This window comes from Boleophthalmus pectinirostris, unplaced genomic scaffold (assembly GCF_026225935.1).
Source record: "Boleophthalmus pectinirostris isolate CB_2022bp ecotype Guang Dong unplaced genomic scaffold, ASM2622593v1 HiC_scaffold_13, whole genome shotgun sequence".
Taxonomy (NCBI): Eukaryota; Metazoa; Chordata; class Actinopteri; order Gobiiformes; family Gobiidae; genus Boleophthalmus; species Boleophthalmus pectinirostris.
In genome coordinates this window covers 20612759-20719804 of record NW_026571036.1, presented here as the reverse complement: position 1 = coordinate 20719804, position 107046 = coordinate 20612759, and the positions used below count along the sequence as shown (strand labels likewise).

Here is a 107046-nt window from a genome sequence, read left to right as displayed (position 1 = left end):
GGTAACTAATGACCACAGGGCTTAGAATCTTATTTAAAATCTGTTTCTTAAATTAGGAAAGCCACTGAGTTACTAAAGTTACTATTAGAGGTATTATTTACTTTTAGAAGCTGAAGGGTTTGAAGTGGGTGGGGCTGCTGAGCTCAGTTTGTGTCAACATAAGGTATTAGTAGAGATTTCAGTCACAAATGTACAAATGCCAAATTTGCAGCCACAACAAAAGAGCCATATTGAAAATGGAACAATCAGGCAATATCCCACTTGATTCTTTTTAATCCTGCAGGAAGGAGACACAAGAATAGGGATTTTCTGTACCTCTTTAATGTGGATGTGATCTGAAGAAATGCTCTCACCCACACAATTTCACCATCCTCTTGGACAGTGGGGCAAGACAAAATGATCAGTTTAAGTTTTATTAATGTAAGATGTTTTTTTAAAATGGCCCATATTGTGCTATTTTCTGATCTGTTTCCTCATCACAAACATACCAAGAGTTTAGTTTTGTTTCATTTAACACACAAATACTACATATTTAGATTGAGTTCTTGTCTCAAACTGAATTTGCACCTTCTGATATCATGTGGTAATACAGAAAGTGTGCCACTGTGTTTTTAAACTCTATACACTTTCACTAGAATCATTTACATTATTTCACCCCAGAATTTCTAATCTCTACTGAACTAAAGGTCAAAAGTAGCTTTACACTTGGAAACTACCACTGCATAACATCACAAGGTGGAGTATTTTGATCTTTAGTGATGTAAACAGGCTAATAATAAAAGGTTACTCAAACATCTGTGAGTGAAATGAAACTCCAGGTAGATTTTGTTCAAGAACAAAAGATCACAACAATCAAATTTGTATAATATAAGACCATTCAATTTTTTCTAACATATTGTATGACTAAATCACAAATGGAAAAAATTATTTGCATCAAAAGTAGATTTTTAATGTAATGAATACAGTTTTTAGTATGCTCAAAACAACATACCTTGTCCCCAAATACTTGAGACTGTCCTTGCACAAACAAATCTATACACTATGGCCACTAGGGGGAGTAATTTTGCTCTTAAAGCTGAGGAACTCCCCCTGTGAACTGTCAGTGGCCTATCACTTAAACATCTAAACTCATTGCCATTATAATTGGTAGAGAGCCCAGAGCAGTTTAACAGGCTGAGTCAGATCTGGGACTAGAGCCACTGTTGGCAAAGAAAGTGGTGCACTGGAAAACTGTGAATCCCTTTGAGACCAGTGAATTTGTTGAGTTACTAAATCAAACTGTAATTGAAGTGAGTCCTCTGGGAGTATTGGAGAGAGGAAAAGTTGCAGCCTAATATAAATAGAGTTACAAGCTTGTATTTCATATTAAACTGTATGGACAGAAATTGAATGTGAGTTAGATAAGTGTGTCAGTGCAGGCAATAGCTCTTGTGATGCTACAGTTAAATTTACAACAATTTACATAAACAAGTCTAGTAAGAAAAAAAGGTAATGCATAAATAGAAATATCAATTGTACGTTAAAGACGCACTATGTAAATTTCATGGTTGAGTATCTGCCGCCTGCCTGTCTCCATGGTGATATAGTATTACAATACCACTAACACAAAGTATAACTTATATAAGGTATAACTTAGATTGCACACTAATTCCTTTTTATCAGTCTAGCCACCTGAGCAGATCAAATGTTATGTAATGTATGGAGGAAGATGCTATCTTCCATTCTATGCAATTTAACCACAGAATTAGGGTCTACAGTTTGGCTCATTTTAGATGACAGTTGTGAATTCTGTGAAAAATTCACAACCGTTATGAAATTAGCCTCAGGCAGAGCAGTCTTCTTATAACCAGAAATTTCCAGCTCACTACATACTGTTTAGCAAGACACTTGACTAAACTAACCCTAACCCTAACCTTGACTATTATTATGAGCTAATGGGTGCTAGTTCTACTTCGGCCGCTATCTTAGGTCCTATGTTATGCAAAAATCATTTGAGCTTTAAATCATGTTAGAATGTGTTACCTCATCAAAACATATCTATAGTTGTGTTTTGTTTCATTCACACATGTTTGTTAACCCTGTAATATTAGGCTGTCTACATCTCCAAAGATCAAAATACTCTGTTCCACCTTGTGATGTCATGTAGTGGTATTTCAAGCTATATTTTGCCTGAAATTATCCAAATGATTTTAGTGAAGGTCTATGGAGTTTAAAAACACAGCGGAGCACATCCTGTATTACCACATAACATCACAAGGTGGAACAGAGTATTTTCTGTTTGAGAGAAGAACTCAGCCTAAATACACAGGGTTTATGTGTTAAATATGTGTGAATAAAACAAAACACAACTCCCAGTATGTTTGTGATGAGGAAAAAATATAAATCAGAAAGTAGCATAATATGGGCCCTTTAATTATTGGAAATGAAGAAATTTTGCGAACTTAACTTTCTTGAAACTGTCCAGTCCTGTCACATCCTAACACCCATTTTATATTTACTTCATAAAGTCATTCCTTTATTTATTCTTAACACCCATATGTACTTCATCAGTGTTGCGTCATGTATTTCTCAGTCTCATTTGGGGCACTTCATCTTGCACTGACAGCTGCTGGTCCCTCTTGAGAATCACGACTTGGTGTGTACTTATAAATTCTGATATCATTATTGGTCCTCATTAAAGTTTCATGCACAGCAGGTCAACCATGGCTTAATCATTTCCCCATCACTGCTGCCCTGTGTCTGACTCATAGAGAGATAAGGGTCAGGGCCTATAGCTCACTACAGTACAGTCTCCAGATATGGCTCTTACAAAGGTATATTTATGATAGGACTGTGATGTATATGCTTTCGATCAATAAGATCTTCTACAGTGTTATAGCCTGGTGTGCTGCTGTAGGTGTTTTTATGTTCTGGGAAAGGGGGTTGATTTGAGTCTGATTTCCAGGGGGGATTGAAAAAAATGCGAAGAAATAAAATGCTATTTGATTGACAGAAAGGTTAAAACAGAGGTTGATTGTTTAGGTTTGGAACTGACAGCAAAGGAAGTAATTTCTATATGAAAAATGGAATAGTGGAAGAATGCTGTTTAAAAAGATGGGGTCCGTATGCTAATGTGAATGTGTTTGAGGCTAGTTACAGTGACATTGTTTAAAAAGGTGTGATGTGGATTTTCTTTTTCATTTTCTCTGGTTTTGTCAGCCATGTCTTACAAGGTGATTTCTTTTTTATGATAATTATTCCTATCGATATTAGTTTGATTTCCCAAGGGAGGAAACGTGGAAAGATACTAACATCCATCGATTTGAAACCAGTCAGCCAGAATTCTGAGGTGAGACAATAAAACACATAGTCTGATGCACATTTTAATAAAAAAACAAGCCTGCCAAATTTGAGTTCCAGTTAGAGCTGAGCAGCTGATAAAATTTTAATCAAGGTCCAGTTGTTTCAAATCGTCAATGATTGATGACTGAGAGGTTTCCAGCCAGTAGTCAAATGTGTTCTGGAGCAGTGTTCAGACATTGGACTCAAATTGGACTTTTTATGTTATAGTCATATTTTTATATAGAGCTTTCCCACCTTCAGGGCACTCAAAGGCCTTCACATCAAGGAACCACTCACCCATTCACACACACATTCATACACCAGTGTACGCAGACACTGGGGGCACAGGGGCTTAGTCTCTTGTCCAAGGACACAACAATAACATTCATGTAGATGCTGGAATCACATGGCCAACCTGTGGGTCAGTGGATCTGACCACTCAACTAATGATGTTGATGTAGAGAGCGGGATTCAAACAGCCAACCTTATTTTGTTTGTGTTCGTGTTCATGAAATTAGGTTTGAAAGACTCTGACCTCTGTGACCCAGCCCTGGGTAAAGCAGAAGAAAATGGATGGAAATTAATTTGAATTGAAAATCATAATTGATCAATAGTGATTTTTTATTTCTTTTTTTCAGCCAGCTGCAGCTCTAGCCTAGCCTGATTCATCAGCCAGTTTCACAACTGGCTGACCTCGCAGCATTAGGATTTGTTCACTTGACAGTAGGCGGGTACTTTTTTAAAATCCCAAATCCCATAGGAAGAAGGGCAATAGCGTCTTTCCCCTTGATAAACTTCACCAAACTTTCTCTTTGTTCTGGTTTTAAATCCTGGATCTTGGGAATCGTTGCCAACACAGATTGTAATGTCTTCAGCTACACCAGGGGTGTCAAACATATGGCCTGGGGGCCGGATCCGGCCCTCCAAGACCTTTATTCTGGTCCTTGGCAGATTTTCTACTAAAATATTTTAATTATATTTTCTGTTAAAATATTGGTAATTTTCTGCATCGCTTAGCATAGCAGCGTCTCCAGTGCCTCTGTACGTGGCCCCTCCCACCAGAGCAGCACAAATGATGACTTGCCTCTTTCCAAATGCTCTTACAGGACTATTGTTTTAACTGTTGACCATGACACTCTTTTCAGCAAAATGTCAAAAATGAGAAAGTGGACACCGAGTGCAGGATTTTCCAAGAAAAATTTACTTATTTCTATTTGCATACAAGTTAATGTTAAAATATTGTGTTGAAATTGCATTTTTCTTAAAGTTTGAGGTTGTTCATAATATTATAATATTTTGTAAAAGAAAGAGTTCATCAATTAAAAAAGATTTCTGTAATATATTTGCATTTCCCTGCACAAATATTTGAACTCATTGCTATTTTTGGGGTATATATGCCATGAGTTTTCTGATCCGGCCCCTTTGGGATCAAAGTAGGTTGGATACGGCCCCCGGACCAAAATGAGTTTGACACCCCTGGTCTTCACCCATCTCGACCTCTTTGTTTACTGTTGTGCTGTACCACAAAAGGGACCCAGGCAGGCGCTTGAATTTGATGTCATGGCTTCACAGCTCTTTGCTGATTGGCCAGTGTATGGTCTACAACTTCTTGCAAACCGTCTAGTGTATTCTGATTCCTGACCTAGTCGCTGTAGATAAATGAAATTGAGAGAAGGCACTAGGTGGCACCAGCCTGGCTAGCTCCAGCCCACTTAACTTGAAAACATAACTCAGAGAGCTGGTGTTTTGGTGTGTGTGGAGTGAGTGTGGATGGGAGAGGACACTGATAGAAAAGAATGATTAATGGAAGTAGTTAAAGGGAAGATGAAGTTAAGACGAGAGGACTTGGATACAGAGAACGCTGTGATGATCTCTGAAAAAGGAACAGTTGAAAGTAAAGTTTGTTTATAAGTGCTGGCCAAGTCAGTCTAAAAGTACTTTCTGGAATTTTCTGTAGAAGGGCAAAAAGTAAACTGTTTTTTTTTTCCTTTTCTGGTAACTTCAAGGTCCTGTATTAGGCAAAATTGACTCTTGTGACCTTTAAGACATGTTATAATGTTATTACCTCCTCAAAAACATCCCTTGATTTGTGTTTTTGTTTTTGATTTATTGACATATATTTGAGCAATCCTTTATTATTAGTCTATTTACATCTCCAAAGCTCAAAATGCTCTGTTCCATCAATAGCAACAATAACAGCACTTTAATGAGTCTTAATAAAGCATAATAAAACGCGCGCAGTAACAGCGATGTAAACGTCATGTTAACGTTGGCGGCGTCAGTCGCACAATGGACGAGGTCGAAGAGCCAGTAGAACAGAGGCAGCAGCGCACAGGTAAAAACACATTCGTGTCTTGGAAATTCTTCTCCCGACTTGAAATATAAAAGAAAATAACAAATATAAAATCGCCTACAACTTAAATGTCACTGGTGAAAACAACCTTCATAGGCTCATGATGTCTGCACTACTGTCCTATAGTGACCTGCCACATGAGGGGACACACACACAAACACACACAAACAAACACACACCTTCATCATCGTCATTAACCTGAGAACACGTGGACCACGTTTCCGTCCGTAGTTACTGCGCGGACACCGCTGTCCTCCCGTGCGCCGCGTACGTTTTCTCGCGTACGCTGCGTAAACCGCGCTTCCTCCTGTGCGCCTCTAAACCAGAACTAACACAAGACTAAAACCGGGACTAACCCAGTCCAGGACTAAACCAGGACTAAACCAGAACTAAAACCAGAACTAAAACCAGGTCTAAACCAGGTGTAAACCAGGACTAAACCAGAACTAAAACCAGAACTAAAACCAGAACTAAACCAGGACTAAACCAGGACTAAACCAGAACTAAAACCAGAACTAAACCAGGTCTAAACCAGGACTAAAACCAGGACTAACCCATTCCAGGACTAAACTAGGACTAAAGTAGGACTAAAGCAGGTCTAAACCAGGACTAAAACAAGGACTAAAACCATTGATCTCATATATAAAGCATTTCTCTATCAGTAATATTTGTAATATGGTTAAGGAAAGACTGGACTTTTTATTGTCTTTAAGTAGACAAAGGTTATTATGTTCAGATTTCCTCGTCTTTGCTACTTTACAGCAAACAGTTTCTTATTCATGGAGACTTGGACTCAACAGCCAATTTGAAGAGAACAAACAAGAACAACATTTGCAGGATGCGGTTGCTACATTCATGTAGTTTTAAAAAGCATGACAATATCAAGTAATCCAAAGTATTCAAATTACGTTACTCACTTGAAGTAATTAAATGGATTAAGTTACAAACTACATTTTGGGATATGTAATCTGTAATCTGTAGGGGAATACATTTTAAAAGTAACCTTCCCAACACTGCAGATTAGTAATAGTAATAATAATGATGATACTGTGGAATGTAAGTGACTGCATCTGTTAAAGTTTGTTAAACAATAAATAACTTTATAAAGTCACTTTTTTTTGTTCTATATCAGTCTTTTGATCTGCCACAATAATGTAATAAAGAATTTAAATACCTCACATTGAAGTCTTTTCTCAGCAATTTTTAGGTGAGATTAAAAAGAGATTAATTAGATTAATTAATTACAGATCATAATTAATTAATCTCTCAATTTTTTTAATCGCATGACAGCACTAAATAAAACATCATAAAAAATTAAGAAAGACATAATTCAAATATTTAATAACTACTTTTATATAATACCCCAAACTTTACCCTAAACCTTTAGATCCAAACACAAGAGATACAGAAAAAAATAAAATAAAATTGTGTGGCTTCTTTATCAGAAACAATGTTTAGAAATGTAACAGGCTTCTGCAAGAACTATATATTGGATGCCTTTACTTTCAGTCAATTCAAATCCCTTTTTATTATTATTATTTCTCAATATTTTTATGTATTTCCCTGTATAATTATAGCTTGTTTGTGCAATTTATTTACTGCTAGAAAACTCATCTCTCAAAAGCCACTTGCTAAGTCTTTGTTGCGTAACCAGCCGTGAGGAAGTTCCAAAAAACTACAGTGCACAAAAGCAACACATATGCACATTCAAAGAGTCCATCACTTTCAATTACTGCCAAATAGGAAAGAGCTCAGAGCCAGGAGCTAAACGCCAAACACACTCTTTAGTGCAGCCCGCATCTCCATGGCAACCATTAAATCGAGGACCAGGGGATGTTTGTGCGCGACCTCGGTTCATTCAGTTCAGCTCTTAACCCTATTACACCCAGAATTACCCAAAATTCTCCACAGAAATGAATACAGAGAAGCAAAGGCATGTAGAATGTTTGAAAGAAAATTATAGAAATGATTTGTTTATTTAAATTTTTTGTGTAAATCAGAAAAGCAGTAATCCAGTCTTGGATAATGACGCTAGAGGGGAAGCAATTAAGCACTATTAACAGCACAGTAATGAGAAGGACAAGGACAAAGGAGCAGCAGGTTGTTGCTATGCAATATTTACACTCTGCTCTGTGTGTAGAAATGAACAGGCAAAAATAAATTAATAAAATTCTCTCAAAAATGTGCTTTCTTTACTGCTGTTTCAGATGACATCATAATATTCTGTAGGCCAATATTTAATACAGGTGGGGGCCAACTGACTAGCCTGATTTATCAGCCGGTTTCACTTTGTAGAAACCGTTTGACCTCGCAGCGTTAGAATTCGTTTGCTGAATGGAAAGCGGGTACTTTTTATATTTAACCAATCACTGCTATTTGGTTGTGACGTATGTAATGCACCGGAAAGCTCAGTGGTATCCAAGTAATTGCCGGCACAAAAGCAAACACAGCAGAGTGAACATGTCTGTCAACGATCATTGTTGTTTCTGCGAGGTGAACTTGTGAATTAAAGGTGCAATAAAAACGCAAAGTTTGTATTTGACAAAGGGTGTCCAAAGGAGGACGGACAGGTTGGTTCTTGTAACGAACGGCCTGTTCGTTACGTAATAATTACACATGCACTTTCATTCACTTTGCACTTTATATATATTTACATTGCACAGTATAGCACGAAGCACTTATAAGATACGCTAATTTGCACATATTAACATATTAAGAATTGCACACATTTGTATTGTTTTAAAAAAATATATATTTATTGAAAACATTTTCGGGTGTCACGTGGGCCGGTCGGACGGGCACTTCCGGGTTTGGTGGCCACCGGTCTGCGGAGATACACTGAAAGTTACAATTGGATAGTGTGCAATATATGTGCCATGTTTTAAATTAGTGTGTGTTGTGTCTTGTGTGTGTTTGCGTGTGTGCCATGTGGGTATTTTAGAGTGTGAGTGGTATGTGCGTGCATGTTTGGGATGTGATAGTGCTTTTTACTTACCCGTGTCTTCTGTCCAGGTGTCTGGCGAAAAGATTCCCCCGAGGAACCAGACACCTTTTAAGAGTTCCGGGCCAACTCATCACGGCGGACATCGGGGGGGGGGGGGGAATAGCACTCCTTTTTAATTGGGATATTCATGTTGGGTTTTATTAGGAATTAGTTTTAGGGTTTTATTATTTTTGTATTTGGGTTTTATATAGTTTATTTGGCTAAGGGTATTTTATTGGAGGATTTTAACTTAGTTTTATACAGCTAATGTTATTTTACACCCCTTGGAGTTTTAATGGTTTTATCCAGTGGTATATAAGGCGCCTAATCAGACCATTCGATGTTCTGCTGCTGGAGAGACCTGCTGCTCCATATCCTCCCTGCACTTTTTGCACCGCACTTTGTTTTTGCACTGGCACTTTGGGAATTTTGGAAAAAGAAATTAAAAATTTTGTGGACCACGCTAAACCTGCCTCCATCATCTGTTCTCGGTTTCTCACTGCAATCCAGCCGCTGTACCCGTCCTGGTCACAGTTCTCTTTGCTGATTGGCCAGTGCGTGGTCTAAAACTTCCGTGGTTCTTGCAAACTGTCTAGTGTATTTTCATTTCTCACCTAGTCGCTGGAGAGAAATGAAATTAAGCGGAGGCACTAGGTGACATCAGCCTGGCTACCAACTAACGTGAATTCTCTGAAATATAGATTTGTGTTGAAATATAGCAGGTTCTAGGGTCTGTAACATAGTATATAAATGCACAGAGCTAACTCGGACATAGCTAATAGGAAGTGAGCATGGGCACGCTTCTTGCTCCATCAATTCCAATTATGCCTTTTTGTCCATAAATCAATTCCTATTTCTAATGTGGAACTCGGCTCCAAATTTGACCCATAATTGCAAGCCTCGGTGAGTTTCATTTGACTGGACATGAACGTTGTGGGTGACATCACACTCATTTAATCTCCTTCTTTATACAGTCTGTGTCTATAATCACTAATTGAAATGATTGGGTTCAGCATTTGAGAATATAACTTTTTGATATTTGATAGGAAAATACAATGAAATCAGTGAAATAAAACAACATTTTGCACCTCATCTGAAAGCACGATATCATCACATTTAACTGTATTTCTGGTAGTATTTATGTCCTCTGACTATATACCGGTGGTTTACAAACTTTTCATGAGAAGTACCATCTAAAGAGAATATCTATAGGAATGTAATGATATCCAAATCTCTCAGTTCGGTATTTTCACGATGTGCATCTCAACGTACAATATTTATTGCGATATTGTGTGGAGGACAACAAAACTGTGAATATGCTAGTTTTTCTCTTAAAATACCCTGACAAGACTTAATCCAAAGAACTAATATTTAAAAGCTTATAACATGCTCATAATAGTTACTTATTCTTCAGTTATTTCTACATGTAGTCTGCACTGAAATGGAGCAAAGGATCATGGTCTATGTAGTTCCCTCTGCTACTCTGACTTGTAATTCGATATATTGTGATGGTCTACGATAATATTGTGAGACTTTTGGCAATATGATATCATGATATTTCAGTTATTGTAACATCCCTAACATCTAGCTTTCTGAGGACCACCAGATCTAAACTATATATCTGGCCTATACAATAAAAAAATAAAGATAAATATATATACTTGTTTTTTTCACAATACTGCGAATGGAATGTTCTTTACAACTTGCAGATTAGTTTCAGACCTTGACATTATAATTTTTTACATGGTTCACATTCTGATCTCAGATAATATTTTATTTCAGACAGCTGAAGAAGAGTCAGAATCCTTCAGGTGTATTTCAGTGAGGTTATATTTGGTGCATGTTCATTCTGGGTAAGGAATATAAAATGTGGTAAGGTGGTCCCGTTTATGACCAAGATACATCATTCCTTGTTACTGTCTATTGATGTTAACTTTTTGTGAACTGAAACATGTTAAGAGCTTTAAAGGTCCTACATTGGACTCTTTAAGACATGTAAGAAATTTTGTTACCTCATAAAAAACATACCTGGAGTTGTGTCACATGTTTGAGTAATCCATTATTAGTCTGTCTACATCTCCAAAGCGCAGAATGCTCTGTTCTACCTTGTGAAGCCATGACAGTAGTTTTGAAGTTAACAGGTACCTTTTAGGTTTTGTTTAGTAGAGAATGGCAATTCCTAGGCTGAAATAACATGTCAAACTCAGGCCCGAGGGCCAAATTTGGCCCACAATATAATTATATTTGGCCCGCGAGATCATATCAAACATGTATTAGAGCTGGCCCACCAGCTACAGATAGGCTATAGAGACTGTATTTAAATTTTTTTGTTATTAGTTTATATTATGCTTGTCCTGGATTCAATGTTTAAGCAAAACAATTATTACCTCCGCCAAGGAGGTTATGTTTTTGCCGGCGTTTGTCTGTTTGTTTGTTTGTTTGTTTGTCTTTTAGCAACATAACTCAAAAAGTTATGGACCAATTTTGATGAAATTTTCAGGATTTGTTGGAATTGTGAAAAGGAAGAACTGATTTCATTTTGGGGGTGATCCGGAAGAATTCCTGGATTCTGGATCACTTTGAAATTTTAGTTAACATTGTGGTAAATGGGGCCAAAAATTTTGTTTCTCAATATCTCGGTTAATTATTGACCAAACCCCATGAAATTTGACTCAGGGATGGACAATGGGATCCTCTTTCATATTCCAAAGGCTGATCCGGATCTGATCCAGAAGACTGATTTTATCACAATTTATATAAAAAATGGGGGTAGTCCTTGGCGGAGGTCTGCGCTCTCTGAGTGCTTTTCTAGTTAAACATTTATTTTAATAAGAAAAGGTTTAATATTACTTATCTCTAAAGAAGAGAAAACATGCAGATGTTGTTGAAATTTTTCAATAAATATTTAATTTGGCCCACGACTTAGTTCGAGTTTTTAATTTTGGCCCTCTGTGAATTTGAGTTTGACACCCCTGATCTAAATGATCCTAGTGAAGGTGTACAGAGTTTAAAAACACAAGTTGGAACAGAGAGTCTTGTAGTTAAAAGAAGAATTCAGCCTAAATAAGCAGGATTTGTGTGTTAATCATGGATGAATGAAAGAAAACACAACTCCACGTATGTTTTTGATCAGGAAACAACATTATAACAAAGATCGGAAAATAATGTAATATAGTTCCTTTAAATGGACTCCCTGAACATAACTGTTTCCCAATATTAACTACATTTAAACATTTGTGTACATCTGAGAATTGATTTTGCCCAATGCTTGTTACTGCTGACCGTCTCAGAGCAGCTGTGCCTGTTTTCAATACATCTCATTATAGTACTTTTCAACCAGAGCCCTATGTCACAATAAACAGTTTGTATTTGAAGTGAACAGTTTGGTGTGAAGGCAAATCCACCATTTTCATACAAGTCCCCCGTACAGCTGAGGGCTCTTTGTGCTGTGATTGCTAGCAGCACGTCTCCGAATGATTCAATCAGCACAAACGTCAGCCCAGGCAATTTTACTTGTCACTCCACAGCGTTTTCAAAAAGTCCCATTTTATTAAACTGAATACAAGTTTTCAATACTGTGACCTAGTTCTGTCCAATGAGGAGGGTATAGTGGTATGAGGTTTATTAACAGTCTCTCAATATACTTGTACTGTTGCTTACTCAGGAGTTTATTGTAAAGAAATGCACACCCTGTGAAATGGTCAGCACTTTTACTTTGACCTTTTCCTGCAGTGTGTCCAGATGGTCCACTGTGACAGATGATAAAGGAGAAAATAAGGTTACAATTTGCATGCTGATTGAATAAATTAATTTGCCTGACCAGCCAGGCCCCTCTACATTCGGTTTGAATCCAGAAGGAACCGGACTTGGACCACAGAGCGTGAAAAACCTCCGTCCAAACTCGAGACGGGCCAACCACAGCTGTTATTTCTTAGCACGGTTTTCTCAAATGCAGAAGACATCTCAACAAGACAGACAATGTATTTATTTATTTTTTCTGAGCAAGTGTCCTTCTGATTGGTTAATCCGCCTGTCAATCACTCCTTCTGAAATCAGTGAGACAGGATACAGCTCCAGATCCACTCATCTTTGTAAAGTTTTGTCTAAGTGTATGATTCTGTCTGGCCAGGTAATGAATGAAATAAACATTAAATTAAGTATTAAAGTATTAAGTATGTGTATAACTTTTGTGGTTGCCTAGAATGTTCCACAGTATGGCTTTACACTTATCTATCTTGAAAGGGACTTTAAAGTGACGCCAGAGGATAACAGGTCAGATCTGTGGAGAGGCTAGTAAGCTCATAATAAGAGTAAGTGTGTTTTTTTTTTTTTTTGTGTCTATTTTTAGAATTATAAAACATCTACATTGAGATAAAGAGATAATTTATTATTTAATGCTATACTGTGGAACATTTCAAGCAAAGCAAACAAATCTTCATGGAGAAAAGCAGGTTGCAGACCTCTCAAAAGTGCACCTTTGATTATCAATTTCACTTTCACTGTTTTTGTATTATAGTGTTTTGAAATGGCAGCAAAGCAGAAAATAAACTACCAACTGAAAGAAACATGCTGTTATGTGATAAAAAAAAAAAAAAAAAAAAACATGTAGCAAATGTAATATTTTATTTTTAGACCCCACGTTGACAGACTGGCCTTGTTTTTCTGTTTTTCTCTCCCCTGAGCTGAGTCACAGGTAGAACCATGCAGAGCTCTGGTGTCATGAGTCACTATAATGTGATACTATTGGCCTGGTCAGCTGTACAGTCCAATGATTCCACACAGATTTGTCCCCTCCATGAGAACATAGAGCAGAATTATAGCCTGTAGAAAAGCATTAGTGTAGAATGAAGTAGACCGTGCTCTCATCTCATCATATTATCTCATAAGAAACATCTGCCACACACTCAGTTAATTTTGTTTATTCCTTCTTTACCTTCTGTATGGTTGTAAAAGAGAATGATAATTTAGTGTAGTTTCAAGATGTATGCACAAGTATTTCCTTTTCTTATACCTATTCTGGTTTCAGATGTAGGAAGCCAAAATTTTAATTGAGCAATAAAGATCCATGCATAATTTTTAGAAAGGAACTACAAACAATGACCAATTTTACATAAAGATTATATAAGTAGCTTTAAAGTTATGAATGATTCCAGCCTGTCTGATGAAATAACTCAACATGCATGAGGGATTTAACCCATTTTGATATTTACAGGGGTGTAACGGTACACAAAAAACACAGTTCAATTCATTTTCGGTACAGTATGGGAACAAAATGCAAAACCATTTGCTTGTTGTTTATTTGTGTGTTTATTAAACCGACAATTTGTTTTAGCATTATACAAATGGGAAAATAAAATGAATGCAAAGTGCTGCTTGGTAATACTAATAAGTTAAATAAAATATTCTCAAATAAGCAACAAATGTATGAAATGTTATAAAAAATATATATTCCTTGTAAACAGTAAACAAAACTTTTTTTTACAGTAAAGCGCAGCATTAACTAAGATCCAACATGAAGTTTTACTCAATCTTCATATTTTTGGCCAGCTGCACATGTAGTGGAGGAATGTAAACATACACAAACTGCGCAAACTCGCTTGTGCAGAGCCCTGCACCGAACCGAATGTCCCGTACTGAAACAGTTTGGCACAAACACATGTACCATTACACCACTAATATTTACACTTCCTCAAGACTAAAAGATGAACATTCAAGCTTAGACCATTTAGGTTTACAACTGTCCTATTTGGTCCTGCTTTGAGCCCAGTTAGTCCTGTTCTAGTCCTTGTTCTATCCTCATCCAGGATTTCAGGTTTAGATCTGGGTTTGGTTCCAGGTTTTATTGATACTTTGGCACTCATGCTTCATGAAGGTTCCAGGTTCCACACCTGAGTCCTCTGAGATAACATGATCTCAAATGAAACAGAAAACGCACACTAAAATCCTGAGATGCAAAAGCAAGGAGCAGCAACTTAAAAGTGGAAAAGTGCATAGCTCACTCAGATGGCTAATGTCCAAAACTGTTTTTATTTTTAGATAATGCTTCAGCAAAAAGCCTTTGCAACTGTCTATTATCTAAAAATAAAACAGTTCTGGACATCAGCCATCTGAGTGTGATCTGCATTTTTCCTGTGTCTGGGTGAGATTACTCCAGGGTTCTGGATCCACTGTTAGCCCAAAACACATGAATGTGGCGTGTAAACCCATTTTAAGGCAATTGTGTTTGAAAAACTGTTTGAAGAACTGTTTGCATGTATTTAGTCATTATGTTTGAGCTCCATGCCCAGAGCCTGTTGTAGCCTAAACAGACCTTGCATGTTTTCCACTGGATTCACTCATGTTTAAATGTGTCCACCCCACTGTGCACTGCTCTGTGTAAACACCATCTCTGCAGCTCCAGCTCATAACGCGTCCCAATGACACAGACTTTAACGGCTCTCCCATTGAAAAACAGCAGACAAACAAACAGCCAGAGCCCGGGCAAGGGATCATTACTGCAGATAAAGCCATTTTAAACAAATCCACAGCAAAGTAATCAACAAACAGAAATTATTCAGAAGGGAGAAGAACACTTTGAAATAGTATTCAGTTACACAATATTGAATACCTGCATTAAAGGTCCTATGTTATACAAAATTCACTCTTGTGAGCTTTAAGCCATGTTATAATCTTATTACCTCCTCAAAAACATACTTGAAGTTGTGTTTTGTTTTATTCACACGTTTGAGTAACCCTTTATTATTAGTCTGTTTCTCCGTTCCCCCTTGTGATGTCATGAAGTGGTAGATTTCAAGTTAAATCTACCTTTTACCTTTTGTTCAGTAGTGATTGGAAACTATGTGTTTTCTGCAGTCTGAATTGCAAATTGCAAGTGCTGACATGTATATACCATATTTTCCGGGCTATTAGGTGCTCTGGATTATAAGGTGCACTGTTATTAAATGATCTATTTTCAAACTTTTTTCACAAATTAACTGCTCCGGACTTTAAACGAAACACAACAGTTAAATGGCTCAGTTGGACTTTGTTTGGTGCGTTCACAGTGACTCTGGGCTTTGTTCAATTGTGGCGTGTAGGGAGGGTGCTGTCTGGGTCCCCTGGATTGTTGGCGTTTTCGCAGTGACTCAGTTGTTCAGTTGTGGTTAGATGTGGCACATTGCACTCGCTTTTTCGGTTCGTTCCTTCGTTCCATTCCTTGTCCGTGTGGAGTGATGAGTGTGGCTGCGGATGTGTTGCGCTGCGCGGTCGCTGTCTGCTCCGTGTGTGTTTGCGTGCGCAGCGGGTGGTGCGGCTTTGTAGTTTACTGAAGTCGTGCTGGGACACCCGAGTGGATTTGTGTGTAGGACGCTCTGGATTGCGGGGCGCACAATCGTTTTTTTTTTTTTTTTACAGTAATTTGATTTTAAGAAAGTAACTGCATTCTGGATATCAAGAATGCAGAGTAACCTTACCGGAATACTCAAAATTAGTATTCTGAATATATTTTGGCACATGTATTCAGTTACTTCCCAAAACTGCATCACTCAGAAAGATGTCTGGTCCACTGGCACCCACGACACAGCCTCGTATGCAAGCAATTTACTGGTGACATTTCCCCAGTGGTGCCAATCTGAACAGTTATAAATAATGTGTGTGTTTGAGGCAGGCTGTGGAACATGCTGTCCTATAGTTATTCACAAGGGACATTGGTAATTCCATAAATCTTGTGCTTCCTGGTTTAGTGTGTGTCCATGAATGATTATTGGGCAATTAAGGACAATAAACGTCACCCAGATTGTGTTGTCAATAAACTGGATTTAACGTTTTCAGTGCTGGTTCCTGTTTTTCCTGCAGACAGTTTATATCTGCTCTTAACCTTTTGCCTTTTGGAAAACAGGGCTGAAGCTATTGGTGACATTTATGCAGACCGCAGAGGATCTTTCTTGTCTTGTTTTCATTTTAGGTTACGCAAATTTAACTCAAACAAATTAACATAAAAGGATTAGATTATGCTGAATGCAGTTCATGAGTGGGTAAAAACATCTCCAAAATCCTTCCAACAAGATGTAAATAAAAATAATAATACAGTTTTCATGTTTAATTCATAAATGACTAAGCTTCACACACAGTTCACACGTTTGCATGTTATGAAGGACCCATTTTGAATCACACATTTTGTTTAACACACAAACCCTGCATATTTAGGCTGAGTTCCACTCTTTTCCACCTTGTGATGTCATGTGATAATAAAGGAAATGCTCCATACATCTTCACTGTAATCATTTGAATCATTCAGCCCTGAAATTGCCAATCTCTAATGAACTGAAGGTAAAAGGGAGCTGTTACCATGAAAACTACTACTACATGACATCACAAGGTGGGACACAGCATTTTGAGCTTTGGAGATGTAAACACACTTATAATAAAGAACTACCCAAGCATGTGTGACTAAAACAAAACACAACTCCAGGTATGTTCTTGAGGAGCATAAAGCCCACAAGAATCAATTTTGTGTCATATGAGACCTTTATATTTACTTGTACTATTGCACTTATAAATTAAATAGTGGTCCTTTTTGTTATACACTGTGGGGATCTAATTTTCTTTGTGCAAAGCTTGCACAACACTTCTTTCTTTCTTCTACTGGATAGGTCATAAATCATAGTTACTTCTGACGGGTCTCTGAAACTACACCTGCTGTTGCAAGTGAATGGTGTATTGACTTATTCCCCTGTTTGCCAATGTTCTCATTTCTCTCTTGTCGCCCAGTTACCTTTTTGACTGTTATAAAGCTTACGCTCTTTATGTGAAAGGACAATTTGATAAAACAACTTTTTCTTTATGAGAAAATAAGATGAAACAGAGGAGTAATGGTGTCCGCTCACTCCAGAGACTTCCAGAGGTATACATTACTTTTCATAACGTTTGTGCATGCATTGAGGGGTACACTGCCTGATTGTCTCCATGGAAATGTTATTGCTTTGCCTGTAATATTCCACAGTATAGCATTAAAACATATAATTTGCATTAGGTCAATTACATGTGATTTTTTTTCTCAGTATAACCCGGGGAAGGTAAGCAGGGTCACCTCTCCACAGATTTGCCTGGACAGAAACTAGATTTTTTTTGCATCACCTGCACCATGGAGATATATTTAAGGCCATACTGTGTAACATTACAGTTAAAGTAGTAACATTTCCATGGGGACAAACAGGTGGCGGACTCTCAAGCAGATAGGTTAGTGCATCCTTAATGTCAGAGGCCCATAGGTGCATTTCCATCCACTAAAAGCGCTGCAACACACAGACTGTATCAGAGGACATAACTAACCTGCCAGACACCGCACTTCAAACAGGAAGTAAACATGGGCTCTCTCTTCATAACTGCTGCAGTCAGGCTCCTTCTTGGGTCTTAAAATGTTCATATTAACCCTCTCTACATGATCCTGATGTTTTTATTTTGCTATTTTGTTCGTAAATCAGTTCCTATTCCCAATATGGAACTTGTCTTCAAATTTGCCCCATAACTGCCAGTCTCGGTGAGCTTGCTTTGACTGGAAAGTGACGTCACACTCCCTTGGTCCCTTGTTCCTTTATGCATTCTATCCTCCCACATGATATAACATAGCCAATATATGTGGTAATCCTCTGCTGTTATTTTCTTGTGTTAGATCATCACAACAGCCCACACACAGCACCTGCTTAACACCTTGTCTTTTCCCAGCACACTTCATGTAAATCCAATATTCATTGAAATAAAAGCTGCCATCAGGAGACCACAGCAGAAATAGATCTTTTGTTTTGGTAAACGACCACCGCTGCTTTCTGTCAGAGGGAGTTAGTTGACCGTGGGCTGCCAGATGTGGCCCCGTGCTCAACAGAATCTACTTACAAGTGACTAAGATCCAATCCGCCTCACAGTGAGATTGTATTGATTCTGTGACAGTATCAGTCTGCAGCCTGGACAGACACAATACGCTCTATGCTGTGTGTAGAATGATCAAATCCACAAAATCAAATATAGGCCAAATTTAAGATAGTTAATAAAAAATAAAATCATACTTAAATCAAACAACTTAAAAAGTACTTTGAATAGCTAAAGGACCCATTTGCACAGTTTTTAAATTTATGTTATAATGTTTCCTCATCAAAAACATACTGAGAGTGTTTGTTTCATTCACATATATTTAACACAGAAATCCTGCATATTTAAGATGAGTTCTTCTCTCAAACAGAAAACACTGTTCCACCTTGTGATGTCATGAGGTAGTACAGAAAGTGCTCTACTGTGTTTTTAAACTCCATACACGTTCACTGGGATCATTTGGATAATTTCAGTCCAGGAATTACAAATCTCTGCTGAACAAAATGTAAAAGGTAGCTACTGATTTGAAAACTACCACTACATGACATCACAAGGTGGAACATACAGGTGGAGTATTTTGAGCTTTGGAGATGTAAACAGCTTTGGAGATTCAAACATGTGTGAGTGGAACAAAACACAACTCCAGGTATGTTTCTGATGAGACAACAGCATTCTATCATGACTGAAATTTAGATAGAGTTGTTTCTCTTTCAGTAGCCTACATTGTATAAAGTGCTGTTGCAGTCTGTTCTGTAAAATATTTTTGTTGCATTTGGTCTTGAGAATAGATAAGCCTTAATAAAAGCTTAAAGACTTATTCCATATTGAACAAATGCTTTATTAAAGGTGCACTGAGTAACTTTTCTGGTGGAGGGTCTGCCAAATGCTCTTCTCTGTGAAAATCTTATTGCTTTGTCTGAAATGTTTCACAATGTGGTATTAAACCTTTCTATTTTCATGGTGACCAAACTGGACCAAGTTACAGGTCAGATCTGTAGAGAGGCCACCCTGCTCACAGCCACAATGCCTGTTTTCCTTTGTATTTCTGAGCTATAAAACCACCTGGAATTGAAAAAAATATGAGGTAGATCTGTTTCATGTCATACTATGGAACATTCCAGGCAATGACATCTCCATAGAAACAGACCCTTCACCAGAAAAGTTTCACAATGCACCTTTAAGAATGATTCAAGCTTAGTAACTACTGAATTAAGGGGTTAAGAGTTATGGTGATTGATTAATATAATATCAAGAAGTTCAAGGAAGCTTCACCCAAACCCTTGAATTGTGGGACATCATGGGTGAAAACAGTCTCCTAGCAACAGAGAGGCAGGTCCCAACCTTGCATTGAAATGTAATCTGTTATGAGAGACAACAATTGATTATTATTATTATGAGTAATTATTCAGTATTGAGCCAAGTACCCCCATTCTTGTGTCTCTGCTATGCATATATATATAAAGTAGACTTGATGTTTTGTGTCTTAATCGATACCCCAGTGTCAGTTATTGTTATGATGGCTCAAATCTTTTACCCTACAAGCTTGTGGTTACTAATCCAGAGTGATTAAAGGTTTAATATGGATAAAAGTTTGACATGGAGAGAGAGAAAGAGAAAAAGAATGAGAGTGAGTGGGGGAGAAAGAGAAGAAGAGAGAGAGAGAGAAGGTGGCGTATACAGCTAGAGGCAAATGGTTTGATCACTTAGAGCCGTTTTCATCAAAGAGCAAGAGATATGCGAGGATCATGTGTAACGTTGAACCAGGTACAAACTCAAAAGTGCAAATATGTTTTATCTTTTTTCATTTGAACAACTGAGACACATCTACACTACATATTTCAGAAGGTAAGGAGGGCTGGGCTTGGTTAGTACTAGAAGTCAGAAATAAAATAATCGCACACATTTACATATAAGTACCAGTACAGAGACTTTGCAATGACATCACGCTAGAGGTGTATTTCTATGGCAAAATATTCCTTACTTATTATGGTAAAGTATGCACACATTAGCATTAACTATCTAAAAAGCTCTTAGGTTGTCTGAAAACAAAATACATATTTTCAGGAGCCTGGAATTATTACAAGTGTTCATGGTCTCGCTAAAGGGACAGTTCGGAATTTTGGACATAGGACCTCATTTCCTAGTTAGCCAGAGTGTTGGAGACGTATGGAGATACTTAAAAAAACAAAAAACAAGAGGTCGCTGGTGCTAGGCTAGTGCATGTCAATGGGCATAGTTAGCCTGCCACTAAAAACAGTCTTACCCACTCCACAAAACACCTGAAGCAAATCTGTTATTACGCCAGACTGTCGATGTAAACGTCTGTGTCGATAGAATAATGTTTGAAATAAAACTAACCTTGCATCGCATGATTCATCGCACGTTGAGGGACTATTTTCTCATATATCAGTCTGCCCCTGTGACGCTTTCTATCAGGAAGTCCAACTCGCTCCTGCTGTTTGACTTCCTGATAGAATGCAAGGTTGGTTTTACATTTAAAATTATTCTATCAATACAGACATTCACATGGACAGTCTGGTGTAATAATAGATTTGCTTCGGGTGATTTGTGGAGTGGGTAAGACTGTTTTTAGTGGCAGGCTAATTATGGCCATTGATATGTGCTAGCCTAGCACCAGCGACCTCTGCAAATACAAGGACTGGATGGAATATTAAAAAAAGTGTCTCCACACGTCTCCAACACTCTGGATAACTAGGAAATGAGGTCGTATGTTCAAAATTCTGAACTGTCCCTTTAAAGTGTTTTATTTTCAACAAAAAAGTGAGTGACTAACTGAAAAACTGTTCACCTGTAGTAGTTCCAACCAAGTCATTTTTTTTCTGGTCAGACTTGTCAAAATAAAGTGCTGATTAAAGTCTAACTTGAGTAACAAAGCTTCAAACAGGTATTTCTTCTAGTTAGCTTCACACCCCAAGGGAATATTAATAACACCAGCTGCGAAGTATCACTTGAAACAAAGATAAAGATAAATGTGTCTCAAAATGAAATTGGATGCTTGAGTAGAGTAAACAAGTCAGAATGGTTAAACATCATTTAATATTACAGCCAAATTGCCCAATCAAAGCTTAGACGCCCCAGATGACTTTATAAACAGTTCATTGTTGTGCTTTGTGACACATTGGTGACACATTAGAAGTCTATAGCAGTTTGAGCTCTCCTCTTGCATCTTTAGTGTTTACACAGAGAATAAAGTGCACCTGTGTCCCTTTATCTGCACCTGCACGTCTGAAGCACCTGCCACTCACACCAAACCAGACACACCAAAGCCAACAGAGAGATCAGAGTCTCAAGGTTTTCAGGAACTTTAAAAATGTCACTCTACTATACCTATTTCTCTACATGGATACATAATGACTTTGCTTGAAATGTTCTACAGTATGGCATTTAATTCATCTGTCTTGAATCCTGGGGATAAGCAAGAAATGCCACCAGGCTGAGTTACAAAAGCATTTTTCAAGTTTTTTTGTAACAGTAAAAATACCTGAATGAATGCAGGATAGACAGTTGAACGCTGTACTGTCAAACTGTTGTGAAGGATATCTTTAAATTTGTCCAACCAGGATTAGTGCAGAAGCAGGTCTAAAATATCACTACTATAGACCTAAACCTGGACTTAATCATACCCGTAAACTATAGGATAAGCCCCCACTTTGTCACTGGACCAAAACATTACGTTAACCAAATTTTGTACCTATTCTGTTCAAATGTAAAGCAGAATTAAGTACCAATGGCAGAAGCACAGTTTACCATCATAACTTGGGCAGGACACTTCACAAACCTTGCTTGTGAATGTAAAAAGGTGTGATTATTAGTGTTCAGTCTGTCTGACAATTTTGTCTAGACATAGTATCTTTTTCATTTCTCCAGAAAATAGCAAGTGTCATAATTTTCACTATTTTTGAACATAATTCATTTTAACAGTCACTGAGCTGTGTGCAGTGGGATGGGTCTTTATATTCTTGTCATGTTTGTGTTATATAACAGGCTTGGCTCCTCACTGCAAATAATTGGCCCCCCACTCGCTCTGCCCTTCAATTTTAAACTTATTATTGTGATAATTACCAGCTTTCAACCCACACCTACTGCCAATGCGCTCCTATTTTTATTTGATTAGAATAACTCTGTCTGGGCATGAATATAGAAAGAAATACTAGGAGTTATGGATGCAGTCAGACTTGCAAAATCTGTTTACTAAAGCAGCTGGTGGATACGATTAAAATAGAATAATGAAATAATTTTGTCTTATTTGAGTCTGCAGGAAGAAGCTACATACTATTTTATCAATGCAAGAGTACAAAATGTGCCTATAAATAAGGAAAAGGATCGCAGGGTATCAGTATATTGTGACTAACAGAAGTTTTGACTAAAAGTTTGACAAAGCAAATGTGTGTGGGAGGGCTGGGTGGTTTCAAGGCTGGTAATCAAAGAACTGGGATAACAACACGAGATCATAAGTAACTGTTGTTTCAAGGCCCTTTCATTTTATTTTCTTTGGAAGAGATATCCATTTTATTTAATTGTTCTCTAGCTCATGAAAAACATATCTGGAGTTGTGTATATTATAATTTTCATTCATATAGTTAAATCATGATTCTCTTTACTTCTCAAGAGCTCAAAAGACTCCATTAACTGATGTTATATGGTGGAAGGTCAAGGCTCAAAGTATCAATCTAAGTATTTATCTTTTTTTTTTTTTTTTTTTCTGTTAATGAAAATTTTTCACCTCTCTCTGTGTAACTGCTTCAATGAGCCTAGTCATTTTGGTCTTAAAATGTTTGTATTAACCCGTTCTTTGTGATCCTGGTGTTTTTATTTTGCCCGTTACTAAATTTCTAATCCTAAAATGGACCTTGGCTTCTAAATTGCTCCTATAACTGCAGCCTCGTGAGTTTCATTTGACCGGATATAATCACTATGGGTGACATCATACTCACTTAGTCCACTTCTTAATACAATCTATGGTATCTCTTTGTCCTTGCTGTCTTACAAATACAATAGTTCCTCAGCATCCTTCTACATGTACTGTCTCATCTTTTCAGACTTTACCTTCTAAAACTTTAAAATAAAATTGCTCCCTTTGGCAGTTTAGATCCTACACAATACCTACAGTCTGTCAGGTCTGGAGGAAGGGTGAGTGCAATAACTGAAAACCTGACCCTGGGCAGGTTCAAACGTGTTGACCTTGCTCTGAAATGGTGTGGACTTTACAGCCTCTTGTCTGAGACTTGTCAGTGCTCATAAATACACCTTTTCAAAGGATCTGCGGATGTCACAGGTCACTGTTCAGACGTGGTCAAATAGATAGAAAACAGATACTTGGAAGTTTTTAAATATATTTGTTTGTATCATGTTTTAAAGATGCACTGTGTAACATTTAAAGGATGGTCCTTCGATTGTCTCCATGGAAATGTCATTAGTTTGTCAAGAATGTTCCACAGTATTGATTAACCTTATCTGTCACGAGGGAGATGAGCAAATTACAGCAGTGCGCTACATTACAATTCAGATCTGTGGAGAGTCACCTCTATTCACAGAAGGAATTTTTGTATTTTTGAGCAATAGAAACACTCGTAAATGGATAAATGCTATGGAAATGTTTAAAGTTATACCATGGAACATTCCAGGGCATGCAATAACATCTCTATGGACATAAGCAAGTGACGGACCCTCCACCAGAAAAGTTGCACAGTGCACAATTCCATTTTCTGGGCTAATTATGTAATACCAACAAACAAAATTATGCATGAAAACAAATAAATAAATGATTTTCTGAATAAAACAGTAACCAAAGTATAACCTGAAACATTCAAACCCCTTAAAATGTCATATTTGTATTATTTCTACGCTAATAAACAGCCATCACACACACTCTTATGATAATCTGCCTTTAATTCACAGTCCCTAAAGAAATATTGTTTGGAACTGTGGATTCAATGAACAATACCCCAATGGCGTCATCTCTTGTGTCATTAATCAAATATGCAAATGTGATTGGCATTAGTGACAGTTTTCAGTCAGAAGAACAGACGATTATTGCTGGTGTGGTCATGCATATTCATTGTCTCATTAGCATACAAAATGAGCTGAGTTTGAATTTGTTTTTTTTCTGGGACCCTCTATGTCCTGGTGGGTGTTTCTCCTCTCACTCAAGGACAAGATGAAGGGTGCATTGACACAGAAGGAATAAATTATCGCTTCAAACACAATTTCTCTTCCGATGTGTGAATGTGTAAGTGAAATGTTTATGTTTAGTTTGGTATCGAAAATATGTTATAGATGATGAATTCCAATGGGTTTAAAGGGATTCTGCAGATATAGGTGTGAAATGATGCTGTCAGTTGGTAGTTTGTTTATTGTGTGTTCTGATCTCACAAAATGTTCAGGGCTTTATGAGTGATAATGGATGTTTGCAAGATTGAAATCATGTTACAGCTAAACTATTTACCTAAGATTATTACATCTTTGTTTATTCTAGCAATCAATTTTCAGGTCACACAGTATCATTTGAGACCCTTCGCACTGTGGAAGTGGCACAAAGATGCACTATGGAATGTTTCTGCATGGAGAGATGTTATTTCTTTGCCTTAAATGTCCCAAATTACGCAAACTCACTCATACCTGGAGCTGTGTTTTGTTTCATTCACACATGTTTGAGTAATCCTTTATTATTAGTCTGTCTTTATCTCCAAAGTTCAAAATGCTCTGTTCCCTGAAGTGGTTGTTTTCAAGTTATCAGCTACCTTTTACCTTTAGTTCAGTAGAGATGGGTAATTCCAGGGCTGTAATTATCCAAATTATTCTAATGAAGGGGTGTGAAGTTTAAAAACACTTTGGAGTATTTCCTGTATTACCACAGGGCATCACTGTTTGAGAGAAGAACTCAAATATAAACTAAATATACAGGGTTTGTGTGTTAAACATGTGTGAATGATTTATTAAAACACCTCTAAAATGCTGTTCTTCTTATCTTGGGAAATGGCTCTGTCCACATTTTGTCTTACTTTATATTCCAGTCATGTTTATTTACAAGGTTGCCAGATAAGAGTTTGGGGTTGCCAGGTTACCTTTGTGCCTTCTGCAGATTAGACATTGGTCTAATTGTATGAACTGACTGCTAAATGTCACCTGGAACACAAAACACAACTTTAATTAACCCACAGTAGCTGATAAGACCATGTTCAGACCACTGCAAATCAAATGTTGTAAATGAGTCAAATTTGGCAATGTCTAGTGTCCATTAGACATTAACTGTTTGGTGGTGCATGTTAGGGGTGGGCAATTTCACAATACTATGTATATTCGTTTTAATAGGATTGCTATATGTACATATGGCACCTACCCGGCACATACCTACCCAGAGAGAAGTTGAGATAATGATAATATGTGAAAAATCCCTCAGTCATCCAGGCAGAATCCATTGCAAAAGGAGAAATTCAATTTGTCAACTGGACAAAGGTTTATTTGGTTGAATACTTTTTGCAGCTCATCCAAGCTGCTTCTTCAGTTCTGGTCGAAATGCTGGTGGATACTTCCTTCCTAGCTGTTAACATGAAAACTACCTTTTCATGACATCACAAGGTGGATTACTCAAACACAACTCCGGGTATGTTTCTGATAACATATTATAATTATGGCAAAAGCTCCTTCAAGCTGCTTCTTCAGTTCTGGTCGAAATGTTGGTGGATACTGCCTTATATCTGCCTGAGGGGAAAAGCTAACTAGTGCAGTTCAACAGGCCTAACTAACAGAAACTGTAAACAAGTAGGTGTGTTAGTTTCAGAGTAGTTTCATTGTAGTTAGCTCCTCCCTTGGATGAGCTGTGAAACTTTTGCCATAATTATAATATGTTATCAAAAACATACCCAGAGTTGTGTTTGAGTAATCCACCTTGTGATGTCATGAAGAGGTAATTTTCATGTTAACAGTGACTTTTTACCTTTAGTTCAACAGAGATTGGCAATTCCAGGGTTAAAATGATCCAAATGGCACTAGTGAAGGTGTGTGGAATTTAAAAATACAGTAGAGCACTTCCTATATAATCATATGATATCACAAGGTGGACCAGAGTATTTTCTGTTTGAATGTGTGAATGAAACAAAACATAACACCTGGTGTATTTGTGATGAGGAAAAACATTATAACAGATCAGAAAACAGTGTAACATTGGCCCTTTAAAAGCTGCTCTACAGACTGAATGAATTGTGACATAGGTTCTATAAAAATGTCATATGATTTTTATTTTATATTCTACCACTTTACTAACTTAACCTTTTGTGCAGATGGGCCATGACTTAATGCTCCTGTGGCATCAAAACACTTGACTCAGCCAGTTCTCACATTTGAAGAGCCGTGATACGAAAACCTTGTGCAGTTTAGATGTTGAAATCATGACCTTGTTTCCACTGCCTCATGTTAATGTCATCATGGAGGTAATGTAATCCAGTTATCACTATACAGTTTCAGGAGTGGACTAATAGCTTCTTGTAAATACGTTTAGTTACACGATGAGATCATTACAGTGTGCAAGAGACGTGAAAAATAATGCTAAAATCCTCAAGGGGGAAAGGCAAGCCATTATCATTGATCAAGTGTCATCTAGTGTTTTTTTTTCTCTGAATTCTTATTGATTTATTTGGCAAACAAAATCCTCCTCTCCTCTCTGTTCTACAAGGACAGTCCTGCTGTGTCCTGGTCCCTCATCCCTCTGTATCTATTTGGATTTGCTGTTGTCTGAACTACGCAGAAGCCAGTGGGAAATAAATTTGAAGCAGCGATTCACTTTGAAAATCCTCTCAGACTAATATTAACAATTCATCTTAAAGTGGAGTGGGATTCGTGTCGCTTCTCCATCTGTCCTTAGAACGCGCCGTCAAGAAATACATTGACTCCATAGAGAGTACATAATGAATCTTGGTTGGCAGTAAATATGCACATTGATTCTGGCAAAAGTAATAACATAGATGGGCATTGCAATTTAAGACAGTTTGCACCGTATGCACCGCATAACACGTTGACAGATTTTGTTTTCATATAGGATATTTATACCCAGGGGAGAGGTAAAAATGCATTTTAGCAGCAAAAATCGGGGTAGCAAATGTGGTATGCAAATAAAAAAATGTGAATTGAATTTAAACGTTCAAGTAACAGAATTTTGTATTTGTATTGTTGAAATAGTTTTCCAGGAATGGTCCATAGCAAAAAGAAATATCAAAAGTATTCACTCTGAAACTTTCGTCCAGTAGACAGTTTTGACTTTTTGTTCCCCTTGGAGATGAGGTTGCTCTGCCTGAAAAGTCTCAATATGGCATTAAGCATTATGGCATTATTATCTATCTTGTATACACTCAATTACACATGCTTTTATTGCGCAAATGTAGAAAAATTCATTCTTACTGTGAGTGTGCTCATCTTGCATCAATCTGAACTGTAACTTAACCGTAATATGAAACAATTCAGGCAAAAATTGTACAGCTCAACAGAAAAAAGCACTTAGCAGACCCATCCGAGAAAAGTTACATAGCACACCTTTACATTAATAACCAAGATCAGCATAAAAATGTCCATGCTTTCAAATAATTTATGCTAACGACGATGCTGTCTTTACTCATCCATTCCCCTCAGTCACCTGTCCCCGCCTCCAGTTGACCCTGACTTCCTGTTTTAACGCTTTATTAGCACTCCATTACATCAGAGCGGGCCAGACTCTAATCAGTGAAGGCGGAGCTAATGCAGGGTTAAATCAATCTAATTATGTTAATAGTTCAATGGAGTCCCTGCAGTCACAGCCCATCACCTCAGTGCACTGGGACTTGGACTTGCATTTAAACGCGTCAAAGTCCAGCGGTCCTGATAAAAATAAAAGCGTAGTTCAGACTCAAAGTGCAGATAAGAGGAGTGCCAATAAGCCAACCTACGCAGTTGTGACAGGGGTTATAGCAGGACAATGAAGTCACTGCGGAGGTGTTGGGTAAGAGCGAGGGGTGGTACTGGTAATTTGCATATTTAATAGTCTAATGCTTTTACAGTGTACATTATGATTTAAATTCATGTTCGTATTATGTCTAGACCATTGGTTTCACATGCAACTGTACATTGTTCATGTGTCATTATGTCTTATTAATCACATATTAAGACGAGATGGTTTGTGTAGTGAACCATGGCTCTTGACTTCAGGTGTATGCATTTATTCAGCCTCTATGTCTGTAAGAGCATAATTAAGCCTCTTTGTAAGTTTAAGAGCTGCGACACACCACTGGCTCACATTATTAATCCAGGTCACGCATCACCGTGAAATATGAAACTGTAAGGTGCAAACCTGAGCAAGATGAGGTAGACAGCTTGTATAAATAGGTCAATCAGGAACTCAGAGGGAAAGATTATGGTTAAGGTTGCTCTGCGTAACTTTTCTGGTGGGGGAGTCTGCCCTGCTTGTCTTCATGAAGATGTTATTGCTTTGCCTGAAATATTACGGCATTGATTAACATCTACTATTATTTAATTTAAGGGTTTGTTGCTCAGAAATACAGCAAAAGAAAAAAATAGCAAAAGAAAAAACTTTTCAATTATGGTAGGCATAGTATAAATATTAATTTCTTGAAGATAAATAGTACAACCTCAATCAAAATAGTCAAATTTGTTCCAAGCCTAAACTCCAAACTGTTACTGGCAGAGGCTTGGCGGTGGACCTCTTAATGAAAAATACCTAGGAAAACTATTAGAAATGACTGAATTTTGATAAAAATTTACTTAATTTCACAGCCCCAGTGAATGTGAACCATTTAAATTTTGACATTTACCTTTGCTTTTCAAATACTCTGCAGTTAATTTAATGCAATGTTTCAGTGTCCAAAAGTTTGATCATGATAAACCTACAAAGACCTTCTGCAATGATCTCTATCAACTCACAAGAAGCGCCCACATAGTACATTAGTGTAAATTGGAAACAATAATTAAATTCCATTTGCGTTTGTTTGTGCAATTATTTATTTATAATTTATTGTTATATAAATTGCAGGCTAATTAAATAACCTTAATCAAACAAACCATAGCACATGTAATTATGTAAATGAAAGGCTGACTTGGTTAAATATATTATTTCATTTCAGCTTTTTCTTCTTTCTTTTATGTTGATTCAGTTAAACTCATTGCCTCTGTGTAAGGCCAAAATTACTACAATTACACTGCATAGCTTTACAAAACCGTTGATTTAACCGATAGAAAGAAATGAAACGATTCAAAGCAAATAATTTAGATCACATAATGATTTATGTGTTCTTTTAGCAATTGATTTAAAGAGCCCATATGACACTATTTTCTGATCTGTTATAATGTTGTTTTCTCACATGTTTAACACACAAACCCTGCATGTGGTAATACAGGAGTGCTCCACTGTGTTTTTAAAGTGGAACAGAGCATTTTGAGCTTTGGAGATATAGACATAGTAATAATAAGGGATTGCTCAAACATGTATGAATTAAACAAAACACAGCTCCAGGTATGTTTTTGATGTGGTAACAGCATTATAACATGGCTGGTTTGCGTAATATGGGGCCTTTAAATGGGGTAATACATATTTGAATAAGTGAAAATAGTGTGCAAACATTTGACTTTCAATGATCCCCTGCAGTATTCCTCTTAAGTTGTTTGTGTTAAAGCATATGCAAAGTTCATTTACACAGACCCGAGGCAGATAAGGATATTGACTTGGAAACTCATATCCTGTTTTATTGTTCAAATCTGGCAACAAGGTACAGCACAGTAGAAACAGCACACCTGGTTGTCAGGGAGATACATACAGTACACAGGCCAATGGAAAAACAAACATATTAAGAGACGCACACACCACACGCAGACCCAAGTCCACATTCACACAACACAACAACACAGCAGGAAGTGTGTCTTAAAGGGGATTTAGAGGAGATTAAGGATCTGGTGACGATAGAAAAAGATCAAAACATAAAAAAGTCCATCTTAAGACAGAATTATTGGCTTTGATTTGACAAGTGACGTCTTTTGTCGCAAGTGGGTTTTGCCAAAATGTGGGAGTGCATTTTCAGTTTCGCACTTGTAAATACTGTTGGAAAGTAATCTCAAATGGTTGAAATCAGTGCAAGACACAGCCACATTATTATTCTAAAGCTCAGAGAAGTAAAGGAAGTAAGGTCGGTTCTGTCTTAAGATGGATTTGTAACTTTTTCAACAAACTTAAGAATTTTATTTTGTTTTTATAAAAGTTGGGACATCATGGAAAATGTACAATGAAACAGAAGGTGATGGTTTGCATAAAACATTTTTAAAAAGAAAATATGAATCACAAGAAACAATTTCAAATTATTTAAATATCTATATAATTTTGATATAAAAATACTGCGCTGCTTTTGAATTAAAGAAGTAATATGTCTTAAACAGCTTGAGAGGAGACAAGACATTTCACTAATGGAACTCAAAAGTGACTGCATGCTCTGCTTTAGGAAGTGTGTTTTCCATTAATTTTTCCCACAGACTTAAAAAAAAAAGAAAGAAAAAGAGTTCAAAAGCATCACAGAGGCTAACCAGCTATGTGCTAACCCGCTACCTGCTAACCAATATCCATATAGCGGTAGTTTTAAGTCCAAAAAGCACATTTTAAGGCAAGATTCGACAAAATGTTTTAATAACTTAACAGTTTGTAATGTTTCAGAAACAGATTTTAAATAATAATAATAATAATGATAATAATAATAATAATAAATAAATATTTAGTTCATATCATATAGCTGATACTTGAGCAAGCTTGCAAAGAATTAATATTATTATTTTTGGGGGGGAAAGTCTATGGGAAAAAAGATGGTCACTGTTGAACTCCATAATTCAGCTAAAGACAATTTAATTTAATTAAGCGCTTTTGGCTACAGATACGGTTTATTGTGAACTGTTTTGCAAACCCCATTGTATTCTGTTTATATTTACATTCTACTGTGTTCCAACTGTTAAATATGAAATAATCATTTGAAACTTTGGCAATCATGACTTATATGATTATAGCGTCTCACCACTCACACAATCAAATACAATGACTGAGCTTTTTAACAAACAGACATGACTTGAATATTCTCATATGAAGCACTTCTTGGAAAAGCAAAACAAAATCCTCTATTTTTTAGTGACGAAGTGAAGGCCACTTTGATCAGAGGTGATTCAACAACAGCATCTAGAATTACCTGCTTTGAAAAAAACGTTGAAATAAAAGGACAGTTATAAAACCAAAGATAATTGTGCTTTTCTCCCTAAATATATATTAAAAAAAAAAAAAAACCTTCACATTTGATATCAGTAAAATCCATTGTGAGTTAAAACATGCTTATATGAGTCAGCTTTCGGTGTCTTCAGTGGATTTAAAGCATTGGCGTTTCACTTGGCAGCACGCAGAGGCCAGAGACATAATGAGGAGGAGGACACGCTCGATGGAAGACCCTGAAAAATGAAGCACTGGCAGCTATTGTCTGGATTAACCTCAGTCACATTAGCATCCCCACATGAATAACTGTCTATCTGTACTTGGCATTCGCTGCAGATGTAGAAAACACTCTCGTCTGATCTACAATACTTAACTTTGAAAATTAATGGTACAATATGTAATTTTTTTGGTGGAGGGCATAGAGTGTATGAAGAAGTGGACTAAGGGAGTGTGATGTTATCCAAAGTGTTCGGCTCCAGTCAAATGAAGCTCAAGAGGCTAGAAGTTATGGGGTGAATTTGGAGCCGAGTTCCATATTAGGAATTGGAATTTATTTACGGACAAAATAGGGAAGCACACCCAAGAACACTTCCTATTTGGAACGAGAGTTAGCTATGTCCATTTATACATACAGTCTATGGTGAACTATTGTTATTGCTTTGCTTGGAATGCTCCACAGCATGGCATTAAAATGTATATATCCATGGAGAAAAGCAGACCTAGCCACTACTTAACAAAATTACAGGCTCCTCTGTGGAGAGGTGACACCCCTCTCGCTATAATCTTTTTCATTTCATATCTTAGCATTAAAATAAAATTTAATGAATACCAGAGTTTAATATCATACTGTGGAAAATCCCATGCAAAGCAATCCCATTTCAAGCAGGTGACAGACCACCCCGCCATCAGAAAAGTTGCATAATGCACCTTTAACTTAATACTAACAAATTTAATGCATTCAACTTAATCTCTTATTCAAATAGCTATCATAAAGAAAATTTCATCCTGAAAGTAAAGCTTGTTGGATTTGGCAACACGGAAAGACCTTCTTGGCAGCTCATAGTGTTTTGAGTACTCTTGCTAATTTAGTGTCTACCGCCTCCTTGACTTTACGGAAATAGTAAGTGTTATTTTTATAGATAAATGGCCATGTCGTGATTGTCGTGATTAATGCTGTTGGAGAGGAAAAGCAAAATTACAAGCAATGTCTAGTTGAAATCATCTATTGTATGCTTAGGTCATCAAAAATCAAACAGCTGTAGCTAATAAAACATAAATAAGCCAGCATAGGCCCGCTCAGGGGAATCACAGTCATAGTTACTTATTCTTTTCAATTCCTCTTCTAAAATAAACCACACATACATCTTGAAAACATATTAAGAAGGTCTTAGAAAGTTTGAACAGCTGTAGTTTTTTTCTAAAAGGGCAGTTTGTGAGAGGCAGGTCACAGTGAACCCTCAGGGGGGTGTCTATATCTAGGAGTGCTTAGTGATGTGCACAAACAAACGTGCACCAGAACTGAGGGAGACATCTTGTTGGAGATGTTAGTGTCAACAAGTCACCTAGCATTGATTTCAAGCTACACTGTGTTTACCAGCGCTGTTTAGAGCTAGTAGTAGCATCATAGATTAGCCATTGTGAAGTGGCTATTGCTAGGTTAGCTTTTAGTCAGATTGAGGGCACATAACTGGTCCAGGCTAGTACCCAGGGCTCTGTTGCCATATCTCCAGCTCACGACGTCTCCAAGAGACTGCTTGGTCAGTTTTAGTTCCTCGGTTCAGTGAAGTCACTTCCTGTGGTCGGAGGTGGAGTTAGCTGTAGTGTCTGTTTTTGTATTCTCGCCGTTTCCTGGAGGCTGCGTTGCCGTGACATTAGGACCGCCCCCGTTCTGAAGTGTTTCCTGTTTGTACTGTTGCAACGCCCGATTGATGGCATCCTCGACCAATCGTTTACTGACCCTCAGAAGCTCCGCCTCGTCTGGCTCAGAGCGACGCCCACCTGAAAAACATTTAGGATGCACTTTAGTAAAACGCAAAATGGAACAAACAAGACATGACTGTTTGTATCTTGACAAGCAGTTTATATAAAAAAAAAAACTGAGGATAAAGAATACTTGGCATGAAAGTTTTTTATGAAAAGGTCAAATTTAAAATGGCAATACCAGAAGTGTCCGCTAGAAAACAATAGCTACAAACAAGAAGAAAAAAAAATCACCTGATATAATACATTCTTGATCTAGGCTTCATAATGACTGAAACATTGGCAAAACCTTAACCCAGAAATAGAGCTAGGTCTACAACCCAGTATCCAGGCCCTGGCGAAAAGACATCTCCTAAGAGTCATCTAACCTGCCACGCCCTTCAGTGCAATTTCTTCTGCTGGGGTCTGAGCACCTTAAGATAAATCATTCAGTGAAGCTACCACAACTTTTTTCTCTTTGTGTCTATCTGAGTCTCCCCAGGTCGAAATGGGATTATGACTGTAAATAATGTTACTTTAACCTTTGCGTACATTTACAATTAATCTCCCGCTTGCTTGTACGATTAGTCAAACAATGCTGTCAACACCGCAGCTGGTTATAGTTACACTGCAAACAAAATGGCAGAGATCAAACCAAAAGAGAAGCAAAAGGATAAAGCTGTATGGTGCAGGTGCTTAATAATTCAGCTTGAAACATGGGAGGCAGGCAGAGGGCAGGCACTGAAATGTGCAGAGCAGTAATGGAGGATCAGCAAAGCATTTCTGTCTGTGTGCGCATGTGTATTTATCACATTGCGGGGACAAAATCTGCACACCTTCTCACGTCACATCATAGAGACCTGCCTGCTTTATGGGGTCCCCGTGATTTAAGCCTTTTATTATTAGATCAACAACATGATTTAAAGTTTAGGTTAAAGCTAAGCCAGTAGTGACTATGGTTAAGGTTCAGTCTCAAGAAAATTAATAGAAGTCAATGTAATGCCCCCAAGAAGCATGAAAACCCAACGTGTGTGTGTGCTCATGAGTGTACGTGCATGTGCAGGGGTGTGTGTGTGTGTGTATAGAGGCGGTGACTACAGCACATCAGAAGCACACTGCAGTCACCTTATGTTTGATCAGGCTATGCATTAAAAACCCACTGATCATCTCTCGCGCCACAGGCAACCAACAACAACATCATTTAGTTTTGTTGAACACTTTTGTTTGGTTTGTCAAATGGAGGAGCAAAGGAGGTTATGAAATCCTCTCTCCATTTTGTATCATCTGTAATTTGTCACTGCCTTAGGTAAACTAAAACTATACAGGCCACAGTTAAGTTCAGGGACAACAGGAACCAAACCAAGTGGAGAGCAACATAAAGATTCAAGCTAGAAAAACAATAAAAATGGTAAACTATATTACAAAAAGAAAATTAGAATGACTATCTCTTTGACCCAGCAAGGTTAATTTGGTCTTCCAATATTTTATTAAATATTTTTTGAGACCAGTTTTTTTGTTTGTTTTCATACCTGACAGTTTCGATTGTTCACTAGCCTTTATCACTATTCCAACCTAGGAAAAATTACACAACTGACTATTCCTTCACCTAGGTAGTCCTGACCAAGCTCAAGATCTGTAGTTGGTCCCCTGGTACTGCACTGCGATGCTCACTGCTTCCACAGTTTTAAAGAATGGGCGAAATGCACACGATTGCACCACACTATACATATTCAATCACACCACAGAAACCTGCATCACTTTTCAGACTCCAGTCTCACTACATCCCTATTCAGTATTGTCACCATATGGATTCATGATGTGCAAATGATTCTCACAGCGGTCTGACTGTCACCACACGCTGTCAACATAGTAACGCCTCATCCGAGTTTTGTCCTGCAGGTGTTTTGGCTGCTCAAACGTGGCGGTGGAATTACATTAAAAACAATGAGATACTACGCAGGACACGCCACCACTGACAGCTATTGTTGACATTCTGCACCCACAGGATTCAGGCTGTTTATGCCAAATATTCAGCAGGAAGTGTCCGAGCTGCAGCGGTCCTATGATTATGAAAACTATGTCCTTCAACTCAGGCAATACATTATGATCACTGACAGGAAAAGGCAAAACCAAACTCATTATTATGGCTCCTGTTGGTGGATGGGATAAATTACACAGCAGGCAAAAACGATGGTCTCTGTTAGACAAGAATAATATCAATGTCTTAGATGCATACTGTCTGAAAATATTTTCAAAGTGGTGCTAGAGTCTGCTATTATTCATTCACTACCCACACTCAGTCGTGGCAAGAAGGGCTGGATAATAAAAACTGAATTGTGATCTCATGGTTGAAAGACATTTCCCCACCCACACCACCGATTGGTCAGCCTCCGTAATGCCCTGAGTTAGTCACATGTGGATTTAACCTACTGCAGTGGAGTTTCAGAAGAAGCATGTCACTTTAGTTACCTCTTCAAGGCAATATAAAAGGTACTAAGTTGAGATTGAAATTGTGATCTGGCTCCAAGAAAATCATTAATTTTTGAAACATTAACTTTTTGTCCATAATACCCACCCTTAGTAGAAAATAAGTCTTGTGGCCACAGCTGCCCTGCCAATGAACTCCCCTACCACCACTGATCACTTAAACACATATCACTCAAATAACGTGGGTGCAGTGTCCTTGAGGAGGCTGTAGCACTGGTCAAAGATGGGATTAAATCTTGAATCTTCCAGTTATACGACCATTATAGACAGAACATAATGGGCAACCAAAAGTATTTGGGTGAGTTTATGAAGGGTTAAACTTAGATGCGAGATGACAAAATCAGAACAGGGTGTTCCCAGTCTGAAGTGGTCGATATCTGTCAAAACTGCTCCAATAAAAAAAAAAAAAAGTGTTGTCGTGGTGACACACATCCCTGCTGTGTGTGGCTGACGCTCTGATAGCAGACTTGATTAGCTGTGGCCTGCCTGTCATTTTGACTGACTCGCACCTCTGACTGCTCTTTGATAAGGTCCTTTCCCCCTCGGGATGGCAGCTCACTGGATGTGGAAGCTAAACGTCAGTCCTGGTTAAATGTGAGCTCTCCTTTAAATCCTTGTGGTGTTTATGACTTTATCTGGAGAGACATGGACTCCAGTGGTCAGTGCAATAACTGCCTCTGTTATGACAGCTCACAATAAATGGGAGTGGCTGCTGGCATGACAACTGTAAATGTTATTACACAAGGAGCCTGCAGTTTATCCAATGATTCATTGTGGATTATAGTTTATGTCAGGTTCCAATGCAATCCAGATCTTTGAAGTAGTGATAATGGGCAAATCAATACCAAATACCTATATATTGATACTGAATGAGGTATCAGAAAGTATTGACTGTCATGCAAAAAATATCATGCACTACTACAATTTATTTAATTTCCAGATCAGTTTAAGATGAGGTAGAGTGAAGATAATAATAGCCTCTAGAGGCCAAGGTCTAATTCTTTATAGTAGAGGAGTTTCAATGCATTTTAATACAAAAGAGCATTAGCATTAGTGTGGGACTGACATCAAGCTACTTGCCTACACTAAACATAAAGCTAGATAGTCCTCGAAAAAACCTGACCTTTGGGTGATCAAAAGAAGTTATTTTCACCATATGTTGTTTAAAGAAGAATGATGACACTGTCAAAGTAATGACTGCGGTTACAGGGCAAGATAAAACTGTGTACAATCTAACACAACACAGTCTTTAATGGATTCATTTCAGTTGTTGTTAGCTGTGTTGTTTCTCTTGTGACAGAAGAAAACAAACTAAATCAAAGCCACAAATCTATTATAAAGAGGTTTAATATGCATCAGACTATGCTTCAGAATATGCTGCTTTAAGGGCCCATATTATACTATTTTTTGATCTACTGTATGTTATAATGTTATTTTCTCATCAAAAACATATTTGGAGTTGTGTTTTGTTTCATTCACACATGTTTAACACACAAACCCTGCATATTTAGGCTGTGTTCTGCCCTCAAACAGAAAACACTCTCTTCCACATATTGATGTCATGTGGTAATACAACAAGTGCTCCACTGTGTTTTTAAACTCCATACACCTTCACTAGGATCATTTGGGTGATTTCAGCCCTGGAATTGCCAATCTCTACTGAACAAAAGGTAAAAGGTAGCTGATAACTCGAAAACAACCGCTTCATGACATCACAAGGTGCAACAGAACATTCTGAGCTTCGGAGATCTAGACAGTCATAATAAAGGATTACTTAAACGTATGAACGAAACAAAACACAACGCCAGGTTTGTTTTGGACGAGGTAACAACATTATAACATGGCTTAAAGCTTACAAAAGGGACCTTGAATCTTTAAATCCTATAATTACAGTTTGAGAGATAGTTACTGCTTTTTATGGACTATATACTTCTACACACACTGCAGCTAGGTAAGACATGAGCTTGCCACTGGGACACCATAGGAAAACATGTGGACATTGATCATGGTTGTTATGGTGAACACTGATTACTATAGTGACCAAGGGTTGCAAACACAGGGCAATAAAAACAGACAGGCAGGCAGTAAATGGATAGAGGATAATAACTTCCTGTAATTAACCAGGCAGATTGGATCATTTTGGATAATGGCATATGCTAGCTGAGAGAACAGAGATTTGAAATTACATTGGCTAAAAAGCCCTTTGAAATGAACAATGCGGGAGTTGTGTTTCTGCATAGAGCTCCATTGATCAAAGTGAAATTGTGGAAAGGAACAGTGAGTACAGAGGATGAATAAAGGGTTTTGAACATTAAACTGCAGATCAATATTACTGGATAGCTGCAAAATCATGATTCACGCAACATAAAGATTAGGTTTCATCATGAGTAATATGATAGATAGGAGAGATTATAGGGAAACGGTTCCATCTATAATCAGACATTGATTCTGGTGAAATGAATCATGGCAGCCCTGATTATAGGCACGAGGACACACATACTTGAGCGTTTGGAATGGAGTGGTCGCTGAGTCAAATCTGTAACACAAGAAATCGAAACAAAAATAATTCAATTTGGTACAATACACAAAATAATAAATAATGGAGGTGACATGAAAACAAAAAAAAACAATTCTCATTTAGGACTGCACAATGGATCACGATCGAGTTGAAAACACAATTTCAGTTGGTGCAAATGAGAAACTTGTACCTGTAGTTTAGACCTATAACATATTCTGAAATGCATGAGACTCTTGAATTATTCATATTGCAATCTTCTCTCAAATGTTTATTCTTCTGGAGTTGTTTACAATGATCACTTTGACCAGAATGCTACTTTTTAAACATTGTAAATCTTACTGCAGTCACAAAACAATTACATTCCCCCCAAAAAATCAATCAGCCCTATTCCCAAAACAGAAAATATGTATATTTTATGGCTACGTTTTATGCTAATACAATGTCCCAGCTTTGTTTGATTTGGGTTGTAAAACTTTTTCATAAAATGCACCAAAATCACATTGTCTTCTTTGTCTGTTTGCATAAGACAGATCTGGAGGTACACAGCTGTGATTGGAGAGATAGTATTCAGACCCCTGGTGCTCTATGATAAACAAAAGTTCAAAATGTTATTCAACATTTTTGGATTTTCTCAGAGCTGTGCAGGTGCAGAGGGATTTACAACACCAAGTAAAAAGTCATCAAAAGGATCCATTTCCCAGTCTATAAATCAAGTTTTAATGTGGCAGTTTAAGATAGTAAATATTAGCCAGTATCAGTTCATTCCTAGTTGTCCTTGCAGAGGTATGTGTGTTTTAAAGGAGTGTATGAAAGTTATTCTATCCCTCAAATGAATCCTCTTGTGGACAAAATGGAAGCCTTTACAACGGTTGTAAAGTTGCTCTTAGTACACGTTGCACACACAATTGGATAAGATTGATTCAACAAAGCCAGGAAGTCACAAGGATATCTCAACCCATCTCTGCCCCTACAACTGCAAAGTGAAGATCTACTATCTCGGATAAATCTAATAAGGAGAGAGAGAGGCTATTTTTAACGTCATACTAGACTAAAAATGAGAAAGTGACGTTCAGGGGAGTTAATACATCATTGGCAGAATCAAATGAAACAAACAAAAAATAATAATAATAGGAAATAACTTTGTAAATGTATCAAAAAGAGGCAGTAATTACAAAAGGATAGTTGTAGATAGAGAATTAAGCTGACTAACAAACAATAATTGGGTCTAATATTTGCTGATTTTCTGTATGATTTATTTTAAAGGGCCCATATTAAGCTGCTTTCTGATCTGTTATAATGCTGTTTCCTCATCACAAATATTCTTGTAGTTGTGTTTTGTTTCATTCATACATGTTTAACACACAAACCCTGCATCTTTAGGCTGAGTTTTTTTCTCAAACACTCTGTACCACCTTGTGATGTCATGTGGTAATACAGGAAGTGCTCCACTGTGTTTTAAACTTCATACACCTTCGCTAGAATCATTTGGATAATTTCAGCCCAAGAATTGCCAATCTTTACTGAACTCAAGGTTAAAAGTAGCTGTTAACCTGAAAACTACCATTACATGACATCACAAGGTGGAGCAGAGCATTTTGAGTTTTAGAGATGTAGACAGACTAAAAATAAAGGGTCACTCAAACGTATATGAATGAAAAAAAAAACAACACAACCCTTTTTTGATGAGATAACAACATTTAACAAGCTCAAAAGAGTTGATTTTGCACAATATCGGACCTTTAAGCTGCCCTCCGTGCCTCAATGCCCTCCTTCTGAAATTGTTACATAATCAAATTCAAGAACAACCTGTTATTAACTTGTACGACACAGGGCACAGTGAATTTTCTGAAACTGGCATTTGTTTCATTAACAGGCATTGTAATTAGTGAAAGACAGAAACTACAGGATGATAAAACCATGCATTTTCTAATAAACTAAATACAAAAATACAATCTAACATTTATATCACATCATTTTATCAGTCCGTCACCTCAATTGTCCATTTTGAATTTAACAGTATTACATTCCTCTATGCCTATGGCTATTACTTTTGCTCACCTGCTTTGTCTGTCTTCACGCACATATCTGCTGGAGTTGTCATGGTGACGAGATGAGAACCAGACAGACACTTCAACTTTTAACAAAAACAGGAGCTAGCACTATTCTTTTTAGCAGCTCTCGCTCTCTATCTCTCTCTCTTGTCAATGCCGTTCCAACATGTTTCACTATCTTGTATACCACTTTTACTATAGTTATGTGTATTTGAATGCATTTTCCATTGTTGCGCTAGATTCGTCAATTGAATTCTATTTCAAGTCTAAACAGGAAAGGCTACTAAATATTAAAGGTCCTATACTATGCAAAATTGACTCTTTCAGTCATGTTAGAATGTTGTTACCTCATAAGAAAAATATTCAGTTATGTTTTGTTTCTACTCTTTTTTATTAGTCTGACTACATCTCCAAAGCCCAAAATGCTCTGTTCTACCTTGTGATGTCATGAAATGGTAGTTTTCATGATAACAGCTACCTCTAACCTCAGGGAATGAAACAATAAAACAAAACAAAAATCGAGCTATGTTTTTCATGAGGAAACAACATTACAACATCAATCAAAAAATTATTTAATATGGCCAGCCTCATGTATTGTTAAGAGTCAATTTCAGACAAGTTAAGTGTTGTTAAAATGTCTACAGCAAAAATACCAGTAATAAATGCTAGAGTTTGTCGTTATAGGAATTGCCAGACGTTTTTTGTGAATTCAGGCTACTTTTTAGATCAACTTACATAACCAGTATGCAGCAACAGAAAATGTTTTGTCCAGTGTTATAACTCAGATTTTGAGCTTTAGCTTCACCTTACACAAAATGACTGCTCTTTCAGAAAATCCACTTTACACTTGAGAGAACCAAAGCCTAGTGTGGTGAACTCCTCAACCCCTCCTCTGACCCAAAAACCCATCAGTGTCTCAGAGGCATCAGCAGCACCTCTTTCCACAGGCCAGAGACAGTTACAAACATCTTTATCCACTCTGCTGCTTTTAACCAAGGTGTGTTCTGAACAGAGCTAGAAACTGAGCTGGAACACACAAAACACAATAATTCTTCCACCACACCATTACGCTAGTGTTAAGATGATACTATAATTTCAAGCTGAATTTTGATAAGGAAAAAGCCTGATTCATTACAAAAATATAGACAGTGATAGTAAACACTTATTTCTTTTTTTTTTTTTAAATACAGTAGTTATTTTAACACAAGGTGAAAGCACTTTCCCTAATATTATCATGTGACCTATTAATAATCCACGTTCTGGTATACCAAAGCGATTTGACCTATTTATGTTATTTTACTTTTTGGCTTTTTCAGTATTGATACATGTTCAAATGACCAATCCAATGTTGCATGAAAACCACTCAATTATATTAATCTGGTGAACAAAAATGACCCTAGAAAACAAGCTTTCTTAGTCAATTCATTCATTTTCTACACTGCCTTTGTGCTTTAGTTTGCACAATTTGACAAAGCCTGGGTCCATGGATTGTAATAAATGAGCTTATACTAAAGCCAACTCACATTAATAACGTATAAAGTAAGCAATCTTATAAAACTGATGAGAAATGAGACATGCTAGAGAAAGGTATGTATTCCACAGGACGGTCTCAACATCAGTGAACAATGTTTACAGAGATTAAAGCCAGACTGATGTGTCTGGCTCAGGTCGTCCCATGTGACCGGGCTGGGACAGAAGACGTGACTGATGGTGACAGGAAGAGAATGGTACTGTGGCTCTCCAAGGAAAAGATGGAGGTCTCACTGCTGCCAGCAAAACCACTCAGCTCAGAACTGTCAACATAAACTCATATTGTGGTATAGGGCTAGGCCTGTCATGATAACACATTTTAAAGTGCAATATATTGTGGAAGTAAATACAGATGATAAAAGTTAACATTGAAACCAAACCATAAAGCAGAACTATCAACAAAAAAGTATTCTAAATGTATGATCTTGTTAAAAATAGGAGCTGCAATAAAAAATTACAGAATACAATACTTAAGTAGTTAGTTTGTGTCTATAATAAGTCATAGAAGTTCATAATTCAACCTTGTGCAGCTCAAATCTCATCACAGTTTAGAAAAATAAAAAAAAATCTCCCCCAATACAAAGAAAAAGTCCCGACGATAAATACTGACCCCCAGAAATTATTGTTCCATCGGTCATGTATTGAAGGATATGTCAATATGTATCATGTCAGGCTTACACAGGGCATTGATTAACGTGCAATTAATAGATTTTGAATAATCATCAATGATATACTTGGGTATATTAAACAAGAGGTCACATGTGGTTGGGAGTGGAGTTCAGACAGACAGAAGAAGACATTTTACTATTTTTGTGGTAAATGGACATGATTATGTCTGTATGTTCAGGATATTAATATTCAAAGGATTTTGTAATTGCTTTAATAAGACAAAAATGTAACTGAATTGAAAAATGTGGTATGTTCAATATGAGAAAAAAAGGATTCCTGTTTTTGTCATTTCACCTGGTCCTGTGGCACATCTTACTGAGTTACACTCATATACTATAGTATCTCTGTTTTATTAAAATGCATAGAAAAAGCCAAAGGACACCATGTACAAACTTGCCAAACTGTGTTAGCTGTACAAAAAGCATTACAATCATAAAATGTATCTTTTGCTGCATTATGAATATTTTAAATGGAAGTTAACTCTGAAAATAAGGTAAAACAGCAATGTTGAGGCGTCTACTCTAATGAAAACACTTGAATTTCCACATGAACACGCTAATTACCTGTTGGCAGCCACCTCCTGAACTGACAAACCCCAGCACTGTCACATTAGCATTTAATAGATTTTAGCAGCGATGTTAAGTGCTAATTAGTTTTAAGAATAAAGACTACAGAAAAGGTACTTGTTTTAAATATTTTTGGACACACTTCATCAACCAAATACTGTATTACATTTCAGATTCTTAACCCTCAATGCAAATTCTTCTTCACATAAATTAAAGTTATGTAACTTTCTACAAAATGTACAATTTTTGGTACAAGCCCAGCACCTGGTTGTGTTCATGGAAATATTCTAGGGAGACTGGTTTCTCTGGGATGTACAACAGTATGGCATAAAAGCTTAATATTTAATTATAGTTGTTTTACAATAAAACAATGCCTTCGGAAATAGGCAATGTACAATGCAGGGGGCAATGCAGCCCAATTCTCTACAGATCAGACCTGTAAATTGGCATGGTGCTTCATGAAACTAGATAAGTTTAATATCACACTGTGAAAATTTCCAGGCAAAGCAACAACATCTCCATGACGTTGGACCCTTCTCCTGGAAAGTTACACAGTGTACCTTTAAATATATGCTTTTAGTGAAGCAATGTAATAGTCTTTTTCTTTATCTATCCTGCTGAGGTTTACCAGAATCCACAAATTCTCTCAGCTGGTTCAAATTCTGAACCATGCACTTTTATCCTCAATACAGAATACACATGTGCAAGTGCAAAAAAGAGAGCCACAATAATCCTATTAAAATAGTAATTATACTCTCGTCTGTAGAAATGGGCGCCTCTGTAAACGGGTACACATGCCGTGAATAATTCCTGCAGTACTTCAAATATGCGTATATAAAGGAGGCAGATTTGTACATGAGGGTAATGAGTACATGCTGTGAAGAGAAGGAGTGCATGTGTGCATATTATGTAGATTAGTACAGAGGTAGGAATGAAGCCTTTATAACGTCTAACCTATTGTCCTGCATGACTACACACTGGTGCTGCTGTTATAGAAATAGCTACAGTATTGCAGCAAATTTCCAAGCCAATGCAAGTCATTAGTAATAACCTAATAGTTTGATCATCTAGCTGCAAAATATACATGGACTTGTCTTATGTGTGGTAAAGTTAAAATAGATAGGATGTCCGAATTTTTCTCTAGATAGGTCATAGCATCTCTTGTGTGCTATGAATACCCACAATTTTATATTTCTATGCTAGGCTTAAATTGTTGCTAACTTGTATGTTTTAAATGGTAAAGAGTCACATTTTTACATTGTGCTTTTCCACCTTCAAGGCACTCAAAGAGATCTACATCAAGGAACCAGTGTATGCAGACATGGGGCAAGGTGGGTTAAGTGCCTTGCCCAAGAACACAACAACATTAATGATCTGTGGAGCTAGAATCACACCACCAGCCTGTGGGTCAGAAAGAAAGGTTCAAAATGACAACTTTCAAATCAGTGATCTACCAATTCTACCAATTGAGATACTGTAGTTTTAAGAGCATTTTAGTGAGTTTGGAGCTGATACAAATAGTTCATCTTTATACATTACGGGGCTAAATATTACATTTAAAATTGTATATACATGTAGGAAAGAGTGGAAAGAGTCATTTTAAGACTCTACATTCAGCTCATCAGATACCAAACTATTGCTATGCATGGTTTGTTTCACCTGGGCTCAGTGTGATTATAGAGGACCTGATCAACAGTCACTCTCCATTTGCATAATGAGGAATGAAAAGTGACATTTTGCTGAAAAATACTTTGCAGCATCATTAGTGGGCCACATATGCTTGCAAATGCAATTCTATTCTGATACCATCAACATCCAGAGCAAAGAGGGCATAGACACAATGAGGTACATTTAAAACTAGACATCGAATGGTATGTTTTTTCATGGGAGGTGCGGATATTGGTTGTTTAGAATCCAGAGCCACCAATAGCCGATAAGCTCTGCCGATACTTTTGAGGTGATATGTAAAACTCATTTTGATTATTTTCCATTATTTAAATTGACTAAAAACTCACCCACGACACTTTCCCCCCACAAACCTTTAAGGAAGCTGCTAAGTCACTTGTGCTGTTATTGTTCAAGTCAAATTCATGGGTATTTTTCGGCAGTAGGTTGGCCTAAACAAAATATCGTCCTGTCCTGGTGATTTAAAGCTGATAGCTGATACGCAAAAAAATAAATAAATAAATAAAAAATAATAAAAATATCCAAATATCGGCCTCATATATCGGCCAACCAATATATCGACCTATCTCTATTTAAAACCATATAATTTTCACTGCTTCAAAATACGTACACCTTGTTTAAGAATTCTCAGATACGTATGACATTAAACTGAGGTAATTAAAAAAGGAAAAGACAAAAGGGTGGGGTAAACTTCCCGAGGAAATACCAAGGCTCAGACAGATCCTATCAACAATGCTTCAATACATTAACTATAGATAGCATCGAGACAACACTGGACAGTAACTGCTCTAATTAAATGTTTGGCTAAAAGGCAAATCAATACGCGAGAAGCCATGTAGGAAATAGTACCTGCACTTTGATACAGGCTATAAGGAGACAACTGCTAATGCAAAGAGCTTGCAGACAAAGAAAGAGAATAATTATAGAACTGAGGTATACAGGAAGCTCAGTGTTTACCCGTGTGTACGCCTTATTCCTGTACAAAATAATCAACAATTTCACAGATGAAAAATCCCTCCTCCTCTCCCCATTCTCTTTCTGAAATGCAATGAATAGAGCTCTTAATTGGATGTCAGTATATCCAAGCATGAAATACCCAATACAGCGGTACATGTTTTGAGTAATCACAATAACAACCACTGTTTAATTGGTGTTAAATATAGAAAGTAGAGACTTAAAATAAGAGCCTGACCGATATATCGGCTGGCCGATATTATCGGCCAATATGGGCACCTGGAGACATATCGGCTATCGGCCGATATGCTTGCTGATATGGGCCGATATTTCACGTGGGCATGTTATACCTCGTTATAAAGCTTAGACTCTCTACATTATGTTCATTTAATCCAATTTATAGACAGATAAATGTCCTAATATGTGGCTCCGCATCAGTATTTATTTGCGGTGTAATTTGTCTGTGTCCGTACTGTCCCTTAACACACCCCCAGAGTCACGTCACTTCACTCACGTGCTATTGTTTACACCCGCAGCCGTGCGTAACACTGAGATTATATTCTTTTTATGGACAATCGGTTTGAGTCTGGATTAAAAGGACATTTATTAGTGCAGACTTGTGATGTGAGGAGGAGCCTGTGTGAGCGGTGAGTGTTGGAAATACATCGACTTTGAAGCTAGTTTAGGTTATCTGTTAGTAATTAGCTGCTGTAGCTCCCGCACATAACAGGCTGTTTTCTATTGGCCTATTGTAAAGTGACTATATTGTCCGTACATTTGTTACTGGACCAGCATTGATATGTAAATGAGCTGTGAATAGACGTGTGAATTATCCACATTTATGCATATAATTAATACCGCGGTGCGCACGTTTTTACGGCTAAAGGCTAATAGCGGTAGTTTATTTACTAGCTAGGAGTTATGGGTCGGTCGCGATCGAAGCGGCTCTTAGAGCCGGCTCTTTGAAGTGAACGACGGGAGCCTGCTTCTTATTGGGAGCCGTGTTTTCTCTTTTTCTCTTCAAGCTGCATGTAGACCCATAGTTTAACAGCAGCAGCGGCTGAAAACGAAACTTTCAGAAATATGCGTGTGCATAGGATAAAAAAAAAAGTGCATATTTGGCTGCAGTTCAGCATAAAATGAATAAAGCAGGACTAATCTTGGGCTTGAGAGAGAGATAGAGACCGAGTCCCGACACTCAGTCCTGGTTCAGTTCTGGTTTAGTCCTGTTTTACACATGGTTTAAATCTGTTTTAGTCCTGGTTTAGTCCTTTTTCAGTCCTGGTCCAGTTTTGGTTTAGTCCTGCTTGCAACAAAACAATCTCAAGAGTCGCTTGGGAGCCGAAAGAGCCAGCTGCTTTAGTGAGCCGAGCCAAAAGAGCCGGTTCTCCAAAAACTGGAATACCAATCACTAGTAGCTAGAAAAAGATGCAAAAATGCCATTAGGCCAATCTACTGTATGTAAATATGATGTAAAGAGTCAGAATAACAATAAATGTTGCCTAAATAAACCCAATTTAGAATCCACTAGAGCCAAACCTAAGTTTTTTAAACAATTCAAGATTTACAGTGAATTTTTACATCACTTAAATATATCGGCGATTATATCGGCTATCGGCAGCTCCAACTCCCATTATATCAGTTTCATATCGGCCACAACAAAATCCATATCGGTCGGGCTCTACTTAAAATGCATATGACAGAAACGATGACTCATTTCACTACATAAAACATACATACAACTTTTCTGGTAGAGGGTCCACCACTTGCTTGACTCCATGTTGTTTTTTGCCTGAAATGCTCTACAGTATGACACTGAATTTAACTATCTCCATGGAGACAAGCAGGTCACATCAACAGGCCAAGTTACAGGTCAGATCTGTAGAGAAGGGGCCCTGCTCACAGTAATAATGCATGTTTTGGTGGTAGTTTTTAGAAATAAAAGCACCTGTAATTGAATAAATACAAGATTTTGTTGTATAGCTAAGCAAAGCTATACAATCATCATGGAGACACCTTTAACTAGCATATTTAAGATTATGTTTAAGATTTTATTTAAATCTTGCCTTGTTTTTTCGCTTTTTTTTTTTTTTTTTTTTTTTTGCAGAAGTGATATGCATAGAGGTAAATCCATAACTGTTAGCTGTTCACGAGGGCCAAATTTTAACACAAATATTTACCACAGATACAATCCCACTAAGGCAAAAAAACAAACCCAAACCAGTCAAATGCACAAAAGTTTAAATTGTCTAGCACTCTCTGACATAAATGTATTGAAGTGTTGATCATCCGTATAGTACAACTCTAGTCTGAAGAAGTTGACGGGAACATGACACAGGAGCTAAAGCATTTTGAGCTACAAGATAAACGTTCATGTTAAGAAAAGTCTTCATTGAGCTCTGAGCCTGAAACACGTATTTTGTGACAAAGACATATTGATCCAGACTGCAGAGATATAAAAATAGACAGTATACAGTAGATGGATGGTGAAGGGGCTTGAATCCAGATAGTTTTGACGTCAAACAGTCTCTATTCTATTCTAGACCTGCACTGCGTCGTGTTTTATGGTTATACTCTATTATTATCTGATTTTCAGCGAAGGAGGAAGTATGTAAATCTATCCGACTAGTTCCCAGCTCTCACAAACCCTTTGGCACGTCGTTAATATTCAACTGAATTAAATTTTTTTCCCAGTTAGCTCTTACTTTTGGGGGTATGAATAATAAAATGCTATAATATTAGAAGCAGACAGTGCGTAGTGGTCTCATTTTGTCACAAAGAGTTACTTTTACAATATACTCTTATTATCAAATTTGTCCACAATGTCAAATAATATAAAAATATTGTACCCAACAGCCAAGGTACCATTCTTGCAACTAAAAGCCCATATACTGAATGTAATATAGATGTTGCAGTACAAAAAAATAAAGAATTTTAAAGAGGGGGTATTTTACTTCTATGGGGTATTAACTGCAAACACACAACATACTTAGATCATCACGTGGCTTTTTATTGTTTTGAAAATACTATATTTGCCAGTAATGTTTAAACATGTTTTATAAATTTCACTTTATTTTTTGACTGTGACCCTCCACTCCATTTGCTCTGTGTGCTAATCACTCCCCCTTCAGAGCGCTAACACAACACAATCAGCATACATTCTGCTAATGAATCTACTGGACAACACATTAGGTTTGCAAGTTGTTGTGTACAGTTTTGTGTCATGCTTTTCTGCATTTATGGAGAATTGTCGTATGGGAGCAGGGGTGGTAGACTTGTAGGCTGAACATTGTACAGAATCTTACACCTATCCGTAATGAGGGTTTGAATAGACCCTGAGAGAGACTGTTAAAATACTGAAACATGCATGAATGACATTTAAAACTGCTTCAGGCATGTTTTAGACAAGGGCACAACGTTATAACATGGTAGAAATCTCACAAAAAAATCAATTTAGCATAATACCACCTTTTTAAGTAATATTTGCTTTCTCATTGTTCACCACAGTGCCCAGTTATCAAACACAATGATGCCTTTGTTTATTTTTAGTGTAGTTAGTTATGAAGCAGGAAAGTCATATGAGCCAACAGATATACTAGCGGTGTTTGTAGAGATCTGGTCTCGAGGAGAAGAGAATGGACACAGAGAAGCTCCAGGTGCAGAAGCTGTGTCGTGTGTACAAAACTGGACCTTAGATCAAAAGTGACACGTTTTTTCCGTCACGAATCAACAACAGGATGGAGAGGAGATTTGGCGTCTTAGAGATCTGTGGTAAGAGTCGTGGAGCGATGGATGCAAGCCCTGTGTGTTAACATCATTAGAAGAGTTTAACAAGCAGCACGGCACAGAGGGATCACCAAGAAATCAGCCACTCTGTGTCCTAATGACTTTAACACAAGCACACACGTCAATGGGCCACTGTAAACAACTCCATCACTGGAATCTCATCTGTCACAGTCCATGGTGATAAGGGATACTGCAGGATATTAAACTGCTTGGGGGTAAACACATTCATTTATTTATTTTTTTCATTTAAATTTCTATTGATTAATTTGAGTTATTTTTAAGTCTACTGTTTATCTCACTTGATATTTAGTGTGACTTTTATACACTTGTTGTCACTATACTAAAATTCTATTCTGATACTAAGGGATGAACTTAACAATAAAAAAAGTAATTTTCAGCATTAAATTGTAATACTTTCTGTTATATTACCATGTGGCCTTATATCTGTGTAATCCCTCAGTTGTCCAGGTAGGTTCCATAGTGATCCATGGGCGTGTACTAGTCTATGTGGTTTTATACATTCTGATACAGCTCAAGATCATTCTGAAGCTATTCATGGTTAATTTCTTTCCTGTAAATGTGACTTTTTTTTTGTATCGATACCGGCTAAATGAGTATCTACTTTAGAAACTAGTTTTAATATCAATTAGTATCTGATTTTCAATACTTTTAAAACCCCCAATGACTACTATGCAGTTTATTTTTATTCTATTCATGGGCTTCCTGTTTATGGGTGCCATTTTAAGGATTCACAATTCAAAATATAGGATATTTTGTTTTGAATTGTTAATTGCTATTGCAACAGTGGTCATTTATCATCACTTGGAAACCCGTGGATAGTCTAACTCACAAAAATTTACTATATGTTTGGCAATGCAGTGGGATGAGATTAAGAAATTGTTCCAAAAGCATCTTATCTTATCAACACTTCTTGGTGCTTGTACAGATGGCAAACATTTTCATTACTGATTTACGGCACATTTGGACATGTAGTTTTCAGCCATTTACAGTAAAAAAAAAAAAGATGCACATTACATTGGACTGGGACAGATGCACAGCTACAGCACTGATATGTACTTAATCTGGTAATTAATTGCTTCTGTACAGTCTTTCTTTTATTTTTTGCATGTACACATAAATACATGCATACATATACTATCAAGAGCACATATATCTACATTGTTTTTTTTGTGTGTAATTTTATCCATTTTGTGACTCTTCATGACCATCAGACTGTTAATCCCCCTATACAAATCTCCACCAGGCTTTGCCCTTGCACTCAGCTGTAGGTTCACTGATAATGCTCTGCTATATTTTCTGTGCTGTCATTCATAACACAGCACCAGCATTACAAAAATACTCTGTGGGGCTTGTGTAGGTGTAACAATGCTGTAACCTGCTATGGTTGGCAAAGGACATGGCTTTTTGGCTGTGAACCAGGAACTGTACTCTACCAGCAGGGGGAGGACAAAGTGGACATCTTATTGAGCACAACTAATAAAGCAGCAATTCTCTGGCTTCATGTAACAGAACTGTTTTTTGTTTTTTTTTATTCCCCAAGGACAAGCTAACGCGCCTTAGTGTTAGTTGTGTTAGCCTAGCAGTGCCTGTCTGTACTAGTAGAGAATCACAGTGAGAATGGGTTATAAGCACTAAAAGCGGTCAGTATAACACGACTTGAATGAGGACCTCTGCAACTTCAAAAGGGAGTGCAGGAATTGATTTGAACCAGAACAACCTGAAAGCCTTAAGCAGTACAACTCAGCAAGCAACCCAAGCATTATTTTTATTTTATTGACGGACGTGACAGTGCCATAGCCAAGGAAGATAGAACACTCTTTCTTTGCTTTGCCCAACAAATGTGACTAAGAGCCCTTAAATTATGTATGCAAGTTATACGTTTTTACTGCCAAAACAATATTGTGAGACATCCAAAAATACATTGATGTTATGAAGTTATAGTATACTGCCAAGGACTGGACTGAAGTCAAGAATTCTATGGTTTAAGGTGTGGGTTAAGGTACTTTATTGTATACTTATCAGGAAAAGGCCTATCTCCAGAGCTTGAACAAACATTAGTCAAGGCTACTGTACATTAGCTGGAGGACTTTACTTAATGTACATGTAATCGCTTCCCCTTAAACAGAACCTCTCATTGTTTACAGATTTGAACTTTGGTTTGATCACTGCTGGTTTGACAGTAAAATAGTAAGTAATATAGCCATAGTACTGTAAATGATCCAGCAGCTAATGCAATAGGGATTATTTCAGGCAGTTTTCTTAGGCTGACATTCAAATTGTTCAAAAAGTTTAGAGTTTTCCCTTGAAAATATCTACAACAATCAATACCCGCCTTTAAGAGAAGAGTTAATACTAGGGTGGGTGATATTCACAAAAATAACAATATTCAGACATTATTTTAACAATGCGCTTTTAAAGAATATGCTAAAATGTGCCTGTAGTCTTTGTTCAGGTTCAAGTATCGCACAAAACTTGACTCAACCATGAAATGAACCACAATAAAGCAGGATTATCACTGTATATCCTTGCTTAAATTTTTTTTAGGCATTTCTTAAACATTTAACAGAAACAGAATACTCAATAATAAAATTTTCTCCAGAACAAAAATATTAAACATTTTTCAATATATATTTCCCACATACAGTTACTATCCTACTATTTTTAAATATAACAAGGAAAGAGAAGGTGCACCACAGATGGAAAGCAGGCACATGAGTAGCACTGGAGGGAAAATATGATGAATTAAGCAGCTTGGTGTGTCACTCTCCCTCTCTTTTTTTTCTCTCTCTCCCTCTCCCTCTCTCTCTTTATCTCTTCCTCCTCCTTATCTTCGTCCCTGACCTGATCATCTGGCTTCCCCACATGTGGTCTTTTCTTTGGTTCCTAATGTTCTTCTTTGACGGTGCTGTCCAGACTCCCTGCATAGACAAATAAATAACTGAAAACCTCCCATGTTTTATTAAGCATTCATGGACTGAAAAAGCCATGTACTATTGAGGTCACTGAACTCAGAGCTGGGGGTGGAGGAGGTGAACAGCTCAAGTCATGACGAGATGAGGTGCTGCACTTTACCCTTTGTTCCTTTGAGATTTTAGCCAGAAGAAAGAAAGAAGATTTCTTTGTAATCATCTGCTAGATACACATGTCTTGTATGTTTATAGGTTTTGTACTGCCACAAAACAAAGCACAATTTTAAATCAGCTCTCCGTACTAACTGAACTGTTGTTTGGGAGTAGTATTGTGTAGGGTTTTATAATGCATTGTGTGTGGAGAAGTGGAAACGAATTGAGAATTTATTCTGCCTTGTTAACATACAAGCATGAAGTACTTCTCTTGTCTTATGTTTGCAGCTGGAGCCACATATATCGTCAGATCATAGATAGCTTTGAAATCTTTTGCTAATTACATGCCCCTCTTTTAGTCGACTAATCAATGAACATTGAATCGTGCAGACCAAGAATTTCTTGAGTTGATTCCAGCCCCACTATGGGAAGATAACAATGAATTTGGTATAGCTGGTGCAAATATTGAACCAATTAATACATAGATTAAACAGCTGAATAATTGGATGAGAAATTGCAATGTTTGAAGTTGACAATTGCTCCATGGTTCTGGATTGTCAGCAGCATCAGCTCCAACTAACTGCAAGCACAGCCCAAGTCATTTGCTTTCTTAGAATAACACAGTGTACCACTATAAAGCTCTAGTACTTATTTGTTAGGCTAGGGCATTTTCATTTGGCTTACAAATGCAAACACACAGAGTTTAATTAAAATCACATGACAGAAGCAAACAGCTGACTAAAATAGAAACATGGCATGACAAGGTACAAAGTATTACATAATTGAGTGTAAAATGATTTTAGATACAGCTACAAATAACAGTACAGATTGATACTGGATCACTCCTACCAATGACTTCTACAGGACTAATGAGCGTTAAAATAAACTTCGATTAATAAATATTGACAAACCCATCTGGCTCCATTATAAAGACTTGATGTGTGTGTGTGTGTGTGCGTGTGTATGTGCATAGGCTTGTCACGATAATTACTATATTGACTTATTGTTCAATATATGAAAGATGGAACAATACATTTTGAGACTCAGTATTTATCATGTGTACATTTTCTTTAAAATCTGTTAAAATACAATAAGATTTGAGTTGTAGAGGACTGAATAACTGACTTCTATGGCTCATTATTGGTTCCTTCTGCTATTTATTTGTTGCAGCTCAGACCTTTTGAATGATACTGTTTATTTAAAATGGTTTACTAGGATTATTGCTATTGTATCAGTGGCATAAAGTGGTTTCTATTTTATCGTTTATCGCAATATATGTCTGTAGCAATATATCGTGTTTCAAAATGTGTTATTGTGACAGTCCTATGTGTGAGTATGTGTGTGTGTGTGTGTGTGTATGTGTGCAAATTGGCCATCTTCACCTGCAGAGCTTACACCAGCCTGACACCTTGTTACTTTGGTCATAGCTCAGTGCTCTCCACACGATTAGCCTCACTGTGCCGTCACCACATCTCAGGGGGAAGCTAGCAAGCGTAACCTTTCCCTAGACACACGCACACACACAAAAACACGCACACACACACAACCAGCTAGCACGGCTTTTCAATACCACCATTTCCCCCTTATACCCCCTCATTAGTTTGCATGGTTCTATCTGTGTCTCTCTCTCCTCTCAGAAATAGGGCACAGGGGCTGTACTGTTTGTAGAGATGCAGCTGCAGCAGGAGAGAGACAAGGCCATGCAGATGATGTTTGCAAAATACACACAAAACACTTTCTGTGATCACCATGTTTTGTCTTTATAGAATATCGAGCACAAATACTACAAAGGAGTGTTTTACATTAAGGTAAATGATATAACGTGTACTTTTAAGACGATTAAGAGCCCTGTATCGTTAGTCGACAAAGGAAATTCTTAGTTGACTAGACATGCCCTGTGTATCGATCAGCTGACTAAAGGGAGCAAGGCAAGACAATCTGAAGATTATCTCACTCAATATCTAACCCAAACTGCACTCACAAGCTGCAATCACAACTATGCATCCAGAAAAGCATTAATAGTATATTTGGTTAAAAAAAAAAAAAAAAAAAAAAAAAAAAGGGCAGACACTGTCTGGGTTCGATTCTCTGATCAATATGGAGGATAGGTCAAAGACAGAGGGCAAATTTCTCTATAGAGACAATAAAGTGTACTTCAACCTTAACCTTAACCTTACAGAAGTTAAAAGAAGACTGAATCCCATTTTGGGATTTTGGCAGCCTTTTCTAACAATAAGCCAACAAAAAAAAAATCCTGTCTTTAAAATTATCAAAGCGCATTACCATGTTAAACTAACCCATGATACTAATAGACATCAGTAGTTTTTGTTTCTTTTATAAAACCTTTACTAAGACAAATTTTATGCTCACAAGATTTTTTTTAAATATCTGATTTACAGTGATATGTTTCAGAGCCCCATTAAAAGCTGAATTTCCTCATATTGTTATCATTCAGTCTTTTACCAGCATGCCTCACCGCTGTACCGGACCACATTTGCGCCCACACTGACTATTTTCAGCCTGTGTGTCAAAGTCTGCTTTTATGACAGCGCTGGTTTTATATAGAGATGAAACACAAACTTGCCCAGGTTAATGTCCATGTTCTGAGATACTACCTGACAAATCCTGCTTATCTATTCCACCATAAAAGATACAACTCAAATCATACATCAAAGCCACACATTTATCCTTGGATTTTCATGAAGTGGAATATTTGGACAAAAACCAGAAAGAGAATAATTGAACAAAAATAATTGAAACACATATACAGCCAGTACAATGAATTGTCAAGTGATATTGATTTCAGCGTAAAAAAATCCATAGTTTTCTCTACAGAGAGTGCACATTCACAAGCCATTCACAAACAGTATTAAGGGTAGTTTATGGTTAATGCTTACACGCAGACTTTTCTTTTCAGATTGATGGCTTTTTGATATCTTAATTGCTAAAAATATATGAAAAGTTGCCTCCTATATGAAGAGCTTATAATGTATGGAGGATAATTGGTATGACCTAGTGTTTGTTTGCAAAGTCCAGTGCGATTTGCTTTAATTATCCCAAGTGGTCCAATTACGATGTTTTAGTCTGGAGCAATGAATGAAAACCTATGCTAAGACCATGCATAAAACCTCCACTTCTCCCACAGGGGGAGTGTAACTTGTGATATCTCAAAGGGCAGTATCTTGATAGAATTCAGCTGACCTTAGTATATATGGTATTCAAAGATTAGCTGCAAACTGAAATTCAGACAAAAAAGACTTTCTACATAGAGCCTCGTGTGTAGAATGTAAAATACCCTATTCCCAAACAACTCTGCCAATGTTGATTATGCATGAATTCTGGTCCACTTGCATTTTAAAGAAATCTCCCAAAAATCCAACTTCAACTGGAACCAGAGACATTCTTTGCACAAACAGTATATTGAAAGTACTTGCATAGCTAGAGGACACAACACGTCAAAAAGCAAGTCTTCCAGTTTCTGTCAGAATATTAAGTAATTTGATGTCTCAGTCTGAACATAAATCTAACTTTGATGGAATTTGTTTTGGGTAAACTTATAGAGCTGGGGTTTCAGATCATCACAGCAGTCTACATACGAATAATATTTAATAGAAATGGGAAAAAACATGATGATTTTTGTTGCTGTTATGGTGAGTTCTTGGGTCCAGTCACAAATACTGAAATTTACCTTTTAGATATTTCTTAAAGGTGCATTGTGTAACTTTTTTGGTGGAAGGTCTGCTGCCAGCTGTTTTTTTTTTTAGTATTTTATTGGCTTGCCTGAATGTTCCACAGCACTTAACTTTTCTATTTCCATGGAGACAAGAATGCTACAAGGTTATGGATTAGATCTGTGAAGAGGCAAGCCCGCTCTTTGTAAATGTATTTTTGAGCACTAAAAACACATGTAGCTGAATAAATATTTGAAGTTTAATGCCATAGCGTGGAACATTCCTGGCAACCACAAACCCAGGTACAAGCATAACAAGCAGGAATGTAACCTCAACCAGAAAAGTTGACCTTTAAAAAACATGTAATCAATAGGGAACAATGGCTTTAGGCCCCATCTGGGAGTATGCCATAATCACATTCTAGACCCTTGAAAACCACAATTAAACTGCCCTTTATTTTTATGAAGATAATAAAATGTGTAATTTTATGGGAACTACAAAAAGAATAGCACCCCTTTGTCTTAACTTCGACCCAGATCCAAATTAATCTATTCTCAAGCGGCCTCAGAAGAGAGACTTGGAGCATTAATTACCACAGCATCAGTCATGACAGCACAGGTCACATGACTTCTATTTGACTTCCACTACACTGTACCACATCCGTGCCCTTTACCCAGACTCCCTTAACTGCCCCTGGGCTTTAGGTCACACACCACATCTATCTACAAGAGCTGGACAGATACAGACATGGCATGCTAATCTCTGCCACATGGTCACAGAGGGCAATGCACAGGAATACTATTATACATGAAGGAATTTGATAGTATGGTAGTAGTGCCTGAATACATTTACTATAGTGATTCAAATGGAAGAGGTGAGGTTTCAATGTGAAAGTTTAGCTGATTTGTAATACTATTGTACTACTACTTGGCAGAAGACAATCATTTCTGTTTCTGTAATTTCTGGGGTTTTTGCCTAGATTATGAACATCATCCAAAAATTTAAAAAAAAGGTCATTTGGAGTATTTGCTGATCAAAACAACACATGTGCAGTATGTGTTTTCAATGTATTTTAATTGTCTTTTTGAATTTAAATTACTCACACATTCCAATATCACAAAAAGTTCAGCATTTCTGATACTTGTTTTATGTAATTAAACCAATGAAGTAACTAATTACAAATATACAGAACATATAAGAACCACCACCACCAATAAAAGTAGGTCTTAAAATAACATTTAGATCAAGTTCCAAATCCAGGACTGCTACAACACAAGTCTTCCAGTAAGTAACAACGCACAATAATGGAAAGTTACCCTTAGCAGAAATCATTCTTTTAAGGATTGTACATTTTGTCATTTGTTCCACTTCCATCTTTCATAAACCCTGTGCAAAAACTACATTACACTAACAGTTGCTTTCAGCTGAAGGGCAACTCTGAGACAAAGTGATGCACAAGGACAAGTCAACACAAAATCTGCACTGCTCCGCTAAACAGTGAATAACGAGAAGGATTTTTCACACAAAGCCCAGGCAGAGTTGCATCTCCCTACAATGACAAGCACAATACTGGACCACCGGATTAACTACCACTCCCACCCACTCACTGACAAGACACTTACTGATTTTTTCCTCCGTTTGGGAAAAAGGAAAGCAGCACAGTTGACCCATGGCGCCACCTTCCCCTCTTCTTCCTAAATCCCAGTGTCTTCTCTTGGCTGTCACTCGTCTTTTAATCCTCTTGGGAAAATAAAGGGATGGAGAATAAGCACGAGGAGGATAGAGAGAGGAGGAGGTACAGAAGGGAGAGATTTCCCCCTTTGCTTCTTTGCTTCTGTGCCTGTGTGCGGCTACAGGGAGAATGAACGGAGCAGAGCAGCAGACGAAAAAAAAAAGAAAAAAAAACCTTGTGTGGCTGCTAGCTCTCTCTCGCTCTACTTTGCAGCAAGGAGGAGGAGTGTGCGTGTGCGTACATGTGTGTGCGTGTGCGCGCGTGTAATAGGCTAGCACAGTGTGTAGGAGACAATATAAAAAAAGACATGTAATTTTGTTTTGTGTGAAGTAGCCAGTGCGGAGGAGGGGTGAATGGAATATGTGTGTGATTGGCTGGGTTTGAGTGAGCTCTCGGATAATATGAGAATGAAACCGGTGGGAATCTAAAGAGACACTGTTTATGTATTTAGTGTGGTGAACAGAGGCTACAGGCCACGCCCCTCCTGTCATTATAGCTTGAGTAATGGTTGTTGAATAGCCAGCAGCTGCCCACAGCCCCATCTCCATATATCTGGGTTATTCATGACATGATTAATGATTTTATACAGTAACGGCCAAATCGGGCCCAGTAGAATAAATATGGAATAGCCTACATTTGATTTTCACTGTAAAGAAATAGGTCAATGCATAATTAGGGGTACTGGAGTGAAAAAAGGACTGTCCACTCAGTGAGGGTCACATGGGGATTGTCAAACTATTACATAAGAGAATAATGTGGCTTTTATTTTAAACACTGGCTTTATAAAAATGGACATACTCCTGAGGGCTTACCAAAAAAATCAAAGAGAAAAAAAAAAAAAATATATATATATATATATATATATATATATATATATATATATATATCATCACACACACACACAAAAAGATATTGATTTGAATGTCTTGTAGTGTTCAACAGCTTGCTCATCGTAACCATTTTTGTTTATGTGGTTTCCATGGATATGCGCATTCTGATTACATAAACAACAAAGCGTGCATGGATGCTCTGTTTTACAAGGGGAAAGAAAAAAAAAATCACCATGCAGAACTTCTTGGACATTGCATTTTCTATAGCCTCGAAACATATTCACAAGGACAAATATTGCACATAAAAAGCCACACTGTACAAAAATTCTTCATTCAATAAGGGTGTGTTATACAGAAGTGTTTGGTTTGGTTGTTTTGTGAGGCAGACTAAAACAAAGACTTGGGCTCACACTGTCCCTTCTTTAAGAATTTTCAGTAAGCAAACGTTAAATCAATAGATATTTTAAAATGCCTAATACTTAACTTAGAGTTCATACAAACTGAAACTGTAGTGTAATAAAAATATTTAATTTTAAAAATATATTTACCTTATTATGTTAATCTATTTTTTGTTATTTATTTATTTATTTATTTTTATATTGTCATTGCTAATGAGTGTCTTTAGCATCTGACCAGTATTGTTATTGGAGTTCCATCCTGAGCTCGATAACCATCTTACGCAATCTGCAATGTGGTGTTATGGCTTTATAGATACGATTGTGCAGCAATATAAACTACTGATAAAATGCACTGAGGATAATTGAAAGAATACATGGGTGTATCACAGGCCTTAAGGCCTGGTCTAGGCATGGACCCCATCGTGAAATTGCAGTAATGCCTTGCTGGAGGTCTACGACAAAATAATATGGTACATGATGGAATTTCAAAGGGCTCATATTACACAGTTTTCTGATCTATGTTACGTTTCCTCATCACAAACATGTGTGAAATTGTGCTTTGTTTCATTCATACAAACCTTGCATATTTCAGCTGAGTTCTTCTTTCAAAGAGAAAACACTCTGTTCCACCTTGTGAAGAAGTGCTCCATCGTGTTTTTAAATTCAGTGGAGCTCCACTAGAATCATTATGATAAGTTTAGCCCAGGAAGTTCTGATCTCTACTGAACTAAAGGTAGAAGGTAGCCATTAACTTGAAAACTACAAGTTCGAACAGCGCATTTTGAGCTTTTGGAGATGAAAACAGACTAATAATAAAGGATTACTCAAACATGTGTGAATGAAACAAAACACAACTCCAGGTATGTTTTTGAGGACGTAACAGCTTTATGACATTGCTTAAAGCTTCCAAGAGTAAATTTTGTGTAATATAGTAATAAAAGGCAAAAATATTTCACATCACCACAGAAACGCACATACACTTGAGTAGAAGATTGGTCATGGTATTCCAAGCTCCAGGGTCCAATCTCTACATGTTACTGAAATTTCACAGTGATGCATTTCGTGGAGTCCATTACCACTTATCAGAGCGATACAGTTTAGTTTAGCAAAGATAGCCTCTTTCCCAGAATCCTCTTGTTCTTGACTGAAGGACACACATACATGCTGTGATTGCAGTCATGAGCTGCCACTTATCTGATCACAACACACCTCGTGTCGCTAATAAACCCAATAAAAACACATGCCACCTTTGGACATTTTCACACAGTTTTCTTGATGTAGTACACAGTAACTGAAAAGCTCTTGAAGGCACTCTCAGGAGCCGTGCTGATGAGTACTTGAATGAAAACAATAGCTTTTTAACCAACATTGCTGTATGAAATTGGGCGGACAAGGAGGTTTATAGGGAATTACTGACATGAAAGATGAAGATTGCGCAAATGCTACTTCACATGCCATTGCCAGCCTCTAACCCCACGTATGCATTAATCAGAGAGAACAGGGCTGGTAATTGCATGGTTCTAGTGTCACTGTTGATGAGAGCAGATTGTATATGAGTATTTGTTATGCTGTCATTATCCTTCAGTGCTAGATTCATAATTGCACATTTTGCTGGAGTGATGATGGCAAGGTAAACAAGCTCAAGCAACACCTGTTAACTACTGTAGATCCAGCAACACAACTGATAATTAATAAATTTAACTACATTTAAGGTCCTATATTACGCAACACTGACATTCTTGTGAGGTTTAAGCCATGTTGTTACCTCATCAAAAATGTTTGAGTAGTCCTGCATTATTAGTCTGTCTACATCTCTAAAGTTCAGAATGCTCTGTTCTGCCTTGTGAGGTCAGGTAGAGGTAGTGTTCAAGTTAACAGCTACCTTTTACCTTTAGTTGAGTAGAGACTGGCAAATCCAGAGCTGAAATCATCCAAATGATTCTAGTGAAGGTGTACGGAGCACAGTGGAGCACTGTTTGTATTACCAGATGAGATCACAAGGTAGAACATGGTTTGTGTGTTAAACATGTGTGAATGGAAAAAAAAAAAAAAAAAAAAAGCAACTCTATGGATGTTTTTGATGAGGAAACAACATTGTAATATCAATCAGAAAATAGCATAATATGGGTCCTTTAACCTGGTCTTTTTTTCAAATACACACAGTTTATCTTATGACCATAGATTCTAAGGGTTATGTTGACAAAAATGAATTTCTCGGTATCCCAATAATGAGAATCAGAAGATGTTTTTGCAATCCAACAGAAAACTTGCTTGTAATTATCTTAGCTGAGGTTGAAATGTGAAACAAAATTACACAATTGCAAAAAGATCACTTGTGTGTGTAAGATTATAATGCAAGTTTGTCCCATTTTTATTTTTAAATCTCCTATTTTTACAATACAAAACAACACTGATCATTTGAAATACATTGTCCTATCTGCCCTTGACCTTTACGGTCCTTTCTGTTAACAAGAAAACATGGGTTTCAGAATGGAGAAATTAGCTATTTAAAACTGAATGGGAAAAAAGTATTCAAAATGCAGGATGCTGAAATGTGTGAATATAAACATACTATACACATACATACAACCCACATTTCAATACTCAAGCAAAATGGCCTATTGTAGCCAAAGAGAAAGCAAGAAAACTCAGACATAACTATAGCTTTCAATGCACTGTAGCATTATTTATAGATTTTTTGTTGATACATTGCATAGACCACAACACCTCCTTTGTAATGTCTTACAGCAAAGAAGACAGAGCCAAAGAGGAACAATGTGGACTTTATTCAGTAAAGGCTGCCTCACACTGCCTTACCTTAGTCATAAGACAAAGCCAGAAGCAAAAGTAAAACCCACCGATTACAAAAAAATACTCAAGGCAGTTCATAAAAACTGTGCTCATTTAAAGTTTTAAATTAAAATGTGTAGGGAATTAGTTGCAAGGAAGCATATTGTGTGAATGTGTGAAAAAGAGAATATAGGGGCATATATACTATCCAGTTTTAATTGTGTCTTCAAGGCCTGCTCTGAAAATCCACTTAATATCTGACAGGAGAAATGCACAAAAGCTTTTCGGCCATTATAATGCAAATTTGATAGTACTTTGAATTAGGGCTGTGTAGGGCTGAACATTTTAAGAAAAAAAAAATGAATTAGACATTGCGATTTCGATTTCATCCACAATTTTTTTCAAATCAAGTTTTAGTGTACATGAACATTTGCAAACATCACAGAAAATTATGTCATACCAGAGTGCTGTACCAACGATTTGACGCTGGACCGTTTGCCACATTTGTTTACGTTTTAGAGAAACAAAAGTTAAAACCATATGGCTAATTTGCATAAACTATAACAGCTCGCTCCATGTGCTGCTGATGTGGTCATCTTCAATCGCACTAAAGGACACGACTCAGTGGAATATTTGTTCTTCCAGTGACAAGGGATGCTGATGATGGTGAGTCTGTACTGTGCTTCTATTGCATCGGAGATAGTTCATATTAAACTTTACACAAACACCAGGTTTACATCTTTGCTTCCTAGTGTTGTGGTGGTGAATTACTTCACGGCACATAGACCTCAATGCAGACCCATAAATAAAATGACAGCGTCAAGGAGACGATAGCAAAGTGCGCTGAGTTGACGCAGAACTATACTTTGCCCTTAAAATTGGGCTTTTTGAGCAATGCAAAAAAAAACGCAGCTTTGACACTCCTTAAATCGTGTTGTCTAAAATCTGGATTTTAGGTCCAAAACAATAGATCGTTCAGCCCTAAAATTTTTATTTTGGAAGAAGAAAGTAACAATTTCTTAATGGCATTGTGAGTTTATTTTTCCTATGTATTTGAGCAAAATTTGTCTTACCCTAGTAGATATATTGTATAAGCAGCTCTTGAGGTCAAAATAAGTCCACTGTGTGCTGTCTGCATCCAATTAGAAAACATTTTATAGTCCTATAATCAGGAATTGCGTGTTAGCATGCTCGTTATTGTTAGCATTACTGCCACACCAAAACTCCACACTGGTCTCTGAGATTTGGATGCTCAGAATGTGTAGGGTAAGTGAGGAATAACTTTGGTCCACTGCAGACCATTCTGAAATAAACTAGTTTTGTTTTTCATGTTTTCAAGAAAGTCAAATCTGTTGAGATCAAATTGAAAATGGTGATAGATGAAAACAAGTAATTATGTTTTGCTCTACTTTTGATAGAATAATTCATAGGAGCAATGAAGGTAGAAGTAATGACATCTTACAAGCTCTTGCTGCTTCCATTTGAAAAATGATGAATTTTTGAAAAAACTTCTTATTTAGAACAAGCTCAAGGCCGTTATTTAGCACAGTTTTCATGTTACATTTCGTAGAAGCTAAATCCACATGATTTATTGGCCGTAAGTCTTCCACGAGGTCGATACAAAGCATTAGTCTCAGCAGTTTCCATATATACCATTTATTTCTAATCTTGGCCTCCATACCTGGAGTTGAGTTTTATTTCATTCAGACATGTTTAACACAAACCCTACATATTTAGAAATATTTAGACAGACTAATAAGTAATAAAGGTTTACTCAAACATGTGTGAATGAAACAAAACACAACTCTAGACATGTTTTTGAGGACGTAATAGCTTTATGACATTGCTTAAAGCTTCCAAGAGTAAATTTTGTGTAATATAGGACCTTCAAATTAATCATGAATGGACTCCCATGCTCATTTGTAAATGCACTGCTTTTATGAACGCAAGCTCCACTGAACACGGAGTGCATTCACACCATAGTATTTTTCATTTCATTATTTATGCTATTCGCTTTTGGCTTCACTATTGAGTTGATGTGCTAGTGTTTGTGGTTTGGTTTTCAGGCCTTTTGCAATAGAATGTTCTTTATTCAATACAAAGCAGTGTTTCTGGACAGGCTTAGGCACATTGTATCTGACACATGGGTAACCTCGGGGCAATTTAATGCTTTTTCTAAATCTTGATCAAATACTGCTGTTTCTTTTTGCTCATTTTGTCCTTTTTCTTGGTATTACATTGTGTCATAGCTCCTTCCTGTGCCTCTTCATTTGATATAAGGCTTCAGTTGCTGTCTGTTTAATGTCACTGGTCATTTTCAAAGCCTGCCTTGTTCTCACTATTACCCATTCACTCTTTATTTACTGGTCTTAGAATGTCAAGATTATTTAGTTAATGGATAATCGTGATTATTCAGATCACAATATAAAGAAGAAATTCGTAAGAAATAAAACGTAAAATTTGGTCTTTTCAGTTCAATCTACCCTCCAAAAAGGTAAACTGAAATGTAAAGTGCTTTTTGGCACTACATTTATGCTACATTAACTTTAGCATTTCAAGTTTGATTTTACAAAACTAGGCAAATACTAGAGGAAAGGTAACGGTGAAAGATGAAAGGTGCACTATGTAAGTTTTTGGTTGGGGGTCCATCATCTACTTGTTTCTATGGAGATGTCATTGCTGCCTGGAATGTTTTACAGCAGCTCATGGGCTAAGTGTGGCCCCCAAGATAATTTTTACTGGCCCAAGACAATTTCTAAATTCTATTGTTTGTGGCCCGCAGATTGAACTACAATGCCCATAAAGCATTGCTGCCTATAGCACCAATTGGGCCTCGCACCCAAGATTTTATAACTTTGACCCCAGCTCCAATTGAATTTGAGACCCCTGTTTTACAGTATGACAAAAAAGTTCTACCTTACATTTATTAAATTAGAGGATATTTTATAGCTAAGAAATACCTACAAAAACAGGGCGAGGTTGCCTCTCCACAGATCTGACCTGTAACTTGGTCTGGATTGGACACCAGGAAGACCATAGTGTGAAAAATTCCAGACAAAGCAATAACATCTCCATGGAAAAAAGCATTTGACAGACCCTCCAACAGAAAAGTTACACAATGCACCTTTAAATTTAATTAATGATTTTTGTTATGGTGTGAATAATTGTATAACCATTAAATTGTGATGTTTCTTCTCACAATAACAGTGAAACTAACAATGGATAAGACGACATCCCTTCGGTAGTCCATCTCATTCTCTTTTCCATCTCACTCTGTTGTGCTTAATCATGCTGGCTGCCTTGTCTCCAGACCCTCTCTCCTCTCCTCTGTCCCTGGGCCTGTAATCTGGGCCTGACCCTGGCTGTAGATCCTCTTAGCCTCGAGCTCACTTACACACAGGCTGCAAATACCCTGCTCTCAATGTGTGAGGGACACTAATCTTTGGCAAACCCTACAACAGACCATTGTTGATGCCCGCAGTCATTTTAAGGGAAAAACAGCCATTTTAAAATGCACTATGTCAAACGGTGAGACTTGTTACAGTTCCAAATAAACACTATTGTATCTGATGTTACTGTCTTAAAGGATCAATATTACGCCATTTTCTAAATTATGTTATAATGTTGTTTCCTCATGACAACCATACCTAGAGTTGTGTTTTGTTTCATTCACACATTTCCTAACACACAAACCATGCATATTTAGACTGAGTTCTTCTCTCAAACTCAAAACACTCTGTTCCACCTTGTGATGTCATGTGGTATACAGCAAGTGCTCTGCTGTTTTTTCAAAATCCATACATCTTCACTAGAATCATTTAGGGAATTTCAGCCCTAGAATTGCCTGCTGAAGTAAAAAGGTGGCTATTAACATGAAAGCTATACAGTCCCTGACAAAAGTCTTGTCGCTTATCCATTTTGTAGAAACAAAAGCTTATAACCTGACTTTAAATTAATCGATTGGTTTTAGAAATGTCTCATATGAAAGCTAAAACCCTCCCAAATTATGCTCAATATACTAAAATAAATTTGCTTCACTGAAGAAAGATTGATCATTTAATGAACACAGGAAGGTCAGATTTTGGCAAGACAAAAGTCTTGTCGCCTTGTCATATGATGCAGCCAATCCTAGATTACAGCCTCACCTGTGATCAGTTACTGATCAATCAATTAGTGGGTGTGTATAAAAAGAACCCCAGCACACAAAAACAACTGCAACTTGACCTCTGACAACATGCCTAAGATCCACCCTGAGACCAAAGCGTTAATTATCAAGAGGCTGAAGACCAGATCCACTGCTGAGGTGCTGACACCTTCAATGTGTCTCAGCGTCAAGTACAAAGAATAAGAAAAAGATCTGAAATGACTGGAGATGTTTTTGACAAGCCCAGGTCCGGCAGACCCCGCAAGACAACTGCTCGGGAGGACCATTTGTTGATTCGAAAATCCAAGGCCAGCCCCTTTTCCACTGCAGCAGAGCTCCACCAGGCCTGGTCACCTCAAGTCCCTGTGTCAACCACAACAGTTTGTAGAATTCTGTCTCGAAATGGCCTCGATGGTCGAATCAGTGCACAGAAACCAGCACTAAACAAAAGGCAATTAAAAAATCGTGTGGCACTTGCCAAGTCCCACAGCCTGCTAAAAGGATGGACACTGGAAAAGTGGCAGAAGGTGGATTTCTCAGATGAATCCTCAGTTGAATTACATCACAGCTGCCGCAAATATTGCAGGAGACCTATTGGAGCCCGCATGGATCCAAGATTCACCCAGAAAACAGTCAAGTTTGGTGGCGGAAAAATCATGGTCTGGTGTTACATCCAGTATGGGGGTGTGCGAGACATTTGCAGGGTGGAAGGCAATATCAATAGCCTAAAATATCAAGAAGTATTAGCTACCTATTACATTCCCAACCATAAAAGGGGTCAGATTTTGCAGCAGGATGGTGCTCCATCGCATACTTCTATCTCTACATCAAAGTTTTCTCAAGGCGAAGAAGTGCTCCAGGACTGGCCAGCCCAGTCACCAGACATGAACACCATTGAGCATGTCTGGGGTAGAATGAAAGAGGAAGCATGGAAGGCAAAACCAAAGAATCTTGATGAACTCTGGGAGGCATGTAAGACGCTTTCTTTGCTATTCCTGATGACTTCATGAACAAATTGTATGAATCATTGTCGAACCGCATGGATGCAGTCCTTCAAGCTCATGGAAGTCATACAAGATATTAAATATGGATCTCACAGCACCTCTATTTAATTCACTGACGTTATGCAACATATTTTTGTATTTGAAGTAAATTATTTGTTCAATTTTCTGTAGGCGACAAAACTTTTGTCTTGCCAAAATCTGACCTTTCTGTGTTCATTAAATGATCAATCTTTCTTCAGTGAAGCAAATTTATTTTAGTATATTGAGCATAATTTGGGAGGGTTTTAGCTTTCATTTCTAAAACCAATCGATTAATTTAAAGTCAGGTTATAAGCTTTTGTTTCTACAAAATGGATAAGCGACAAGACTTTTGTCAGGGACTGTAGGACATCACAAGGTGGAACAGAGCATTTTGAGTTTTTGGAGATGTAGACAGACTATGTAGCAGTAATAATGTGTGAATGAAACAAAACACAACTGCAGATAAGTTTTTAAGGACGTAACAACAATATAAGACCTTTAACATAAAAAACTCATGAAGTCGTTCATTGAAAATGCTTTGCAGTGGTCCAAAGTTATTCCTCACTTATCTTATACATTCCACGCATCCTAATTATTAACTACAATGAGAATTTCACAACTTTCAAAAGCCAGTGCAAAGTTCTGCTCTCACTGTAATGCTAACAGCAACTACCCTGCTAACAGTGCACATCCTGATAAACAATAAAATGTTTTATAACAACATGCAGACAGTAGACAGCTGACTTACCGTGACCTCAAGAGCTGTTTATACAATATATCTGTACTGAGACAAGAGAAATTTTGCTCAAATACATGGGAAAAGAATGGTTACAGGGCTTTTAAATAACAAATCAGAGCTACATTTGAATACAGAAAGATGTCACAGCTGGAGAAATTGTATTTTATTGGATTTCTTCATATTTTGTCTTTTACAGTTCTCAGTTCTGTGAATTTGTTGTTTTCATTCATTTTCAATATATCTCCCACCTCTATATTCACATTTAAGTAGAAGAAAAACTGTTTTAAATAATATTGTGTCAAACTTTGAACTTGTCACAGCTATAACTATATAGACAGACATAACTGCTGGACCTAGGAATAAAATATGAACGAGTGCCATCATTCCACTACCACAATTAGAGGCTTACTAGAAGGGCTAAACTGTGTAAAGGATTACATAGAGGGCTTCTATGGTCTTCACATTTAATAGGCCCCAGCTTTATTGCCATATAGGGTATTCTTATTCATGAACAACAAACAGAAAACCTATTAGTACAACGGAGACTGAGACGCTTGTTTGAACAGATGTGCATTGATTTTTCATTTCATCTGGATCATTACGGTCCATATGATTTTGTAATGGGCATTTCTGGACTTGAATGGTCATTTCACAATTCATCGACTTGTGTTCCTGTGAGATCGACTACTCTGAAAAATAAAAACTCTTTTCAATTAAACTGACATGCTGTATCTATCCACACCACAGAAACTAGTAGTTCACATGCTTGCTTCCTATTGATTTGTGGCTCAAAAAACCCATCTCTATGCCTGTGTAGAGAAAAATTTTAAATGTTCAATTTCCGTTTTTCCTTTTAGCGCGTGTTGCTGTTGGACACATCCTGTGATAAGTAGCTTGTCTAGCAGCACTTCACTTGGCTAATTAACTGGAGGAACCCCCAATGGACGCTTCCATTCACTTTAATTATTCTCTGCTGAGCACTTTGGGTTAGGCCTAATGAAAAACTATTAATACATATGGATTGAAAAAACTACAGAGCTACAGAATTATTTCAAGATAACTGAATACAACAACAACATCTCCTATAGACTGTACTTGTAGTTGTGCCCCGGTGTTGTAAAACTGAAACATTAAAATATCAAAATGTTAACAATTTTGTCTGTTTATGTTGAGAAGTGTATGTAGATCTGTCACAATAAAAAAAAATGTAATCATGATATACTGCTACAGGGAAATACTGAAACTACTTTATGCCCCTGACACAAAACAGGTTTATCGAAGTAAACCACTTTTCAGACCAATGAACCTTTTTAAACCAAGTGCCTGAGCTGCAATAAATAAATAGCAGAATGAACTAATAATTAGCCATAAAGGTTATTTATTCTACATCTACAGCTTCAATCTTATCATAGTATGGAAATATAGCTAAAATCTCCCCATCATACACATGATAATTATTGAGACCCAAAAATTATTGTTATTATAAGTAGATATAGTAATATAATTATTGTGACAGGCCTAAGTGTGTGTAAGTGTGCTTGTGTGTGTGTGTGTCTGTGTGTGTGTGCGTGTGTGTGCATGTGTGTCCAAGCCCCATTTACAGTAAGTGCATATAAGTGTGAGGTGCACTATTGTCTGTAAATACCAGGAGGTCATGGCTGGGGCGTCTCCATCCACAATAGTTTTATCACAATTGTACAGCAAATGGAAAGGTCAGAGAAGCGGGAGCTTTATAAACCCTTTGTATATTCCTCAGAGCAGTTAAAGTCTAAGCGCTGTGAAATGCATGGCAAGTGGAGAACACAGCAGACGCCACGGCACATACCTGTGTTTACATTAGTGCCACATTAGCGCTGAGTAGTTGGTGGAAAAAGGAGAAGATACACAGTGGCCTGCCAGTGACTCTTAACTCATGCCACAAGTCTAAACACACATGGACAGAGCATTTTTCCTGAATGCTGTGAGCTTTTTATGGAGAGGAGAGAGTTGTACAGCACAGTGTTGCCCAAATACAGTGTGGGGGGTGTGGGAGCGATGGATTATGTTGTACATGGGATTATTGGATTAATACATCGACAGAGATCAGAAAGTGTCCACTGTGCAGAGGGAGTATGAACTCAGCAAGAATCAGATCAGCCAGCTGCCAGTGCCAACACACAGGAGAGCTCAACCTGAACATAGCAGCACAATATGGTCACATAATATGGTCTGTGGAATGAATTATACTATAATGTTCATTTTGCTTTGTATATTGTGACATGTGCTTATATTAGTCATTGACTAACCTTTGGCCAATTGTTGTGCAAGATCCAACCACAAGATTCCTATGCATAGAAAACCATACAGCTATTAAAATCAAACATTATTTGCTCACAACCCAGTGCTATCCAGTCAATAAGATCTGAACCTTTTCTCTATCAAATAATGACACTGATATTGTCCATTGCTTTCATTATTCATCATTATCACAGACCAGGAGCTATTACAGTTTACTGCATTTTACTGTATAAATGCATCTCTACTTTGTTCCAAGTTTCTAAACCGGGCAGTGAATAAATATGGATCAGTCTTGTAATGTGTATAATAGTGAAAGCACAGTAGGTTGCCGGGCAACCATTCAAGGTCCTGATAGTCAGCTATGCTGAATGACTTTTGTCTTTATTCTACTTTTTATCTTATCTAACAAAAGGAGAGCCTGGCCTGTCAATATATTTTGGGGGTGTTTATTTATCATGTGGGAAGTTTCTTTACAATAGTGGGAAGATCTGCCTTATTTTTATGTAATAAAGTAAGATTTAGGTAAGATCTGAGGTGTTGATTTACTGGAATTATTCTGTTTTGTGTCAGTAGCATAAAGCAAATTCAACATTATTACTGTTTATTGCAGTATTTTTTGTAATATATCATGCTTCAAAATTACTTATCATGACAGCTCTACTACTATGCCATAGAGAATATTGATGTATTTCAGAAGTCCCCACACAAACAGCCTGTTGAATGATTCTGTGTTTACTGCACGCAGCAGTGCACAGTCATATTACATCTGTGCATCATTCATGTTAGTTTGAATGTGAAAAGCACTTGTGAAAAACACCAGCTTTCTGATGGTGACAAGTGAAAGGAAAACATGTCTGATGTATCTCACTCCCACACACCGCTGTCAGGCTTTGTCTGTGCACACGGCTCACTGATCCATAACATTGTGACAGCCTGCTCCACGTACGCAAAGAACGCAAGCTATTAAAGTCACAAGGACCGCCTAATGCACTTCTCAAGCAAGGAGGTCCTAGACATGATGCGTCTATGGCAGTCAAAACATATCTAGTAACACAAAATTTGATACTATTAATGCTGGTTTTGACAATTTTGAGTATTTAGAATTCACATGCATTTAGGAGGCATGTGCATAGCTTTAGAACTGCTGTTTCAGATGACAAAGTCAAGTCACTCTGGCCTCAAAGAGATATATAGCTATGTAAATCTTTTTTCCTTGCTCGCTATTGATAAAGTTTTTACAATTTTTACTTTTTTTCCCCTCAAACAAATTTTAGTTGTTGTTTTTTTTACATGAAATAAAAATAATGACCTGATCATTTTTCATACATTTTCATTTTATTAACATTAATTACTATTTACAGTTATTGTGTCGGTAGATCATTTAGAGGGCTTTTATACTCTTCATTTTTAATAGGTCCCTGCTTTATTGCACTACTGTGTATTCTTACTCATGCTCAGAACAAACAGAAAGCCCATTAGTAAAACAAAGGCTGTGACGGTTGTTTGAACAGATGCGCATTGAGCCTCCATTTTATCCTGATTATGCACGATTTGATTTAGTAATGAGCAATTTTGGCCTTTCATTTCACAACTCATCAGACTGTTCTACCATAAGATCAACCATTCTGAAAACAAAGCCTCTTTTCAATTAAAATAACATATCTATACACACCACCTAACAACAGTTATTGCAAAAACAAGCCACAACACATTTGCTATCATCACTCGCTTCCTATTGATACTTTGCAGCTGATGTCATCAACATTCCCTGGGTGTGTGCTAACTATAGGCACTGCCCTGTCTGAAGCTTTGTTGCTCAAAACAAAGCTCAGATTAAAGTATATTTTAACACAATCTTACCAGAAAGAGTTAATTTAGATGGGACTACAACAGGTGAGCCGATTTGTGCTAAACACACTCTTAAACATATAAGTACAGTCACAAGATAGGACCATGAACACTACTGATCACAGGCTCCTAAAAATGTGTGGTTTAATTCAATTTTATGTTGTTTTTTTCCCCTAGAGTTTTCAGACTATCTAAAAACTTGTTTGTTAATGTTTGCTAATGTGTGCACTATGGCAACTGCTGGAATTTCTTTATAGAAAATACATACAGAAACCCCCAGCCTGATGTTACTGCAAAGTATCAATTAATTGTAGCTCTGAAAAAAACAACTCTCTTCCTGTGTAGAGTAAAAAAACGAAAGCTTCAAACTAACTATTACAGCGAGTCATCTTATAACCCAATTACCACATCTCAAAGCATTTTTAGCTCACTGGCCACTCGGCTGCGGATAGGGCTATTTACCGCTCAAATTGGCAGAGTGGAGGTTGCTCAGTGGGCAGCGATGTCCTAAATGCTAATGAACACCAACTTTCCCCTGGCGTTAATTAGCCCCAGTTTTGCTCCTCTTTCCCAAACACATAAAGGCTATTAGGCAGACTAAAATAAATGAGCAAACTGTTACGCTATCAGCCAGAAGCAAATTAAAACACACTTTATAATGAATGAAAGCTGTTCCTCTTGATGTGGTTGTGATACTGTAACACTTGATCTGTGGACATATTGCTCCCTCTAGTGGCTAAACTGGCAATGTACAGCACATGCCATGGCTTAGAAATAAAAGGCAGCAGTTATTCTTGGTGTATTACTAACCAAGTTGCAGTGAGGTCTCCGTGTGGTAGTATCCATCCTGTTGCTTCTTTTTCAACATGGAACAAAGATCAACACTCTCAACTGGCTGGTCTCCAAAAAATCTGCAACAATATAAGATACTCACGCACTGAACATAAAAATATAAATAAAAAAAATTTATTACAAAAATGAGCTTACCTTTCTGAGTAGTCAGAGTAAAGTGATGGGTCCACACGTTTAATGCCCTATAAAAGAGAGTAACACTTTTATCTACTATACATGAAACTCAGATTTTTGGGGAAAAATTATTAATTTCTCATACAAAAGTGCACTATGTATGTTTTCTGCTAGGGGGCAGAAAACATACATAATGTCTCGTCTCTCAACAGATCTCAACTGGATAGGTTTAATGCAATACTGTGGAACATTCAAGGTAAACAATAACATCTCCATGGAAACAAGCAGGTGATGAACCCTCCACAAGGAAAGTCACATAGTTGTGCTTGTACAAAGAACCCTGAAGTATCTTATCTTCTATTTAATCTTAAAAACAAGATGGCACAACAAGCTACATTGTTTTTGACTGTAATAAGCATTGTACTCAAAGTAGTATGTTCAGTTTCTGTTTTGATGAGAAAACAACAATACAATAGACAGACAATAGACAATTAAATTATTTTATTGCACTATAAAAATTTCTCCATCCACTTTAAAACTGACCTCTATGCTCTTGCTTTCTCCATTCCACCACAAAATGAATGCAACAGTTGCCCTTTCGCCTGTTGTCATAAACTATCAAACAATACACTCCTAGTGCCTTGACATTTTTAAATGGAGAATGTCGTCAGCAGCACATTGGTTTTTTTTTAATAACTAATAGATTTGCACACGTACTGTCTAGACGTGATAAATCCATTTTTCACATTTGTGTCTTTTTGTGTCTTATCTGACAGCAGGCGGCAGAGGACAGAGACAGGAAAGAAAGATGGGGGCGACGTGTTCCAGAAGGTCACCAGCAGAGCACCCCAGGGAAGTTAAAATAGACTGACTGGAAAGTGTACTATAAGTAAAGTTATCATATAAAGGTAGTACTGAGACAAGGATACTAATTTTAAGTATCAATAATACAATAAAAAATAAATCATATTATAGGACAAGAACCTTTCTTGATCTATACCAGAAGAGAACTATAGTGTAAGACGGTGGAATATTATAGAAACCAGGGCTGTAGTCGACTAAAATAAATTCTTTGTTGAGTAAAAAACATGCCCTGCTGATTGATTAGTCGACTAAAGGGAAAAGTGGCATAAAAATAGTTAAAACTTTTCAGTTCAAGACCTGACCATGTGTCACAATCTCATGCAAACAGCTCTCACAAGACTACAACCACACTGTTTATACAGATGTACTTGGTATTTACATGTAAACTGCAAATTAAACTCATGATTCACTCCCAAATCTTAAGTTAACTCATTCCACTCTTGTGCTGTCACATATACATCTTGACATTCTACATAAAATAATCAGTTAGCTAATAAAAATTTTGGTCAACTAACATATTGCTGACAGTTTAATCAACTTAGGGTGGACTCACACTAGTACTTTAGAACTGTGACCAAGCATGGATCGGCCCTAAAGCGCGGTACATTTGTCCAGTGTGAGCACAATCGAACCGTGCCATTGGGACTTTACCCCGGTTGGAGGAGGTGGACCAAAGCAAGGCACGGTTGGTAATGTACGCACATACGCACAACTTTACTATACAAGCCCGGCTGTCCTCACTCCTCCTCCTGTCCTTGTCTCCGTCTGTCTTTACTCTTCCGCGCTGCTATTATATCCATGACCAGACAGAGGAGTGTGTAGCACAGCAGGACTCATATCTGACTCACTATTTAATAGATATTTCATGCCACTGGACTTATTTTCTCCGCTAAAAGCGTTAGCTCTGCTACGCGACACGTAAACAAACAGCGCCGTGTGCTGACGTCATCAGCTGTGGCCCGGTTTGGTTGTGCAAGTGTGAGTGTGGGCCATAGAATTCTACGCAATTGTGCTTGAGTATGGCACGGTTCTAAAGTCCTAGTGTGAATGTGCCCTAAATGACAAAAGTCTCTAATAGAAAGTAATGTTATCTTGGGTTAAAATCACAGTGTACTGTTTAAAAAGGAGTGTTTTGTTATCATTGTGATATTGAAACCAGTATTAAGCCTTTTTCTTGATTATTAATATCAAATCTGAAATCTGAGTATGGTGAGAACACTAACTGCAAGTGTGTGAATGTGTGCGTGTGGGGGGTGACGGGGGTGGGGTTACCTGTGCTCTGATTTGAGGTGCACGGGACAGCTTCATAATGGTGAGGTGAGGATCGAACCCACGGCAGTCTCCCTCAAGAAGACCCTGCTCCTCAAAACGACTGCGTAACAACTCTAGAACGCAAAACATTAGAGTATAGAGAATTAACATTTTCATTGAAAAAATATCTGTCATTTCTGAAATAAAACAAAATTTAAATGACTCCTCAGGGCATACATTTAATTAGGTAAAACCAAGGTGGACTGATCAAAAGAGGCTTGTACAGTGAATCAGTTGATTATTAATATGGTGATTTTTTTATGCCAGAACTGAAATGAAAAATCCACCAACTGCAACTGATTGATTTTGACTGACCAATTAGAATTGGTAATATCAAAAAGCACTCATCAAGAACAGTTAATCAAGTCTAGTGGGAATCATAAGGAATTGAATATTGAACAGGTAACTCATATTGAAATGATGAATAACCTTGGATCTCAATACAACGGTGAAGCTGCTTTAAAAAAAAAAAAAATTAAAATCCACTCAAGTTGAACTGGAGCATTATTTCTCTTATTCAATCATAAAAAAGACAAAGTAGAGCTATGCAATTAATCACATTTTAATTGAATTGGGATGTTAGACTTAGACAAACTTTATTGATCCACAAGGGAAATTATTTGGACACAGTAGCTCACCAAACCATTTTTCTATTCTATTCTAACCATCCAACCATTTCTATTCGTAAATGATCCGCTCGGGTCCTCTGTCAGAGTTCAGACTTTGGAGGAATGAATGTAACTTTTGTGTATTAAATGGCAGAGATTAAAAGTCTGTCTTTCTTATGTTCAGGGAATTAATGTTAAAACCATTTTCATTTGTATTTATAAGGCAACATAAAAGTCACTGAAAATCCTTACAAGGGGAAAAAGATCACATTTTTGCCATATCACTCAGCCCTGAAGCAAAGTAAATGGGGGAAGGCACGTGGAAGTCTATGGACAGATGTGATTAATGGCTGTTAAGTCCTGCACATGTACAGTAAAGGGCTACAACACACTGATAGCGAGCAAGCCACCACACACGCACAAACTCCAACACACATAAGCCAATGAGCATTACATGGAAAACCACAGTGATATTTTTAGTACCAAAGAGAAAGGTTAGAAAAAAATCAATAACAATGGAGAAGGAGAGGAGACTCAGACTTATTAGAGCCTTATCCTGACTTTGCCCCTAAGACCACAACAGAAATGGAAACTTTCTATTCCCCAGTACTGTCTCAACTATCACAACAAACTTTTGGATCTAAGAGGGGAAATTGCAATTTAGATTCAGAAGTTGTACTGAGCATCAAACAGCACATCTTTACTTTGTGATATCACCAGTAATTAGGTAGAAATATGGGCCCTGTAGCTGTCGACTTATAGTTTATTACATTTCACATTAATTCAGGCTCTGAGATAAAACAACATTTGGAATTTGTTTAGCTGTCAAACAAATGCCAAATATGAGAATCTGAATATTTAAAAACACTGTAGCTTTAGACGAGAAAATCCAAATTAGTGTCAAATCAAAACAGGCTGCTGACAATAATGTAGAGAAATGTTTTATGCTTCCTGAACACCAAGAAATCGGTTAGTTCTGTACAAGAATGGCAGATTGTAAATATCTTAATTTGGCTGACGGTGGCAACTGGCAAGGGGGAAATAAGGTATTAGGTAAATGTGCTTATTTTTCAGAGCATTATTGTGAAAGTAATGAGGGCAAATCCTCTTAAAAATGTGGGTTTAATGTTTTTAGCCAAAGGCACAAAATGCAAAAACATGCAAATCTGTAGTGCATAAAACAAAGGTCTAATGTTTTTTTTTTATATCTCACAAAGCAAATGGTAGAAATAAAACACTCAAATAGACATTATTTGGCAAAATCCACTTGTACTAAAGGCATTTTAACAGCGCCAAATGTTCTTTAATATGGCCTGTTTTTTAAAAAAGTGACCTATTTCAGCTGGCTCAAGGACAGATGTGAGGATAAGTCCACATTTAAACTTCAAAAAGTGAAAGGTAATAACAGTAAAAGCCATATAAAAGCACAAAATCATCTTCACAGTCTCCTAAAGCTATCTAATCTAGTGAAAGCTTGCCAGATAAAAGCATGTACCCTCTACTATAAGAATCATGTCCTTAGTAATGTCTCCTCAGATGACCCCTAGGTTGACCCCACCATCTTCCAGGATACCACAAGAGCCCAATTACATTATCATCTCTTATTCATCATTAAAAACATGCACTCACAAGGATGAAGCAAAAATCATATTAAATTAACTAAAGGGAAAAAACAAGTTACTAACCTGCCAAGCTTTCCAGTGTATGTCTGTGTTCTCCAGGGGCCAGCCCAATAAACACCACCTCCTTCCTGAAATGACCGATGCCGGAGAATGGCAGCACCAAGCCCCGCCCACCCAGCAGCTCGGCCAATGAGGGCTCTACCGCGGCCAGCACGGTCGCCGCCCTAAAAGGAAGTATACACATGAATAATATGCCCAATGCACTGTGCTCATCCCTGCACATTATAATCCTGACTTCCTTCGCTCTCATATTACATAACAAGAGCATCGAGTGATTAGTGATGGCAAAATCTTCTGCTTGATGTAGATTAAGTATTATGTATCAGCACATCGGACATGTTCCACAGATTATCCAGATGAGTCGATATAACTGAATGATACCAGGGATTTAGGAAAGTATAATTTTCTATTCATGAGTCAATACATACATCTGGGTATTACAGTGCTCTTCCTTTAAGATGTACAGAACCATGCAGAAGGCAAGGATTGATTTTCCTAACTTTTAACCTTTGTCAGAAACCTAGGCGTGCCATGATAATTACTATATTGATTTATCCTTCAATACATGAAAGCTTGGGATCAATATTTATTGCACGCACATTTTCTTTGCACTAGTGGAGAATTTTGGGTTATTTTTTGGCTATAGGATAAGGATTAAGCCGTAAAAAGGTTGAATTAATAACTAAGATTCTTTACAGATGCAAACTAAGAACTAAAGTATTTCATTTTGCTCCTAATTTATTACAACTCTTCATTTTTAACAATATTGTGGATTTAAAAAGATATATATTATTTACTTCAGCAATATATCACATTTCAAATTTTGTTATTGTGACAGGATTTGCATCTGGGCAGAGACAGTACTTTGCTCTTGATTTGAGATGTAGAAGACCATGCAGAAGGCAAAGATTAAATTTTCTTGCTTCTAACTTTTGTCAGAAACCTATTATTCAGAAAACGCTATCACACAATAGTACAGACACATAGCCCAGACCTAGACTAAATGATCTTGTTGAGTGCTTTTGATACAATATATTAAACAATGGTTATGAGTTTGACATGCAAATTACTTCCGTTTCTTTGATTTGCTTTTCACAATAGTAGGCAATTTCACAATATGTACGTTTAGAACCCTGGTGTGGAAAACAATTGAGTGTATTTATTGCTTTCACTGTTTGATGCAAGCTGCAATACAAGTAAATTGCACCCTCAAGAGCTTCTATGAAAGAGGATAAACAGCTTCAGCTTGATTAGGGTAATTAGTGACTGTGGATTTGCATACCGTAGCACAAACACAAAACTTTGCTTGAATAGTTTTTCAACATAATTTGAACTGCAGCTATCACAACATCAATTGAGGTATTCTTAATAGTACGGTTAATGGCGTAATTGTAGGTGTGAACTTACAGGTCGACTTGCTCCTGGTTGGCGAGATGAGTGACTAATAATGTTATGTGTAGAGAGGGGATTGGGATCATGGCTTTGGACAGTTTGGGCTCTTGCTGTAGAACTGCCTGTTGGACCTCTGCCACTGCAGAGCTTATCTGTCATTAAAAAAAACCATGAGGTTCATCACATGTTAAAAGATTTGTGCTTCTTAAAGGGCCTATATTACGCAATACTGCCTCCTGTGAGCTTTAAGCCATGGTCTAATGCCATTACCGCCTCAAAAACATATCTGTAGTTGTGTTTTGTTTCATTCACACATGTCTGAGCAACCCTTTATTATTAGTCTGTCTACATTGCCAATGCTCAAAATGCTCTTGTTATGAAGCCGTAGGTTTCAAGTTAACAGCTAACTTTTAGTTCAGATTGGCAATTCCAAGGTTGAAATTATCCAAATGATTCTAGTGAAGGTGTATGGAGTTTAAAAACACAGTGGAGTATTTCTTGTATTACCAAATTACATCACAAGGTTGAACAGTGTTTTCTGTTTTAGAGAAAAAAACTCAGCCCAAATATGCAGGGTTTGTGTGTTAAACGTGTGAATGAAACAAAGCACAATTCCAGCTTGTGAGGAAGAAACAACATTATAACACGGATCAGATGTTAGCGTAACAGTAGAGGCCCTTTAACTAAAGTACTTCTTACACAGGAGAGAAAAAGGCATTATGTACAGAGAAAAACACATGATCGATAGATAGCGAGTTAAAGAAATCAATGACCGATGAAAGAACCCAGTGGTCAATGTACATTAGGCTTTTGCCAGCCTCCAGCATCAGGTAATGGAAAATCAAGTGTTCCTTCCGTAAAATGTTTCTCTTTAAGTACAGAACTAACTGTGACCTAAAATCAATCTCTGAACAGATCAATGTCTTCAAGTTAATTAATTTAAAACACTATCTTCTTATGCTTAGTGCTCCTAGATAAAAAAATTAAAATAAATTAGCTGAACATAATTGGCCTCCTCTATTCAAGAACATTTACATGAATCAATAGATCATAAACTGTCTATCCAATTAAAAGTGTTTTCTGGTTGATAAATACTTTTTGCCACTGATGTGGTGTTTTTTGTTTTTTTTTTACTTGACTTTTTCAATTGTGACACGTGTTATACTGCAGTCTATAATATTTAATGGAGATGAAGGGACAGTCATTTCTTATAACGCAATAAGCTCCTCATATTCTACAATCAAAAAGTCAACCAACTCTCACCTGTGGGTTAGTGATGCGGATGGAGACGAAGTAGTTTGGTCTTTTACTTTCCTTCTTTTTCTTCTTTTTGCCTGCGTCTTCTTCACTGTCTGCTCGCCCTCCAATTTCTCCCCTCTTTCTTTTCTTTAGTTTGTCATTTGTGTTTGTAACTGAAATTTAAAATAAGTTTTACATATTAATAATCTTTTACGGTTTACTAGAGTTAACCCTATAAATAAGAAACAGAAACCTACATCCCAATTCCTTCCATGAGGTTGGGCTTGTCAAAGCAAATGGAAGCTCAGACATAAGAGTGTCCAGCGGTTCATCTGATTTCATACTTTTCTTTAGTTTTTTCTTTTCCCTCCACATCTTCCTTCTAGTCTTCTTATCCTTCAGACCTGATGAAAACAAAACATATCAACAGCACATATTTAGCAATTCAGATAATGTCTGAGACCCTCCTCCATGACTGAAATACCTTTAGTTTGACATTTGACATTGACAGCTGCTTCCCCTCCACCATCATCATCCTCCTCCTTTGTGGGAATTGCTGAGATGTCCTTACTTGCTGTGACATTTGCGGGTAACATGCCTAACATAAATGGGTAAGTCTGTGAATAAATGAACAAAATTAGCATTAATAATATTTATATAAGTACGCATATGCAGATTTGACCTTGCATCTGTTCGGACTGCACAATTTTGGGAGAGAAATCAAATTGAAACTGCGATTAAATCTGCGACGTAAGTTTAAAAAGAAGAATTCTGAGTGCATATTGTGAACAACTCATGTGAGAGAAGACCGAAATATGAATTGTTAAACTAATACAAGATAAAGACTGTTTTAATCTACAGGAACAACCACATTTTCTTATGAAAGCAAAAATACAGGGCATTTTGTCCTTTGTATGAGTTAGTAATATTATCTAAAAGTGCAACCTGAAAAGCGTCAACTAATTTCAATTTCGATTCGACTGCAATATATTGTGCAGTCCTACTATGTGTGGATTTTTGCTGCACAAAAGCGTAAGTAATAGTTTTAAAACATACCTCCAGTCCAAACCGGTGAGTTGTCACGTTACTCTCAGAGGCTGTATTGCACCAAATCGTAGTAAAACGGTGCAACTTCAAATATTCTTGTATACTATTGAGTCTTTTAAACTTCTGAAAATGTTTTAAATACGTCCAGCTACGGCTCCAAAAGACGCGACAAACTAGCATGACACCAGCACTAGCTCAGAGCTGCAAAAGTCTTCACACACCCATAGCAGTTGTGATAAAAATCTGCAGCCAGTGTTGTCACCTGTTGGAATGAATCAACACTTCAGCAAATCTAGGGAGCTTGTTAGCAGTTAGCTCCGGATTAGCGGTCTTGACTCGTGACTGGTTATGTAAACTCTAAAACAATCCCAAAATATACTGTTGACAGTAAATATATGGATACATTCCTTCAGATTACAACATATGGTTGGAGCAGCTGAAAAAGGAGCCTCGTGTTTGTAAACAATCCCATACTTCCGGTTTCTACATCGTCTGTTTTATCATTTGCGGTGGTGAAGAAGCAATACTGCCACCTGCCGAACAGTGGCGATAGCAGCTCATTTTAATCCTTCGCCACGTGAAAAAAATAATCCTCTAGCAGGAAACAAGAACACGCATCTGCATAGGAGAGAAGCGGCTGCAAAATGTATCGAGTGTAATTTTTTTCTCTAAACCACATTTTAGGTCACCTTTAAATGCACCTTTTGCATTTTTGAGGAGAAAAATTGCCCTGTAGCCTACTATTTATGCCTTGGTATTTTTCCTTGTTGTTTATGTATTAAGATGTATAACAAGAAAATAGTCTATAGAACTGAAAAACAAAACATTAAAGAATGTCTTGGAGATTTGTTATTATTTTTCCTTTATTTACAACGCAGCAAGATAACAGTAGATGATCTGATACAAAAGGACAGAATAGCAGGCTGCAGTCAAATGCTTTTGATTATAAAGCTGATGATTGTTCATAGAAAGCACATTGATTTTCAGTAAGTCATAAATGTAGAGAAATGCTCTTCTAACATGACTGTATCCAAAGTATGCATGCACGTTAAGAAAAAAGATAATTACAAGCTGAAACCAACATCGCAAGGCCATTCATATCTGCATGGAATATTTTATGATGGAGACACTAAAAAGTATTTGCAGTCTTTGTAATGAATGACCGCAGTTTAACTTTAATTTTGTCTATGGCCTCAACATTTTGTGGGCATGGCAGTAAACCAGGTACAGTCTCATGAAAGAAAACACTGACTATCAGCACTACATTGTCATGAAGCACATGTACTGCTGAAGTATGGTTGTGTCCAGTATGGCTGTGGTGCATCATCACAAGAATGACTGGTTTGTTATCTGAAAACATGAAAAAAATACCTTGAATCAGACATTATTGGTGGGTTATGTGATGCGAAGTGGTCTGCTGCTATATCAAACTATTAAACATATGAAATATAATTTTCCTTTTTCTTATTAAATATATTTTCAGGAGTATACCTTTTGGTCTTTCACTTGATTTGTTCACCATATGTATGAATCAAAACTATGGAGTTCATTATCTGACAAAGTAAAACATCAACAAATTTCTGGGATGGTATGTATTTAATTGTTTCATTACTTCATTGTAAATAGAAAGGTGTCACTCAAGATGAAGAAAGCACTTCAACTTCTCTATCTCCTGGTGGTTTGGTTTGTCAGTAACATGATTTGTTTCCTGTTTTCAGAGATTTTTTTTTGTATGTCTGGCAACAGTCCTCATTCGAAACCCATTTAATACAAATGTGGGGCAGCTGGAATTAATATGTTTAAATGCAGATTTTTATTGTAATGCAGTTCTTAGTTCCTTAGTCAGTAAGTTGTGTAAAGTAAATGATCAGGTTCAACATTTGTACATGTGCCTTTTGGACATATCAACAGAATGTAATCAATTATAATCAATCTTGGAGTATGGCATCATCAATATATGAAAGACTTGTACCTTGAATGGGCTGCAGGGCTGTCTCTACATCTGTCCCCACCCGAGAGACAACTGGGCAGAAGACTATGGTGATCTGGCTGTCCTCATTGCGTATGGCTTCTTGGAGATGCAGACTTTGTGGGTAAGTACCTTTTATCTTTTCCAATACGTCCAAGTGTCTGTTCAGGGTGTTACCACTGACACTCACTCTGTATCTGAGAGTGGCTAAAAGACAAGAAAAGGGCATCAGAGTCTGGCCCATAATTTACTCACTGGAGCTTTAGAAATTAAGTACACCTTGTAGTTTTGGTTTTGTAGCTTGTGGCATGAAATTACATTGACACTGATTAGGCATGGATGGAGCTGCAATAGAAAGAGAAACCACATTCATCACGAGTTCACTTCTTTTTCTGTTAAGAAAAGCTTACCTTGTTCTTTTTGTAAATGCAAGTTATGCTCAAAGTGATTGGTGTTAACACTGGAAGGCGCAGCAGGAACGTGCTTTACTGAAGCCAGTAAAGTTTGGTCTGTCAAGTTTTTCAAATTGAAAGTATTTTCATTTTTTGCATCTGCTTGAAACTTTCTTTTATACCAACCTTTATTGGGTTCAGTGTCCTCTCTTTGACTGTGCCCTCTTTGACTGAATTTTTCCAATAGATCAATATGGGCATCAAGAAACTCCTGAACATGAGTTACTTCACTTTTTAACGCTTTAAGCATCTGTAGATAGTCATGAAGCGCCCCGCTGCTGGTGAAAGCATCTGTAAGGCAAAATATTAAAGGTCCTATATTATGCAAAACTGACTTGTGATCTTTAAGCCTTGTCTCATCAAAACATATCTGGAGTTGTGTTTTGTTTCTTTCACACATGTTTGAGTAATCCTGGATTATTAGACTGTTTGCATTCCCCAACATCAAAATGCTCTGTTCCACCTTGTGATCATGTCATGAAGAGGTAGTTTGCAAGTTAACAGCTACCTTTTATCTTTTGTTCAATAGAGATTGGCAATTCCAGGATTGAAATAATCCAAATACTTCAAGTGAAGGTCTATGGAGTTTAAAAACACAGTGGAGCACTTCCTGTATTACCACATAACACAGTCTTGAGAGAAGAGCCTCATTATGAAGGATTTGTGTGTTAGACATGTGTGAATGAAACAAAACACAACTCCCGGTATTTTTGTGATGAGCGAACAACATTATAACATAGATCGAGATAGAGAATAGCGTAAGTACTGGATGACAAATAACTTAATTATGTAGGAAGTACAATATTGAACAAAGTACCTATCTGGAAATCATCTGGAATAAAACCCTTGAGTTCATTTAGAACAGCCTGGACTGGACGCTGGAAAACAAATGACAATATAGTAAATTATATGTTGTTTAAACGTTATAATTACGGGCATGTTTCCTAACCTTTTTGTGTATAGTTTCATAGATTTTCTTCCTTATTCTGAAATTTGAAATCCCAGGGAGGAGTTCTTGCAGGTCGTTTTGTGTGAGTGACCGAATGTCTTGGTCAGAGCGACAATCCGCTTCTGTAATAGCCAAAATGTCCACAGAGCATTCCCATTAGTCTGTTTTACTTGGTTTTCTGCTTTATCAAATATTAAAGGTTAGAACGTACTCTCCAACTGCCAGGCTGCTTCCCTGCTGATCGCTCTGATGTCTTCCAGTAATGTCATGGTTTTACTGTAAATGAAATAAAATAGCTACACTCTTCGTTGCTGCGTGAAAAACAAGATAGAATATGATCTCACCTTTGAAAGAAAAAAAAAATGTATTGAAAGACGAATTTATACCGTGTTTCCTGAGCGTGCAGCTTTGCGTTTTCAATAAATGAAACTGAAAGTCCAAACCGGCTAAAACAATATGCTCCTGATTGGTAGTTTATTTGAGTGACAGACACTTGTCCCGCCCCCTTTTAAGAGGAAACGCAGTTCTGAAAACAAACAAAAACAAAACAAACACACAACAAAAAAAAAAAACAAAACAAAAAAAAAAAAAAAACAGCCTTTTCTTGTTTGTTCATCTAATTTGGATCACATGAAAGTAAATCATCATTTATCATCATTTACAAACCTGTCAAAAACAATTGGCTCATAGAGTTCAGCACATATGATATTATGGCCCTGATCTGTAGCAGACTGTAAAAAATAGTGCATATTTAAATAATATAAAAAAAAGGGTCTTTTCCCTCACCTAACTGTAAAACTGTTTACTCTATGCTGTGAAAAAGGAAGATCTCAGAAATAATTCAGGAAAAGAAATGCATTCTTTTATTACACTGGAAAATTAAATTTTTTATACTGGTCAAACAATACAATAATAAGTTATTTTTGCTTTAAATCACCACACTCTTATGAATCCTCCTTTTAATTTATATTATGTATTTACCATTAGTACAACAACATGAAGCAGTTAATCTGCCACTCTGCTGCTTCACTTAATTTCATTGCTGCATTTAAATGTACACTATGTAACTTTTCTTGTAAAGAGCGAAGAGCAAAAAGCAATATTATGTCTCTATTGACATAATATTTGCTTTGTCTGGAATGTTCTAAAGACAAGCAGGTAAATGTAGCCGGCCAAGTCACAGGTCAGATGATCTGTGTAGAGGAGTCAGACTGTACATTTACTAAACAGTAAAGATACCTGCAATAGAATAATGTATGTTAGCTACATTTAAGATCATACTGTGGAACATTCCAGGCAAAGCAAAAAATTCCAGGCAAAGCAAAAACATCTCCACGGTGACTGGGGGAATATGCTATTATTTGGTTAGTTCTTGTTCTTAGTTAGTTTGGGGAAATTCTTTTTGTGCTGTATTCAAATAACTTTGTTTTCATCTCAGTTATGGCGGCTTCATTCTGTGGGCAGTTCAGCAGACCATTGACAGTCTCGTGAAAGAAAACATTTACACCAAGATCATGAATGAATCTTGTTTTTGGGGCTGGGAGACTTGTTGGAGTATGCATGTGGTGCATCGCAACAACAATGAGGGGTTTCTCACCTAAAGAAATCGAAGAAAGATAAACAAATAAATGAAATGTGATTACTACTAATAATAACACATGGGTTGAAACAATTAGCTAAATTTAGCTTAAAGGTGCACTGTGTAACTGTTTGGTTGGTTATCCGTGACCTACTCTTTGCTCTCCCTGGAATGTTCCACAGTATGACATTAAACAACTCTACCTCACATTTATTCAATTACAGGTGGTTTTATACATGCATTTTGAATATGAGAGGGGTTGCCTCTCCACAGATCTAACCTGTAATTTGATTTGGTTGGGTCTCCAGATAGATAGAAAGGTTAAAAACTATACTGTGAAACATTCCAGACAAAGGAAAATATCGCCATGGAGAAAAGCATTTGACAGGCCCTCCAGCAGAAAAGTTACACAGTGCATCTTTAAAATTCTTACTTGAAATTTTACGCTGGGCTGCATCCAAATCTGTCCCCATGCGTGAGACCACTGGACAGAAGAGAAGGATGACCTGGCAGGACTCATCTGTGGCTTCATGCAGTTTCAGAAAAACATTGCATCTGGGAACTGGACCGTTTAACTTCTCTATGATGTCACGGTGTTTATCCAGTGTTTTACCACTGACCACCATCTTGTACCTGACAGTGGCTGAAATGCAAATGCAATGTTATCAAATAAGAATGAAAGTTGATACTTAATTTCAACTCATGCAGGATCACCACCTAATTGTGTCTTTGCAGTTGGGTTGGTATTAGTCTTTGTTTGTGCAGTTGTAGCAGAACCTGAAGATGCTGTGACAGAAGAGACATGAACAGGGGAATTTTATCTTTTGTTGTTTCATACAGATTTCTAACCTTGTCTTTGCAGGGATGGTGGCAACAAATGTGAAAGAAATGCGAAAGTGCCAGAATTGGAATTTTCTGAATTAGCAGAACTTGAACCTGGATAAGGAACATCACAGAATCTTACAGAAAATGCTATTAATACATCATCTCAAGAAATCAAATGTAATAATTAAAACTGTACATGTGGATATTGATTTACTGATTATGCTGTAACATGAGGGTACCTGAATTTGCAGTATTCGCATCTTCATTTGCTCTCACAGGAGGATTTTCTCTTTCTACCTTAATAAACCATGGGAACAAAAACAGAATTATAAAGCTACATGTGCCTGCAAAGTCAAATAGATTAAATACATTTGATTTGTAAATTTAGCATTGATAGAAAATACTACTAAAAAGTCAGGCTCAGACAATAGGCCTACATCACAAACACTGCATATGTATTACAATAAAGCAACATTTTGGTTTGTTTACCTTGTTATTTGGTTGTAAATTGCAAATATATTCATATATTTGCTTTCTCAATCTCAGATTATGTTTCCCAGGAAGTAGCTCCAGCAGGTCCTGTCTGTTGAGGGACTTTATGTCGGTGTCACTTATAAATCCTATACCTGATTTACACAAGTGGATGTTGTTAATCTCACTTCAGTTGTTTTATTATTTAGAAGAGCGTGGAACTTACTTTCCAGTTCTGATGCTGCATCTTCACTGATTTCCCTGATCTCCTCCAGGAGGTTTGTCATGATGGCCACCTGGTGAATAAAGTGTGAGCAGCTTCACTAACTTTTGAATGTTGTTCAATATATCTTTACTCACCACCTCAAAATCCTACGCGTACTTCCTTGTTTTCGAAGAAAATGAAAGTAAAAGACGCTTAGGCGCGGTGACGTGGACTCTCATATTCATTTATTTGAGTTGACACATTTAAATAAAAAATAAATTGATAAATTGTTTCCTATTTCATTTCAGTGTCAAACATGATCAAAATAAAAATATATAACCTTCCACAAAATATAGACACTTTTTTAACGTGTTCTTAATGTGTAGACGTTTACCATTAAGCTACCACCAGCAGAGGGCAGCCCTTTACAACTTTCTATGGCGCGTTTTAGTCATCTTCAAAATACAGTTGAAATGGCTATTGGTATTTTCCAAGCTGAGTCTGTGCCTTTTTTATTTATTTATTTATTTTATTATTTATTATTATTATTATTATTATTATTATTATTATTATTATTATTATTATTATTATTATTTCAGTCTCAGTTTTCTACAATTCTGCAATCAGCTACTGTTGCGTCAGGTAAGTGCTTACAGTCTTTCAGATTTGTCATGAATTACAGGTCAACTGTAAAATCTAAATCCATCTTATCAACTAATGTGAGAAAGAATAGTGTTTGTCAAGATAAGGGCAAAACTCTATTGCAGATTGTTTACAATGTTCAACAGCCATTTAAAGGTGCACTGTGCAACTTTTTTGGTGGAGGGTCACCAATCTCCTGATCCACACGGAGATGTTATTGCTATGCCTAGAATGTTCCACAGTATGGCATTAGACTGAAAGTATAACTATGGGCACAAGCAAGTGATTCAATCAGGTCAAGTTACACAGTAGAAAAGTTACATTGTGCACATTTAAGACCCCTGCTCCTCGTAAACACTTATTTAGAGACTGTCTTACTTTTTCATTGCTGCCACATGAATTGTATAAAAAGTGAGATTTACATAGAAAACCTGATATCATTCATTTTTAAGGTTAAGGTACACTTTATTGTCTCCATAGGAAAATTTGTCCTCTGCATTTGACCCATCCTTCAAGTACTGCACTGGTAGTTTAAATAGGCTGGGTCCTATATCTTGAAGAATACTCTGTTTAGATCAAAACCATTGACAGGTAAAGTGAGCTGCATGTCTGTTCATCTTGGCACGAGGTTGTTAGTGGGTGGCATCTTTTGGCTTCCAGAGAACATTTTGTCTTCAAAGTTGATCTGTAAGAAGAATGTTTGACTAGGGCCCTATTGTGAAGGCTTGTAGAGAGCAACGGAACAGAGCATCTCCAAAACAGCTCTTATGGGGTGTAGACACAACCTGTGACCATATCAGTATAGTCTAAATAAGAAGCAGAATTTAACTATAAAAAAGTGATCGATCTATGTTATGGTTGGGCTGAACAAACACTGCAATGAGATTTTTATTAACATGTTAATATCCAAGACAACGGACAAAAAAGACTGAAATATGACACACAATGTATTTGAGATTTGAGATTCTTTAATTACGTAAGTGTTGATTACTATTAGCTTAAACCCGCAGCTCTATGTTATGGTGTATTTGGTTGTTTTTCACCTGCCATAGACACTATAACAACACAATGCAGCATTGAATGGATTTTTCTCTTAAACCTTGGCTGTATTACGCTCCCACTCTTTTCAATGGTGAAGGGCACAAAATGGCTCCAGTCACGAGCAGCCATCCAATTGCCGTCCAGGTATTGGGAACCATGCCTCCTCCTCTTCATTCACTCTTGGCACACAGTGTATAGGTGAAGTGCTTTGCTTTCTCCATGTGAGTCTGTGTGCAGGGGGTTAGACAGCTTCTGGTGGCTTTGTCTAGTTGTCTTCATGTTTATTCTGCATAGAAGAAAGACAGGTTTGAGGGGCTGGCTGTGTAATCCAAAGTATCAGATATTTAAAGTGCACTGCAAGCTGTAATTATTATAGGATCATACAGAAAAGAAGTTACACTGTGTAGGGGAGTGTATTGTATTGTATTGTGTTGTATATTTTGCAGTGATATCACTCTGAGGGGACTGCATGTATGTCTATGGCAGAATGTTCAGAGATTAGCAAACATCACCTGATAAGTTTTTTTAGACTGCCTGAAAACTCAACTAAATTGTTTTAAACACATTTTCAAGAGCCTGTGATCAATACAAGCATGGTCCCGCTTAGGTGTTTGATTTTTAGCAAAAAAGATGAAACAAAAATAACTGAAAAATTGGTCGCTAATGAGCTAGGTAGCTTATTATTTGAGAGGGAGTTTTTTAACGGCATGAAATCAGCACACCCGTTGTGGTTTTCTGATAAATTATGATCAGATTGTATTAGTAAAGCTCAGATTAAAATGATTTGTGTAACAGAGAATCAGACAGGGCAGTACTTCTAGTTAGCTTCACCCACCCCCATGGGCCCAATAGGTTCAAAACTTTTTGGAGGACACCGCTTCATCTCTATGGCAGCGTCCCATTTCTGAACACTTGCTTTCTCAAGTTGACTGAGTGGAGAGAGCCCATTTGAAATAGCCTTTCCGCTTTTGCCCTCTTTTTCCTCTTTTGTTAATGAGAGCCTCAATAAGTGGGGTTTGCAACAAAGGAATTGAGGAGTCAAGGATTCAGTGAACAGACATGGGACGTGGCCTCAATAGTTTTCAGCAATACATTTTTGATTTGGACTTTTTGAGGCCCCTTCCAGCAGAGAATACATTTTAAATACCAACTTATATTTTATTTAACATTACAATATATAATCCCTGCATGTAGTCCAATACTTTCGTCCATATGACTATATGAGACTATAGGGCAGACCCACAGAGCATATCTTAAAGGACATTTGGCATTTTTACCCTACCAACATTATCATTTTATGTAGTCTTGATGAGATAAAAAAATATCAAATGAGAATTTTGTATTGGGTAAACCAGTAGAGCGCCCAGGTTTAGTTGAATGTAATATGATTTAGATTTTTTTTAACTTTTCTTTACAATGTGTATTAGCTGTTATATTCAAAGTTTAATAAAATATTGTCAAAATACAAATGATAATAGGAAGTATACACTAAAACTGTAGAAATTGTTGGCGATTTTACGCCTTTAAACCACTAAAAGGTGTACAAAATCCCTTTTACTCTTCTTTCTACCAGTACTTTAATGGTTTCAGATGATAGTAATCAGGTATGGGATGGATGCAGAAGCCCTGTAGCTGAAGTTTGAAGTACATTTTGGCTTTTTGCCCAGGTTCAAGTCCATGCCAAGTCTGCACTGTCTACATCAGCAACTCTGAGCTCTGAGCCAACGGTGGGCCCTGCACATGTTTTCATTGATGCTCTTATAATGCAATCACATACACTGTTCAGATACTATCACCGGGTTTGGACCGGTAAACAGAGCCCAGGCCCGTCACGGTAACTGCTATATCAACTTCAATATATGATAGATGGAACAATAATTTTTAAGGGTCAATATTTATCGTGGGTACTGTTTCTTTGCACTACTGGGAAATCTTTGGTTATTTTTTGGCTATATTGTGAGATCAGAGCTGTACATGGTTGAATTAATATTTTCTATGATTTGTTACAGATGAAAACTAACTACTGCTGTTTATTTATTGTAGCACATTGTTTTTTAATGATATTGTAGATTTAGAATTTTTTGGGGGGTTTAAATTTGCTCTCAGATTATAGCAGGGGTGTCAAACTCATTTTGGTCTGGGGGCCGTATCCAACCTACTTTGATCCCAAAGGGGCCGGATCAGAAAACTCATGTCATATAAACCCCAAAAATAACAATAAGTTCAAATATTTGTGCAGAGAAACACAAATCTATTATAGAAATCTTTTTTAATTGATGAACTCTTTCTTATTATAATATTATAATATTATGAACAACCTGAAACTTTAAGAAAAATTCAATTTCAGCATTTAAAATATTTTAGTAGAAAATCACCCAAGGGCCACATTAAAGGTCTTGGAGGGCCGGATCTGGCCCCCGGGCCTTATGTTTGACACCTGTGGATTATAGTGTCAGATAGATACAGTGTCAGAAGGTATCGCACTTCAAAATTTGTTATCATGACAGGCTTAACAAAGGCCCAATTTGCTGTAATGCTGCTACTGTAACTTTATGATTTCATATGAGGTTGTGCTCAGACTTAACTGACAGGAATAATGCGTCTTGACAAGTTGAACAGGTGAAATCATTATAAGTGAAGTGAAAGCGACAGCATCAGTGCATATGTTTTCTTTCAAATCTTCACCTTTTCAACTGTTCTTGTCAAATGTAAGTACGTAGCCTAATTAAAATGAAATCTTAAGTTAAAATCAAAAGTGTAAGAATAAAGTGAATGCAAGCCACATGCTGAGGAATACATGCACACCCACATGTATTCCTTAGCATACATGTGGGTGCATGCAAGGAATGGGCAAAAAATCGATGAAATCAATTAACCAAATTTGTTTGTTAAAAAAAAAAAACCTAAATATGATCACTAAATACAATCTTTTCAGTTCTAACCATTTTCAGTTGGCAGAACATTCTAGTGGAGAGAGGGGAGAAATCAAAAAATGAAATTAAAAAAATAAGTTTTAGAGAAAAGATATATATATTTTCAGGCCCTAGTGTATATAGTCACACATCAAACATCCTGACATATATGTGATAATGCACACCAAAAATCTGACAATTATTTGATTTCTAGAGTAATCAGATTATTGAAATGTCAAATGATGTGGGCAATTTCTTCCTGGTTGTTCACATTTGTTTTTGACAAGGAAAATTATGCAAAAAGGCAACCTAATGTGGCAAAGACAAAAATGAAAGAGAAAATGTAGAACATTTAAAGAGTTTTTTTTTGTTTTTTTTTTTTTGAAAATTCACCGTACTTTGTCGTTCAAATAAGTTAAATCCGTTGATTATGTGGCATATGTCAGTAGGTGAGTTTGATCATATTTCTTTACATATTAAGGTAGATGAGTTTGTAGTAAATTTAAATTAGAAAATGTGAGGGAAAATAATAAAAAGTGTCCCAAAAATATTGGCAGAGCTTATTTGTCATCTGTTGCTCTGGATTCTAAACAATCTGTATTGAAAACAAAAACAAAAAACCATTCAAAATCATTTGAAATTGCTAATTTGCTTCTTTATTTACAATTTATTTATAGGACCTGTGTCGTGGATTTCAAAAGTAAATTTTAAAGCACTAATTAACAGTATTTCTGGACCTGGGCTCTTTCACACACACAGAACTGCCCCAGGAGCATGTTGTGCTGATGGTAAACGCACAAATACAACCAAAGATTCATGCTCTCTGTGTATTTTGATGGGGATAAGCTCGCGTAGCGTGTAAAAAAATAGGATGGATACTATTTTCTGAAATCTACGCGCGCAGGACATGCTGCTCCTTACTCATCTCTAATGCGTGCAGTGGAGCCACCCTCAGTCACTTTCCATGCATTCTAAAAGTTACTTGTCCAAAAGTTGCAGTTTTTATACACATGCAGTGGAGCCAGGCCCTTAACCTTGCAGCCAAGAGCACAATCTCACTAAACCAAGTATCCCGACTCCTGAGGAGGGTTAGGAAGGTGGTAACATTTTTGCCCTGAAGCACAACAGCTGCCTATGTCCCATAATAATGTGCTTAAAGTCAAGTCAGATTCAGTTTGTGCATGATTACATTACTAACTACAATTTTATAACTTTTTTAATGCTGTATCCAAAATTGTGGATAATTAAGCTAACATTGCATATGATGAAGTATATTTCTAGAGATTAAAGATTAAAAAGAAATGACAACAAGAACTGTACAGAACTGAAAATTGCGATCTTAAACCGCAATACGAACCGAACTGTGAATTTTTGAACCGTGCCACTCCTAATATTAACACAACAAAAAAAGAAATTGATATAATTATTGGGTTCTCTGATTATTCTAATCATCAAACTTTTTCTTATAATATACTAGTAGTTTTACAACAGACACCCATTTCACACACACACGCACACACACACACACACACACACACATTTTGTCATTTTGGTCTTAAAATGTTTGTAACACTCTCTACATGATCCTGGTGTTTTTATTTCACTATTTTATCCATAAATACATTCCTACACCTAATATGGAACTGACTACAGATTCACCCCTGTGACTGCTAGCTTCGTGAGCTTCATTTGACTGGAGCCAAATGCTATGGGTGACGTCACACTCCCTGAGCCCATTTTTATATAGTTTATGGATAATTTCAATTTATGTAAAAATAAGATTACTTTCTTGACTCTCTGTACTACTACTACTAAAAAAAAAAAAAAAAAAAAAAAAAAAAGATTGGGTTTGTAATTCAGAGTCTATTCAGATTCTAGTTGTTTAAAGCCTTGTTGGCAGCTGTGATGGCCTGATGCATTCCTTGGGAATGATCCTAAAACCTTGGCGTGACTTTCCTTTTCGTAACTTTCTCCTCTTGGCATTATCTTTCAAGTTCATCCAGGTTGGATCAGCTCAGCTCTTTCCAAAATCCAACGCCTTGTGCCACATCACCACATCCTCACAGTTTTCCTGTACTTAATTCCCTGTGTCATTGTATGTTGCCCTAATCCACGTCTGCAGAGTCGGAGCCTTTCAGTCATTATTGTTCAGTATATTCCAGCGCTGGTTTTTGTCGTGGTAAAAATCCGCTCAGTTTGAGTCCAGACAGCAGCTGCATGTGTGCCAGTGTAGAGCCGCTGATAATGTGATGATGCTGAAGCCTGCCTCCCTCCACAACACCACTGGGACTTGTAACCAAATGCATATGAGAAAATAACATGTGTTTGATCTCCACACGGCTCTAATCTACTGTATTCTACAAGTCTAATTTCAATGGAAGGATTATGGGGAAGGCTGTGTGTATGTAATGCAGTCTTATGGATGCAGGAATCATAATTGTATTCATTGTATAGAGGCATTGTAACTTTACCATTCATTCGACATCTAATACTACATTGTATACATATTTTAAAAGTTTTTTAAAAGAGGTATTTGATCTGAAGGTCAGTGGTTTGAATCCTGATTCTAGCATTAGTTGAGTTGAGTGGTCTGACCCATTGGTAGTTTGAGTCCATCTCCTTCTGGTGCACTGTTGATGTGTCCTTGGGCAAAATAGATGTTAAAATAATTGAATAAATTTGACAGTTCATCAGACTGTTAATTGGGTCCTTGTTGGAGAAATAGATTTAAGATTAAAGGTTGCATTGGATTAAGTTGGACTCATCCTCCTTTTAGCTTGGCCTGGCTCCTTGGTTCCTGTCTTATTCTTCATCGATCATTACTTATTATGCAACATTAGATGGGTGTGATTGACAGGTGCATTAGCCAATCAGGGACACACATGTTCCACCCATGTCGGAAAAAATAAAGGAAAAAAATATCACTAGGGACTAAAAAATATGCCAGATTTCTGAAGAATCAATGAACAAAGCACTAAACTCTTCTGAAATCTAAGGTGAGATAATTTTTTCTGTTTGTAAATGATGGTGACCAGTGGGCTCCTTCTTTTCACATGCATTACTGAAACAAACAAATCTGATTGCATGATCAAATTGGGTCTGGCTTGGTCCTGGAAATAAAAACTACAGAGACATTATTCTGGATTAGCCAGGCAACAGTGAGACCACAATAGGCAGTAAATTATAGCAATTAGTTCATAGTCCTGGTGTATTTAACCACTTAATCTCCCATTCATTAATTTAGAGAACTTGATTTGTATTTTCTAACTAATTTACTAACTATTTAATATGCATTTGATGATGAAGGGAATCCAAACAAAACCCATACATAGACCAGGAGGACAAGTCACTCCACTCTGGACACACTGACACTGTATCTCCGAAAAGTTTAAATATGTATTCTTCTCTCATATCCTCACAGCGCACTGTTTATTTACCACAAACTTGTAAATAACAAATTGACAATTGCTTCAATTTATTCTGAACTGCAATCAGAGTCAGCAGACCTCCTCATCCTGTTTAAATTATATTGTTTGGAGATAGAAGGATTACCGCCTGAATCCCCAACAGCGCACTTCCCTATATCCACCACAGTAATAGACAAACTGCTAAAGAGCCTTGGCAAATGGCGTAACAGGTGTGCTTATTATGTATGTCACTTTCATTGATGCAAACAATGGTGCCAGTCTTTTTGGCAGCACCTCCGCTCCGATACAAAGAGAAAAAGACAAATGTTTAGCCCGCTGTTCCTTCTGGGAGGCACTGAGTTGTATGACAGAAGAACAAAAAGAGCACCACCACAACACAAAATGGAAAAAGCCACTGAACCGGGGACAGATTTGTAAGACGCACTCCTCTCCTGTGACAGCCCGTAGTTGAGACTTGTGTATGTAAGGAAACTTTTGTATTGTTGTAAGTTGACAAAAACATAATTGAAATGGAAAGATAGGTGGTTAGTTGTTTGGGAAGGAAAAAAAATAAGCTCTGTGCATCAATAGGTTTATTATAGGGTTGTGAGATCATGAAGGCAGTAGTGATACTTTGCCGCTGATGTCATCAACATTACCTGGGGGGTGAAGCTAACTGTAAGCACTATTCTGTCTGAAGATCTGTTACCCAAGTTAGACTTAATCTGAGCTTTATTTTAGCACAATCTGATCAGAAAGAGCTGATCTGGATGGAATTATATAAACTCAGTCCAATCCAATGATGTATTTAAGTATGAGTAGTTCTCAAATTAACTTTTTAAATGTAACTCATTTATAATTTCACGTTAAACAAAACTTATAAATTGCAGGATATATGTTCACATAATTTAAAGATTGTATATAGTTAACAGCTACGTTTTATCTTTAGTTCAGTAGAGATTGGCAATTCCAGAGCAGAAATCATCGAAATGATTCAAGTGAAGGTGTACAGAATTTAAAAACACAGTGGAGCACTTCCTGTATTAATGCATTACAAGAGTGTAGTCTAAATATTTTTGATGAGGAAAGAGCATTGTAACATATTTCAGAAAATAGCCAATTATGGGGTAAGAGTAAAAGAACACTAAATTTACTCGATGCACTTTAGAAAACATAACTGAGAACCACCTCTCACTTTTCTAAGAAAGAGGTGGTGTGTTTGAAGTTATTATTCTGCTACAGGAAGTGTTGGAGTGTGGCTGGACCTCACCTGTTACCCCTGTTACCATGGGTACAATGGATTTCTACCACTATCCACATACAATAGAGTAGGCTATAAGTAATTGAGCTTTGACCCCAAGTGCAGGATAAAAAATAAACTGTAGGTCTCAGTTGAGGTGTGAACATAAAATGAAATTCTCTAACCCTTCAGAGCGCTATCATAAAATGATTAGTGTGCATGTTGCTAATGAAACGACTGCACATTGTATCAGGTTTGTCAAGCTGCTGTGCACAGTTTTGTATCATGCTTTTGTATGTTTATGAAGAATTGGCATTCCGGAGCATGGATGATGTACGCTTGTGGGCTGAGAATTGGACAGGATCTTACAGCTAACCATAAGAACGGTTTGAACAGGCCCCGGGAGAGATCGCAAAAATACTTAGACATGTATGGATGACATCTAAAACCTCTTCAGGCATGTTTCTGATGAAAGACAATAAATTTTGCATAATACACCCTCTCTACAGGTCCCATTATGCAAAATTGACTCTTGTGAGCTTTAAGCCCTGTTACAATGCTTTTAGCTCATCTAAAACATACCTGGAATTATGTTTTGTTTCATTCACACGTGTTTGAGTAATCCTGCATTATTAGTCTGTCTACATCTCCAAAACTGAAAATGCTGTGAAAACCTTGTGATGGGCTTCCACCAGAAATGGGCAATTCCAGGGGTGAAGTCATCGAAGTGATTCTAGTAATGGTTTGTGGAGTTTAAAAACACAGTGGAGCACTTTTTGTTTTACCACATGACACATGGCATCACAAGGTGGAACAGAGTGTTTTTAGTTTGAGCAAAGAAGTTATCCTAAATATGCAGGGTTTGTAAGATAAACATGTGTGAATGAAACAAAACTCAACACCAGGTATGTATTTGATGAGGAAACATTATAACATAGATCAGAAAATGGTGTAATATGGACCCTTTAAATGATTATGATGAACTGATTAGGCTTCAAAATTGAATGTACCCAACCCTCTCTAATTCCATTCATTAGACCTACTACTCTAACACAAGTATTCATGCCCCTTTTTTTCTTCTTTGTTTTGTATAATTTGTTAATGATCACAAAATTAAATTGCTAATGGATTTTGGTTCATGTATCAAGAGGCACAAAACCTGCATCACTGAGGAATCTGAAGAAAAATCAACATGTTTCTGAGCCAGCTCATGTTCATAAATAATAAACACTTAAACCCAGAGTGGTGGAGGAAAGTGGCACTGGGACCTCCCTAGACAGTCAAAGTTTGCCCAGTTCTGCAACAACTTCAAATTACAAAATAAAACTGAACTTGATATTAAACCCCATATTCTGAGGACATCTAAACCTATAAAATATATATCTACATTACTTATACCTAGATATCTTTTGGCCTAAATTTAAATAGCATTACCAACCAAATTTGTCCGTGGATTTCAAAATGATGAAAAGTCAGGACTGTTGCCATAGCGATTGACAATGTAAAACAAAATACATCATTTGAAAAGTCCTCAAAATGTTGCATATAATAGGAAGCTGAAACTGATGAATAAGTTTATTTGAATCCAGAACCATCAACCTTTTTCATCATTTCATTTTTTGTGTGAGATATTATGTGGTTCAAATTGAATGAGAAAACTCCATTGTTTTGTTTGAAGTTGAATGTATTTTAAGGGCACTGCATGTGATTTTTACTGCCTAAAACACACAAATAACAGAACTAGTTGATTTTAAAATGTTTGCAGTACTTCAGAATTATTCCTTGCTTACTTTATGCATTCAGAACAGTGTAATTACTCATAGAGATTACTTTATAATGAGTTTTCAGCAATAAGAGCAAAGTTTTGCCATCTATCAAGTGAAGAACAACTAGCATGCTAACCTGCACTTCCTGCTTATCAGACAATAAAACACTAGATACGGACAGTACACAGTAGACCTGGCATAGCTAAGCTACAAGCCATCGACTCCAATTGACTTTACAGTGAGAAATTGTCTCTCCTCTGTCTGTAACTGCTGCTGAGATCTTAAAATGTTCATATTAGCCCGCTCTACATGATCCTGGGTTTTTTATTTCGCAAAGAGATTCCTATTCCCTATATGGAACTGGGCTCAAAATTTGCTCTATAACTGCTAGCAAGCTTCCTTTGACTGGAGTCAAACGCTATAGGTGACATCACACTCCCTTAGTCCACTTCTTTATACAGTCTGTGGTACTGGAGCAAGACAAACACAAACATGTGAAATGAAAAATACAGTGCTTACAGGGCCTTGAAGAAATCTATAAGAGTCTTTTACACGTGCAGGTGCAGACTCACACTATGCGGTTTCCTTATCAAGAATATCCAATATGAAAAGGTCAATTTTAGCAGATACCACACAGATCAAACCACTTGAAATTACATAGCCGATGAAGAGACAATGTCAAGTGGATTATCAAACCCCCCTTGTAGTTCTGCTCGCTTTCAAATGAATGCCAACGAGATAAGAACTGCAGTGGAACAAGGATTCAATGATGCAGGGCTTTCAGTCAAAGATCTCCCCTCTTAACATGCGCAATAATCATACAACAGCACGCAATATGTTCTATTACAAATCTATTTTTTGCACTCGCACACACACACACACACACACACACACACACACGCACACATGTTGAGCTCCTGTGCCTCTTGGGGACATTGGGGACTTCCATTCATTTTCTGGAGACTGATCCTAACCTTAACTATAGTCACTACTTTAGTTACTACTTCATCACTACTACACTACAGAGGTGTAATCAAGTTGTTGTTTTGCAAGTCTTAAGTAAGTCTCAAGTCTTTGACCTCAAGTCTGAGTGAAGTCCCAAGTCAAATACAGGCAAGTCCAAGATGTCTGCTTTGAGCTTCAAGTCATTTCAAGTCTTCAAACCAAAGAACCAAATATAGCTTAGATTTTTGCAGTTTATATGACTTTTAAGATAAATTGTAATAAAAAATCATGGTATATTTATATGAGTATTTATAGAGTATGTAAGTTGCAGAAATGTTCATTTTTCCTTATTAAATGTCTTGACAAGATCTTCATGTGAATCATTACAGTCAGAATATAAAGAATTCAGATTTAAAAGTGCTCCTCAAGTCTTTTCAATCACAGGCTTCAAGTCCGTGTCAAGTCTCAAGTCAATAACCTTCAAGTCCAAGTCAAGTCCCAAGTCTTAGTCCATTTTAGCAAGTCTCAAATCCTAAAAATACCGACTCAAGTCTGACTTGAGTCAAAATCATGACTTGCAAGTCCCCACCTCATTTTCTGATCTATGTTATGTTTTCTCATCAAAAACATGTCTGTAGTTGTGTTTTGTTTAATTAACACATGTTTTAATCCCACATATTGAGGGTGGATTCTTCTCTCAAACTGAAAACACTCCTTACCTTTACTGCTTCATGACATCACAAGGTGGAACAGAGAAACAAATCACAACACCAGGTATGTTATTGAGGAGGTAACAACATTATAACATGGCTTAAAATTCACTAAAGCCAGTTCTGTGTAATGTAGGACCTTTAAACCATATCTGAAATTTAAATCCTGCTGCTGATTTAATAATAATATATTTAAGTTATGAGGATCTGATTTTTGTCCTCATAAGAAAAGCAGACCCCCATGATATAAAAGCGTGTGCAGATTTAAGTCCCCACAATGTTATAAACGCCTACCCATAGACACGCACACAGACACACAAGCACACGCACATGTTGCCGGCCGTATTAGATCTTATTATGCGTCCATATATCAGAAGGTTGTGGTGTGAATTAATCTACAGTGATGGGCCATGCAAATATGACAGCTTTATTAGAAAACTAGATTGTGTGAATTTGTCTGAATTAATGTGACATTTTTTTGATGAAATAGCTCCTCCTCCCTCCACTGTTGTCGTATAGCAACAGTAAAAATACGTAGTTTACTCCCTGTCAATCTGGCTCTGTACTTATCCCTGCACTATGCGGCAATACTTCTAAATCATTGCAAAGTGCATTCAGACTGATTCAATTTGGAACGAATGGTTTTGGCTCGGACTCTATATGAGCCCAACAAAGAGAAATATAGTTTTTCATATTGACGTGGGAGATTTAAGGCTTCGCTAGTGGGTATAAATCAGTTATATGGACAATGCACTTAGCAGAATGATGACAGTGTTGCAAGGAAAGATAACAAATAATACTGTCCACTGCATTAAATCTGATTCAGAAAATATCATGATTTTATGTTTTGATCTTGCTAACACATACGTTGTTCCAGAAATGTTGCCTTTTATAAATTTGTTGTACATTGGCCATAATAATGATATATTGTAATTTCTGTGTTATACTCATGAAACACTCAAATAGGTCATAAAAATGGTTAAGCCAATTCCTGTTTGGACCAGTGCCTTTTGTTGTTGTGTCCTTTGGCAAGACCCTTCACTCCAGGCAGCTGTGGTAGGTACATAAGCAGCTTACGACAAACGAGAATGGAGTAAATAAATAATGTAATATAAAGCACTTTGAGTATGTTGAAAGGTAAAAATAAAGCATTAATATTATCGATATAGGAAAAGCTAAGTAATTTAGAAGTCCTATATTTCACCAAATTGACTCTTGTGAGCTTTAAGCAATGTTAATTCCTCAAAAGCATACGCTGGGTTGTGTTTTGTTTCATTTACACATGTTTGAGTAATCTTGCACAATCATGCCAACTACATCTCAAAAGCCCAAAATGCTCTGTTCAACCTTGTGATGTCATGAAGCAGTAGTTCTCAAGTTAACAGATCCTTTTACCTTTTGTTCATTAGAGACTGGCAATTATAGGACTGAAATTATCCAAATGATTCAAGTGGAGGAGTGTAAAAACATTCACTTCAAAATCTTCTAAAACTTTGCCACAAATCTGATACCAGACCCGGAGAGTGAAAAGATTTCAGAATGTATGGAAAATGGTGGAATGACTTTGCTGATGTGGCCTGAGAGAGAGAGAGAACGAGAGAGAGGGGAGGGGCGTGGAGACGAGGGGACACGGCGATAACCAGCTTGCCGCAGGGAGAGCAAAGAGCTAAGTGGCAGGTAACGGCAGAATGCAGATCAGACCCAGGATGGCAGGAGCACTACTTTTGTATTCTGTTCACCTGTCCCACTGGAGCCAGGGCCATGGGGCGCTGTGCTCCTGTATTTGTTCTAGAGGCCGGAACAGAACCACGACCAGGATTTATCCCAAAGAAGAGAGGGGTCATTCAGGGAGCGAGAACATTAGCCTGAGCCACACTGGTGAAAATGGGTTTTTAATGCTTTAAGAAGATTTACTTTGGGTTACAATTACATTAGTCAGACATAATGCTTTTAAGGTACTTTTCTCAAAATGTTTAAAGTTTTTGGGTGGAATACAGTGTCACATTCAACAACAACAAAGTCAGTTAAAGGTGGACTACGAAACTTTTCTGCTAAGGGATCTGACACCAAGAGAGTGTGATGTCTCCCATAGCCTCTAGAGCAAGTTAATATGAACATTTTAAGACCAAAATGATATGGCTCACTGCAGCAGTTACAGAGGGTGACAGTTTTTCAATATAAAGTCAATTGGAGCCAGAGTTGATGGAGCGCACCCATGCTCATTTCCTAATTGTAACACAGCAGCTTGCAGGTTAGCTATGTCCATTTATATATACAGTCTATGTCTGACACCTGTTTGTTTCCATAGAGATGTTATTGTGTTGCCAAGAATGTTCAGATATTATAAGCATCTAAAATTTATTAACTTAAAGGTCTTTCAGTTGTTCAAAGAAGCTTGAAAGCATGCACTGATACTGTGAGTGGGGTCACCTTTCTGCAGATCTGACCTGTAACTTGGCCTAGTGGCATTCCCTACTTGTTTCCATGGAGAAACATGAGTTAAATACTGTATTGTAAAACATGGAGATGAGCAGGTGGCAGATTTTCCACCAGAAATGAAAAAGAAAATGTGTCTTTAAGAAATGAATTAATGGTTGTTGTTGAACTAGTAATATTCAGTTGATAAACTTTAATTTACACCCAAACTGCAGGACTTTAAATTACTTAATAAATAATGTTTTCAAAGGAGTTTACTCCTTGTGAAAAAAAATCCTATTCCAACAAATTGAGGTACAACAACAATGTTTGACAAATGGTACATTCACAGAGGTGCTGTACAGAGGAATTTACATACACACATTCATTTTAGGAAGACATGCAGACTCTACTCTACAGCTCTCAAATCTCTCTCACTACCTCTTTGCTCTGCTGTTCCCTCTGATCAGTTGTCCATCCAGGTGCCTTCATTGTTAATTATACGTTTGTAGCATCTTGCCCTTTGGAAAATCTAACTTGAATCTGCAGGGACCAGGCCAATTTACAGCAGTATTGGATTGGCTGTCCGGACAACCACCGCCTTTCACTCAACTGATGTAGGTGACAATCCTGCCAAAATGTTGCCACCAGCTGTCCTGTAGATTGCTTGTTACAGAATCTATACTTTCAGTTCGAAAAACTCAAAACTAGGGTACATTACTTTATTGTTGTGAATGGCTGCATCTAGTTATTTCTCTCATACAATTTTGTAAAGGCAGCACATTGTGACAAAATCAGACCAATTCATACTGTGTGCTGTGCGAACCTATACTAGTTACCATGGTTTCAATGGTAATTGCTTTTTTAAATCTTTTCCCGAACTATATAATGGGTTGAAAATCATCTTTCAAATGAATACTATCTTTATCTCACTGTTTCCACATATTTGGGCTGAATTCTTTTCTCAAACGGAAAAGACTCTGTTTCCCCTTGTGATGTCATGTGGTAATACATGAAGTGCTCCACTATGTTTTGAACTTTCACTCTAATCATCTGGATAATTTATAGCATGGAATTGACCATCTCTACTGAACTAAAGGTAAAAGAAGCTTGACTTAACTTGACTTGAGATTTAATTTTGAGTGAATTTTGAGCTTTGAAGATGTAGACAGACCAATAAAGGATTACTCAAACATGTGAATGAAACAAAACACAAATCCAAGTATGTTTTTGATGAGGTGACAGCATTATAACAGCTCACAAGAGTTAATTTAGCATAATATAGGACCTTTAACCTTAGCGTAATACAGGACCTTTAAAGAAAGCCTGACTCAAATGGCAGAGTGCAGCGTGTGTGTTTAGATGTAAAGCCAGTGTGCAGAGAGGTTTGGGAGCAGAGCCAGGGCCCAGGAGGGATGGAGCTGCAGCCCAGTGAAGAAGACGAAAGCATGAAAGTCGAGTCCCACATCAGGAGAGAGGCTGCAGTATTGCCACACACTCAGTATCAGCTGGTCTACACTTTATTATCATCCTGTCACAGATGGAGACTACACTATAAGTTTTCCAGAGAATGTATGGTTGGGTTTACTCACACCTGCCTGTGACTAAAAAGCTCCACTTCTTTGTAGCATTCTAGTATTTGTCATGGCATTGAGAGAGTGGCTATGTTGAGGTCAGTAGCAGAATGAATATTTACTGTATTATATGTGAATGACAGCGATAAAAGGTGTTAATAATGTTATGAGACGGAGAGTAAAAGAAGATGTAACCTTTTCTTTGATACAGTGAGCTGAAATTTGGCAGCATTTGTCCAAGTCCCATCCACATGAAGATACATGAGTAGTAGTAGTAGTAGTAGTAGTAGCTTTACATGCTGAATGTTCCACAGTATAGCTTTTTTTTTTTTTTTATTTTTTTATCTTGTATTTATTCAGTTACAGATGTTCTTATTGATTGCCTCTCCACAGGTTTGACATGTAATTTGACCTCATGTCTCCCTGGAGATACAGTAGAGTAGCTGGTTTAAGAAGGTATATGGAATTTTATACATTCTAGACAAAGCAGCAGCATCTCCATGGAAGCAAACAGATGGCGAATGTCCCCACCTGAAAGTTAAATAGTTCACCTTTAAAGTTAGACAAGAGCAATAAGTAAAATGCTAAGTTAATATTGGCTACTGTAATACCAGTCCTATTACTGTAATACTATTCACAACATTTAGACTTGATTGTTTGAATGTATCTTCATTTGGATGGGATTTGGATGGAGGATCTATCAGAGCAGTGCCAAGGGACCCATAGATCTTGAGCCAAGATTCTAGCCAGAAGTATAGCTGGAGGAAAAGATGACTGTGTAAGTTTGTTGGGTTGAAGAGGAAACTACCAGAGAAAGTCCACCGAGACCTACCCAGACAAGGAGAACAAGCAAAAGTGTTTGTATCCTAGAGTGATCACCATCTCAAACTGCATGACTTCATATAGTTACTTTAACTGCTATTTCTTCTTGTCCATATGCTGTGTTTTACATAATCACACTTATTACACATCTGTTTTGTAGGCTTATACACTGGCACAGTGTTGTGTTAGACTTTATGTCTTTTGTTAAGTCCTTATAGTTATTTATTAGATTTAGACAGACAAACTTTATTGAGCTACAAGGGAAATTATGTGGACGCAGTAGATCACACATCACAATATAATACAATAAAAGACCAAAAATATTATAAAAAAAATAGTGATAATAATAAATTCATAGCATAACAAAATCAAAATAAGTAGCAAAGAGAGGTGCAGTAAAATAAGGCACAATTATACAATTATATACACTACCAGTCAGAAGTTTTATAACAGCCTAATTTTTCCTGTTATTTAAAACACAAGTCCAAGCTGTGCCAAAACTATCTCAGGAAAAAAGAATAAGATGGTGAGCTTGAAAACATGGAGTGTCCAGCACAGTCTCCAGACTTAAGCCCCATTGAGCTGGTTTGGGATGAACTGGACAGAAGAGTGAAAGCCAATCATTCTGCAAGTGCCACACATTAATGGTAACTTTTGCAACAGACTTGGGAAGAACTTTGTGAAGAATATTTGATTTCTGTTGTAAAAAGAATGCCACAAGTGTGTTCAGGTTTTGTACTTGACACTTTCATGAATCAAAAGTGTAGAATACATTTTGGTCAACAAAAAACAATAAAAAACTGGAAAAAGTGTGGTGTTCTAAAACTTTTGACCAGTAGTATATGTATAAGTTTTTAAAAAATCCACTTGATTTTGATTGTATGTTCTTATTCTCCAGCTGTTCTTAAAGTTTGCATTGCAACACTGTAAATTTCCCATTGTGGCTTATTCTATGTTAAATTGTCAAAAAAGAGGGACACATGATCGTACACGAAGAAACGAAATTGGAAAATATAAGGTAATATAACTGATTGCTTGAACTACAATTACACCATATAATTTTCTGTTTTTTTATCAGTCGTAACAGTGATTGGAATAGAATACTTGTACTTGTATGTAAACCCTTACTTTTAAAAGTCATGTAGCATCAACAAAAAGTGGGATATTCCCTATAAATAAGTGGTATGAGGGATAGAAGCCTGAATAGTTGTGCAGGAAAACCAAAAGAGTGACTGGTCAACTCTTACTTACATAAACCAGCAAGCAGATGGACAGAGTTTCAACAAGAATAATAAAAAGATGTATCTAGTATTGTATCTAAAATGAGTCAGAGCACAGGGACAGCTCATGTTAGATGTTTTTACACCCTCCCCCTCTCATGCTGTGAGTAAAACCTACCCACCTTCTCACGATGTCATTTATTGTGCAACCATATTGAAGACACAGCGTGATCTAAACTCATTGGCTGAAAAATCATCATAAAGTGTTACAATACCTCTTAGTAAACATCTCATAGTGATAGTATTAGTCGTG

At 37.1% G+C, this 107046-nt stretch overlaps 3 protein-coding genes across 10 annotated transcripts; all 3 read right to left on the bottom strand.

Annotated features, from left to right (window-relative positions):
* Window positions 1–30219: 30219 nt before the first annotated feature.
* On the bottom strand, window positions 30220–82094 carry LOC110155013 (A-kinase anchor protein 7). 3 transcript variants are annotated; one of them, XM_055149319.1, is made up of 12 exons: window positions 81599–82094; window positions 81027–81159; window positions 80800–80946; window positions 80567–80715; window positions 79319–79455; window positions 77915–78075; window positions 75583–75695; window positions 73468–73514; window positions 73291–73391; window positions 70641–70679; window positions 38684–38719; window positions 30220–33735 (listed from the first exon to the last, which is right to left on the bottom strand). In XM_055149319.1, exons 1-12 carry the CDS (start codon window positions 81767–81769, stop codon window positions 33524–33526), a joined length of 1446 nt encoding a protein of 481 aa, XP_055005294.1. In that variant the 5' UTR covers window positions 81770–82094; the 3' UTR covers window positions 30220–33523. The 3 variants fall into 3 exon arrangements, with proteins under 3 accessions (XP_055005294.1, XP_020774721.1, XP_020774729.1); XM_020919062.2 differs by lacking the exon at window positions 70641–70679 and having other exon boundaries at window positions 81599–82090; XM_020919070.2 differs by lacking the exons at window positions 38684–38719; window positions 70641–70679 and having other exon boundaries at window positions 81599–82085.
* Window positions 82095–82427: 333 nt separating this feature from the next.
* On the bottom strand, window positions 82428–85485 carry LOC110154440 (uncharacterized). Of its 5 annotated transcripts, none has more exons than XM_020918445.2 (9): window positions 85346–85485; window positions 85171–85270; window positions 84960–85081; window positions 84828–84888; window positions 84137–84301; window positions 83969–84067; window positions 83838–83903; window positions 83562–83765; window positions 82428–82939 (listed from the first exon to the last, which is right to left on the bottom strand). In XM_020918445.2, the coding sequence occupies exons 2-9, from the start codon at window positions 85226–85228 to the stop codon at window positions 82719–82721; spliced, it is 996 nt and encodes a 331-aa protein (XP_020774104.1). In that variant the 5' UTR covers window positions 85229–85270; window positions 85346–85485; the 3' UTR covers window positions 82428–82718. The 5 variants fall into 5 exon arrangements, with proteins under 5 accessions (XP_020774104.1, XP_020774089.1, XP_055005296.1 ...); XM_020918430.2 differs by having other exon boundaries at window positions 85171–85235; window positions 85304–85468; XM_055149321.1 differs by having other exon boundaries at window positions 83969–84046; window positions 85171–85470.
* Window positions 85486–85799: 314 nt separating this feature from the next.
* On the bottom strand, window positions 85800–88251 carry LOC110155057 (uncharacterized). Of its 2 annotated transcripts, XM_020919116.2 has the most exons (8): window positions 88195–88251; window positions 88061–88130; window positions 87853–87989; window positions 87603–87660; window positions 87388–87474; window positions 87256–87324; window positions 86972–87181; window positions 85800–86556 (listed from the first exon to the last, which is right to left on the bottom strand). In XM_020919116.2, exons 2-8 carry the CDS (start codon window positions 88119–88121, stop codon window positions 86342–86344), a joined length of 837 nt encoding a protein of 278 aa, XP_020774775.2. In that variant the 5' UTR covers window positions 88122–88130; window positions 88195–88251; the 3' UTR covers window positions 85800–86341. The 2 variants fall into 2 exon arrangements, with proteins under 2 accessions (XP_020774775.2, XP_020774783.2); XM_020919124.2 differs by lacking the exon at window positions 87388–87474.
* Between the last annotated feature and the right edge of the window lie 18795 nt (window positions 88252–107046).

Coding starts and splice junctions, on each gene's coding strand:
- LOC110155013 (XM_055149319.1), bottom strand. CDS start 81,769: ATGCTAGTTTGTCGCGTCTTTTGGAGCCGTAGCTGGACGTATTTAAAA. Junction 80,716..80,799: donor CTCATGGAAGGAATTGGGAT/GTAGGTTTCTGT, acceptor TTTAAATTTCAG/TTACAAACACAAATGACAAA. Junction 73,515..75,582: donor CACCTCAAATCAGAGCACAG/GTAACCCCACCC, acceptor TCTCTTTTATAG/GGCATTAAACGTGTGGACCC.
- LOC110154440 (XM_020918445.2), bottom strand. CDS start 85,228: ATGACATTACTGGAAGACATCAGAGCGATCAGCAGGGAAGCAGCCTGG. Junction 84,889..84,959: donor ATGAAACTATACACAAAAAG/GTTAGGAAACAT, acceptor TTTGTTTTCCAG/CGTCCAGTCCAGGCTGTTCT. Junction 84,068..84,136: donor GGACACTGAACCCAATAAAG/GTTGGTATAAAA, acceptor AAAACTTGACAG/ACCAAACTTTACTGGCTTCA.
- LOC110155057 (XM_020919116.2), bottom strand. CDS start 88,121: ATGACAAACCTCCTGGAGGAGATCAGGGAAATCAGTGAAGATGCAGCA. Junction 87,325..87,387: donor ACCATCCCTGCAAAGACAAG/GTTAGAAATCTG, acceptor CTTCTGTCACAG/CATCTTCAGGTTCTGCTACA. Junction 87,182..87,255: donor AACTGCAAAGACACAATTAG/GTGGTGATCCTG, acceptor TTTGCATTTCAG/CCACTGTCAGGTACAAGATG.